The 129,617-nt window shown below is 39.4% G+C and overlaps 1 protein-coding gene across 2 annotated transcripts; it reads left to right on the top strand.

Annotated features, from left to right (window-relative positions):
- Positions 1-71,361: 71,361 nt before the first annotated feature.
- On the top strand, positions 71,362-129,096 carry FAM3C (FAM3 metabolism regulating signaling molecule C). 2 transcript variants are annotated; one of them, XM_030308307.1, is made up of 10 exons: positions 71,362-71,528; positions 85,018-85,072; positions 89,070-89,174; positions 97,906-97,935; positions 98,579-98,702; positions 111,738-111,796; positions 112,936-112,986; positions 114,948-115,032; positions 126,014-126,140; positions 126,734-129,096. In XM_030308307.1, the coding sequence occupies exons 2-10, from the start codon at positions 85,060-85,062 to the stop codon at positions 126,821-126,823; spliced, it is 684 nt and encodes a 227-aa protein (XP_030164167.1). In that variant the 5' UTR covers positions 71,362-71,528; positions 85,018-85,059; the 3' UTR covers positions 126,824-129,096. The 2 variants fall into 2 exon arrangements, with proteins under 2 accessions (XP_030164167.1, XP_030164168.1); XM_030308308.1 differs by lacking the exon at positions 71,362-71,528 and adding an exon at positions 76,856-76,988.
- The last annotated feature ends 521 nt before the right edge of the window (positions 129,097-129,617 follow it).

Genomic DNA, 129,617 nt, shown 5'->3' with positions numbered 1-129,617 from the left:
CAAGGTGAGGAGCCATCATAAGGACTGTGCAAAAGCTGAAACCTTGAGAAGCAACCTTAATAATGGATGAGAAAATTTTTTTTTATTTTTCTGGAATCTTTCAAATTTGTTGTTAAAACATTAAAAAATTATCTTACTGTCAGCTCTAGATGTATAGGTAACATCAACAACACAGGAAAACTTACATATATATAATGTTTATTTTAATTTTGAGAGAGAGTGTGCGCGAGAGAGGGACAGAGAGAGAGCGGGGCAGGGAAGGGGGGACAGAAGAGCCAAAGAAGGCTCCCAGCTAACAGCAGTGAGCCTGATACAGGGCTCAAACTCATGAACCAGGAGGTCATGATCATCAGAGAGGCAAGAACTGGGCACTCAACCCACTGAGCCACCCAGGCAACCCTAAAACTAATACTTATTTAGCACGCTGTAATTTAAAGCATCAGAAACACTGAAAACCAAACTGTTTTCTTTCTTTGTAAAAATATGTATCAAGAGTAGTTTGAACATTACTGGCCTTCATCTCGTCATATAACATGGAGTGAGCATCTATTACACCTTGGTGAACTGTCATAACTCCTCTCTAAGTTGGGATCAACTGAACCACCATTTTATTCATTGTGATTTTCACATCGTGAAATGCCTCTGATAATTCTTTTAATGTGATTGTCATTGTCGTTGTTGTTTTGTTTTGTTTTTTTTGCCAGTGTCACTTCTGGGACCTCTTCGTTTTCTTTTCCCTTTGCAGTCCTCCCTCATTTATGTTCATGTATAAGGTCACCTTCGCTAAGTTCTTCTGGCCCCAAATCTAGAGCCCCTGGAACCAATGCAACTTCACCATTTCCTCAGGAGGATCTTTTAACTCCATTTACATTTGATTTGAATCCTGCCCGGTTATTTGCACAATGTGGTAAATGTTTCTGTCGTACTGCACAGATACTGCCTGCTTTTACCTCCTGCCATAATACTTAGATGTTTTCAGTTGCATGCTTTATGACACATTTCTCCCCAAACTCAGTTAAAGTTGCATGATCTCTAGTTATAGTATCAACAGCCTGTCCTGAAGTCCGTATACAAAAATGGGCTTTCGAAGTTAAAACACCCTCATGGCCCATTGGCTGGATTAATGAAGTTGTGTTTGGTGGTAAAAAGCAAATTTTCACATTTTCCAGTCCCCAAGAGAAACAGAATGACAGTCATCGTGCTTTAAAAGTTAAACTACTTGGCCTACATCATCTCTTTACAGCTGGGAAACCAGGAGTCAACAAAATTACACACTTTCCTTTCTGTGCGTGGGCTGAGTAACATGTGTGTGGTCACCAGTTACCGATAGCCTTTGGAAAAGGTGATGTGAAGGTCATCGGATCATGATTGGCATTTCCTATTTACGTAACGATTTGCGGGCCAGGGAGCTAGCAGCAAAGTTTATACTTTATGCAATTGCTCAGTAAATATACTGTGAACACTGAAATTTAAACTGTGTCGTTGAGGGAAGTCAGTTGTGTTGTTTCACTAAGGTAACTGAAATTCATGCATGTTGGAACTGTGTGAAGTGAGGAATTCATATACTTCATATATATAGATATGAAAGTATGTGTTTCTGGAACCCAAATTTGTATTTTCCTGAAAGAGAAAAGCAACTTAATTAAGTGTAGAGCAGAGAATATAAACCTAGCCAAGTGATAACAGAGAGAAAGAGCTAGAAAGAAGAGAGTAAAGGAGAAAATCACGTCTTGTCTCCGTAAGAAGCAGGAATTTGCTTAGACGGCATTCTTCAGCTAATTCAAGGAATTTATGGACACAGGAACCAGGAAGGATAGACTGAGTCATCCTGTCCCAGCATCAGGAGACTGTCTGGAAGAACATTCGGCTTGATTTCAGTTTGAACGGACTTTGTCTCCAGAGACTGCTTTCAGGCAAATATCCAGCAGGCATCAGGTAGCAGAGCCAGGGGGACTTCAAGCCCCAGAGCTCCTACCGCCCAGGGAGTAATCAGTACACCGGCCATGCCTTGATGCTATGAAATAGGAAATCCACACTGAGAGCGAAAACAAGGGCCTGAGCAGGTGACACTGTTTTCTCAGGGAAAGGAGAAACATACCCTTATTTTCCTTTCAAAGGTGGAAAACTGGCTCCTGAGCTCCACTCCACCTGGCCAGACAAGCCTAGTCTCACTTCACCAGCATCTTTCCTTATCAGCACAGCTTTCCAGCCTCATTTCAGGCATTGAGTCTCACAGACTCTTACCTTCCCCCCCACTCACATCTGCCAGCTAGAAGCCTTGGCCAACCCCATCCTCCCCGGGCTGTGTTACTGTCTTTGCTTTCCCAGTTGGTAAGGAAAAATTTAACCTCCTAGTCATTTCCTAGATCTAGCTCTAGAAAGCTGTGATCAATCATTTCTTTCCCTTTCCCTAAAGAGAACAATGTTCATCACCCAAGTTCCCCTTCCATGGTTACTTTCCATCCCCAAGCTATCAGTTAGACGTCCCCACATATCTCTACTGATTTCTTATTTGGAATCTTTCATTACAAACTATAAAATGGTGAAGATTATAAAACTATAAAATGTATTTAGTTTTTGTCCCAGAGAATGGAGTCAGTTATTCTCATTTACCTTTCTTATCTTACCTTATCTTCTTACCTTATCTTCATGCAATGGAATACTATAGGTAATACCCATAGACCCCTGGGTGGGCTGCAGTCAATTGACTTCTACAATGAAAGATGCAATACTCAAGTAAGCAAAATGTACTTGACCTTTACTTAACCATATGACCTCATGTGACCAGGTGACCTTGAGCAATTTATTTAGGCTCTAAGTGCTTTGGTTTTATCATTTGCAAAATGGGAATACTAACAAAGCCTACCTCATAGAAATGTAATAAATGAGTTACTATGTACAAAGCTCTGAAATAATGTCTAGCCTATAGTGTGTGCTCCATATGTTAGATTTATGGTTTTTGGCAAAATACGTCATTTAATCCTAACAACACTACAATGTGGGCGCTATCATCATCTGTTTTAAAGAGGAAAAAAAACTGAAGCACAGAGGGTTTAAATAAGTTTTCCAAAGTCACAATGTAAGAAGCGTTCACCTCTATGAACTCATGCAGTCTGACTTCAGAACTCATTTTCTTAATCTCAGTGTTACGCTGCCTCTTGAGAGAATTGGTTTTGAGAAGACAGGGCTCATAATAGAATATATATTATATGGAAATATACTTGGGGCATATAACTCAACTGCAGGTCAGGTACTTATTAAAAACATTTCCAGCAGATCCACACTCTCTTCAGACTAATGAGGGGATTAGGCCATTATTGTAATTATTCTTTTCAGAATTGAGGTCTCTGTAAAGGAAGCAGTGCAGTTTTATAGAAAGAGTATTCCCTTTAAAGTCTGACCCAGCTCTATATCTACAGGCAAGTGATACAAATTCTCTGACTCTGTCTGATCGTCTGTAAAATGTTAGTGTCAGTGCCAATGTCATGGCATTGTCCTGTGTATTAAATGAAAATATATGGAAACCAGTTAGCACAGTCTCGTGCACATGGTGGATACCAAAATTATTAATTGTTTCCTCCTCTAAAAATTACATATTGGAGTTTTTCCGGTGATAAAAAGAGTAATGCCCTCCACAATAATGTTGTTCTCATAGGGAAGGGAGCCCACGCCACCCTTTCATACACACAGTCAGTCGCCAAGTGTGAGGCTCAACCTAGGAACAGATCCTCCTATCTTTTGCTTCCCGGTGGGGGAGACTTCATCCTGAAGTGGCCGCTGTGGGAGGGGGAGTACAGACAGAAGAGTGTCTTCCTTTCTCTTTTATCCAAGGAGCAGAAATGAGAGTCTTGTTGAAACCTTGCCTTTCCCTCTCTCCTTAAACACTTGACATTTTCAGTATCTTTCCTCCTTTTAATGTCATTTTGATACCATCATTTCATTATCGGGTTTCCCTTACAAGAGTACTTAGATTTCAGTCCTGGAGAATTACAGTACAATAGCTATTTCCTTTGTAAGCATTGCCAGGTAAAAAGACATAAAACTGGAGTTGGGAGGACCAGAAGTGAGAAAAAATGAGCAATTCTATGAACTATAAACTTGACACCAAATATTACGTCTACCTTCCTGATGATGGATCTGAGTGACCCCATGTAGCCAGGACCAGGTGTATCTATCTATACACATGTATACACACACACACACACACACACACACACACACACACACACACACACACTTAAACACATGCACATGTATACATACATGTGTGTGTACACATAGGAATTTGTTATAAAGATTTGATCTTACTCAGCTGGGTAAACTGGCTAGCAGTCTTTGGAAGGCTGTTCTCTTCACATCTGAAGCCGGAGCTTGAAGTGCATAAGCAGACAGTTAGGAAGGATGGATGAATGCAAAGTGGATGAAAGCGAGGACAACCTGGAATCCGAACGCACGAGCTAGAAGCCCATGAGGACAGACTGAAACCTAAATACGTTCACGCTGCCTTTGACCTTGGTAATGTGGATATCCTATAGAAACCAGGTTCTTCCTCACAGAACTAAACACACACACCTTATCTCAGGCAGCGGAGAAACTGGAGAAAGGTCCAGGACACCGTGGAGCAGTTACGGGCCCAGCCACCGCCATACTCCAACAAGGTGAGCCAGCAGGTAGGAGACAAGGTGTGTGTGCCCTCCAAAATGGCAGCACTTCCACCCTCGGAATCTTCTGCAAGAATTTCTTTTGGGTCAGTGTAACCAGAAACATACAGAAAAGGGAATTCTGGTAAATGTAGTTTGGCTTGGCCAAGTCGATACAGTACTAACCTATTATATATATATAATAGGTTATATATATATATATATATATGTATATATAATAGGTTATATATATATATGCTTGAAATATATACTTATGTGTGTATATATACGTGTGTGTGTATATATATATATATATATATATATATGCTTGAAATATATACTTATGAGTGTGTATATGTGTATATATATATATATATATATATATATATATCCCCAAATTTAGCATCTTAAACAAGAAGCATCTCTTATCTTGAAAAGCATCTGAGGTCAGGAATCCAGGAATAGCTTAGCTAGGTGGTTCTGCCTCAGTGTCTCTCACAAGGCTGCACTTAGCTGTGGCTGAAGTCGTCTGAAGGCTTGACTGGGTTGAGGGTCTACTTTTCCCAGCTCCGTCATGTAGCTGTTAGCCAGAGGCCCGAGTTCTTTACCGTGTAGACTTTTCCACAGGGCGGCTTACAACACACCCGCAGCCTGCTATGGAGGGAAGGATTGGAGACAGAGACTGAGAGGCTGTCATGTCTTAACCGAGTCTCGGACCCGACACACTAGCACTTCTGCCGTATTTTATTGGTCACACCGTCCATCCCCAGTACTGTGTAGGAGGGAACTACACAGAATGTGAATACTGGAAGATAGAAATCATTAGGAAACATCTTTTTTTTTTTTTAATGTTTATTTATTTATTTCTGAGAGACAGAGAGCAGCGGAGGGGCAGAGTGAGAGATAGAGAAAGAATCCCAAGCAGACTCTGTGTGTCAACACAGAGCCCAACACAGGGCTCAAACCCACCATCTGCAAGATCGTGACCTGAGCCAAAATCAAGAGTCAGCCGCTCAGCTGACTGAGTCACCCAGGTGCCCCTAGGGAACATATTAAAAGCTGCCTGCCACAATGTCACGTCTGCATGGTTCTGTAACACCGCTAAAAAAAAAAAAAAAAAGCCTTCAGGGTGGCTCAGTCGGTTAAGCATCTAACTTGATTTCGGATCAGGTCATGATCTCAAGGATTGTGAGTTCGAGCCCTGAATTGGGTTCTGCCCTGGCCGTGCAGAGCCTGCTTGGAATTGTTTTTGTCTCTCTGTCTCTCTCTCTCTGTACCTTCCCTGCTTGTGCTCTCTCTCTCTCAAAATAAGTAAATAAACATTAAAAAAAAAAAGTGCCTTCAATTTCAGGGTAGAAAATTGGTTCTCTTCTGATTAAGGAGTGGTATCCTCTATTCATTTTATCTATGAACTCCATCCACTTCTCTGGAAACAACGCCTTTAATGCTAATGTTCTTCTTTTGTATTGGCTTCTCTTTTACAGTACATTTTTACAAACATTGTCACATTTGAGCCTCAGACAGATAGTAAGAGGACAAAGCTGGGGTTCAAATTCAAGTCATTCTGTTTCCAAGGTGAACGTTAATTTTACATGTCCACAGCTAACTTTACAATATTTGCCTTGTCAAAATAGCCATTCTGTATTATTAATATTACTGAAAGGTTCATAACCAACTGACATAGTTTAGAAAAGTTTCTCCTTCTCTCCCATTACAAGTCATTTTTTTTAGCCTGACTAGATATATTCAGTACTATGTTCCTACTTGCCATTTTAAAATCTAATTACATGCTTTATGCTAGTTTGTATTTTTGTATCTGTGAAGTATATGGGGCATAGCTTTCTCAACTACAAAACATCTTGCTTAAATATAGTTGCATACATTTTAATGTTTTCATCGTTTTTTTTTTTTTTTTAAGCTAGTGAGTCTCCTTACGTAAATTATTTCTTGGATGTAAATTTGACAACTTAAAGTGACAAACTACTTTCCCAATTATAGCTGGTAGTATTTAGCTACTCAGTATCTTTTTGTTACGGATACAACCTGTGTAGCTACAGAGTGGCTTCTCTGAACCACAGAACCATGGTTGGATTTCCAGATTTTAGCCTCTTTCCCTATTTGGTGAATTGACCCAGTAATTCAACGGGAAGTGAAAAAGGAATCCTAACAGCCTGCCTTCCTCTCACCTCTGAGCAGTATGCGCCTTCTCATCTGGCTCTTGCTTCTTCCTTATAATTCTCTATAGCCCAATTTACCCCTAAATAAAGATATTTCCATGTCTTGAAGGCACAGAGGAGTCCCCAAAGCGTTTTTTCCTTTGCCAAAACGGCATCCTCCTTTCCTAGTCCTGAGAGAAAATATATTAATACTCCAGCATTTTGAGTAATAATGTCTCTGTTCCATCTCCAGTCCTGCCTCCACCCTGCTACCGATGCACTTTGCACCTGAGCCATCAGGATGGAACATAGTTTTATCTCTCTCCAGCATTTTCCTGTTTACTTTTCTACCATTATCCCACTGAATATGCTCCTTAAGCAACTGGTTAACTCCTTACAGGACTCACAAAGTTGTGTGTTCTTGAAGCAATCTACCAATCCTTCTAGAAGTTTCTGGGTGAATAGGGTAGAATGATCTCACTTTATGGTTTTAGTGTTTCATAAAAAATATATTTGTAAGTGGCCACTTACATTTTGTGGGTTTATCTTAAGGTATGTTCTTACCTAGCACTTTGTTTAAGTTACTTTAATTCCTCCTACTGTGTTATGCTGTGATTTATCTGCTGATGGAACTCTTCTTTCTCCAAGTCACTTTCCCTGCATTTTTATTTCCAGAGTGCAGCAAAGGGTCTGGCAGATAGTAATCATTTACTCAGCAATGACTGGAATAAATGTGCTCTTCAATGACCAAAGTCTTCTGCCAGGTTTTATGTAATATCTGTCCCCCTTGTCATCGTGGGATGGTAGTCTCTGAATCAAGGGGGTTGTTGACCCCATCCCGTCATTTCCATGTAGCTCTACCCTCCTACACCCCAATGAGAAACAAACACTGAGACAATCTTCAGGGAAAAGGATTTGCGCAGAAACGCCATCTGGAGGTCCTTGTGATATCCCCGCCCTAATGTGAAACGTTTGTCAGGGTTCCTAGTTGCAATCAACAGATAATGGCTAGGGCTGATTAAGCAAAAAGAGAGTTTATTCAAAGCATATTCAACGGTCTTAAAATTGCCTCTTAAAATTGCCGGGAAGGCCGGCGAACCAGACTTCAGGCTAATTCTCAGGAAGAAAGCCCAAAACCTCACAACAGAATTGGCCTGATGGAAAAACCTGCTGTCACTGCTGCTTTCCTTCCCACTGAGTACTAGAGAAAACTTGGCAGTGCTCCCCTTCATGCTACTTCTGTGCCAGGAACTCTGCCTGAAACCCTCTGGGAAACTGCCCCTGCCACCACCAAGGCTCAAAGTTTAATGCATCTGTTGCCACACGCCCAAGCCAAAATGGAAGCTCCTGTCAAGGCCAATACCGTCCTGTTGCTTCTTGACTGACCCCCAGTGCCTGCACTTTATCGACTGGCTGTACTGGGAATTTAAATTAGGACACATGAAGAAGCAGGGCGCACTGTAAGAATTGTGTAGGAATTTACTCAAAGCCTTAAAAATCTTTCAAAGGAGATGGTTCAATGTTAAAATTACAGCTACACTATCAGAGACCAATTCAGACTTGCTGCTATGACTTACTAACATTTTCTTTTCAACACTCAGCTTTGAAACATTAGTTTCCCTAAATCTAGGTGAGAGTTTTACTCCAACACCCAGGAGGATGAACACTGGCCAAAACAGCCCATCTAATTTCTCTTTGTAGAATCACAAGACTAGATTATGACAGAAACTATGACTTTATGTCCCAACTGATAACCAACTTCAGATGACCTGTTTATGGTACCTGTTCATGAATCATTTGGTTGAAATCAATTAAATGTGACATGATGGAGATGCTAAAGGAAGGATATACTATTCATCTTAGGGCAAATATTATTTGTATTTCTTAAATTGGAAAGGATTCAGGACACAGGTTATAATTTCCTTTGTTATTTTTTCAATAGAATGATAGGATGTATTTTGACAATATCAATTTAGATGTGCCACATTAAAAAAAAATTTCAGAAGTGAAAAGTAGGCAGGATCATACTGATGGAAAATGTCTAATTCACAGTCATCTTCCAACGCCTTATCCTTACAGCCATATTCTATAACTTCTAAAATTATTCGTGAAAATTTTGAGAACCTGGTGTCATAATTTTTGCTTTCAATTTCAATGAGTTTTCTTTTAATTCCATTTCAACCACATGTTTATATGGCCAAAATCAACTCATTGTTTTCCCACAAAAGTATTCCACTTCCGAGATCTGAAACTCACCAATCCCTTCTCGGACGATGCCATTTCCCCCCTCTCTTCTTTGATAACTCCTGAACCCCATTTCACTGCGACTTCCAGACCTCACATATCTCCCTATTATCCTATTGTATATCATCTTTTTATAACTTGCCTTGCCATCCAGCTGGGCCAAAAACCCATAGTCACATCATAAATCTTTACCGTTTGGTGGCCTTCACATTTCTCTGTCTCAGCTTCCAAACCAAAGCTGCCACACTTTGCTGAAGACAGTAATAAAATCATACTGATGGGATTATTAAATGTGTGCTCTCTGTGGGTGACTGCCCTAGTGTATGTCTATCATTTCTTGTCGAAGTCCTAATTCTCAAAAATGGTTCAAAGAAATATCTTCTCTCCTTAAACTACCCCCTACCTCCTCCTTTTGGCGGGTTTTTTTTTTTTTTTTTTTTGTTTTTTTTTTTTTTTTTTTTTTTTTTTTTTTTCTTGTACTCAATTGAACAATCACCTCCAACAAACCCATGCTGCCTGCCCAGGGATAAAATGCTGCACATATTGGTAAAGTCTATAGCATGAGTATGTGAGATTTTAGTGTACTGTCCCCAAGGCCGCAACTCTGGTTTAGGCTCATATTCAAAGGCAGATTTACATGAAGCAAATGCATTAAGCTTTGAGGCCCTTCTTTTATACCAATCCCAAGACCCTGGAAGGGATCTGTGTTCATTTTCTATTACAATGTAATAAATTGCTTCACAATTTAGGAGCTTAAAACAACATACATTTGATCTCACATTTTCTTTGGTTCAGGAATCAAGGCACAGCTTAGCTGGATCCTGTCATAAGGCTTCAATCAAGGAGTTGACCAGAGCTAGGATCTCATCTAAAGGCTCAACAAGGAAAGGATTGATGTCCAAATTTATGTGGTAGTTGACAGATTTTCAGTTCCTCAAAGGCTGTTGGACTGCTTCAGTTTCTAACTGGCTATTGGCCAGAAAACACTCAGTTTCTTGCCACATGGACCTCCCTAGTACCATGCTTTATAAAAGCCAGCAAGGGAGTATGCTAGCAAGATGGCGATGACTGTCTTATGTAACTTAATCCCATTACCTTTGTCACATTCTATTGGTTAAAAGCAAATCTCCAGGCCAGCCTAACTCAAGGAGAAGAGATTACACAGGATTATTAATTCCAGGAGACAGGGACCACTGGAGCCATATTAGAGCATGCTTAGAGTCACAGGGCTCTACGAATTTGTTCAGTAGGTCATATATTTTCATAAAATTGGAAAAAAATAAGATATACTAACTACAGTTGGTTAAGACTAAATCTGTTTCCACCTCAACAGGCCTTCCATCTCATGTCCCCCAGCAACACCCACACCCCTTTGTCAAACAGCATGGAAATGATCACAGGAATTTTGTATAGAGACAAGAGGTAATTGAGTTGGAGATTATTTGTGGTGAGTTTAGTGTGGTCTGTTAAGTGGTTCATACTCACTTCCTTGGGCAGCTAACTTATTGCTAGTTTCTCAGGCATAGGAACAGTTTCAAGGAATATGCCAATTACTTACTATGCTGACTCAGTCAGCCTTGCCATACAAAGCAGAGGTCGTATCTTAATATGAAGGTATTCTCAGGTGTTCCAACACTGTCACAGTTAGGAAATGAATTACGAGATTTGAAAGGTATAGAGCCTGAAGCTTGTGTGTGGGAAATTCAATCATTGGTGTTCAGTACAAGTGGAGGATTCAGTTCTCATCAATGTCTAGTCAAAACAAGTTCTGCCTTGTCAAGAATATATTCAACGATGTAACATATATAATTATAAATGTACCATTTATTTTGTTTTCTTTTCTGACAGCTAATGTGTGAAGTAGAATTATTAGATGTCCTGTGTGTAAAACAATAGCACATACATCTCTGGACAAAGTTTCGTATATTCCATCATATCGGAATCCATGTTAGTGTGACATTACCAATAGCAAATTGTAAAATTAGAAGAGAATTTTCTAAATTATCAATGATTTCTTTAAAGCTGTGGTGAATCATACCGCAGGACAGAAAATTATCTTTCCATTCTCCCTATAGACTCATGACTTTTTTCCTTTAAATTAATATTTGATACTTGGTTTTGTATTACTTTTCTTAAACTGTCTAATTGTGTAGGCATCAGGCCCCACAAAAACTAGATCTCCCTCATTTCTGACCACCATTGTCCTACACTCGCACATGCAACTTCCTAAATGACCCATTGCCATCCCAAAGTCTTCCGAAGGAAACACTCCAATCACGTCACTGCCCTGCTGAAAAGTCTTTACTCTCTTCCCATCACAGAAGTCATCTAAACTCTTCAGTTTGGCAAGGTAGGGTCCCAGTCTAATGTTTAGTTGTATTGTCAACAGCTCCTTGGTTTGGTTTTGTTTTCCTGCAATATAGATACTTGTTACCACAAAAACATCACTTGGGTGCCTTCTCTCCCTATTTCCCCTTTTCTCTCATTTTTATTTTTCACGGTCTTGTTCATTCATTAAGACCTACCTCACATACTTCCTTTCTGAACCGCCTCTGCTCTCAGAATGTGACAGTCTTTACTCCCTTCTGTGTGTCTATTAGTGTTTTAATCTGTGGGGAATAGGCTTAGGAATTCCCTGAACTTGCACCGATGGGTTAACAAGGCGTAAAGAATTAGAAAGCCACAGGATGAACACACCCAAGTTTGGGTAAACAAGATTAGGTAAATGGGGCAAAGTCCCTCAGTGTAGGATCAAGGCATAGGAATAGGAACTTTGAGGATGAAAGCATCCAAGATTAGGTAAACAAGATTAGGTAAATAAGATTAGGTAAATAAGATTAGGTAAACAGGGCAAAGGCCCCAGTATAGGACAAAAGTATAGGAATAGGAAATCTCAGGATGAAAACATCCAAGATGGGGTAAACAAGATTAGGTATTCAGGGTGAAAACGCACCCCCCCCCAACTTAGAAAGCTGCTTTCACAGGAGGGAAGGACCAAAATAGGTAAACTGGTAAATAGGACTTTAGACGCAGCAGGGTGAAGTTGCTCAGAGAGGAGCTAATTAGCAAAAGAAAGGTACCTTGATGACCCTGAGGTGCATGCTCTGTCTTTCTTGTCCCCTAACCCAATTCAGGTAAACAGACTTGGCACCTCATGTATGCTGGAAACAACCTTCCACCCAGCACCAGAATTTTGTTTTGTGTTGGTCTGAACCCCTAACACTGCATATCTTCAAAACCCCTTTTCCCCATGCCCACGAGTTAATGTTCACAGTTTCATTGTCTCTTTGTGCACACCCATCGTGCTTGTGAGCCTTCTGATCCTAATAAAAACGGAGCAAGGACCTTACTTGGGGCTCTTGTCTCCTCCTGGACATTAGCTTCACTTGCATTTTCAGTCCCATGTCCCACTCTCTTGCTGGACAAGAGGGAACTTCAGACCCAGAGTCTATGACATTAGTCTACTCTCAATGGACTTATGTTTTATCATTGCATGTTGTATCTCCTGATTTTTGTAAATCCTAAATTCTTTGAGAAAAAATGTTACTTTTTTCATCATTTGTAACCTCTCTAGCGCCTCATAAGCTATATTTGCAGAACAATAAATATTATTAGCTATGAATGATTGGATGAACAAATAATGACTCATTTAACAAATGAACCTGTTCAAATGCTATCTCATCCATTCATTCATAACAAACAAATATTTATTGAAGCCATGCTATGACCCAATACCTGTGCATTTCTGAGATTCTAAAAACATGAAAAAACAACAACAATAAAAATGCAATCCTTGCCCAGAAGGAGGTGACATTCTAGTGAGGCAGACAAACATTGATCAAAAAATCCCACAAGTTAATATAAAATTTCATTTTCAATGGGGTTTATGCAATGAAGCTAACTGGGACTATGGAATTGTACGTGTCGGATTTCAACCAGTCAGGACAGTTTTACATATATTTCCCATAATGAACAAGAAGATTACAGTTCTTCTGTTTATTTTTAAATTACCTTCTCTAAGGAAATAGCTACATTGCATGGTATTTCATTTAACCACTTTCATAATGTTTAATTCCTTAACTAATAATTAATTTGATCTTGCAAATTTTACAAGATTAGAGCAATAGTTTGTCCCTTGTTTCCGAAAATTGGCGCGTTCTTGGTGCTGCTATCTGAGGGCATGAATGAAACTGAGAAGCCCCAAGGGCAGGCTCAGCCTTTTCTTTGGGTACAATACTCCTTTTGTCAGAGACCCTGGCTACTGGTGGCTGAGCTTATTGTCTGTGATGCTCTTGCTTAGTCTGTCAGCCACTGGCCAGTGCCTTAGCTTGCATGAAACTGCCTTATCCTGCAGCCTATATTACAAATTGTCTGCTGCTGGGATTCCCACATTAGAGTGTTATGGGTTCAGTTCTTTCCCCCTAAGATAAAAGTGTTGGAGTCCTAACCTCCAATATGTCAGAATTAGCTTTATTTAGAGATAGAGACATTTATTTACAGAGGTAATCAGGTTAAAATGAGGTAATTAGGGTGACTCTTAACTTAATATTACTGGTGTTCTTATAAAGGGACATTTGGACACAGAAACAGAGCAGTACAGAGGAAAAATATGTGGAGACGCAGAGAGAATGCCATCTACAAGCAAGGAGTGCCTGAGGCTTCCAGAAACTCTGAAGTAGACACAGTCCTCATAAAGAACAGACCCTGCAGATGCCTGATCTTGAACTTCTAACCTCCAGAACTGAGACAATACATATCTGTTGTAAGCCACTTAGTTTGTGGTACTTTGTTGAAGCAGCTTTAGCAAACTAGAAGGTTATATTTCCATAGAAAAAAAAGTTATGCCAAACTAATGTCTGCTGGATATTTATTCTCTAGAGTTTTTATCTCTCTGTGATTATTTGCATTTAAGCCTAAATGCAAATTCAGAAACAGTCCCTAGAGTCATAATTGTATATGGACACTAAAAAAAAATAATAACTGAAAGCTCTCTTGATACGAACACTTCTTTTCTGGAACTGTCTTCAACATCCCCAGGCCAACTTGGTGGGGGCTTCCTCCTCAGTATGCTGCTACCTCTGGCAGTATTAAGAGGGAGCTTAGCCATGACACCCTACGGGGTGCAATGAATGACAGCAAAAATGCTCCCGAGCAAGCAATCAGAGGGGAGCACGGGAGCACAATATCGTTTTGCAGTAAAGTCCCTTGATGCTCAGGCTGCTACCATATTAACTTTAGAAATGGAAGAGACCATTGTATGTCCTGGCTCAGTGTGAAAGGTATTTTAAAATTCATCCAAATGGCTGTTCCCCGTGAAGGAGTGGCTGCAAACTTCTGTTCCTTTCATAATAGGACAGCGGGAGGGTGCTTTCCCATCTGGGCTTAAAAGGGGGACAGAGAGTCACTAAATATATTCACCAAATAAGATTAATTGTTATTTTTATTTAACCTATTTGGGTAAAAATGAATTTTTGTAGGTTAATAATTCCTTTCAAGAAATATCTTTTGAGTACCTACAATGTATCAAATGTTGGGAGTGCACAGGTGGGCAAAAATAGGCACAATGCCATTCTACGGGAGCCAGCAGACTATTAAAGAAAATAGATAATCTTCTGTGTATGTAATCTCTCTCTGCCTCTTTTTATAGGGATGTTTGTGATGGCATAGTGAAGGATAATCTCCCAATCCCACGACCCTTAATTTAATCACAAGGTCTCTGCCGTATGCAGTGGGTTAAACAATGTCCTAGAAAAATTCTTGTCCACCTGAAAACTCAGAATGTGACTTTATTTGGAAATAGGATTTTTGCAGATACAATTAAGCAAAGGATTGAGATGAGAGCATACTGGATTAGGGTGGGCCCTAAATCTAATGAAAGTGTGCTTGTGAGAGACAGAAAAAGACAGAGTCACAGGGAAGCAGGCCACATGAAGATGGAGACAGGGATTGGAGTGATGTCACGAGCCAAGGAACAGAAGGATCCACCGAAAACTGGAAGAGGCAAGGAAGGATTATCTCCCAGAGCCTTCTGAGAGAGCACAGCCCTGCCAGTGACTTGATTGCCAACTTCCGGCTTCCAGAACTGTGACAGAATGAATTTCTGTTGTGGAAGCCACCAAGTTTATGGTAATTTCTTGAGCAGCCCTAGGAAACAAATACACCATATAAGATAATAAGCAGAGGACCCAGGAATTAGGATATGGACATTTTGGGAGGCCACTATTCAGCCTGCCACACCTATTTCACTGTCAAAAGGGCAAGTGCCCTCAAGCAGGCCCTGCTTGGTGCAAGCAGCTCTCCTAGCCTTTTATCACACTTGATGAGACAAAGAGGCAATCACAAATCTGATAGTGTGCTATGATCAAATAAGCAACTCGGGAGTACAATAAGTCAATGGACCTCCCTCCCCAACGTACTCAGGAGGTGACAAGTAAAGGGAAGGAAAAGATTTGAGCAATACATGAGCGCACATTTTTAAATGATAAATGAAATACACCACGAGACACGTACAGGAGAGGACATATCATCAGATGTTATTTCTGTGATTCAAACAGTAAGACTCAAAGAAATTTACAAAGAAAAGAAATTTTGACTTGAGGCAAGCAGTGGAAGTTTAATGAAAGAAACAAGACTTGAAGTGGGTCTTCCCTCCTCGCTGCCAGGAGACAGGAAACCATTGTGCCATCACTCAGCAGACTTGAACCAGAGTACCCCACTCTCTGAGCCTTACGATTTGCTAACCTTAGAGTTTCCAACCCTTGCCCCTGTGTTTCCTCAATCGGTCCACAAATCTCGTCTTCCCTTTCTTACCTATCACCTGACCCGTTCTATTACTATGGCTCCAATCCCACCCATTTCATTATTTCTTTCCACCCCCTTGCCTACTTGGTCTTTCACCACATGGCTCCTGAAACCTCCCACTCAGGAATTAGTCTACACATCTCCTCTCGCCTCCTCTACCTTGTAGGAAAATCACGAACTAGGACAGATTGAAATAGTTCCAAATTCCACGCTCAGCTGGGCCCTCGGTGCTGCTCGCTGTCTTTAAGAGTCTCCTGGTTACAGGAGACTAATGTTTGCAGTAGCCAACATCACCACACTCTCAAACACCTATCCTAGCACTGTTAACGTCTGCCCTCCTCGGATGATTTTGCCTCCTACTTCAGAGAGAGAACTGAGGCTAAATTCCTTCCTCTTCCTGCTTCTTCCATTAGTTTTCATCCATTCTTTTCTGAACATACACTTTCTCCTTCACAACAGTTTCAGTAGAAAATGTGCTAAGTCAAGATGAGTACCTCCGCCTGTTCTTCTCAGACAGCTCTGTTAATCTCTGCTGATGGCTCAGACTGAAGGGAGGAACACTGAGAAGCTGTTCAGATACTCCGTGCCCGGGAGTGGGGTTTGTTGACAGTCACCTTCACTACAAGGAGTCCTCTTGTGTCAGATTCTTTTTTCTTGGGCTGGTCAAGTTAAAGAAGGATCTCCTAGCTACTGCCTGGAATGGAGAAGCCTTGCTGCCACTAGCCGAGAATCAGTAGGGGAAGAGAGCTGGGAATCCCAGCATCCAGGAAGGACACTTTCATTCAGTCTCCCTGTGTTCAGCGTGGTATCCTTGTCCTGAACTCTACCTCTCTCTGATTTACTCTCTCCAGAGAATCAGTCCACCAGCTGCGTATGACTGGGGCATATTTGGGGAACTCACTGCTTCTGAGACTTCACTTTCAGCCAACACTCTTCTTTTCAGCCCTTGCCCCACTTCTGGAGCAATGAGGGACTACTGTGGCCAATCAGTCCCTCAGCTGTCCCCTCTGCTGACTTGACATTCAGTTTTCTCGGATCTGCTAAGTCACTTACCACTGACCACTGACTACTTTCCAACTTCCCAAATTTTGTTCCTGTCATCTCCTCTCACATAAATTATTTGCTCTTGGGGTTTTATGTACTCTTGAAAAAATCTGTTTACACTCATTAGCAGAGTCTCAAGGATGAAGGGAGGCAAACATATGCTCTCTAAATACATTTCTGTGCTGCAGTCAGAACATACGGATTAATATTTCATTCCTGACCCTGGTAGTATATTTTTAAAAATTTTTTAATGTTTATTTCTTTTTGAGAGAGAGAGGCAGACAGAACATGAGCAGGGGAGGGGCTGAAAGAGAGGGAGAAGAGGGAGACACAGAGGCCAAAGCAGGCTCCAGGCTCTGAGCTGTCAGCACAGAGCCTGACATGGGGCTCGAACTAACCAGCCATGAGATCATGACCTGAGCCTCAGTCAGACACTTCACCGACTAAGCCACCCAGGCACCCCCTGACCCTGGTGGTATATTAAGGAGCATTCTGCCATATTTAACTATTTTTATCCATTTTGTCTTCAGCTTTACTGTCAACCTTTCCCCAGTCCTGTATACACAGATTAATTACACTGTATCATGTCCAGAAAGTTCAAAGTATAAACTATGAAATGATGAGGTATATTACAGGAAAAGTTTTCTCCTTGGGAAAGGATTAAATCTTGCAATTGTTCTTTCCAGGCATTCCCAAGGGCCACTCCCAAGGCTCCCTTCTCTGTGTTCTTATCCTACCTTCCAGGCTTGAGTTTGCTAAACTCCACATTTGATTATGCTGCAGCCCTGTCTGCAGATTACAGCTGACCAGGCTATTTCACTAATGGATACTCTTGGGATGTTTCTGATCAGCCATCTTCCTAAGAGTCCCGAAGTCTTCATACATTTTTTATTTTGACTATTTCTAATGAAAATTATATCTTTTCCTGCTTTGGGAAATTGGAACATTTCAAACAATTTTTTTTTCCCCTGGGAAGCTCAAGGTCATCATTACAAGCATCAGTTAAAGTACAGTTGATGCTTGAACAAGAATGGTTTGAATGCAGATTTTTGACCGCACAGGGGCTGGGTGCCTCTAACCACCTCGTTGTTCAAGGGGCAAGTATATTCTGCTCTTGTGATAGCTACAGTTGCCCTGCCAGACAGACGTGGTCTCTCCTCTGTGCCCAACACTGCATCTTACCCTTATTACTCTTTGTCATTACCACCCTTCTGAGATTATAATTCCTTTTTTTTTTTTTTTAATTTGTCCATCTTTGTTGACTTTGAACTCCCTGGAGGCAGGAGGCAGGAAGGGAGAGACCATCCCTTTTTCATATGAGCATTCCCCACTCCTAGCTTAGTACCTTTGTTTAGTAAATGCTTGACAACTGTGTATTAAATGAATGAATGGGACTGTAAATTATATTAAACAAAGAGCCAAATAAATAATGATACTATTCACATAACCGTGACCATGTAAATTTAGTTCAAGTAAGTACACGAATAAGTTTTCCTGTATGGAAAACATTTGTGGGTTTTTTTTCCAGAAGTTAACAATTGTCCTTTTTTATTCCATTTGCTTAAATTATCTATTTACGTATTACTAAATATTCTTAAGGGATGCTTTACAAAGTCTATAATCCATCAGATAATATGTCCGTTGCATTTTACCCCCAAACCTGTCTCTGGCTCAATTCAGGACTGTGGATCTTCTAGCTTCACAGCAAAGCAGTCACCTTGCTTCCTGCTCCTTACCTTTTCTGTGCCGAGTATCCTGTCGCCTGCATCCCACATCTTTTTCTTTCCTTTCCTTTCCTTTTTTTTTTTTTTTTTTTTGTCTTTCTTAAAAATTTTGCTCTCTGTTGAAAGAGCACCTGTCTCTATATTATTTTAAGAAAGGGGCAGAAGTTGGGGCACCTGAGTGGCTCAGTCAGTTAAGCGTCAGACTTCAGCTCTGGTCACGATCTCGTGGTTCATGGGTTCGAGTCCTACCTTGGGCTCTGTGCTGACAGATCAGAGCCTGGAGCTTGCTTCGGATTTTGTGTCTCTCTCTGCCCCCCCCCCCCCCCGCCATGTTCTGTCTCTCTCTCTCAAAATAATAATAATAAAACATTTAAAAAAATTTTAAAAGGGGGGCAGAAGTGTATTTAATGTGACCTTTAACTGCATGAAAATGCCTTCATTTTACCTTCATGTTTGATTGACAGTTGGCCTGGCAAAAAGTTTCTAAGTCCAATATTATTTGTCAGAATGTTGAAGGAATTGCCCCACTGTCATCTAGCTTGCAGAGGGTCTAATGTCATTCCATTTCTTCATCTTTTGTGTACAACCTATTTTTCCCCCCTTTGGAAGCTTTCGACATACATGCTTTGCCCAAGCATGCTGAAATTTTACAATTATTTTCTTTATTATGGTTCTTTTCAAGTTTACCATGCGAGGCTTTCAGTGGACACTTTCCATATGAAAATACATGTATTTTATTAAGTGCTAGGGAACTTCCTTGTACATATTTGTTGATAGTTGTTGATAGTTTGCTCATCTCCCTTTGCTCTTTTCCCTTCCTTCCTTTGATGTCGGTTGGTCAGATATCGCATCTTTTGCAGTTTCCTTCATTTGCATATATTTTCTTCCATCCATTATTATTCTTCTACTTCCTATGTAATTTTCTAAAAGGTACCCTTCACTCTTAAATGTTAATTGAAATTTCTATTGTATTCTCTCAATTTTAATATCTAACGACTCAGTTTTCCGATGTTCTTCTCTTATGCCTTCTTATTCTCTTTCTGTGATGTAATATCACATGTTACGTCTCTGAGGCTCTATATTACAGGGGTTTTTTTTGTTTTTTTGTTTTTTTTTGTTTTTTGAAGTTGTCTTTTACATTCTAGAGTGGCTGTTATATTCCTTTATTTATTTATCCCCTGTTTTCTGTGTTTGGTCTCTTTTATACTGGAGGCTTCCCTAAAATGTTTAACTCTTGGCCATCCATTCGTGTCAAATATAAAGCAGTTAAAATAACTGAAAGTTCTGTGTACAAGGGCAGAGCCGGCACAGGGTGGACCTCTCTGAGGCGTAATCAGCAGTGAGCGGGGTCTTCCATTGGGTGACTCTATAGTGTCAGCAAAGGAAGGCATTTCTCCTCGGGGTGTCTGTCCTGTCCTGCCTGGGAGAATTATGCCTGAATCCTGGAGTTCCGGGAGAGTGTGGGGTGGGGGGGGACGGAGGGAACTAAGGGCTTTCAATTCCATTCGCTGACATTCACTGTATTCCCTATTTTTAGGCTGCTCTGTTTGCCTGAATGAGTAGAGTTTCAGTTTCAATTTCCCCAACCTCCTTCTCCTTCAGTGGGGGGAGGGTAGAGGCAAGGTGGTTGCCTGGCCCTGTGACCGACAGAGGGGCCCCACTCTGCCTCCAGCTTCTCCTCTCTAGGTCCTCCCCTATGCTTGGTGCCCCGAATCCTGGGGTGTTCCAGGTCTTGCGTCCTGCTGACACACTCCTGTGTGACCAGTAAGTGACAGCCAACTTTTATCATCTCAGTCAGCAGCCATTCCCCTCCTTCTGTCTTCTAACCAGGACCTAACATATCTTGTCCCATGTTCACTTCTCCTCTAGTCTCCTCTTTGGCTCTTTGTGCCCTTATCCTCTCCTCTTCACTTCCTGTCATTTTAGAAGAGATTGAGCTAAAAGGAATATTAACAGACAGGAACTGAACTAAAAACTCTTTAACACTGAGCTTTCTCTACTGGCTTGGATTCTACATTATTTAGAAATAATGTACCTCAGTAAGGCTGTGGCTGTGAGATCATTCTCCACTGCATCAAAGCACCACAAACACTTCCATGGCCTTTCAGACACCAGAGGTCACCTCTCGAGGTAATAAAGTATGTCATACTGGAAAGCTCAAGTGTGTCTAAATTTCCTAGTCAAGAGTTTCTAGATCTTTAAAGAAAAACTTTGAGAAATGAGTACTTACCAAGTGTTAACGGTGTGCATGTCACTAACAGAGGTCTCTAATTTAGCCCTCACAGAAACTTTTGAGATTGGTTCTGCTGTATACCCATGACTGTTTTTATAGGTGAGAAACCCCAAATCAGAGGTTAAAAGAAATTTCTTAGTATTCTACACAGCCAGTAAATAGTAGGGTGAGGGCCCATTTCAGAATTGACTTCTAAATCCATATTCTCTCACAAATTAATTCATGTGGTGCCTCAGTTTGAGGTTGAAACATCTGCCAAAATTCATAGGCTTCATCAGCATTCAAGTGATAGATTGTGTTCAGTTATGATCTCTTCTGAAGTTGTCCTAAAAGTCATGGCTTACAAACTTTTTTTTAGGTATTATATGTATCTCTAAAATTATGCATTCACATTGGAAAGTCAAAAGCACATTTCAAAAAACACACAAGTCAGTTAAACTCATTTTTCCTATTGAAATATTTTACTTTTCAAAGTAGTTTTGGACTAAAGTTAAGAACGCTTCCTTTCTTTTCTCTTTTCTCTTTCTTTCCTTTTCTCTCTCTCTCTTTTTTAGCTAAGATTCCCATCTATTAAAACTGCCTAAATGAAAAAAATCAACCAATCAATCAGTCAATCTACTTGAATATGGAACCTTGGCGTATATGGAAGACAATGGCATTTACCCACTTTGAGCAAAGGGGTTTTTTAAATTCATTTTGTTTCATTTGTTTTGTATCTTCTTATTTATTTATTTTATTTATTTTTTGTATCTTCTTTTTAAAAAGAAGAATGGTAAAAAGAGCTTTGGCACTTAAGGGCCAGATAGTCCTGGGTTCATTGGATTTTCAGCTTTGACACTTAGTAGCTGTGTGAATTTAAACAAATTTCTTAAGTCTGCTTTATCTCCATATTCCAAGTTGGTGGTAATTATAACTAACTTGCAAGTTTGTTAACAGGGTTAAAAAAGACAATGCCTTAAAAGACCTAGTAGAGTGTGTCCTTAGCCCCTTATCTCAGCCAGATTTGTTTGTTGCAAAAAAAAAAAAAAAAAAAAAAGTCAGATTCAAGCTAGTTCAAGTAAAAGAAATTATTGTGGAGGCGTGTGTAAATAGAAATTTCACCAAAGACACATTAGAATGAAGGCAACTTGCAAAACAAGCTTTGCCTGCTTTCCTGTGTACAATGCGTGGGCGCTGCCTGCAATGTTACGTCTGCTTCCCTCTGGACTCCTGTTCATTCTCCTCTCCCTCTACTAACCTGCTTCCTCTACTGATTTGTCATTCTGCTCTTTAAAACTGCTGCTTGCACATAGATTGGACTTAACCACACTCCCAACTCTTTTATTTATTTATTTATTTATTTATTTATTTATTTATGAGAGAGACAGAGAGACAGAGAGACAGAGAGTGAACATATGAGTGGGAGAGAGGGGCAGAGGGAGAGAGGAAAAGAATCGTAAGCAGGCTCCATGCTCAATGCAGAGCCTGATGCAGCGCTCAATCCCATGACCCTGGGACCGTGACCTGAACCGAAATCAAGAGTTGTGCACTCAACTAACTGAGCCACCTGAATGCTCCCCAGCTTTTTCTTAGGATATTTCCCAATGTATCCTTTTGTTTCTGCCTATACTAATAATCCATTGACAGATTACTTCTGTTTTAGTTTAGAGTTTCAAGAGTAATTATCTTTAAAAGAAAAAAAAAACAGTTTGTTTGATTGATATTCAGAGTTTACACTAATTCAAAGGGATACATGCACCCCTCTACAATAGCCAAATTATGGAAACAGACCAGTGTCCATGGAACATATAAAGAATATATAAAGAAGATGTGGAATGTTACTCAGCCATAAAAAAAGAATGACGTCTTGCCTTTTGCAGTGACGTTGATGCAGTAGAGGGTATTATGCTATGAGAAATAAATCAGAGAAAAAAATAGCAAATGATTTCAATCATATATGGAATTTAAGAAACAAAACAAATGAGCAAAGGGAAAAAGAGAAGTCAAGAAACAAACTCTTAATTATAGAGAACAAACTGATGGGACGTGGGTGGGGGAATGGGTGAAATAGGTGATAGGATTAAGGCGTGCACTTGTCATGATGAGCACTGGGTGATGAATGGAAGTGTTGAATCACTATATTGTACCCCTGAAACTAATATAGCACTGTGTGTTAACCAACTGGAGTTAAAATAAAAACTTAAAATTTTTTTCGTTTGATTTGTATTCAGGGTTTACATTACCGTAACTAGGTAAATGCCATTCATGCAATAATGTTTACATTTTCTTTTTTATACCATTTTCATTTTCCGGAAGTTAATAGATACAATTTTTGTTTACTTACTCTTTTATGTACCTATCACTCATTGAGCTCCACACTTTCTAGCAGAGACAGAAAGTCCTCAATTTAATTAAACAAATTAAACAGATCACACAATCTCTTGCTTATTCTTCTGGAAACTTATGGCCCCTTTATGTTGGCTTTACTGGGATTGGAGGTGGGGTGGTTGCCTAGCTGGTCCACCAGGAAGGATTTGAGAGTTTAATTGTTGCTTATACAGATTTTCAATCTTTCTTTGTTCAGTCCCATTATGTGCCCTGAACTACAAGGGTACATTTGTGGGGCTCTCGTGTGGAATTTCCTGTTTCCCCTCAGCTCCCCCTTCATGCTCATCAACTACCCGCCACCACACGCTGTTAGGTGTACTACTCTGACAGTTCCTGGGTAACCAACTTCTTTCCGTCTCCTCAAAACATTTGCTTATCCTTTGCCTTCTGTTACTTTTAGCTCATATTCTTCTGGCCCCTGTGGGTTTACACTGATTTTTTTAAATGTTTTATTCTTATGTTAGCAGGGTTTCTAGAGGGAGCAAGGAAAAATGTGTACATTTAATCTACCCATGTTTAAAATAAAGTTTCCCACTTTCCAATGTGGAATAACTCACTGCTTCACAGCCCTGTCCCAAGTTCAGATGATTGCCTTTCTTTGTGTCCTCAAAGGACCCAGCAGAAACTTCCCAATGTGGGAGTAGCTTCTTTTTTAGTCTTTGGACCTTCAGCTGGAGTAGAAAGACGAGTCTTTATCTCACAACCTGTTTCAGGGATAACTAGGAAGGAGGAGACGTAGCTTCTCCCTTTAAGGCACTTACATTCTAAGAAACATAAAATATGTTGACCTGAGGCAGTATGCTAATACAATCACATGATGGTTTTCCACTCTGCTTAAATCCAGAATGGAAGTTGAACATTTTGGAAGATACATCTCAGATCACTAAGGGATTATTGAATGTATCAATTTATATAGAGTTGCTAAGAATTACTTCCCTGAGTGTCTAATTTACCATCTCTAAGACTTTAGACTCTAGTTTAAATATACATATGTGCCACCATGAAATGAGCCTAAAACAATGAAAAGAAAAGACTGAACATCCAGTTGGTATGTAAGTGCTTTGGCAATAGTATGTGGAGAACATTTGTTTTACTTTTCCTGCAAGTGAGACACACACACACACACACACACACACACGCGCTCACACACACACACTCAGAGAGGGAGGGAACAGGGGATGATATGAAACTTCCCTAGGTAATAAATAAGTAGAATTACTTTGATAGTGATTACCCTGTAACTTACTTGGTTCTAGCTGATACATATTTCTAAGTCCTTTCTTTGCTAGTTTTCCTTTGAGCCGGAGCTTGGAGTTGATCTCAACCTCTTATTCTCCTTTTCCCATCTGTTGTCTTCAAACGAACTCATTTTCTTGCCCTACTAAAAACACAAGAAGACCTTATTTATTCTTTATCTCTTTATGGTGATTAAAGGGAATTAACCTAGATTGCTGGGAATCATTCATCCCCTCCCTCCTCTTTCTCTCTATTTCCAAATTGCTACCAAATCCTTTTATTTCTACTATCTGATTGTATATTGAAGCCATACGCTGCTCTCCACAACTGAATTCAGACCTTCTTTCCCAGCTGGCCGACGACTAGCCCCTCTTAAGTGGTCTCCCTGACCCTAGACTCTGCTTTAGCCCCCACACTGCCAAGGTTTTCTTCCTGAAACACAGGTGTGATCATGGATTTCCTTGGTTTCAGATATTTAAAAAGCTTTCCATGCCCTATGAAATGAATCCCAAATTCCATAGACAAGAATTCTAAGAGCTTTCTAATTTGACTATACTTTTCTAACTTTCCATCAGGTTGTTTCCTCCATGTAGCCTCTGATCCCAGTCACGTTACTTGACCTTTAATGCGTCCATGCCTAGCACTTGGCTGTTCTCTCTGCCTTGAACACAGTTTCCTGTCTTGTCTGCCACATAAAATCATGTAGCCCCATCTCAGATACTACCTTTCAAGACATCCCTTCCCTTACTAATCAATTTAGCGTCTATGGTCTCATGGTTCTTTGCTTACCCTTCTATTTTGCAACATCTCACATTGTACAGTAATCTTCTGCTTGTAAGTCTTTTCCTCCAGTAGGCCACGGGAAAAAATATTTTACTTATTTTTGCATCCCTAGCATCTAGTACCTGAGACAAAGTATGCACTCACTTAATCTTGACTGAATGATTAAAGAACTTTTTGCTATAAGTGTTTTTGGGAGAAATGCAGTTATTTTCTTTGCAGCAGGAAGTATGTCCGAAAAGAAGTTTTCACTGCTGCAAACCAAACACAATGATTTCAGGACATATGTCTGTGGTCAGAGATCTAAGAACATAGCCCTCATTCTTTGATATCTTCCAATACATTTCTTCTGAAGGAAATGATTAGGGATATCATGCTCAAGCATTCTCGTAAAGTATATGAATCCACTTTGCCCAATGAGAGGATTATGAAATCTTAGTGTCCACAGGGATGTTAGTAGCAATACAACTCTTATGGGTTGAATTGTGTTCCCCCCAAAAGACATGGAGAAGTCATAACCCCCATTACCTATGAACGTGACCTTATTTGGAAATAGGGTCTTTGCAGGTGCAATCACGTTAAGATGAGGTCACAATAAAGTGGAGTCTATTCAAATATGTATGGAGAGATGAGGCAGAAACACACACACAGGGAGAATGCCATGAGGTGACAGAGGTAGAGACTGGAGTCCTGCCGCCGCAAGCCAAGGAAGGCCAAGGATTAGCACCCATCACCAGAACCCAGCAAGAAGCAAGGAAGGACTGTACCCAGAGTCTCAGCAGGAGTATGGCCCTGCTGACACCACTGACTGTGTACTTCAGCCTTCTGAACTGTGAGAGGATACATTTCTGCTATTTAAACCACCAAGCTGGTGCTTGTGCCCTAAGAAGCTAATATAATGCAGGCCTTACCTGACGTCTTCAGGATCCCAGAGTTATGTTTGAATAACTCTTGAAATGGGAGACTTACTTCCTCCAAAAGGGGTGTCTTCCATAATAGTAAAGCCCAATGTGCTGGAATGTGTGAGAAGGATTTTCAGTTGACTCCCTGGGCCTTTTGCTTATTCTCAAACTGAAGATCACGACATATCTAGGTCCCATATTTTCAATAGCTTTTAATGACAGTTTACATATGGGTATTTCTACATGAAATGACCGAGAATTGAAAAATAAGGTCTTCACTTTTCAAGCATATGCGGCTTAGCAGCTATTTTCCCTGGACTGACAAGAGACACTGGTATTTTTTTAGTTCGACCATACTCTGATTGACTGATGGTTTCTGTTTCTAATCACATCCTTTCAGGAAAGGGAAAATTATGTGGCTTCCTTCCTCCTACCTAGGCCTGATTAATCATAAGGGAGGTAAGATTTGCCAGTTTTCTGTTTCCTTGGTTGCTCAGGCACCCAGCTGGGTGGAAGACAGGTATAGGTATCAAGAAGTACTAAACCAGATTAAAGGAATTAGAAGTCAAAGCAGCTAAAATTCTAGTAAATATTATAGGATTAAGGGGAAAAGCAGGCTGCCTATAAAGTAAGTAAGCATCCTGTAGATATAAAAGAAGAGGGGAAAGCATTGCTCAAGTTTAGGATTGCCATCCCTCAAAGTGCAATGAAAGGTTTGTGTCCATGTTTACTCTCAAGTGGCCCGTGACATTGATGTAAGTTGTAATTTGAAGATCATTTCCACCTTTTTAGTTATCAGAGCTTTGGGGAAAACTGAAAACCAGGACCAGGAAGGTAAATAAATTCTACAGACCGCTGCCAACTGAGGAAAATAAATGTTATCTGTATCGGAGGTGTGAACAAAGGTAGTAGTAGATACAGGATGCTCAGATAACCACTGAAGATGTTAATCAACAGCAACTCTGGGCACGTCTGTAAACAGAAGGGCCGCGTGGCTATTCTCTTCCCTCTCTGGCTTCTCCACCGGCACCATCCTCCCCACCCCCACAAGTGATACATTTCTCAGACAATCCAGGCAACTAAAGGAAGCAAAACCTCATTGCCAGCCTTACCTTTTATACAAAATAACAGAGAGGAAAACGGCTCATTGGTTTGTTGTGGAGTTTTGACCTAGAACACTACTTTATTGTATTCAAAGTTCGACACTTGGCTTTGCGATCCGTGGTGTGGTCAGCACCTGTGCCACCGTGGCCCCTGGGGGGTTGTTTTTGTGGGAGGGCCTCACTCTTCTCCTTGAAGTAGTTTCCTACTGCTCTACTGAGGTCTCTCAGGTCGCCGGGTCTTTGGTATTACGCTCACTTTGGGTTCTCTGCATAACATTCCTTCGGGATACTTTTCAATAAACTTATCTGGCTAAAGCAGAAATTAAATTTAGCATTTCTTAATTCAGGGAAAGGCTCTGTCTCTACTTGGGTTCAGCCAGGCCCGCACAGAACTGGCGGCAGGGAAGGGTTGGGCTGGTACCACCTATCACAGGGTCCCTGATTCCTACCCTGCAAAAAACGATGCTGCAGCCTCTGCCTCTGGGTCCCACAATTCAAGAGTAGAAAGATGCACGGGACACCTGGGTGGCTTAGTAGGTTAAGTGTCCAATTTTGGCTCAGGTCAAGATCTCACGGTTTGGAGTTCAAGCCCTGCATTGGGCTCTGTGTTGACAGCTCAGAGTCTGGAGCTTGCTTCGGATTCCATGTCTTCCTCTCTCTCTGCCCCTCTCCCACTCGCACTCTGTCTCTGTCTCTCAAAAATAAACATCAAAAAAGATTTTAGAAAAAATAAAAAGAGTAGAAAGATGCACACCAAATCTAAATCCAGGAAACTGGGGGACACTTAAAGGTATTCAATTTTTTCCTTCTATATCTTCCTTGACTTGGCCGTATACCTCTTTCATTGTGCCTACTTATTTGTATCTCCTCATCTTCCTGATCAGCTGTTGTCTAGCTATCCCTCCAGACCTCTTGTGGCAACCAGGCCTTCTAGCTTACCCGGATTATGTGGGAGCAGGAGCCACTCAGATCGCACCTCCACATAGATCTCTTCCAAAGAGATACTTGCTTTTCAGTTGACCTTCTAGACTGGAGGCCAAACATTCCCAGACCTAGAGAGGTCTTACCCTACTGTTCTACAGTCATGCTGAATATTCTGCAGGGACATAAGCAAATGAGTTGCTGACAGCCCTCCATCCAAGGAGACCATGGTGTAAAGAAGATTTAAAACCAATACTAAAAGAACCTAAAAATTGGGTCTGCCTCACCTTATCACCATAAAGCAGAAATTCAGTACAATACTGCAGGGGTAGGGGGTAGGGGATTGCCGCCTGAAGCCCCACTCTTAGCAAGCCATCCTCTTGGGTCCTGACATCACCTGTAGATCCCTGTAATAAAAAGGTGTTTAATTTGATGATTTTCAGAATCCTTATTGGTGTCCATCTGTGGCACTGACCCTTCAGGCCTTCCACTGACTGTTTGTAGGTCTCTATGCCTTCCTCTGGGAAGGAGGAAGTGTGCTTCTGTCCAGACACACTGTTCTCTGTCGTATCAATCTTACTGAAAGTTGAAGTTCAAACTGGCTCAACCCTGAGGTGAACAAGGCTTCTTGCTCTTTGTTTCAAATGAGTTTGGGACCTACTTTTACCACATAAGCCACTGGCTTCAAGAATGAGTTTCATATAAAAGGAGCCTGCTTTATCTGGCCTGTCCCTACCAGCATACCAAATACAACTCTCTGGCCTTTCCTGCAATCTATTTCTAAACAATTTTCAGCTAAAATCCTAGTCTGGTCTCTCCTTCTTCCATAGGAATCACCTTTTATTATTTAAAAATCCTAAAGCAGAGTTTCTCTGACCTCAGTCTTTCACACACCACCTTTACACATTTCTCTGTAGCTAATTACGACTTAAATAATTACCCACTTCATTTCTAAGTGAAAAAATAATTAAATAATCATTCGCTCAGCACCCAAATCCTGGTGCTTTCTATCACTAGCACAACATAACGTACTTTGGGAAACCTGGTTTTCAATAGCCGACATTTTTCCACCAATGAAGAGGAAATGTATTCCTTCATAGTAGAAGATCATTTTGTAGATAAATTATTTTTCTAGAAAAAAATCATAAATGTGTTAATTTTGCAATGATTAATATACACTTGCTGTTGATATTCATTAATGCATTTATGACCACAGATAGTGAAGTCAGTGAATTAAGGAATATATTGTAAAGAATAGGAGACCAAATTAGCAACCTGTCATGGCTTGGAGCCCTTCTGATTTCTCCCTTTCCTCAATACAAAATTTCTAGAAAACTCAGACCTCTGAGGCACCTAATCGTTTGATTAAATTATTGGCCAGGCTCTTGCATGACTGAAGTGCTTTTCTCTGCTTTGCTGGTATGGTTCGGAGTAAATTCTCAATGAGCCGAAGATAAAGTTGAGTAATCTGTAGGAGGATCTATTGAGTATTATATAGAGAAATGGTTCTTATCTTCTCTGTATAAGTGTGCTTCTTAATCTTCCATTTTGCTGAGTATCATTTACTAAAATGTTTATTTGTGTTTCAGGCTTTCAAGATGGCTCTCTTCATGAGCTCTAAAAGTTAGAAATAAATTTGTGTCATCTGTTTTTGTCTTCTTTATATACATACAACCTTTGAATCACAGAATGATTGTAGGAAGTTATCAGAAAGCAGTAGCTTTCAATAACTGTTGCAAACAGTAGGAAATTGAGTTTTTCAGGTGTTCTGTAACCTGAGCAATGATCAAACACTGAAATACCCCATTCCAATTAGTTTACTCTTCTGAATCCAAGTAACATCTTTCAAAGACCTTAATGAATTGAGCAGTTTTTGTGGCAAAATGACTTGATTCCCCAAATTGTATTCGGGGAATCACTGTCATGAGACAGGATAATGCAGACTCTTGGCACCAAAGCCAAAGAGAGAACAACGTCCTGAATACATTTTCATCGGAGTGAGGAGATAATATGAAGGAAGCCCTGAGTTAACATGAGTTTCTCAAGCCACAGCCTCTCAACTTTGAGAAAACAACTTTACTATACTATTTGTGTTGCTTAATTGTTTCCTTAGTACCTGAACACTGTCATGGCTAAGTCCAAAATCTGTTACATTTCATGAGACGTGGCATAATCTTATTACTTGGAATGTAAGTCAATCTGGATATAAAAAAATGAGAGATATTTGTGTGTAATGAGTAAAACACCCATTTGCCATTACCAAATCATAATGGTTGAAAACTAAGGGATGTTATAAAAAGACAGAACAGAATATTAAAGAATTAAATTAAATTTGAGTAACTTTGACATCAGCAAATATTTATAAAGAATGAATGTAAAACATTCTGAGAAATATCATAGTTTTGTGAACTGAAAAGGAAAAGTCTTGATCAACTGATGTGATAAATTCTAAGCTTTTTAAAGGATACCATTTTCTTTTTTTAATGTTTATTTATTTATTTATTTTGAGAGAGAGGGAGTATGAGCAGGGGAAGGGCAGAGAGAGAGAATCCGAAGCAGGCTCTGCAGCTGACAGCACAGATCCTGATGCAAGGGTTGATCTCATGCCCCATGAGATCATGATCTGAGCTGAAATCAAGAGTTTGAAACTTAACCAACTGAGCCACCCAGGCACCCTATAAATTCCAGTTTTTAACTGATGAAAATTGTAGATTTGTAAGATGAAGTGAACAATGACTTTAGTAGAAAAACCTGGAATAGAAAGTGCCATATTACTCAGGAGATCCAGATTTCTGAGGAATTCAAAGCTGTGTGTGAAAGGGATAGGTACACTAGCAAGTGGGTTCCAGGTAAATAGGAATTCTCTGATACAATGTTGCATCCATACATCATGTTTAGAGGTAAAAATGTACCCTTTATTTATCATATACTACTTAAAATATTTATTTTATTTTTATGTAGGAAATGTACCATAAAAAATTTTATGACAAAAACAGGCAACAATGAAATTAGAACTGAATAGCAATAAAAATAAGTTAAAATCTTGGAAACAAACCAACAGACACATGAAAAGATGGTCTCAATATTACTGATCATCAGAGAAATAAAAATCAAAACTACAATGAGATATCACCTCACACGTGTCACAATCACTAAAATCAACAACACAAGAAACAACAAGTGTTGGCAAGGATGTGGAAAAAGGGAACCCTTTTCCACTATTGGCGGGAATGCCAACTGGTGCAGCCACTCTTGAAAACAATATGGAGGTTCCTCAAGAAGTTAAAAATAGAACTACCCTACCATGCAGCAATTGCACTACTAGGCACTTACCTAAAGAATACAAAAATACTGGGGCGCCTGGGTGGCGCAGTCGGTTAAGCGTCCGGCTTCAGCCAGGTCACGATCTCGCGGTCCGTGAGTTCCAGCCCCGCGTCAGGCTCTGGGCTGATGGCTCGGAGCCTGGAGCCTGTTTCCGATTCTGTGTCTCCCTCTCTCTCTGCCCCTCCCCCGTTCATGCTCTGTCTCTCTCTGTCCCAAAAATAAATAAAAAAAAAAATTAAAAAAAAAAAAAGAATACAAAAATACTAACTCAAAAGAATAGATGCACTCCAGTATTTATAGCAACATTATTTACAATAGCCAAATTATAGAAACAGCCCAAGTATCTATCAACTGATGAACGGCTTAGAAAAATGTGATATATATGTATATTACTACATACACATATATGTATATTATTCAGCTATAAAAAAAAGAATGAAATCTTGCCATTTGCAACAACCTGGAGGAAACTAGAGATATTATGCTAAGTGAAATAAATCAGGGAAAGACAAATACCATATGATTTCATTCATATGTGGACTTTAAGAAACAAAACAAAGGAGGAAAGGGGGGAGAAAAGAAGGAGGCAAACCAGGAAACAGACTGTTAACTACAGAGAACAAACTGATGGTTACCAGGGGGGAGGTGGGTGGGGGGATGGGTTAAATAGGTGATGGGGATTAAGAAGGGCACTTACTGTGATAAGCACAGAGTGTTGTATGGCAGTGTTGAATCGCTGTATTGTACACCCGAAACTAACATTACACTGTATGTTAACTAACTGGAATTTAAGTAAAAACTTAAAAAACACAGTAGAATTATGGAAATGGAAAACTTGAGAGCTGGGGAAAACTGTAGAATGCAGATATCAGTGAATTAGAAGATTGCGTTGAGAAATTCACTCATACCACAGAACGCAGAGACAAAGACGTTAAGGAACATGAAAGAGATGGATTAGAAATTAAGCTCCAAAATTTGCCCGATAAGCATTATGGGAGAAGAAGAGGAAGTGGCAGAGAGGCGATATGTGAAGAGATGCCTAAGAATTTTCCTATACTGAGGAAAATCATGAGTCAGATTAAAAGTACCCTCTGAGGGGCACCTGGATGGCGTCCGACTTCAGCTCAGGTCATGATCTCAGGGTCCGTGGGTTTGAGCCCCACATCGGGCTCTGTGCTGACAGCTCAGAGCCTGGACCCTGCCTCAGATTCTGGGTCTCCCTCTCTCTCTGCCCCTCCCCCGCTAGCACTGTCTCTGTCTCTCAAACACTGAATAAACGTTAAGAAAAAAATTTAAAAAAAGAAAAGTACTCTTTGTCAAGAAACACAAAGAAAACTGAATCTATGCCTAGACGTTTTCAAATGTAACTGCACATCTGTCAAGGATAAAGAGAAAATCTTAAAAGCTATTAGAGAGAAAGATCATTTTCGAAGGAACACAAATTAGACTGACAGAAGATTTTTGAACACTGTAATAGATGCCAGCAGAGAATTATATAAAATAAAGGGGAAAACCCACCCCAAAATTTGTGATAGCATTTCACATTTATTCTTAAAGCATTAACTTTCAAATATATAAAACAAAAACTGAAATTAAACACCAAGAGTGAGAAATTCACTGGCATTGTGGGATATTCATTGTAGACTTCTTTGTGGTTTTACAAACTTGGAAACAAAGAGACTGTATATCATCAGGGTGATGATTCAAAACACTGTATTCTACCCATACCATAGAATATTATTCAATCATTAAAAATATTGAGTGGAGGCATATCAGTTTCGGTTTTATTTCCACCTAAGCGAGAATATCGCAATGCAGAGAGATAGATATGAAATGATGCCAGTGTGTAAAACAAACCCCACTCCACCCATGTGTGTACATATTTGTATATGATTAAATGAGCATGAAGAAAGTCATGGAAAAATACATACAAGTTTATTTAATTACTAACAGTTGAGGGGGAAGGTGGGACACAGAAACTGTGGAGGGAATGGCAAACTTATTAAATTTCAATTATTACAGAAAAAAATAACTTTGATCCAGAGTACTCATCTAAAATTCCTCAAGAAAGTCAAGGAACAAAAACTAGTAGGAGGAGCCCAGCATTGGGGCACAAAGAAGATAGTTTGTTGTACCAGCATTAAGGGCACACAGGGTCTATCTGCTGCCTACATAGACAGACAGTCACAATTTACCAAATGTGTTAGACGGCCAAACTTTGCCACACCTTCCTGTATTGAAGGCTTATGTCTTCATTTCCTCCTGTTATAATACCTTTGTCTTTAACAATACATTTCTGATTAGAAACAATTACTTTCTGTTATGATTTGATCGAGAAACAGGAGACAGTCATTAAATGATTCCTCTTCATTTTGAACTTTTGTTTTTGGGGGAAAAAAAGCAAAAATAAATAAATAAAGGCCACACATTTTTCCAAATCAAAATTCCATTCTCATGTATATGACAATCGAAGGTTAAACGTAGAGCCATTGAGTGTCGAGAACCCTTTTGTGGAATTTGCTCTAGAATGAAGCAGAGCTATGTGCCAGTAGCTGGAAATGTGGGAATTAACAAGGTTTGAACAAGTGCCGTTGTTGTTTGAGTAAGAGTGATATCAAAGCAAGGTATGATGGGGATGGGAAAAATCTAATGGAGAAGGAAAGGGCCATGAGAAAGATAATTTCAGAAGCAACACCCCTCAGCTGCCAAGTAGAGATGGGTTCTGATGTGTCTGTGAGGACTTGGCCTCAGATCACAGTACAGGCAGTTTATCCATCATAAAGGGACATAATGGGAGGGAAAGCAGAGTGTACTGGGTAAACATCCAAGTAGTTTAGCAGGGATGTGATGTTGGAAGAGAAGTGCTTTTCTGAAAGCTTCTATTTTCTCAGTGAAATCAGAAGCAAGGCCGTCAACTAAAACTGAGGAGAGGAACATAGAGTGTTGGCAATTTAAGGTTACTTCAAGGAAAAAACCAAAAGTGTAAGAAAGAAAAGGTCAGAGTGGAAAGTAATAATGCAACCAATAAATATATATTTATAAATGAAGCTACTTCATTTGAAAAGGAAATAAAACTATATTTATTTATGATTATCAAAGGCCCATAAAAGGGAGAGAAACATAAGGCCAAAGCTGTCTACAAATTTACAACTTGGGGAGTTTCTATCTGCAAGAATAGAAGAGCGACTCCTCACTCCCTTCCTCGCTGATCTATTAACTCCTTCTGGCTTTTAAGGTGCTTTAAACACTAAACTCAGCAAAAAATGTAACCCAGATACGTAACAGAAGTTGAACTGAACTGGTCAAGTTTCATATTGTGTATATCCTTTAATATAACATTTTCATGCCAATAAATGTGTCATGCTTAAATGAAATGCTACACTGTCTTCTGGCTTAGCAATATTGGTCTGGGTCTCAGATGGATAGTCAGAACACACCCTCTTTGAAGACTTCTTTGCAAAAACGTGCTTATTTGCTATCTAGGTACTCCATGGTTTTGTTGCTGTGCCCGTATAAATTTACTTGAGAACAGAGCTAAGTATCTGGTAACCCTTTTCTGAAGAAAACCATAAATTAGTCACATTCCTAGCATTCCTGTGGGGGAAAGAAATGTATTTAATCAAATAACACTGAGATGCATAAAAATGAATATGGTGGAAAAACACTGGGATTCCACTAAGATGCTTCTCACCCATCAAATTGTTTCTAAAATATGAAGATCTACCAAAGTACCTTGCACTTCTGTCTCATAAACCAGTTCAACTTAGACCCAAATTTAGGGGTGGTCCAGAATTTATGCCACTAGCCACATGTAACTATTTAAATTTGAATTTACATAAAGTTAAAGAAAGTAAAAATTCTCTTCCTCAATTGCACTAGCCACATTTCCATGGGTGACTAGTAGCTACCATATTGGACAGCTCAGATAGAGAATATTTCATCATCACGGGAAGTCCTATTGGACAGTGCTTCTCCAGACCATGGAAGGCCTCTATGATTTATACCATCCTCAAAACTGTTTCTGGTCCAAGGAAATCATAAAGGAATGTGAACTTCTGATGCAGTCTCTGACCCCAGACTGGAGCTCGAGCTTTCCTAGTCTGGACCAGACTCAACAGAGACCCACATCAACCATCAGAGTTTGAAGGAGGATAAGGCAACATTTATACCTCAAGTGACATAATAATGCCTGGAAAGATCTTTTTAAAACTATGAAGCGCCCTGCAAAAATAAAATATTCTGTCTATTTCCCCATGCAATTGCCTTTACTTTGTTGTGGGAATCTCCCTAGATTATTACATTCAGTATTGGACTCTACAGCTGAGACAAATGCAGAAAATCTGGAGGCAGTTCAGAGGAGACCCACAAAGATGATGAAAGGTTTGGAAAACAAAATATGGTGGTTACAGACAAAAGTCATTCATTTCAGGAGAAAATTTTATAATTATCTTCAAGTGTAAGCATGTATAGCACAGAGAATTATGTCCAGCTACATTAAGAGATGCTTTGGACAGAATAGAAGAATTAGATCAAAGTAAGAGCACAGAGGCCATTTTCTGACAACGGTGGCTGTGCTGGAGTGGACCATTAAAGAAATTTAAGATGTCTTCCTTGGAAATATTTAAGAGCAGAAAAAGGTCCGTTTAAAATGCTTCCTGGTCACTGATTCCTTCTGAGGAAAGTAGTCAGACACAATTCATTATACATATGTTCCCATGTTTTGCATCATGTGCAAGTCTGGTCACAGTTGTTTGGCCCAGAGATTGGTTCGGGCTCATATCAAGCTACCTATAGTCAGACCTGTGCACTTGATACTGGGATCGACACAGAGGATAACGTTGTTCCCTCCCCAGAATCCACTTCTTTTCTTATAACATAGCCCATTATTTTTCTTGTGGAATCATCCCTGACCCATTCCATGTAGCCCGAGTCCAATTAATCGCTGTATCAGTCCTCCCTGGCCATAGTGATGCGTTCAGAAATAACAAATAACCCAAATCAATCTGATGAGACTCAATTCCAGGATTTTTTTTTTTAACCATTGGGTGTAGAGAATCTGACTTATGAACACGTTTGGAGGTGTGAGATAATAAGCCTCATTGTCGTGACCTGGGATGGATTACCGTTGCATGGAGAGTAGAGAGCAGTAGTTTTCCTTATATCCAGTTGCATTTCTCCAGAGCAGAGGTATTCAAGCTCCTGCCAGGAAGCAAGCAGCCAGAGAGCCTTAGCTGCAGAGCTAGGGAAAAAGCAGAAGGAAGAGGTGAGCCACTTTTCAGTACACAGACCCTCAATCCAGGGCCCTCTTACAGCAACACACTCTGCCACCTCCAGCGGCCCTTGTCCTCTTTGCAGTTCTTTGGCTTCTCCTGAGGTTCTCTTGAACTTCCCCTCTGTCCCTTAATTCCGTTACCACTGCACCGTGCTTACCCTTTGTTAAACATTGACTGAAATTTCCCAGTCACGAATGTCCTAGCTCTATTTTGTCTTTTTTGTCCTTTAAATATTTTTTTTTCTTTATCATCATATTAATATGGTCTTAGGAGGAAGATAAATATACTTGGTCAATCCATCATCTTTGAACTACTTGTCTGGTGAGAACAAGCCAAAATGCCTAAGAAGAATAAACAAGCATGAGGAGAAAGAAAGAATGAAAGCAAGACTTAAAGTGTGCTAGCTGTTGCTATGAACAAAGTGGCAAAGACTGGGATGCTTTTACTCAAGTGGCTCTGCAAACCTATTGTGTATGTGCATAGCCTCAGAGTAACAGCTGATACTGCAGGGAGGTTGGAGATCAAATCTTGCTGAGTCCTGCAAGAGACCAGTCTGTGGATGTTCGCAACGGCAATTTGCCCCTCGCTCTGTGAGAGCAATATAGAAGTTAATTTGGTTGGCTCTTTCCTTGTTTGGTTGTTGTTCATTTTGTTTTTTATTTTTGGATAGACCTCAGGTCTTCTTTGTTAGGCCTCTTTTTGTTGTTTATTTAACAAATATTGAATAACCAACGAATAGGTTCAAAGTATTATGGTACGTCCTAAGATACAGTGATAAAGACCCAAATCTTGCTTCGAAAGGTGTTTCAGTCTTTTCGAGAAAAGTCATCTGTACACTAAAAAAATACACGGGGAGAAATATTTTGGGGGAAAGAGGAGAGCAGGTGGGAAAGCAGATGGAGATGAGGTAGGTAGGGCAGCAGTTACTTGAATCAAGAGGAAATATTTGGAAGTAGTCAGCCCTTTGGTGCCGAACTGGCATTTCCAGGTGTCTCTTTAAAATCCCATCTCAGTAGCAGGATTAATATTGGAGAGACTTACCCAGATCTAAGGGCGGGGGGATTTGGTGAAGGTGCTATTGCTAAAACACACAATTTCACTCTACTCTTGAGCTATAATCTGCAATTTTTTTGCCCCTTAGTTTTCTCATTTAAAATGCCCAAGATTGGGGCGCCCGGGTGGCTCAGTCAGTTAAGCGTCCGACTTTGGCTCAGGTTATGATCTCTCAGTCTGGGAGTTCGAGCCCCGCGTCAGGCTGTCAGGCTCTGTGCTGACAGCTCAGAGCCTGGAGCCTGCTTCAGACTCTGTGTCTCCCTCTCTCTCTGCCCCTCCCCCCGCTCGTGCTCTGTCTCTCTGTCTCTCAATAATAAATAAACGTTAAAAAAATTTTTTAGAATAAATAAATAAATAAAATGTCTAAGATTGTTTCAAGTTCTAAAATTTTAGTATTCAAACCCAAATTCTGGCTTCTCGACAATCTTACCATAGTCTTCCTATTTATACCACATCCTGTCCCCAAACCAATGAATTATTTTACTTTAACCCTGACTTGGAATTCTACATTAGTTATTTCAGTCCCCACCCTAAACATATTTCTTCTTCCCAATTTATTTTCAAGGTTGAAGTAAAGTTCAAGTGAAACCTAGCAACACATAAACCTAGAAAAGAGAGAGAAGCATATAATTTTTTTTTTTTTTTGGTGTTTGCAGCTAAAAGCATACCAAATGCTCCCAAATCCATGAGTAGAGTTATATTAATTATATTTTCAGGGATGTCCTGAAATGGGATTTTTCTGACCTAAATGAATCACCCATAATAATAGCCTCCTAAGCTGAGAAGCCCAGGTTTTTTGATACTATAATGTACTGCAGAGCCATTTCTCTATCATATAATTTGGACAACAAACTCTAATTTTGTTTTCCTCCATAATTAAAAAGGATGTTTTAAAATTGGATGACTTTTGGAAATGGTTGGGAATTCTTCATTTTTGTTCTCTATTAGAATTATCCAAGTTTATGCCCAGAGAAACTCTAATTATAATATAAAATTCTCTGAAACAACAGTGCTATGTAAACAGTGCTTCCCACCTTTTTCTCATTTTGACACGCAGGAAAAATAATACTTGCATAGCATACAGAGATAAAAGCAAGTTGTGGAGGCTGCCGTCAGCCAGAATCAATAAATCCAGGGCTGTTTGGAGCCCTATAGACTGATGAGACCAATATTTCAGCACTGAGGTTCAATAAAAAGGCACCCCAGTAGGGAAACTCTGGGGTGAAGCATGGACTTTGGTAAAAGAGTTGCTAAAAATTCCTTCTACTTCTCTTCCAAATCAGCCCACTTATCTCTGCCCCCACCTCACACTCCAAGAAACTGTTTTGCTCAAGGTGGGCTAAGCATATGTCGTGTTTGCAGTGGCTTAATAATTTTGAAAAATCAAAAGAAAATATCAGATGAAAATAGAATTGTGCTATTTTACCTTAAGGTAAGATTACTGCATTATTCATTATGATTTTAGAGATAGACCTACTATGAGGGATCGTCAATAAAATTGTTGACCTTCGTAATCTATATTTAATAGTGATCGTATCAGCCATCAGAAGTACATATTAGTTCTCATTGTGTTCTCATTTACATGACTTGAGTTGCATATCTAACCAAAAGCCCAGAAAGGTACTGAAAATTAAAAAAACAAAAAAAGAAGAATTGTTTCTGCTGTTACCTAGGAGATGAACAAAATCCCTTAAATTTTCTGTTCATTACCTCCTACTGACTTAGGTTTGTCAAAGATGCTATGCAGATAATCAAGTTAGATGCCAATTTGTGATTGCCATTATACAGCACTATCACAAAACCACTCCTATTTTATAGAACAAAAGAAGAGAAGGAGAAAGAAAGGGAGAGTGAAGGAGAGAAGGAGAGTCTTAGCGGTGATCTTTTTTCCTTTTTCAGAAAGTAATTTTGTAATAAAAAAAGAAATATATATTCATGATGGAATCTCTAGATAATAAGTAAAGAAATGCCTGTGGTAACTTTCTCAGGTGACTTATTTGAAGACTTCTTTCTTGTAAACAAGAAACATAGACTCAAAAATCTAGCAGAATATAATGATGGCTAGAATGTTACCAGGTTCTGGGTACCAGACTGTGCCACGCATGTCCCCAAACTTACCAAACTCATCTTATCCTCAGAACAACCCTATGAAGTAGGCATGTTATCTTCATTCCATAAATGAGAAGACAAACTAAACCAAAATAGTTGACCAGCCCGAGGCCATGCATGGAGCCAGAAAAGATAGAGCAAGATCGCTCTGAGCTGTGCAAGCGCTTTGCTCTTGACCACATTGCCATAAGCCCAACCAGTGCAATAAAGGGGCTGTGCAGAAGCTACACCATCTCTCTTTATTAATTTACATCGTGGTTCTCAAACTTTGTTCCACAGTGGAATCACCTGGGAAGCTTTCACGATTCCTAACACCCAGGCCTTACCTCATACTACTTAAATCACAATGTTTGTTGGGGGTGGGAGGAACCAAGCATCCGTATTTTTAAAGACCTCTAGGTAATTTCAAATGCGGTAAAATTTGGGAACTTCTGGCTGATAGTCATTTTAGAAATCTCAGGCTAAAGCTGGTTCTACAGTCCTAAATGTAACTTTGGAGAGACCCTTGTGCAGCGTTTGGGAGCTAGACATTTAGCTCCGGGCTATGACCACGCCCTATTTGTGGAAATCTCCCCTCCCATGCCAGCCCCTTCCAAACTACTCTATATGCATTACTTACACAGTGGGACATGCCCAGGGGGTCTGAGCAACGGTAGTTCATGTTTTGATACACTGGTACAGTTCTGGCTAAGTGGACAGAAAAGTAAGAGAAAATCTTGGCAATTAGCAGTTATTTTGATACTGTCAGACAGCCAAACAGGAAAATTAGGCCAAAAAATCCACTTTGGGATTGAATTACCCCATTTGGCTGTCTACCATGAACAAACTAGTCACCAAATTGCCTGTTCACTTGTTCCGTGCACTCCGGCGTATTATAAACGAAAATGCTCATTTTAGAAACTTTTATTTTGGCTACCTTTTGTAGAAGGTAAGAAACGAAGAAGATGTGACAGATCATCCAGGCTAGCGTCTTCATTTTACAGTTGAGGAAAATGAGACCCTGCATTCCTTGCCTTCTTCTCCCAGGAAACAGCTGGGGTTCTCCAGATGTCCTGCTACGGCCTGGGATTGACACTGTCAATCAACGTGGCCTTTGCAAACTTTTTCTGGTATAATTGGTTTGTTTGTGGATAGTCTGTATTGGCTCCATCTAAGTGTGACATTTAGGATCTGGAATCAGGTAGGTTCTGTTTTCTGGGTCTGTATTTAAGCATTTCTAAAACCATGTATGTATAATCGATCCTCTTCTTTTTATTGCCATATATCCCCCACCCAACTGCAGAAGAAATCTTATCCACCTCCAGATTAAGAACTCCCATAATCTCTTCTCCATTCCCACTGCTCTAGGCAAAAGCCCATCACTCCAAAATCTTTCTGACATTTTTTTATCCATCCATCCATCCCAAACCCATGCCAAAACCTTCCCTTTGGCTGCAATGCAATTGTAACAGGAAAGAAAAATCGCTATTAAAAAAGATGACTCAAACTTGTTTCCATAACATGGGCAGCTGCGTAAATTATGACTCTTTTCATCAGGTCTATTTATTTATATGAAAGTAGACCTTAGACCTCGGACAGAATTGGAAGAGTTGGAATGATGAAGACATAAATTCTCTACATCATTAAGGGTTTTTTTTCCTTCAATTTTCCCTTGGAAGTCAGGAAGTCAAGGGAGAAAAAAGACTGGGAGTCCTGGAACTGGAAGAGAAGCTTCCAGGAAAAAAAAAAAAAAAAAAAGATTCAAATAGAAGGTGAGAAAAGGCTAGAGGAAAAAAGCACAAGTGAGACTATCCTTCTGGTGAGGATGTCTATGGATCTTAGAATTAAAGTGACCTGTGATTGAGAGGGGCTTGGGAACTATCTTTATCTGGTCATCGACCAGAGACCCCTCCCCTCTTTTATCTACTCAGAGAACAGCCCTTTTCTGCACCATTTCATAATAAAACCTACAAATTTCAAAGCTATCTGTGTTAGTTACAACACAGAGAGAAATCTCACCTCTGTAAATTACTAAGATAATTAAAAGGAAGTATATTTGCTAAGAATATCAGTCCTAAATTGGGAACTGAGAGCATACCAGAAAAACAGGGCTGTCATAGTACTAAGAAAAAATCATCTGTCTGTGCACACATGTAGGGGAGGCTCATCATATAGATAAGGAGGAAAAGACCTCCATCCTGGAGGAAGGTTCCAGCTGATACTAATAGGGGGTAACTTCATATGTCAGACTACACCCGTTTAAGAAGATAAAAACTCCAAGAGAGAGTACATCCATAGACTCTTTCCTCTTCAGAATACCTGTGAGGGGAGCCTTTCTTTACTCCTGGTTGTAGGAGCGCAGGAAAGCTGCTCAGAGGTGTCCTGTATCACTAACCATCTCCACCATATGATGTTTCTCTCCTTCTTTTGTTCTTCCTTCTTTTGTTCTTCAGAGAAACGCAGGGCTGTGGGAAAGAACAAGCAATGCTTTAAAGAAACCAAGCCCGGTTCCCCACCCCCTACCCCTGCCCCCACTTGTTTAACAAAAAGGAAGTGAATTGCAACCTTAATGTAGTTTTTTATTTATTTATTTTTTTTTTATTTTTTTTTTATTTTAATTTTTTAAAAAAAAATTTTTTTTTTCAACGTTTATTTATTTTTGGGACAGAGAGAGACAGAGCATGAACGGGGGAGGGGCAGAGAGAGAAGGAGACACAGAATCGGAAACAGGCTCCAGGCTCCGAGCCATCAGCCCAGAGCCTGATGCGGGGCTCGAACCCACGGACCGCGAGATCGTGACCTGGCTGAAGTCGGACGCTTAACCGACTGCGCCACCCAGGCGCCCCTTTAATGTAGTTTTTTAAATTACTTATTGTCTGGGTCTCAGACAACATATAAGCATCATGAAGCCAGAATGTTTGTCTTTATCGTTCAATGCTTTATGCCCAGCACCTAGAAAAATGTTTAGATGATAGATGGTGCTAAAATCGATTTACTAAAGGGAATAAATGAATGTTGGTATGGCTCTGTTATCCTCAAACCCTGTGTGGATATCTGTTGCATAAAACAGCCTAGTGTTGCTGGTGGGCTTTGGTGAATGCAAGAGAAAGGGTAGTGGCCGTGTGTGGCATGATGCCAGGCAAAGGTGACAGCCGCAGGAGTCAAGAGCATAAGCAGGGATTGGGAATTCAGAGAGAACAGAAACTATGAGTAACAGGAGATCAGAAATATGTGAAAGTACAGGGAAGGGGGAAGGGTGCTTTCTTCCCCACTGCACATAAGATGGTGGTGGCCCAAGCCAATTATTTGGATGACGGGAAAGGTGACTCAGAAAGGCAGGACAAGTTAGGAACAACTGAATGGATCAATTGTGAAACCATTCTTTTATAGTGGGCAAATTTCCCTTCAGTTTTGACCTTTATCTCGACCTGAGATTTAGAACAAGAGACCAAACATCAATCGCTACTTATCAGATGAAGGCCCAAGAGTAAATTTCACTCTGTCCCATTGTTAATTCTTAAAACTAGACCAACACCCCTGCACACCATGAATCAATGACAGTGAACTGAAGTCTTACCAAGGTTCTGTCTCCATGAAACCTCATTTTTTCCCCAAATTGCTCTCTATCTCTGGTCCAGACTATCGAGTGCCTGACTGAGCAGAGATAATTTCAATCTTGTCTTTGACGTTTTGAATTTGAAACCAAAAGCAAAGGCAATCAAAGTAAAAATAAACAAAATAAAAATAAACATCAAGCTAAAAAACTTCTGTACTTCAAAGGAAATAATCAATACATTGAAAATGCAGCCTGTGGATTGGGAGAATATATCTGCAAACCACATATATAATGAGGGGTTAAATCCAAAATATACAATGAATTCACAAACTCAATAGCAAAAGAACAAATAACCAAATAAAAAACGGGAAAAGGACTTGGGTAGACAGTTTTCCAGTGATCCCATACAAATGGCAAACAGGTGCACAAAAAGGTGCTCAACAACACTAATTATTCAGGAAATGCAAATCAAATCCACAATAAAGTATCACCTCACAACTGTCAGGATGGCTATTACCATAAGGACAAAAGATAACTAATACTGGCAAGGATGTAGAAAAAAGGGAATCCTGTTGGTAGAAATGTTCATTGGTATGGCTACTATGGAAACAGTTTTGGGATTCCTCAACAAATTAAAAGTAGAACTACCATATGATCCATATGACTTATGGTATATATCCATAGGACACAAATCATTATCTTGAAGAGATATCTTTATTCTCATGTTTTTATTTTTATTTTTTTAATTTTTTTTCAACGTTTATTTATTTTTGGGACAGAGAGAGACAGAGCATGAACGGGGGAGGGGCAGAGAGAGAGGGAGACACAGAATCGGAAACAGGCTCCAGCCCAGAGCCTGACGCGGGGCTTGAACTCACGGACCGCGAGATCGTGACCTGGCTGAAGTCGGACGCTTAACCGACTGCGCCACCCAGGCGCCCCTTTTCTCATGTTTTTAGCAGCATTATTCACAATAGCCAAGGTATGGAACCAACCCAACTGCCCACCAAAGAATAAATGGATAAAGAAAATATTTATATGTATATCAATAATGGAATATTATTCAGCCTTTAAAAAAGAAGAAAAAACTATCATTTGCAACATGGACGGATATGGAGGGCGTTATGCTAAGTGAAATAAGCCAGACAGGGAAAAACAAATACTTACTCTTTTACTTACATGTGAAATTTTTAAAAAGAAGAAAAAAGTCAAACTCATAGATAAAAAGAGTAGAAAAATGGCTGCCAGGGGCCAGGGGATAGGGGAAATAGAGGTTGATAAAAGAGTACGAACTTTCAGTTATAAGATGAACAATAGCTGAGAATCTAATGTATGAAATGGTGACTATAGTTGATAAGACTTTATTGTATAATTAAAATTTGCTAAGAGGGTAGAACTTAAATGTTCTCACACACAAAAAAGGTAAATGTGTTAGGTGATAGATGTATTAAGTAACTCAATGGGAGAAATCCTTTCATAATATACGTATATATCAAATCATCACATTGTACACTTTAAATATGCTTTTGTCAATTATACCTCAATAAAGCTTGGGGGGGGATCTGAGCAAGATTTTAACACACAAATTTAATAAGTATATCTTCCTATTGGAAACAAATAAGGCCATTGTCCTAATTGCCATTAACATAATTCAGTCCTCCAGGTTGAGGACTGTGACTCTCATGTGGTAGTTGTAAGTGCTAATTCCAACTTTCTGTTCTCCAGTCATGTGGAGAACTTCACTTCTCCACTCTCCCTTTGTTTATAATTTTTTTTTATTGTGACAAAATTCACACAACATAAAATTTACCATCTCAACCATCTTTAAGTGTACATTTGAGTGGTATTACATATATTCATATTGTTGTGCAACCATCACCTCCATTCATCTCCAGGACCCTTTTTCATCTTGCGAGACTGAATTACACCCATTAAGCCATAGCCCTCCATTGTCCCTTCCCACTTGCCCCTGGCATCCACCATTCTACTTTCTGTCTCTCTGAATTTGACTACTTTAAGTACTCCATATAAGTGAAATCATACAGTATTTGTCCTTTTGTGATTGGCTTATTTCACGTAGCATAATGTCTCCAAGGTTCATCGGTGTCATAGCATGTGTTAGAATTTCTTTCCTTTCTGAGACTGAGTATTTCCTTGTATGCACCTACTATATTTCTCTTATCTATCCATCTGTTGATGGAACTGAGGCTGCTTCCACATTTTGTTTTTTGTGAATAATGCTGCTAGGAACATGGATGTACAATATCTCTTTGAGATCCTGCTTTCAATTCTTTTGGGTATATATGCAAAAATGGATTGCTGGATCATATGGTAAATCTATGATTAATTTTTTAAGAACTGCCACATGTTTTCCACGGTGGCTGTACTATTTTACATTCCCACCAACAGTGCCTAAGGGTTTCAATTTCTTCACATCCTTGTCAATACTTGTCATTTTCTGTTTCTGTTTCTATTTTTTGATAGTGGCCAGCTATCCTAATGTGTGGAAAGTGGCATCTCGCTGTAGTTTTGATTTGCATTCTCTTCATGACTATTGATGTTGAGCATCTTTCACATGACTATTGGCCATTTGATGTCTTCTCTGAAGAAATGTCTATTCAAGTTCTTTGCCCACTTTGGATTGTACTGTCCACTTTTTGTTGTTGCATTTTAGGAGTTCTGTATATATTCTGGATATTAATTCCTTATCAGATATGTAATTTGCTAATAATAGTTTCCAATTCTATGGGTTGTTTTTTTATTCTGTTGGTAATGCCTTTTGGGCACAAAATTTTTAAATTTTTATGAAGTCCAGTTTGTCTATTTTTTCTCTTGTTGCCTATGCTTTTGATGTCATATCAAAGAAGTTATTGTTAAATCCAATGTCATGGAACTTTGCCTTGTGATTTCTTCTAATAGTTTTATAGTATTAGGTCTTATGTTTAGGTCTTTGATCTATTTTGAAGTAATATTTCAATGTGGTATTAGATAAGGATCCAACTTTATTCTCCGAGAAGTGGATATCCAGTTTTCCTAATACCATTTGTTTAAAAGACTATTCTTTCTCTTACTGAATGGTCTTGGCACACTCGTCAAAGTCACTTGACCATATACACGAGGGTTTTACTTCTGGACTCTTTATTCTATTCCATTGGTCTATATGTCTGTCTTTATGCCAGTGCCACACTGTTTTGATTACTGTAGCCTTGTAGTAAGTTTTAAAATCAGGGACTATGAGTCTCCTAGTTTTTCAAGATTGCTTTGGTTCTTTAGAGTTTCTTGCAGTTTCATTGAATTTTTAAAGTTAAATGTGCAAACAACCCAATTTAGAATTACCTTAGATCATTAAGTCCAATACACTCAACACTATAGATGAAGAAAGACCTAGAGAAGCTGGATGACTTTCCAAAGTCCTGAAATGAGCTGGTTGAAGATCCAAGACCAGAACCCAGTCACCTAATCTTCCAACCCCACCCCCCAAATCCAACATTCTTTCTATTATACCGTGTTACTTTTCTAAGAGAAGAACATAACACCTCACGCTAAAAAAAAAAAAAAAAGCAAGACAAAACAAAAAGCCTTGTTGACAACATTCTGCAATTAGAACTACTTAGCTGATTTTCTTCCCACCCTGAACCCCCAAATTTTGCTTTCATAATAAAAATTATTTTTAAGTATTTACTAGGGAAATGTGCTAAGCTATTTATATTCTGCATTATTATGGACTCTTTATTTACAAGCAATAGACAATGACAAGGCCAAACTTAAGCAAGAATGTTGTGCTCCTAACAGAATCAAAGGAAAAACTGAACAATAAAGTTTTAGAAAGAACAGGAAACAGAATGGCTTCCAAGATCTCAGTAACAACAATTCTCATAGAAATGTACTCATCTCCGTTTGTCCCCACTTAAGATTCAGATTTCTGGGAAGAGATTCTGATTACCCTAGCCTTGATCACCCATACTTGAGAATACGGGGTGGGGTCCTATAAACAACAGACCTCTGGAATCAAATATAGTAGTGGAGAAGCATGACTTCAAAAGATGAGATGCTGCATGACCAAGAACACAAGTTCCCCATTATAAATACATTATCGCATTTCATTCTAACAATACTGTGGGGCAGGTAGTATTATTCCAGTTTTACTAAAGAAGAGATTGAGGGTCAAGGAAGTTAGTAATATACCCAATTTGACACAGAAAGTGGCACTCATATGTCTAATATTTCTCCTGGCTCAGCCCTGAGGCTCTTTTCTGAGTACTGTCTGGGTCTCTCCTACATGTGTGTTTCCCTCTCTGGGTAGTGTTCTTTATCTTGTTGCCGAATTAGGGGACATTGTAATAGGCTCCCTTTGGTAGGAAAAGTCATTTCCTGTTGGTGTTCTGGGATCAAAATGGAATGCACAACTATGATACTCTGTTTCTAAAACAACAAAAAACAACAAAATCTTCCCTTGCAGTAGGATTATTATTTAACCCCTTCACATCCACTGAGTGTGGGCACAGCAATTGGCAGTTTACCTGTTTTGCACAGTTCATTTCTATTACTGGTTGTGTTCTTACCTATAACTTCAACAGAAGGTGGTAAAATTTGATAGAGATAAAACTCTGTACTTTTATAAATTCAGAGTGATTGTTAACAGCTCCCATGAGACAAAAATAAACAGTGTAGGTTGGGGGAAGATATAGGTCTACCCACAGTTTTGCAAGAATCTTTTCTTATGGCTTCTTCCCAAGTATTGATAATAGCCAGCTCATAATTGATGAGATTTAATAGATAAAATTATCTAGCAAAAACCAAAAAACAAACAGAAACACTTTCCTATAAGGAGTTTATTGCTTCATATTTTAATGGCATAGCTTTTTAATTGTTCACTTTGACTTGTATAAAAACTATTTAAGGCAAGCTCCTTAAATAGATACTAAGGGTTTTTTTTTTTAACCTCTAATTATTTGGTATAATTAATAGTGATTATTACACAGCATAAGTGAAAATTAAAGTTTTCATAAATCACTTTTACCTAGTATCAAGAATGCAACTAACAGTAATATCAAGATAAAATTACTTAAGACATAACTCATTATTATGATTATTATTATTACTATCTGTGATGGTTAATATTAGTGTCAACTTGGCTAGGCCACAGTACCCAGATAGTTGGTCAAACATTCTAGATGTTTCTGTGGAAGTATTTTTAGATGAGATTAATGTTTAAGTCAGTTAACTGAGTAAAGCAGATCACTCTCCATAATGTGAGTGTGAGTGGACCTCATCCAATCAGCTGAAGGCCAAAATAGGAAAAAGATTGACCTCTTCCCAGGAAGAGGAGATTCTGTCAGTCCTGACTTACTTATCATGAGATTGATTTAGCTACTTGTTTCATGCATGAACTGGTGTTTTTTAATCTTGGTAAACTGAGTTGCGAATACAACAAATGGTATATAGAAGTTGCTCCCATATTTTTTTGTTGAAATGACTTACTAACTTTTATCATTAATTTTTTTTTTCTAGGGGTGCCTGAGTGGCTCAGTCGGTTAAGCCTCTGACTCTTGAGTGTTAGGCTCTGTGCAGTCAGCTTGGAGCCTGCTTCAGATTCTGTGTCCCTCTCTCTGCCCTTCCCCTGCTTGCACTCTGTCTCTCTGTATCTCTCTCTCTCTCTCTCAAAAATAAACCTTAAAAAAAAATTAGGGGCACCTGGGTGGCTGAGTCGGTTAAGTGTCCAACTTTGGCTCATGTCATGATCTTGCAGTTCACGAGTTTGAGCCCCATGTCAGGCTCTGTGCTGACAGCTCAGAGCCTGGAGCCTTCTTCGGATTCTGTGTCCCCCTCTCTCTCCGCACCACCCTTGCTTGTGCTCTGTCTCTCTCTGTCTTTCAAAAATGAATAAAACATTTTTTAAAAAGGGAAAAATTAAAAAAAAAAATTTCTCTACATGTCATACATGTTGATGAAATTAATTTTCTACACATACTATAAATGACTTTTTACTAAACTATTTTATTTTTATCTACTTTTTATGTTTATTTTTGAGAGAGAGGGGGGGAGGGGCAGAGAGAGAGGGAGACAGAAGATTTAAAGCCGGTTCTGTGCTGATAGCAGAGAGCCTGGTGGGGGGCTCAAGCTCACAAACTGTGAGATCATGACCTGAGCTAAAGTCATCAACTACGTGTTGATGCAGTTGGCTTCTCATGGGAGAAGAACACTTTAAAGGATATTTAACTTGAACATTTAGAATAAAGCGTTTGAAAAATTACTTGGTTGTCATCTCCAATTATACTTTCTTTGTTGAAATACTTATTCTCCAGGGAAGATGTCAGTCATGTTCCCTTTGAATAAAAATTTATTGAGTGCTAGGGCAGTAGGCAGTATTCTATGTTCTAAGGAAAGAGTGTTTGAACAAGACAAAGTGGAACTTAAATTCTCATGGCAGAGATAAACAATGAACAAGTAAACAAATAAATAATATAAGCTTACTATCAATACTAGGAAGAAAGTAAGGGAGAGTAAGGGGCTACTGAGTATTGAGGTGGGGAGGTCAGGCAAAGCCTCCCTACTGAGAACTGATCAGAAGAGAGAATGGTGAGATAAAGCAGTTGTGCAAAGGTCTGGGGGAAGAAAAGTCCAGGTAGGGAGAGCAGCCAGTGGAAAGTCCACGAGGCAGGAGGCAGCCTGGCACGTTGAGTAACAGCCAGAAGGCGAATACGCATAGAGCAGAGTGAAGAGGAGAGAGGAAGGAACAAGGTCAGGGAAATAAGAGAGTGCCCATGATGTTGGGTTATGTAAACTTTGGACAGGGGTTTGGATAAAGTGGGAGTGAATTACAGATAGAGTATGGAAAATAAATATTTTGTGGTTGATATCATAGTCTACAAGTCAACCTAGAGCAAAGCTTCTAAACCTGGGATACTTAACTGCACTTATGACTTCGAAGCTTTGTAGTGGCCCACTCTTAAATATAAGCTGACAGCCAAGGCCTCCAGCAACTGGGGAAAGCCCTTACCAGAAAGGCAGAGATCAAAGCAAATATAGACAAAAAAGAGGACAGTGCAGAAGCAAGAGAAATGTTATTTTTAAAAACCTCATTGGAGGGGTGCCTGGGTGGCTTAGTCCTTAAGCTTCTGACTCTTGATTTTGGTTCAGGTCAAGATCTCACGGTTCATGAGATCGAGCCCTACGTTGGACTCTGCACTGACAGCACAGAGCCTATTTGGGATTCTCTCTCTCCCTCTCTCTCTACTCCTCTCCCGCTCATGTGCACTCTCTTTCTCAAAATAAATAGATACATAAATAAACATCTGAAAATAAAGAAATAAAAACCTCATTTGAGTCTTTAGGCTGGTGGTGAAGTGAACTCCCACACACACACAAAAAAATGGCAGTGGCCTGGGGTAGATAGAGAGATGGAAGGAATGAAGATTTCCAGAAAAAACTGAAAGTGATCCATTATCCTATGTGTTGTACATTGTTGAGAGATTTGCACTCATCTAGGAAAGTTTGGAGTTGGATTAATTCTAAACAGAAACTAAGCAAATGAATAAAACAAGACAACTATTATATAGAAAAAAAATTAGAAAGAGTGCCTTGATGTCTCAGGCAGTTAAGCGGCCGACTCTCGATTTTGGCTCAGGTGGTTATCTCGTGGTTCATAAGATTGAGCCCCATGTTGGGCTCTGCACTGACAGCATAGAGTCTGCTTAAGATTCTCTCTTTCCCTCTCTCTTTGCCTGTCTCCTCCCTCTCTTTCTCTCTCTCAAAATAAATAAACTTTAAAAAAAAATAAAAAGAGAAATATAAAACTTGGCTGAGCTGCCAACAAAACTTCCATAATCATAAACACTAAATGGTGACTCAGTTCTTTCAAAGTTGAGGAGGCATCTTTGATTTCAGTAAGTTTTGTCTTGAACAATTGGGAAATTAATACTATATGAAAAATACTTCTATAAGAGAATGATATAGGGAAGTGAACTCGTGTGTGTGTGTGTGTGTGTGTGTGTGTGTGTGTGTGTGTGTATGTGTTCCGGATGAGAGTGAGTTCATAATACTAGAAGAACTAGCTAAAAGTGTTGAAAATTTAATAATTAGTGGTGACACTATTTTTAAGAATTAGTTATTGTTTATTGTGTTTGAACTCTAAGGTTGCAACAAGCCTGTCAAAAATGTTTTCTGACAAAAAGTAAAGCCAGGATCATAGGCCAAATAGCCTAAAAACTAGCTGAGGTGATCACTATGTGCTCTTAACTGGGGGTGCTAAGAGCAATAGTAGGCAGAGAGACTAAAAATTATATTAGAAAAAAGAAAAGACTGGCCTTTAAAAGAAAGATTCAGAAAAATACAGCGTCTATTTGAGCAGTCATTTATAGCTGCCAAGAGCCCAAGACGTGCAAGGTCGAGCTACTGATAGACTCCATGGAAAGCAGATCTTGATGGCAGATTGAAAGAGTGTTCTTTTAACCTTAAAAGCTTGACTCTGAGATACGTTATATAAATATCAGGGTTAATCTATGAAACAAAAACTTCAATGGAAATTGAAGTGCAATGGGTTGAATGATATACCCATGTTCTAATCCCTAGAATCTGTAAATGTTACCTTATTTGGAAAAAGAGTTTTTACAGATGTAATTGAGTTAAGCATCTTGAGATGAAAAGATCAACCTAGATTATGTAGGGCTTCTTAATCCAATGACAGATGTCCTTATAAAGGCATGCAGAGGGGGAGATGTGAAGACAGAGGCAGAGATTGGAGTGATATGGCCACAAGCCAATAAAACCAAGGAATGCTATCAACTAGCAGGAGCTGGAAGGTACAAAGAAGGAGTCTCTCCTAGAGCTTCCAGATGAAGTCCTGCCAAAACCTTGGTTTTGGACTTTTAGCTTCCAGAACTGTGAGAGAAAAAAATTGTTGTATTAAATCGTAAATTTAAACCATTAAGTGTGTAGTGATTTGTTAGGATAGTCACTGGAAACCAATAAAGTGCATTAGTTTCCAATGGTTATCTTTACAGATATTATGTATAAGATACATAAGAGATTATATATCAGATACTGGCCAAAGAAATGAATATCAGGAGTAGAGGGCAACACACACACAGACACAACTCGGATAGGCAGTGGGGAAGCAGGCCCTAAGCATGCCATGATAATTGTTCACACTCTTCAGGTATATATTAACATAACCCCCAGTCTTCTTTTCATGTGACCAGCTTCTGTAATTTTGAGGGGAGGGGAATTGTATACATCGATATTGATATACGGACAATCGATACAAGCAGATTTACATCAGTGTACAATATATTTACAAAGGTCGGTTCTTCATATTTTCAGAGATCTCTAATTCAGATGCACCACCACCGCTGCCATGGTGCTTCTCTCCACCTATCTCAATACGGATTTGCTCTTTTTCTGAAGATAGGGCTAAAACGAATCTGATAGATCAACCTCACTAACAACTTAGTGGTGGTATTTCTCAGGAAGGATTTGAATTTTATCAAAGGACTATTGAAATAGAGAAAAGAAACTTTTTGAAAATTGTTTTGTGTAGTTTTGTTTGTTTCTTTTATTTCAGCCTTGAAAGAATGGAAATTCAGGTCATCAGGGAGAGACCATCCTCAGATTATAGTAAAATGAAGGCTGCTGTTTCAATTCCCCCATGGCTGGTGTTTTTAAAAAAAAGACCTGAGGGTTTATATGTGTAAACACAGTCTATAATGCTTCTCTTCGTATCAAGTCAAAACAACTGAAAAAGACATGGTTATTCCTTTCCCCGTCTCGAAGACCCACATACTCATTCCATCTATAATTCCTCCCTTGTTTCGCTTTTTCTCTTCCAGATTAAAGGTAGCATTTCGTGCTTATTCTTTCTTTACCACATTTCATCTGTTTAGAGCTCGACATATGGAAGCACACTTCCCTGAAAATGGTGTTGGTTCCACGTTCTTTAGAGAGGATTTGTGCACCAGATTAGTCAAATAAACCCTCCTAAGTAGCTACCTGGTCATTAGGCACATTTTGGTTTCCTTTGGGTTGGTGCAAGCCATGGTGAGTAAATATAAAATCAGGGCAAGGAAATAAAAGTAAGATTTGTTTTACTTCTCTAAGTAAATGCCAAGTACTTCCCTAAGTAAGTGCTTTCAGGAATAGACCCAACATTATATAATATAATGATGAATTTAGTGCACTGGGAAAAAAAATACACAACCCTATGACAATCAATTTATTTTTTTAAGACTGTGGATAAAAGTTTGTCCACATTCCTTTCCATTGAACTTCTAAATAATTAAACTTCACATGAATAATTGACCACAAAAACTGTCCAAACATAAGAAACATTATCAAGAACATAAACATCACACTACCTTGTTCAAGATCTTAGCAACATAGGTATGCTTGGTTAATCTTGCTAAGAGTTTATGAGAGAACTAGGTCAAATGTGTCTGTTTTCTAAATATTACTAACAAAGGCTAAAATCAGTGCACTTACTTCCCCACAAATTATAGGATCAGGAGTTAAACATATCTATTGAAGTATTTGAAGAGTGAATTGGAAGACATTTATAATTAAAAAGAAAATGTAGATGTTTTCTTTCTTTCTTTTCTATAATTAAAAAGAAAATGTAGATGTGTAAATGTAGATGTCTGTTTTTTTCTTCTCCTCCTCTTTTTAAAAATTTCCTCCAGGTGAAATATAAAACAAAGCCATAGAAATCATAACTTCAAGTAGTTATAATATATTAGCATAGATCATGACTAGAGTAGGCCTTCTGATAGATTATATGCCTTGAACTGAATTTCATCTTTTCCTATAAGCACATACATGCTGTGAGATAGCATTTCTATTTGTTTCTGAAATCTGTTATTTTCTTATATTATGTAATCTCTCTCAATTTTGATTCATGATGGTTAGAAAGATACAAAGAATCCAGTTAATCCATCATCTTTTTAAAAATTCTTAACTGTGTTTGGGGGCGCCTGCGTGGCTCAGTTGGTTGAGCGTCCGACTTCGGCTCAGGTCATGATCTCGTGGTTTTTGAGTTCGAGCCCCACGTTGGGCTCTGTGCTGACAGCTCAGAGCCTGGAGCCTGCTTCAGATTCTGTGTCTCCCTCTCTCTCTCTGCCCCTCCCCCACTTTTCTCTGTCTCTCTCAAAAATAAAAAACAAACATTAAAAAAAAATTAAAAATTCTAACCGTGACCAACCAAGAGCAGACGTGGAATCCAGAGCCTTATACAAATTTATATTTACTCTTTCCTTGGGACGTACTTTAGTCAAGGCCAAGTTCACATTCTTTGAGTATCCAGAAGTCTGCTCTCTCCCTGAGCTACCCTTTTCTCTAATTTTCTATAGATTTCCTCCAGGTGTTGGCCTCAGCCTCTGGTCTGGAGCTTGCAAAATTGATAAAAGTTTCATGCCCTGGAACCTTGCTGTCTCAAGTTCCCTCTTTCCTCACATCCTCCTCAACCTTATTGTAAGTTACATATTCCTCTCCAAATCCCCAACTCCTACAACTGTGTCTGGCATACAATAGGTATTCAATAAACATGCGTTCAGTGAATAAATTTTCACAGGCATCATTGGAGTAACTAAAAGAACTTTCTCTTGCTATATTGGTGACTTTTTGTATTAAGGCCATGAGGGATCTGAATGGAAAAGACGAAGGAGGTGAAGGAAAAAGATGATCCTATCCTACTAGTAATAAACCACTTCTGGGAGGGGATCCATCAGACAGCATCTGGGAAGATAGATTGGATCCTTATTGGGTGTGGGCGCATTGACTGATCACAAACCAACTACAATGAAGTTACACATCTGAAATCTGAAACCAGAACTCAGTGGGGAATGCATGAGCATATGGGCATTTGGGAAAGGGGAAAAAAAAAGTACTTTTATCATGGGCAGAGAGCAAGACAGACATGAGATGGATAGCCTTTTAAAAGATGCCACCACCATCAGAGACCAGAGATGAGGTCAAGATATTATGCCGGGCCAGTGGTGAAAAAGCCATATCACAGAAAGGTGAGATCACATCAGGCTCAACTATAGCAGTTCTGCACAAGAGGGACTCCTCCTCTCTCTAGGCTCTCAATTTGTTGGCATGTAGGAAAAGCATTTTGGTAGTGGGAGGCAAAAATAACTAAAGAGATGTCAAAAAAGTAAAGCATAGTTAGAAGTAAGGAGAAAAGGCAAAAACAGTGCAGCCTAACCCTTGGGTTAACTCTCTTCACCCGATTGGGCGCAGAGCTCTTAAGAGACTGAGAGTCCCTACACCGTGGGAGACCAGCCCAGGACCAGGTGACAGATAAAAGCATAAACTCAAAAAGAAAACTGAAAAGCAAAGTCTTGGAGGGACAGAGATCCCGCTTAGCTCACCCACCTTACCCTGGGAACAATACAAAGATACCAGACAGAGTTTAGGTGTCTCACTGCCTTGTTTGCTTGTAGGTTTGGAGATTTGTCCTGAAAACGTTTTCCAGTCAAGTCTATGTGTAGCTTCATTTTTCTTTACTTTAAAATATGCCATTTTGCTCTATGATGTCCTTCTTCCTATGTTCCTCTGCTACTTTTTATTTCTTTTTTTTTCCCTTAACCTCTTAACGAATTCACTTTGTTAAATTATAACTTGCTTAGAAGTAACAAAAGTGAAAGGATTGTTTCCCTCTCCTACCTAGACAGGTAAAAGGAGGGGGTCAAAATCTGCCTAAAGATTGGTTTACCGTAGTGCCAATAATGGGTAGAATCAATAGAGGGAAATGATGAGTGGAACTGGTGGAGGAATTAGCAGTTAACTGGTAAAATGAACCTCAGGAATTAGACCTGCGAGAGGAGACTCCAATAACTGCCCTTCCTGTTTACCCTCTTCCCTTTTTACATATAGGACAGGTTAAAAGCATATGCAATGTAATTCTAATGACCACTTAAGGTTATGGAAGTTTTGCAGTGAAAATACAGAAAGTACAAAGATGTTAAAGGATGACTTTTTTTAATGTTTATTTACTTATTTGAGAGAGACTGTATGTATGTGTGTGCATGAGAGCGCACACAAGTGGGGGAGGGACAGAGAGAGAGAATCCCAAGCAGGCTCCGTGCTGTCAGCACAGAGTCTGACTCCGGGCTCCATCCCACAAACCGTGAGATCATGACCTGAGCCAAAATCAAGAGTCGGACACTCAACCTACTGAGCCACCCAAGTGCCCCTAAAGGATGACTTTTAAAAGTCTTAAAGTTTATCTAACTTAAGAAACTAAACATGTCAGGTATGCTTAGTAATGTTTTTTCAGCACAGAAGGCGATATGTATGTAAATAACCAACCACTTAGCCTTTGCAATGTGGCCTTTATAAAAGATCTCATAAAATGCTAACCCCATGCAATGAAATTCCAAACACAATTATTTCCTTTGCATTATATGTTGTGGAGAATGTTCTTTAATATTATATGTCAAGGAGGCTATTTTAGTGTTTGGAGAGGAAGTAATGATATAGAGAAGGGGATCTGGCCAGTGGGGTGAGTTGCTTAATAGCCTTTTGGCATTTGAAAGGGTAGTTCAGGAGATTGTAATCTTGTGTCCAGGGTTTCAGAAGGCGCATATACCTTCTGAAATCATAAGCATATCGAAGAGGAAAAAATGTTGTTTTGAACCATAACTTCCTTCTAAAGAAGTTGAAACTGTTAAAGAAAACTATGAGGTCTCAGAAAATGCTTGATGTTGCTACAGAGTAGGTGGGCCCTTTATTCAGCTAGGCACCTGGGTTCTTTCTTCCAACATTTTCTTCTGGTAAGAGAATTCCATGATATGTATCAGATAATTATCTATACACACAGGCAAAGGAATTGAAAAGGAAAGAAACTAATAGACAAGAAAACTTAAAAAAAAATTAATGTTTATTTTTGAGAGAGAGAGAGACAGAGCATGAGTGGGGTGGGGAGTGGTCAGAGAAAGGGAGACACAGAATCCGAAGCAGGCTTCAGGCTCCGAGCTGTCAGCACAGAGCTCGACGCGGGGCTCGAACCACAGATGGTGAAATCATGACCCGAGCTGAAGTCAGATGCCCAACTGACTGAGCCACCCAGGCACCCCAAGAAAACATTTTTTAAACAAAGAAATTTTATATTGCATATTTCTGTACTCCTTTTGTATTTTTTAAAATCTTCATGTGACTCTTTTTTATAAAGACATGTCGACATCTCCAGGAAATTAAGATTCATTTTGGCATTTCCTCTTTTCCTTCTTTCTAGATATGTGTACTTTGATCTCTCTGCAAAGACCTTTTTGGAGCTAAGATGATCCGTTGCTTTCCTTGGGTTTCTCTTTCAAATTTCAAAGACAAATTCTCAACCTTTTATTTCTAACACATCAACTTCTTGTATTTTTGTAAATTTATTTATTTTTTTAGAGAGAGAGAGAGAGAGAGAGAGCACGATTGGTAGAGGAAGAGAGAAGAATCTTAAGCAGGCTCCATACCCAGCACAGATCCCAATGTGGGGCTAGATCTCACAACCATGAGAGTCATGCGCTCAACTAAGCCACCCAGGCACCCCTCAGCCTTTTCTTTTTGAAACTCATCTCACAAATTTCCGTTAGCTCTGGACTCAAAACACACGCAAGTGAATAACAACTACCCTGTGAGAGTCTGTATGTAGCTGGTATGTGAGATCATGAAGCACTTAAACCTGTCCTAGGCCAATTTGCTCATTACAAATTCTAGATTATTTGTGATAGATTAATGGTTGTTGCCAATACAGGTGGTTGACAGTTAACTAATATCTACACACTTCCTAACAGATTCTAATGAAGATAAGTCTTGGGCCAAAGTCTGCCACATGGACATTTATTAGGCAAATGGTCATGAGCGGTGGGCACAAAACAGAATAAAACCATTCATACAAACTCTTCTATAAGCTCTTTGAAATCCCAGTTCCCTGTACCCTGCAGAGGTTTGAACACAACTTGCAACTTGCAGAAGAGGTTCATTTGATACTGACACAACGCTCTGGAGTCGGGGTCATTCTAGAGGCCATTCTAGAGGCCTCCACGGATAGTCCTTTGGGATACAAGCTTGCTAGATTCTCAAACCGTGTTCATACAATGCTGAGGGAATATTCTAATAAAAGTGTTACTTTAATATTTTTTCTAATGCATATATCACAAAACTGCTAATTTCACCAGTGAGTGAATTCAATTTCTAAATTCTGTTACACTAATTAGCAAAACCTTTGGTGTTCACAGGAGATAAAAAGTATCCGTAGCACTTGTAGTATAGCTGCTTCTGGCGTGAGCTCTTTTTTGAAAAAAAGAAGATTTTATTTTAAGTAATTTCTTTAATTTTTTTTAATGTTTATTTATTTTTGAGACAGAGAGAGACAGAACATGGATGGGGGAGGGGCAGAGAGAGAGGAAGACACAATCTGAAGCAAGCTCCAGGCTCTGAGCTGTCAGCACAGAGCCCGACATGATTCATAGGCTCGAACCTATGAACTGTGAGATTATGACCTGAACCGAAGTTGGACGCTCAACTGACTGAGCCACCCAGGAGCCCCTAAGTAATTTCTACACCCAATGTGGGTGTCACATATTTCATGTCATAGTCACATGCTCCAACGACAGCCTGTCAGGTGACCTGCGTGTAGCCTTTCTTAAATGTGAACAAGTAGATAATCCCAAAATTGTTAACTTCTTTTTTTTAATTTTTAAAAAATATTTATTTATTTTTGAGAGAGAGACAGAGTGTGAGTGAGGGAGAGGCAGAGAGCAAGGGAGACACAGAATCCAAAGCAGGCTCCAGGCCCTGAGCTGTCAGCACAGAGCCCGACGTGGGGCTCGAACCCATGGACCATGAGATCATGACCTGAGCCAAAGTCAGATGCTTAACGGACTGAGCCACCCAGGTGTCCCCCAAAATTGTGAATTTCTGATTAGGGCACTGACCACCCTTGAGCTGAGCTCAAACTAAAACAAATGTATTATCACACTGTCAAGGCTGAAGTGCTTTACAAGAACATACTGATGTCACAACTGCCCCTTACGTTTTTCCCTTATTCTTGAGACATCTACACATGACCCCTACTAAGCTAAATCAACTTCTTGCAAAGAGCAGCTGCAGGGGAGTTGGGAGAGTAGAATGCACAGAGTTAAGTTAGCAGCTCCACAGTTTGAAAGCCTAGAATAGGGAGCATACTGGGGTTCACTCAGCAGGCAAGGCCCTGAATGTTAGTTCTGGCCGGTCAATGGACACACAAGTTTACACTGTAACACACCTAACCTAACTGGTCACCTTCCTCAGAGATTAGCTCTGTCTCTGATTGTCAATTTCTAGTAACAGAGCTTTCCACTTGTTCTGTCATCGAAAATTATTAACTTGATACATCTTGTCTCTGCAATGTTGACATCCATTCAATAACCACGACTGTCTATTCTCCCTTCATGGTATTTCCAAACTAACTCCATAATTTGTGGGGCCAGTGCAAATGAAAATGCAGAACCCTTATTCAAAAAAAAAAAAAAAAAAAAAATATATATATATATATATATATATATATATATACTGTTAAAGGAAGTAAATCATTTTTCCATGACCTTTCCCTCTCAATCTGACGTGGGTTTTTTGTTTGTTTGTGTTTTTTTTTTTTAAATTTTTTTTTTCAACGTTTATTTATTTTTGGGACAGAGAGAGACAGAGCATGAACGGGGGAGGGGCAGAGAGAGAGGGAGACACAGAATCGGAAACAGGCTCCAGGCTCTGAGCCATCAGCCCAGAGCCCGACGCGGGGCTCGAACTCCCAGACTGCGAGATCTTGACCTGGCTGAAGTCGGACACTCAACCGACTGCGCCACCCAGGCGCCCCATGTTTGTTTGTGTTTTTGTGTGTGCGTGTGATTTGATGTGCGCTGCCTCAGGCATAGGGTCACTAGGCCCCTCCGCATGACTACAGCAGCCAGGTTCCCTCTCCCACCAGCTGCTGAGTCACTTTCCAGGCCCCGTTTGGGATCAGGGAAGATCTGCCCAAATCTCCAGTGGATGGTGGCCGGAAAAATTGCAGCCTCCATGCCACGACGTGCTTAGCATCTGAATTGGGGAGGACAAGAGGTTTATCCCCATGGATTTGCCCGCTGAATGCAGCTGGGCCCTGCCAGCTGGGGCTGGGCCTCCAGGCCCTTCCATGAGATGTTGTAGGGCATGCATGCCCGCCTTCAGTCCTCCTAAGTCTGCACCAGCCTACACTGGGGCCCCTAGGCTGGGGCAGGGAGGAGGAAGTCAGGAAGGGCCTAGGACACCAGAGGTGGTGAGGCAGAGAACTCATCCTGGGGAGATGGGGAGTCTGGGAGGATGGGCGGGGAATGCAGGGAGGGGGTAAAACTGCAGGTGAACGTTGGCTCCAAGCCAATGACAGTTTCATTGTCCCACCAAACTTCACTTATAAAACACAGATTCAAAGGTAAAATGATTAAGAATGTTAAGACAGTAACCACAGAACATTAGACCCCAAGCAGGGTCCTTCTAAGTCCCCGTGATGGTTAGTTTTATGTGTCAGCCTGACTAGGCCACCAGGTGCCCAGATATTTGGTCAAATGTTGGTCTGGGTGTTTCTGCGAGGGCATTTTTGGATGAAATTAACATGTGAATCAGTGGACTGAGTCAAGCAGATTGCCCTTTCTAATGTAAGTGGGCTTCATCCAACTTGTCAAAGCCTGAACCTATAGAAAAACTTCCCTAAGAGAGGATTCCTCCTGCCTCATTGCCTTGGGACGGGGACATCAGCTTTTGTCTGCCTTCAGACTCTTCCTGAGTTTTGGACCCACTGGTTTTGGGCCTGGAAGTACACTATCGGCTCTCCTAGGTCTCTAGCTTGCTGTAGGTCTCTAGCAGCCTCCATAACAGCATGAGCCAATTCCTCATATTAACCTCTAGGTTCTGCTGCTCTGGAGAACCGCTACTAAAATAGGCCCTCTATGACTGGTCGCCCTGCTGTGAGGCCCGCCTTGGCTTCAGCTTCTTTCAGTCCCCACTGTCGCTGCCGGATGAGCTTAGAACTTTATTGCTTTTTGCCAGCTCTATGCCCGGAACTTCCCAGCTAGGTGATCTCTCCCGTTGGGCACTTCCCTGTCAGAGTCCTACAAATACAATCAATGGGAGTTACCTCTGTTAACAAACATTCCGTGGTTCTCTTTTATCTTTAGCTTCTTTAATTACATCATGACCCTTTGGGTCTAGTCTCCGTGTAAATTTTATGTCATATACCTCAATGCCAGCCATTTGCCCCAGTCAGTTTTATTTCCTCATACTTAAATTTGCAGTGGGCATTTCTACCACATGATTTTGCTCACATTAGTCCTCAAGCCCGAAGTGCGACACACAACCCTTTAATGACTATCTCAAGCTATTGTCCTTCATAAGGCCCGTGATAAGTCTACCTAAAGCCAGTTTACAATGGACCAGCCTTCTCAAATATCCTACACTTGACCCCTGCCCTCATTTGTCCTTATGCTGTGAAAATTAACAAAAGCTCTTTTAGCATGAAGTCCCAAGGCCAGAAAGAGGGAGCTCTCATGCCCTACCACTCCTTGACCACTGCAGACCTAATAGAAAGAAACAGACCTTGGGCTTCAACACGACTTTACTGTGTTAATAGGAGGAAGAAAAGCTTTCCCCCACCTTGGCAACAGCCCAGCCAATGAGACGCTGTCACATCTCAGCCAGTGAAAAGCCACTGTACTTCTAACTCCCAGTTTACTCCAGTGGACTTTTTGTTTAGAACAGCCCTCCCAACTCCCCCCTTTCCTCTATAAAAGAGTGTTCCTCTCCTTTGTTCTACCCACATGCCTATGGTGTGGCCATGATTTGCTTGTCCTGGATTTCAGTTCTCTGCTCTTCCTGAATCAACTCATTTTTGCTGGTTAAATAACTGGCAGTTTTATTTTTAAGATTAACAAGGCATCCCTTGTATCTACTACTGTCATTCATCTTTGGCACGTGTTTTCTCTACAATCTGATTACAAGCTATTCGTAGATGCCATGGTACACAGGCCATCTTTCCCAGCATGCTATTGTGTTCCCATTAGGAACTCAAGGAATATTTCTTGAAAGAATGAATAAGTAAATTGATTACTGCTCATTGGAGTAGGTTGAAAGGTGCCCCCAAAAGGATATGCCCGTCCCCTAACATCTGGAACTTACGAAGGTGAACGTTCTTTGTAGACATAATTAAATTAAGTATCTTGAAGTGAGATCATACTGGTCTACCCAGTGGGTCCCAAATCCGATAACAAGTGTCTGTGTAAGACACAGAAGAGAAGACACAGAGAGAAGAGGAAATGGGCAGGTGAAGACAGAGGCATTGATTGGAGTGATACTTCCACAAGCCAAGGAATGAATGCCTAGAGGTACCAGGAGCTGGAGGAAGAAAGAGAGAATCCCTCCCCCCACCCCCAACAGAGCTACCAAAAGGAGCATAAGCCTGTCAACACCTTGAGTTCAGAATTCTGGCTCTAGAACTGTGAGAGAATAAATTTCTCTTGTTTCCGCCATCTGGGTCACGGTAATTTGTTATGGGCAACCCTAGGAAACTAATATATCCATCATTTCCTTGGGCTACTTGTAGAAATTAGTCTCTCATCACCTCTGTATACAATAGTAGAAACATTTTTCTCTTAGAAGCTGAAGAGACAGTTGCCCCAGGCTCCTGGTATAATATGTACCACTTGAATTCTTTTAAATGCCAGGTGCAAAAATTCCTCGAGCTCTCTCAAAAACTGACATCCCATTTACATGCTTCTCTAAGAATGCTGCCTTACTCTGATAGTCTAATTTTGAGATTAATGTAGATTCACACGCAGTAGTAAGAAATAACAGGGAGATCCCATAGACCTCTTACCCGGTTTCTACAAATGGTTAACATCTGACAAAACTACAGTGCAATGTCACAACGAGGATATGGGTATAAATACAATTCGACAACCTCTTTCTGATTTCTCCAGTTTTTAACCTTTATTTATTTTTTTGAGACAGAGAGAGACAGAGCATGAATGGGGGAGGCTCAGAGAGAGGGAGACACAGAATCTAAAACAGGCTCCAGGCTCTGAGCTGTCGGCACAGGGCCCGACGCGTGGCTCTAACCCACGAAACGTGAGATCATGACCTGAGCCGAAGTCGGCCGCTTAACCGACTGAGCCACCCAGGCGCCCCTATCTCTCCAGTTTTAATTGTACTCATTTGTATGTGTGTATTTAGTTTATGTACGTTGATCACCTGTGTTGATTTATGTATCACGTGTCAAAAAAACAATTCTATTCCACAACAATCCTTCATGTTTCCTTTTTAAAATTTTCTTTAATTTTTTTTTTTGAGGGTAACAGAGTGTAAGCAGGGGAGGGGGCAGAGAGAGAGGGAGACACAGATTCTGAAGCAGGCTCCAGGCTCTGAGCTGTCAGCACAGAGCCTTACATGGGACTTGAACCCATGAACCGTGAGATCATGACCTGAGCTGAAGTCGGACACTTAACTGACAGCCACACAGGTGCCCTTAGTGCCTTTTTATAACCACATCCATCTCCTTTTTTGTGTGCCTCATCCCCATCCTTGTCCTTGAGGATAACAAATTGGTGAATCTGAAGGGAATTATGCTGTGTGGAAAAAGCCAATCCCCAAAGGTTACATATCATTTGATTGCATTTATATAACATTCTTGAGATGATGCAATTACACAGAAGGATGTTGGTGGTTGCCAGCGGGTGTGTATTCTCTTCAAAGTGAAATTTATTTAAATATCATCAGGGGACTCGAAGTCGTCCTATACAACAAGTTAAATTTTTTGCTCAATAAACATTTGGGGAAATCTTTTTTTGTGCCTGATGCTATTCTCATGATGGGAATAATCAGTCTCTGCCTTAGGAAATGCACTAAGAGGCCAAGTGAGAAGCCTCTAAATGTAATTACATGTTAAGCCCCTGGGTTGGCAAAATGACCCACCATGTATGAAAGGCTCCAAAAGAGGTGACTGAACAACAAAAAACAAAGGGAGGTGGGACTGATGAGCAGATACAATGGTGTTCATGTAAGAAGTACACTAATGTTCTGTCTCCATTAAGGAACTGTGAGAAACTGTCAGAGGATTTGGAGTTAAGGATTTGAGAGAGTAAGCAGCTTAGGCTAAGAAAACAGTACAGACAGCTCATGATAAACCATCTGGCCTCTGGATTTCTGGAAGGGGAGAAATGGACCAGTGATGAGCCCGAGCCCCTAGGAGGATACCACTGGTATGGAGAGACAACCGTTCTCCTGGGTTGGACGGTGGCAAGAAGGGGGAGGAGGCATGAGGTGTCAGCTCCTAGGACAGCACAGGCTGTGTGTGATGGGTGGCACAAGAAACAGCTGAACAGACATCTCACCAAAGGTTTGCAGGCAGGTCAGGGGGAAGTGGGTGAGGACATTTAAGAATTCTTCGGGATCGTCTATGGCAAATGAGTTTCATCTCCTATTCTAAAAACTATACTAAATGTTCTGTACTACTAAAGAAAAAAAAAAAAAACAACCCACAAAGCCGGAACTCTGTGCGGGAATTGTTGTTGTTCCCGTTTACAGGGAGGAAACGGGCTTAGACAGACTAGAAAACTTGCCTGGGGTCACTTAGCAGCTAGTAGTAGACAGAGCCAGGATCTAAATTCATCTGTCTGACTCCAAATCCAACCCAACTCTGCCATCTCAGGCCTTTCAAAGAGTTAAACAATGATGGCATCGGGGAGGGGTGTCCTGGTGGGATAGAAGAGAAGGGAAATTTGGGAAGGTGACATTATTTGGGAATCTATAGAAACTGAAGGTTAAATTTCCCACTCTCGGTTTTCTAAAGTGAAGTGAGCAATTTCCTTGGCTTTTGCTTCATGAATAGAGATGGAAAATTTGACTATTGGATAGAACTCTACAAAATACCAGATGCTCTATTTGAACAGGACTTCTCTGGGTAAATAAATTACACTTAAAAATATGCAGCAAACCTCAGTGAGGCCACAGCAGTTCTACAAGAAACATTTCAAAATAAAAGTGCAAAAAATGAACAGCTTACGGACACATAAATAACCTTTCAAATTTAATCAAGATACAAATTCAGGATAGTTCAGATGTGGTATCTGTTAGAGGGAGTGAAGAAAGTGTAATGGAAATCGGCCTAAAATTGAAACCATAGGTCCTTATCGAAGCTGTAGGTATATCAGAGAAAGGCATTTTGCACATACAACCTTGCAGAGACCCTATGGCCTATATGACTTGACAATGTCCACGGCATTGTCTGGGTTCCAATGTTAACATATGCTTCCTTGGAATATTTACAAAGATGGCGATAGTGCATGGACTAGGTTTTGTTTTGTTTTATTTTGTTTGTTCTGCTGCTTCTATATTTCTTAGATCTGCTGTAACCATTGGCCTCTTGGAGTGTTGCTGAACTGCCTTTAGTGACCATGAAATCCACTCAAGAATAGATCTTAATGCAATACTAATAATTGGATGATATTTTTGTTACTCATATTCCTATGCCCTTTCAAAGCAAACAGTGCATCTCAGTTTGATGTAACTAGAGATCTTAAAGTTTAATAAAAATACCACAGTCATAGTGAATCCTTTTGTGCTTGGACTGAAGGGTTCCCAGATTCAGTTCTTAATCAAGAACTGAGGTTACAGACTGAAGCAATTATATTTTAGGGAAACATAAACTTTATTCCATATTTGTTCAGTTGCTTCTTCTCAGATGATTTTCTGGTGGACTCATTTTTTCTTTCTCTCTTTCTCTTTCTCTCTCTCTCTTTCTCCTTCCTTCCTTCCTTCCTTCCTTCCTTCCTTCCTTCCTTCCTTCCTTCCTTCCTCCTTTCTTTTAGTAGGACATGGAAAGAAGTGTTTTTGGATGACTTAATGCGAGGCTTATTCATTCATTTACTTAGAATTCTATGAATGTCAGGGGTGTAGTCATATTTTCCCATTCACTCTGTGGCAATAAAAAAAGAAGCTATTTGCTTTCAAGGTCTGAGAAATATATATTTTTAAATACCTTACAGACTATGTGTAGACCATGCTTATGCAAGGGATGTGTGTGTGTATGTGTGTGTGTTTAGGCTGATCCATGGTTTCTTCATCTTTGCTTGGCATTACTAACAGGTAACATCACCGTATAAGACTTTAAAAAATAGTTTTTACATTATGGTGCCGAGTCAGAAATTTTTCTAGGAGGTAATGTTTTATAAGACAGAATAATAAACTATTCTTCTGAAGAAACCACTAGTAATCTTAATAATTGTTTATAATACACACTTGCACATAATTTCAGGAAAAGTAAAGTTACTTTGTAGTTATGATTCCAAAACATATTTTAGATGTGGGTTACCATATTCAGTATATCATTTAATATGATTGATCAACAAGACAAAAATGCCAAATTTTGCCACACTGAAAGATCTATTAAAAGATATAATCCAAACCAGAATCTCCCAGGGAGTAGAATCAAAAAGACATTTTAAAAACCCAATTTTTTATGGTATCCAGAATTTCCTTATATGTTGCTAGAAAAGTAGTAATAGATGGAAAAGTAGAGTCATTCTTTATGCAGATACATGTGTTATAATATGATTTCATTGTACCTTACAGGTTTTATAACAAAAAACGCGTGTATTTTGTAGATACCGTGTTGCTTACATATCAAATATGGTGTCACTAAATCTACGAGTGTTTTCAACTTTTTAACTATACTATTTTGCTCATATGAGGCAGATAAAGTCAAATTCATAGAAGGAGAAACTAGCATGGTAGTTGCCATGGACTGAAGGGACCATGGAATTGGTAATTATCGTTTAATAAATACAGAGCTTCAGTTTCTCAATGAAGAGAGTTCTGGAGATGGATGATAGTGTTGGTTGCACAACAGTGTGAATGTACTTACTACCCCTGGGCTGTACATTTAAAAAATGGCTAAAATGTGTGTTAAAATGGTAAATGTATCAAATGTGCTATGAAATCTGTGGGTAGTCCAACTTTTTAAACACTATACTATTTTGCCCTTTTAGGTTCCTAGAAAATAGAAAAATTACTATTAACAAATAAAAAAGTTATATTTGTAGCTGAACCAAAAAAAAAGCATGTTAAAATGGGTCACGGTGACCCCCAAGCTGAGAACCCTTAACTGGTTCCAAAGCTAATTTGGGGATGCTAGCACAGAGGGGAATGAGAAGGATTTTTTTTTCCTCCAAAGACCTAGTCCTTCATCATAACTCTTAGCCTTCTCTTTCACTGATGTACCCCTGCACACAGTATCCTTGTGCAGCCTGCTTTTTAAGATGCAAAAAAATGATTATATGGTAGTCTCAAGGATACTCAGAAGAAAGCCTTTATTGCATAATTAAGTTTGAGTTCTCAATTATGCAATAAAGGCTTTCTTCTGAGTATCAACTGAGGTACTCAACTGAGTCATCACCAGGTCTTCCCTTGGTGATCCATTATACTTCATGCAACAACTTGGGTAAAGTAAGAGAAATGTTAGGGCTTCAACATAAAAGACAGTTAAGAGTGGGGACAGGCCTGGGAACAAGGATCTGGTATGGAATCTGTCTTTGGCAAAAAACACACAGAGTGAGAAGAAAGGAGGGGAAAGTAGGGTGAGGCATTTAGCAAAGGTCCAGCCAGCTCACTCAGCCAACACAGGCTGTGAAAAGGAGAAATCAGGAAATTTGGAGTCTATGTAGATACCTGGGATTCAATTTGGCTCAAGTGATGACTGCCCTGGCTTGGCAGGAAAGGAGTTGGTGGGATGAAAGGAGTAACACTAGCGTCCTGAGACTTATACGAAAAGGCTGGGTGATGTCTGAGAGTTCGAAATGAATGTATTTGAGGACATTCTGAAGAAAAGTTTTTCAACCACACTTGGGGGTGGTATTTTACCCAGTGTAGTTATCACATTTGACACTTTTACTCTTGTTTTTATTATTCTACTTCTGCTTTTTTTTCCTTAATATTTTTTAAAAAGCTAGGCAAGTTTCTGGCCATATCTCTACAGGATTGACTTTATGATCCAATATAAACATGCTTTAATATTTTAAAGTAACCCTACTCTCACAGCTGGTCGACTTTTTCCCCTTTCCTTCCATGTTTCAGTTATCTGTTGCCATGTTAAAGACAACAACAACACAAAATTTAGCAACTTAAAAACACAACAAACAGTGATTTCTCAAGAGTCTATGGGACTGGCTGGTCTTAACTAGGAGGTTCCCAGGTGGCCAAGTGGTACTATCTGGGGTCACTCATGTGGTACATTCAGCTAGGAGCTTATCTGGGACTAAAACTTGTAAGATGATTTCACTCACACATCTGGTGCCTCGGGTAAGGCGGCTGGGATGCTTTGTGCCTAACTAGGTCTCAGTCTCTCTCTCTATAGTTTCTCCTCATCCAGCAGCCTGATCTGAATTTCTTTATAGGGTAATTGGATCCCAAGACAGTGAAAATGGAAGCTTCAAGGCTCAGAAGTCACAGGGCATCACTTCCAGGGCACTCTATGGATTAAAAAAAAAAAAAAAAAAAAAAAAAAAATCCCAGGGCCAGCCTAGGCTCAAGAGGAGGGGATACAGACTCCATCCCTTGATGGTAAAAGTGGCATGAATTTGCAAGGATGGGAGGAACTGTTGCGCGGAGCATTCTTGCAGGAAATTTACTAGTGCATATACAAGAAACAGATGCCAAGTGGAATATTCTGCTTGAGAATGGGTCCAATTAAAATTCTGACGCTTTTCATCAAGTTTTATATTTAACAATATTATGTAATCCTTATACGGAAAATACTGTAGTATGTTAGAGTTCTATATAAAATTCTGCACCCATTGAAGAGAAAATTAACTTTTCTCCTCAAGTATATGAAAGGTGGGGTTGGCTTTGAGGTTGAGCATGTGGGTTTGAATCTTGGCTCTGCCAGGTAATAGCAATAGGGTCTTGGGCAATTTTCTCTTTCAGTCTTGCGCTTTTCTCCTCTGTATTTAGAGGACTGATGTGAAGATTATATGAGTCAATATAGCTAAACTGCTTAGCAAAGAGCCTGGCACACAGTAAATATGTAATAAATATTGGTTTTAAAAATACAAATTATTAATGCTTATTATCATGTAACACTTGTTTGGATTAAACCTCCTGGAACTGCAAAGTTCCCTGTTCTCTGTAGTCTGATTAAACTTAATCATTTATCTTGATTACTTCCTCTGCCTCCCCTACCTCTCGCCAAGCAAAAAGGTAGGTGAAACGACTGATTGCTAAACAGGTGTTTTAAGAAAGTGACTTACCAACTTTTAAACATTGCAGTCCATATGAAGACATATAATTTACATTGTAACCCAGAACACTGTAACCAAGAAACTCATCCACACTTAAATATTGTACAAGTATTTCATGAAACAATACTCACCCTCATGTTATGCTACGAGCACTGAAGTTTTGTTCTATTCTATTCAAGTGTTTTGACAACAACAAAATGTTGGTTGTGACCCACTATAATTAATTTCATTACCTACTGAAGCATTCTAACCTATATATTATGGCCATTGGCAAATAGCATATTAAACACATTTTCAAACCACGAATTGTTTCAAGTGTAGTACTATAAGAATACGACATACGTCATTTCTATACAGACTAATTCAGCTGCGGGTCAGAGAGCTCTTTCACAAATATGACCTGACCACTCTATTTGAGAGGTTTCGTAAATTCTTTCAGTGGGACATGGGGAACTAGGGGAAACACAGGCACACTAAATATTGTGGGTTTAGGTACCATAAGAAGCCAAGTGGCTCGTTTGTTTGGAGCTAGAGGGACCTACGCTGGAATGCCAACTTCACAGCTTACTATACTGTGGTTTTCTGCGAGCCATTTAAACTCAGCTGTGCAGTCTTGATTTGGGGTTTGTTAAAAGTAATATGCAAGTAATACCTATGTCGACTGAGTTGTGAGCATTAAATGAGAAGATATACCCAAAGGCCCAGCCAAGTATTGGGCACCAAGAAGGCTCTCAGAATGCATTTCTGGCCTCCTCCCCCTACGATAAAATACAAACTGCAGAATTCATAGCTATTATTTAGGTTCTGTGTTTTATACTTTTAGAGAAAAGCTAAGACTTGGTAGAAAACTATGGTCAAACCCTGTTACTTCTTCAATGCAATTTAATTTCTACAACCATGCATTGTCTTGATTAGATTCTACTTAATAATATTTAATAGTTATTATTGTTCTGGAATGTGGATATGAACTATGAAACAATTTGGGGTTGTCAGGTCAGGTTTTGTATAATGGGGTTCAGACTGACTTCCAGTTATCAACCCGACTGCAGGAAAAAAATGTGTGTGGAGGAGATAAACAATTCTACCCTGTGTTGCTAAGTAATTTAAACAAAAATGACGTGAAAATACATGCACTACTTTTTTTCCCCTTGGGCCAAACGTTTAAGGTTATCAGCGTTCTAGCACTCCAGGCAGGGAGTATTTTCACGGTAGGTTAGCTTGGCTTAGGTAATTGTCTAAGATCCTCGGTTGATTAAGACCCTCGCACAGAATCATCGGATCTCTAGAACGGGACTGGTTATTTTGAAATATCTGCCTTTAAGCTCAGAATTATGTCTGCGTGTGAAAGAGCGCAAAGAGGGCGTGACACATCTTTCCCACTCCCGGCTGCTAGCCTCCGCCTCCTGCCGCCGGGGCCGCTGCACCCACGTGGCAAGTCCAGAGAGCGCAGCGCCAGGCGGGGGACGGCTGGATGGCCGGACGGCCGGACGGCCGACCCCTCCCTCGGCTCACGAGCCCTTCCCGCGGGCCGGCCGGGCGCCCGCTCGGTCCTCCACCGCCAGGGGGCGTGCGCGGCTTCCCGGCGGCGTGGGCCCATTGGTCGCGGCGGGGAAGCGGGGAGGAGGCCCAGCGGCGAGCTGGCTTCCTCCTGGCCACTCGCGGGGGTGAGGGGAAGCCGGAGGAGCCCGAGAGGAAGCGGAGGAGGGAGCGGGAGGCGGCGGCGTTGGGTCCCGTCGGCCTCCGGCAGGACTGACAGCTGAGAAGCCGGAAGGCAGGCGCGCGCGGCGGAGAGGCGGGCGGGAGGCCGGTGAGATGGACGAGGAGGCGGAGGGAGCCGCGGCCGAGGGCGGGGAGGGATGCAGGGCGTCTGGGGGAAGCCGGGCACCCACCTTCACCTTCATCCTCCGCTGGCCCCGCCACCGCCGGCCGGGGGGCGGGCCCCCGAGCGCGCCGGGGCGTCGTGGCGCGTCCCGCGGAGGAGGGAGCGGGTGGGGGGCTGGGGGGGGGGGAGCGCGGGCAGGACCGGAGCCCCCGGAGCGCGGTCGGCCGGGGTCCGGGCCGCCGTCCCGGCCGCGCATCCCCAGCTCGGCGTCTCCGTGCCCGGGTCCGCGGAGGGCGGGGCGGTGCCTGCACCTGGCGCTCGGTCTCGGTGCCCCAGCCTGGTGCTGGCGCCCGGAGCGCGCGTGCCACGCGGGGGCTCCGGCTCGCGGTGGGAAACCGGGGCCGAGTGCTCGAAGGAGGCGAGGGTGGAACTGGGTATTGCATTTGTACTCTGTGGAGGGCCGTCTTGGCTCACTTGTAAAGTTTTAGCGTCTCCTAAACTGGAGGTACTTCTCATTTTTGAAATTTATCCAGCTCATTGATACTCGGTGTCATTGATGAATGTGCTCTTCCTTCTTTCTTTCTTTTCTTTTCTTTTTTTTTTTTTTTTTTTTTTTTTTTTACCCCCGTCCCCTTTTTTGGCTACTATCCTCAAAATTCCTTACTATGGACAACAGTGAGTGACCCTAGGTCTAAATAATATAAATGACAAATTGACGATTTGAGATTGAGATCTCCAGCTGTGTTTCATCATCTTATCCCCCACCCTCGCTTTTTTAAGTTTCATATAATACAGAGCTGCTGTCTAATCGACAGAACCTTTTGTTTTTATTGTATTTAGTCAGGAATATATGGATACAATATATGGATACAATATACTAGATGATATTAGATTGCTTACTAGGCACTGTACTAAATGCTTTCATATGTACATTTATTCCGCACAAGCCAAAAAGTAAGTCCTTTTATATTTCTTAATTTTGCAAATGAACATATGAACTCCTCTCGAGGTTAAGGAAAGGTTGATGACAGTAGATGCCGGACCCCTCGGGCCCTTGACTACCTTGCAGGGCTAGTGGTATACTGCCAGATTTTCCAAGTTTTTGGAAACATTCCTGATACTCCTATGGTGCGCTACAGAGTACAGAGAGATCTCCATTTAACTTAGAAAATAAAGTTAATAACTTTTGCTCTTCAACAAGAAATTGGCAGAATTGGTATTGGTTTTGATCATATCACTAAATGTACCTCTTTCTAAAGGCTTCCAGTCTCTTGAATTCTCTAGCTGATTACTAAAGTTACATTCCTCCCCACCTCCAATTTTATACAGGTGTTGGAAGCTTTGTTTCACAAATTCCATGTAATGTTTTCTCAGCTCACTAAAGACTGGCATTTCTTGATAGTGAGAAATAAAAAGAGTTCAACATAGTGATTCTTCACCTGGGAACCTCACAGAATCATACACAAATAAGACTTTTTAGAAAGGACACAGGCCCAGTTCCTCCAAAATCCGCATTGTTAGGAGACTTGTGTTGCAAAAGGGAATCAAAATAAGACTGAGCACCACTGGATTAAAGTGACTTTCAAAATAGACTTGATGGGTGTTTTATTGGAATTACTAAAATTTGGATTGCTACCCTAAGCATGGGTAATTAACCAATCTTTCACAATTAATGAAGATACATTACAAAGGAAAGGTAATTGGAGAGAGGGTCAAAGGGCTAAGAGATTGTTGAATGGCAAAAAGTAATAATTTCGGTTTGGGCTCAGAAGAGTCTTATCTTTTTTTAACCACATATTTTAGATCTTAAATGGTGTCAGTGTTCAAGGATTTTTATATTCTTTCAAAAAAAAATATTGAAGTACCTGGTATGTGCCAGTTATAGGTATCAGGCATACTATGAATAAGACCACTAGCCCTTCACAAAGCTATTTTCTTTGAAACAGTGAATCTTTCTCTTTTCTTTCATTTTTGTACCCATTTCTTAAAGCTGAAAGGTGCGAGACCCAAGAACCAACCGCTTTTTCCCAGGTGTCACAAAAGTCAGTCTAGCTTAGAGCTTGGTACAATAGTAAACATTTGTCTTGAACTTAGTCCAGAACGATTCCTGTCCTTGGTATCACATCATCTGGATTTTAAGTAGAAGTTCTGCATTTAGTTGATTCGTGAATGTCATTGACCACATTAATTAACTATAGGCAGTGCCTTATTTTCTTAATTTGGGGATATTGAGTAAGATTCCCAAGATCTTTAAACTTTAAGAGGTTTTGTGATTTTTATCCAGCTCCTAAAATACAGTCAGCTGACTTACTCTCCAAGGAGGAAATTAAGTGTTCCAATTCCTCTAAACTTCCACTGTGCACCCCACTGGTATTCTTTCATTCTCTTCTTCATTGGCCTGTTCCATTTGATTGAAGCTATTCTGAGATGACTTACATTCTCCTTATTTCTAATCTAATTAATTTTTTCATCTACTGTTTATGATTTTTTTCATTTTTTTGCTCATGAGTTTTTCCAATTTCCTTCCGTAGGAAATTAAATTTAATTCAAATAACATAAAATTTACCATTTTGAAGTGTACAATTCACTGGCATGTAGTACGTTCACAGTGATGTGCAGTCATGACCTCTGTTTGGTCTGAAAACATTTTCCTCATTCCAAAAGGAAACCTCACATCCGCTAAACAGTTATCCCCATTCCCCCTTCCCTTGAGCCCCTGGCAACCACTGGCCTGCTCTCTGCCCCTGTGGATTTACCTCTTCTGAATATTTCATACAAATGGAGTCATACGCGATGTGATCTCTTCTGTCTGGCTTCTTTCACTTAGCATCATGTCTTAGAGGTTCGTCCATACATACATAGTATGTGTCAGTACTTCATTCAGTTTATGGTGGAATGATACTCCATGCATGGTTACATTCCACATTTTGTGTAGTCGTTCATCCATTGATGGTCCCTGGTCAGTTCTTGTGCCCTAGTGAGAAAAAGTTCCGTGGACAGCTATAGCAGCCAGCCAGTTCCTGCACTGATTTTCATCGGAAGGTTTACAGGACCTCAGGCGGTGTTGTGGCATCAGGTGTGCTACCGATACCATCTGTTATCTGCAGTCAAGTGATCATTAAATGTGTTTTTTGAAGGACCTGTGATCAACAAAGATGAATTTCTTAAGTGGTCCGGGAAATTTTACCACTAGAAGCTACTTACTACCTGTCGTTTGCAAATAGCTGCTAACCCTCATTGAGCTTTTGTGGTAGAAATGGTGCACCATGCAGGGTAGACCCAGCTGTTCTTCACGTGGAAAGTTTGAACCACAGAATTGTGTCTGCTCTGGTTCACTTAAATTCTGCAGATGCTTTAAAGACAGTGTAGGTGGAGAAGGTATGTGGGGTAATTCTTAAAACATCCAATCAGAATAGGAATTTGTAACTTCTCATCTGATACAATGCAAAATAGTTTCAGATGAAGATAGTTACACTGTATGTAAATGTGTGCCTTTCTGTAATCTTTTTCATTGTTGCAACTTGTGAACCTGACACTTCTTTACCCTGCATATGTTCAGCTTCTTACAGTTAAAATGTATTTTGTTTTGTTTTTGCCATTGTTCTCAATGATACCTATTTCTATCTATCTTTCTTTTCCTGGATGGTATAGTGAGGGATTAAGGTGGTTTACACTACAGCTGTTTAATCCACAGCTGTAGAACTCTGACGGAGTTGGGAGAACTAAATGTCATTTTCTTTTCTGTTTTTGGCATGTTGCTGGTGCTCTCAGTGGCAGAAATCTGATCACCATTTCATTTCTTCCACCGGATTAGAGGTTTTTAAGCAGAATTCTGCTTTGGTAGGTGAGGAAAAACTGCAAGAACACATTCAGGGAATTTTGAATCTAATACTGTTGTAATCATTGCAAACAGGATTTCTTTCCTCTGTTCCTCAGCACATTGCGTCCAGATTTATTCACTGCCCGCCTCTCCCTCCTCAACCCCACGGGAGACCTGGCCCAGAGTCAGGTTGATTTCCATTCACTGTTAAGAAAGAATGAAATTCTTGTTCTGTGAGCTTTACCTTTGGGCTTTTTTGGCCTAGATTTGCCCTGCTCCCCATCCCCATACTTGTCTGTGTGTTCAGATTGCTGTACTGTAGATCCCAAGTTCTCAGACCGAGAGAGTGAGAACCACCTGGGGAGCTCCTTAGACTTGCAAGAGCTTTAATCCTTCTAGGGATTCTGGGCTCAGGAATTTGCATTTAAAAAAACCCACCTATAATCATGGTGTCCATACAGGGGGTTACATTGTAGTTAGGGCTTCAAAGAACCAGATCATGCTGTTTCATTGAATGTAAGATGTTTATAAGGTGCACCATTATTTTGTGTTCTGTGGGAGAAAAATAGGGTTGTAAACCTCACCCCAATTTAAGACCTGTTGAAATGAGGGAAGTAGTATGCACCTTAGAATCAATAAAAACATCTTAGGATCGGAGGAACCACAGGCCCCTTTTAAGGTAAGTGATTATCGTGAGTCATAGAAGCTGTATGATAAATGAATTATAATGAAGCATTCTTCAGACCTTTTACTGTGTAAAATATTTGTTTATGGTAGAATTTAACGTAAGGTCCTTACTTGACATTTATTTGTAATGAATGTTATCCTGATGACTTGTTTTCAGATGTAAGGGAGCTGGATAGATGGGTGTAATGCACTCCAGTTTGGCCCCCTATCATTTTCATCCTAACCAGCCATTGATGTGTTGATAGTTCAGAAGTCTCATTTCTAATGTCTACAAAGACATTAGTGATTTCCATTTTGTAACTACAGTTCACTGAGATGATAATGTCACATTGACATCACATGTGGCATGGTCATTTGATTTTTATCTTTTTTTTTTTTTTTTTTAATAACCCTTTTTTCTGTTAGAGTGTCCTTAGCCCTCAGTGCCAGGAGTTGATATGCACAGACACCAGCCACCTATTGTCTTATCTTGGATAGTTCTAGGAGGGAGTGGCAATACTATCAGGTTGAACAGCAATCTGTGTCTGAGTAAACCTGAACTCTGTCTGCCAACTCATGAAGTGTCGTGGCTTATTGGGGACTGTATGATAGGATGCCTGTGGGTTAGAACAAATCTTTGTCCACTAACGAGAATTCAGTGAAGAGCAACCCCACCTGGCTATGGTACTTCCTTCAGTGGTATCCTCTTAGAAAATGAAACATTTTTGCCAGGAAAACCTTGCTTAGTCCTGTTAGATTTGGGAGGGAAAGCAGAACACGTGTCCATTTAGTCTTTAATCACCTGAAGTATTTACAGAAACCTCGGTTAAAAAGCTCGTTGATCAACTGAACTATTTCCGAAACCTGATACCTCACCTGTCTGAAGAGGAAGAAGCGGTAGATGTCTAGCTGATTCACGTTGGTTGGAGGAGTTGTGCTGTGGAACCCTTAATGTTGAGGTGAATGCTGTTGCAACACTTTTGTCTTCAGGATGTAGTGTGTGTGGTTTGTCTAGTTTGGTTACCTCCCCCTCCGTTGAGTCTTTGGGGTGAAGTCGGTGTAGGCGGGGCCCTTGTGTGATTTTACAGGACATCTTCCCTTTTCTAAGTGGAGAGGCAGGTTGATATGATAGTTCTACTTTTTCATGTTTCATTCTTAGAAGAAAGGAGTTTTATCCAGCTGCTGTGGATCAGAGAGAAGTTTTCCTAAAGCATGGCTCTCTCCATTCCCTGCCTGGAGAACCAAATAAAAACAAGGTGTAGGTATTTTTGGCAGACCGGGGTCGGGGAGAACAAGATTCACCCCAGAACAGTCCCAGGATGCTTCATATTAAGCGTTGGTTAACATTCTAGAGGGGAGCTAAAAGCACTTTCTGGCTCATGTGTGCGTTTTCCTAGGATGCTTTTAATTCTGTTTCTGTTTCTTAGCCGTAATTAGATACAAATCCTCTTTTGAATGTAATTTCACTATGATGCCGCATTAGAAAATAAGCCATTTGACGGTAGTTCACGTAACTTAAAAAAATCTAGGCATAGATTGTGTATATTCCTCTCTTCCCAAGGTTTTCAACAGAAAATTAAAGTGCTGAAAGACTCCTTGGTTCTGTTGAGCCATTATTTAAAAGTTGTTTTTTTTTTTTAATTTTTTTTTTTCAACGTTTATTTATTTTTGGGACAGAGAGAGACAGAGCATGAACGGGGGAGGGGCAGAGAGAGAGGGAGACACAGAATCGGAAACAGGCTCCAGGCTCTGAGCCATCAGCCCAGAGCCCGACGCGGGGCTCGAACTCCCGGACCGCGAGATCGTGACCTGGCTGAAGTCGGACGCTTAACTGACTGCGCCACCCAGGCGCCCCTAAAAGTTTTTAAATAAGTTTTTTGGTCTGTTGCATTGTACTCTCATGTTTCTAAAAGCCCCTTTGCAGAAGAAGTAGAGACATTTCTGTTTTCCTCAGGGGTCATTTGAAAAAGTGGTTATTCTTGGCGTTAGAGAATCATGCAGCTCTCTCCCCCTTCCCAAAGGAAAAACTATGTTGTGTTTTGTCTTTGGCTCCTTTTTTCTTCTAGTTAAAATGTAAGACTAGTTTAGTTCCTTAAAAACCCGGAATACTTTTCTAGTTGTTACGTACTCATTTAAAATTTTTCGGGGCGCCTGGGTGGCGCAGTCGGTTAAGCGTCCGACTTCAGCCAGGTCACGATCTCGCGGTCCGGGAGTTCGAGCCCCACGTCGGGCTCTGGGCTGATGGCTCGGAGCCTGGAGCCTGTTTCCGATTCTGTGTCTCCCTCTCTCTCTGCCCCTCCCCCGTTCATGCTCTGTCTCTCTCTGTCCCAAAAATAAATAAACGTTGAAAAAAAAAATTTAAAATTTTTCCCTCAATTATTACCAGGTTATACCCAATTTTTGAAAGTTGTATAACGTGTGTATTAAAGTGGTAGATTCCTCAAATTTTTAAGTTTATTTGTTTATTTTGAGAGAGAGAGAGAGAGAGGGACAGAGGGGAGAGAGAGTGGGAGAGAGAGAATCCCAAGCAAGCTCCACACCACCAGCACAGAGCCTGATGTGGGGCTTGAACTCACGAACTGTGAGATCATGACCTGTGCCCGAACTGAGTCTGATGCTCAGCCGTCTGAGCTCCCCAGGCGCCCCATCAAGTGGTAATTCTTTTAAATGAATGCCTCTTCTAGGATTGAGAATCAGAGTGGCCTACTAGCACTAAAATATTTTCTGAAGTTGTAATTGGATTCTGTTCTATCAGGCGTTTAGTATTAATAACACCAAATCCTATTGAATTCACGCTATTTGTAACACGGTGAGAATAGCTCAGACATCATAATTAGTTTTCACATGTTCAGACTTTTTTCACACGAGTGTAGCGTTTCACCCCTCTTCCTTTTGTTATTTCACGAATGTCTCCAGCGTGGCAAGGACGAGTGTGCGGTGGCACGCGTGTGAGCCGGGGCCCTCGACAGCCTGCAGCTGCTGTAGTCATAGGTGGTCTGTTTTGTTTTGGTTAAAGTAAAGGTTTTGGAAAGCTTAATATTTGCGATTTTAATAGTTGATCAAACATCAGGTGCACAGTAAACCCCACCCCTTATGTCTATCACAGAAGTAATCATCACTTTTAATTGCCCGTGTAAAGAAAATAGTGCTCGTTTCTCCTCACCGACATAATTTTACAGTTAATGAAATGGGTTGTGAGAAGACTAACTTTTATCCAGTTTCTTTATACCTGCTAGGACCGCTTTGGAAGACGTTCCAAAGTCTAGATTACGCCTGTCTTTGCTATGGATGGGCTGCTTCATCTATAGGAACGGAAGGATTTGTTTTCCTTCCTTTGAAGAGAATCCCTGGTTTCTCATGGAGTATATGCTTCTTCCGATGGAGCGCAGCTGATTATGAAAGCGTGTGATTAGCATGTACAGAACACAGGATTTAGGGTTGTTTGATCTGTCCTACTTCTGCAGTAGCACTTTCAAGAGGACCAGTAGAAGCCTTGTGTGAGTTGCATATTCAGCAAACAACTGCAAGAAATGTTGGGATATTAGAGCATGGTTTGTTTTAAAAGTTGTTTTTAATTTAAATTTTATTTTTTATTCTTCTGTCTCGGTTGTCAAATGATGACCCATGGGTCTGTGTGGCCCACAAACCAAGATAGGTTTTTACATTTTTAAGTGATTGGAAAAAAACCGGAAGAAAAATAATACTTGGTAACATGAAAACTTTATGAAATTTAAATTTCGGTGTTCATAAATAAAGTTTTATTATAACACAACTGGGCTCATTTGTTTACGTATTGTCTATGGCTGCTTTCCAGCTACAACTGCAGAGCACAGTAGTTGCCATGGAGACCGTATATATGGTCCACAAAGCCTAAAATATTTACCATCTGGCCCTTTTACAGAAGCAAGTTTGCCAACATTTTCTCTGTTTTGTTCACATGAATGCAGGTATTTTTTTCCGCAAATAGTGTTTTTAATACCATACTTCTGATTATAAACCACATCAGAATAACTCACCCTCATGACTTTTAGGTACGGCGTCCTTTTGTTTCCAGTGTTACCTCATTTCCCTCTTTAACTGCCGTAGGACTGAAATTTTAATCTACATTCTGATCTTGAGGGAGCCTGTTATTAGTCTGGGTTCTCCAGAGAATCAGAACTGATAGGAGAGAAGATATCTGTCTAGGATGAATAGAAAATCATAAGGAATTGGCCCATGGGGTTGTGGAGGCTGAAAAGTCCCAGGCAAGCGAGAGAGCCAGTGGTGTAAGTTTCAGTTCAGATTTTTTTTTTTAATTTTTTTTTTTTTTTTTTAGCGTTTATTTATTTTTGAGAGACAGAGCATGAGCATGGGAGGGGCAGTGGGAGAGGGAGACACAGAATCTGAAGAGGCTTCAGGCTCTGAACTGTCAGCACGGAGCCCAACGCGGGGCTTGAACTCATGAACTGCGAGATCATGACCTGAGCTGAAGTCGGTTGCTCAACTGACTAAGCCACCCTGGCGCCCCAGTCCAGGTTTAAAGACCGATGTTCCAGATGGAAGACTAGACAGAGAGAGTGAGTTCTCCCTTACTCAGACTTTTTGGTTCTATTCAGGCCTCCAGTTGAATGTGGCCCATTCATATTGGGGAGAGTCAACTGCTTTATGCAGACGTTAAGCTCATCCAGAAGCACCCTCAGACACTCCCATAATAATGTTTAACCAAATATCTGGGTATCCCATGGCCCAGTCAAGTTGACACATATAATTAGCCATTACAGGGCCTACATGTGCTTAAATCTATCTGCTTGCACTGACTTTTTTTCCCTCTCAGTCCTCTTGAAAAGCCCCAGTTTGCATGAACATTACAGTCATCTGAACTTCACTCGGTTGATTCATTTGGAGTTGCCATTTGGCTAGCACCGAGTTAAAGTTGGATCGAATTGAGTGATGGTTTCTTTATATTTGTCGAGTAGGATTTATAGTATTTTCTCTTGGCTTAGTTGATTGCTGTTAATATTGAATACATCAGCGGGTGTTTTTGTGTGCTTCATTTTCTCCTATCCTTTCTGTCTTGGAGAGGTGTTCTAATACGTATTCGTAATCGTTTTGGCAAAGTGTCACATCTCTGGAGTGGCTGGTTGGCGGCAGAGATTAGCAGTTCCTAGAGCACTTTGCAAAGGCCACACCGATCGGCATGGAATTGTGTCAGCGACTTGCTTGTATTAGAGTATGTCAGAGAGCTGCTGAGGTGAGAGGAAGTGTATGTGTTTGTATCTGCTTCTTCCTTACCCTTCGTGTGACCTGACACATATCCCTTGACCTCATCTATAATGCCATTGAAATACCCATGACTGGAGGGCTGTTAGGATGATTACATCAAATAAGAATGTGTACATAAAGTACTACTCAAAGCGTTATTACCTAGTATATTTTAACTGGCAAGACCTTCCCCTCCTGGTAAATAATTGTTAATATGTCTTATTTTGTTGCTACAGAATGCTGGTCTTGTCATTGACCTGCTGTGGCTCAAGTCTGCTTCTCAAGGAGAGCGTGAAAGTTATCACTTGACCTGTGTTTTTATCTGTTGTACTGGAGTTGATTGATTCTAGGATGAGGCCTGCTGATTCAGGCCTGATTTTAATAAAACTTCACCAAATTAGACCAAAGTAGGTAGTCGGGTTAAAGGAAATGTCTAAATTACAAGATACTCAACGAAATTGAGTATGTCAGACTGAGATCCTAATTTGGGCTCTCTTCTTCAGTGTGGGTCACATGCTTCATTAACGTTTCATTGCCCAGGGGCATCTTGGTGGGCATCTGTGTGGGGTAGACTCTAGAGGATTGTGCACTTTCACACGGCAGCAACCGGGTGGGTTTGAGCCTTTATCTGAAACACTGAAACTTGTTGTTTTGACTTATAGTGCACTTTGGGGGGCCAATGTACTATCAGACTTTGTTTTCTTTTTTGTTCTATCCTAAAAGTACTCTCTACCACCAGTATTCTAATTTGGGCAAATAGCTCTAGTTTCCATATCTCTACCTTTTTGATGAATGTGTAAAAAAAAATAAATTATTTCACCTGTGGATTCTGGATTAAAGAGCTGTGAATTTCTAGCAGAGGACTTTTTACCCTTTTACCGTTGTGTTCATCTCGGAAGCTGTTTTACCTACTTAATTTCCGAGGTTCAATGCCTGAGGTTTATGCCAGGTTTATTCCATTATGTTTCTGCTTTTTTCTCCCTAAGATGATTATATGTACTGATTTTCTTTGTTTTTAAATGTCATCCTAAGAAGACAAGTTAGGAATGCTTTGGAATTAGCACATTGTAAACAAGTTCCCTGATTTGCTCTCAAATATATTCAGTACTTTTTCCTTATGCTGATCTACATTCTTGCATCATTAATTTGCTTCTTAAGCAAACTAATTAAAAATGTGTTATAGCTGAGGTTTTACAAGATTTTAATTTAAGAGATTTTATGACATGTTTGTTTTCTCAGAAATTTAATGGAAAACATGAATTCTACTAGACAATTACAGTTGCTTATATTGTGGTCTTATTAGTATCAGCTTAGAAGCAGGCTTGCTGGGCAGTGCAGATAGGTGGCAGATACGTGAGGCAGTGACTGTGCTTGGACAGGTGTGGCCTCCTCAGTAGATAATGGAAATGGTGAAAAAGAACAGCAAAGTGTCTGCCCTACTGATCATTCAACTTCCAAAGAAATTTTCCTACACCACATTCAGATAAGAGTGAAGGTACTTTGGAATATTACTGGGAGGAAAGGTATGGGTGTGTTGTGAACGTAGTGTTCCATTTTACTAGAAGTCAACAAAGGATTTAAAACCAGTCGGAGATTTCGTTTGAAAACACAAGGATTTTTTTTTTTCTGCTTTTATGGGATGACTTATGGGTACATTACGATCTTTTATTTCCTTTTAGTATTTTTCTAGCCTGTGGATAAGTAGTTAGCTTAAATAGATTGATAACATTGGCTTTTTGTATTACATGCAATGTGTTCAGATAACTAACAAGGAAAAGAAATCAATGGTGCTTAATTCACTATTGGTTTAAAAGTTGATACTTTCTTCAGAGTAAATTGGGCAGAAGAAAGGGAGCTCGCACAAGAGCAGCGGTCCTTGGATATGCGCCCCTCAACCCCCAACCCAGCCTGTTTCTTACTAAATATGAAAAGAACGGGCGTCTCATTTCCTTTCTGTGTCCTTCAGGGGCGTGCTGCTATTTTTATTTGAAATATTAGGTGAATTACTGCATCAGACATCAGCATTGAAACATCAGTATCAAAATACAATGTAAAATAAATGTATCAGTTATCAATGTGACTCATTCATCAAAATTTTCTTTTGAATTCCTTTCTTGTACAATAGATTGAGTAGACCGTGGTAGCTGTCTCATTAAACTTGAGCATAAATTTCCTATCAAACTCATTTACTTTTTCTTTGTAAGATTTCATCCATCTTGAGTTATTTCGTAGGAGGGAAGCATACATACCCGTACAAAGATTTTTTCCAGTATCTATTTCTTGTTGTTCTTAGAATAGTATCAAAGAGTAGTTTCTTTATTTGATGTGTAACATATACTATAAATAACGGTAATTATTGGAATATTTAAAATTGTAATTCTGTACTTATGAATATATTCTTTTACAAACTTGAAAACATGAAGAGGAAAATGATCCTGTTATTAACATAAGCCTTTGCTCTAAGTGCTTGTCACAGGGACACCTGAATTCTGTCATCCTAAACATGAAACAGCATCACACACTGGACCGAGCCTTAGAGCAGGGCCAGCAGACCTGCCTCTTGGCTCCATTTCTGCAAATAGTTTGTTCCATGACCTGACAAGCACTTCGGTTAGGTCATTCACTAGTAAGAAATAGGCTGGGGTGGCAGGGGGTGGGGGGAAACATCCAAGGACCAATGCTTTTGTGCGAGTTCCCTTTCGGGGTTGGGGGGGACATCCAAGGATCAGTGCTCTGTGCAAGGTCCCTTTCGGGGTGGGGGGGACAACCAAGGACCGATGCTCTCGTGCGAGTTCCCTTTCGGGGTGGGGGGGTGGCATCCAAGGACCAGTGCTCTTGTGTGAGTTCTCTTTTGGGGTGGGGTGGGCAGCATCCGAGGACCGATGCTCTCGTGCGAGTTCCCTTTCGGGGTGGGGGGGTGGCATCCAAGGACCAGTGCTCTTGTGCGAGTTCCCTTTTGGGGTTGGGGGGGAAGGAACATCCAAGGACCAATGCCCCGTGCGAGGTCCCTTTCGGGGTGGGGGGGACATCCAAGGACCGATGCTCTTGTGCGATCTCCTTTTGGGGTGGGGGTGCAGCATCCAAGGACCAGTGCTCTTGTGCGAGTTCCCTTTCGGGACGTGGGGGGAGGGAGCATCCAAGGGCCAATGCTCTGTGCAAGCTCCCTTTTGGAAGTGGGGGGGATTGTCCAAGGACCACCACTCTTGTGTGAGCTCTCTTTCTTCTGTCTACTCTGAAGAAAATACCAACTAATTATGAATTGAGCATTATTGATTTCTTTCCTTGTTAGTTACTGGGACACCTGGCACATAATATGAGAAGCCAATATTACCAGTCTGTTTAACTACTTATTCACAGACTAGGAAAATACCCACAAACTGGAAGTTTGGAACTCCGTATCAAAAGTTCCTTATAAATGCAGAATCACTGAGAATAATAAGGGGCATTATCTTCTGTTCCCATGCTTGATGGCAGGATTTCTCACATCTGTTCACCAAAATTAGGAGAGCGAGGGACAGAAGAGTATAAAACACAGGCCCTCCTTTCAGGGGCTTTTATGTTCCAGTGGAAGGAGCCAGGCCTGGTGATAAGAGGTTTTTCATTCAGTGTCCATGTTGGTAGAATAGTTCGAAATGTCATGACGTTTATCTAATTAGTTTATTACATAGTATACTTCAAGTCAGACTCAATCTAGACAGGAATGCTCCTTCTAGACCTAATGATGTTTGCCTTCTCTTTTGATTTTAGGAGGTTATTTAATGAGAAGTGCCATAGACTGAAAAACGAAACATGAGGGTAGCAGGTAAGATATTTAATTCAACAGAAATAATTTTACTTTTTGTGTAACTTATTTAAGTGGCTTGAGAGAGTAAGTTGTCTTTTTATGTAGTGCGTGAAAAGCTGGAGTGTAACAAACTCAATCACTGCTTTGCCTTTTTTACTTTTTTATGTAGTTGGTAAATCACAAATTGGATGAACTTATTGAAATTATTTATGCTAGGTTTTTAAACTTATGGCTTTAGTGTTTATGTTCTTATACATTAAGCTTATTTGCCTAATGCTATATATAAAATGCCCATATGAAGAACAATTTTGACAAGCTAGGGAGACTGATTTTTATTTTTGCGAAGTTCTAACTTCTTGAGAAAAATGCATTGTGAAGTTCAAAAGCTTGAATCTTTGCTATGTAGGTACTTCAAATGGAAACTAGTGTATGTGAACCATTCAGTAAAATGTATTTTTGCTTAAGTGGCTATTTGCTAGTTTGAGTTCAGTCTGCATAGTTGAGGTTCTGTGTAAGAATATCTGTTCTTAGGCAGCATATGGAGGAAACTGAAAAACACTGCTTGACGTTCATAGTATTAAGGTAGCTGTCTTTAAATGTTATGAAAAGATGCATAAATACCTGGAGAGGCTGATAACTGCTTCCTGCCTTAATAGTGAAAATAAGTGTGTTCTCCTACCCCTGCCCCTCCTTCAGCACGGCCAAGGGTCTAGAAGAAGTGCACACTCTGTACATAGAAATTTTTACTACTTGTTCTTCCAACATAGAAGATAATTTGTAGTTTCTCAAAATCATGATAGTCTTCCTCTTAATTATCATCTTCTCACCAGCAAACCGTATTTTCCTATGGGGGCATCTCTTAGAAGTGCCTCAGTCATGGTGGGTGAACAAATGCGTCTTTGTGCTTCAAGCATCATTCTGTACAATAAGGTGCAGGTGATGAAACATCATGATTATTAAAAAACATAACAGGGTTGTGCTCAAATGCCTTTGTAGAGCTTTGAAAATCTGGACCCTTTGATCATGAACTTACAAAATATCCTTTTTTGAGTAGCTATTCAACAAGTGAAGGAAAATATTGCTAGAAACGAAGAGCTTGTTTATGGTTTAAAAATCATATTACAATGTCTTTTTTTTTTAATGATCTTTGAATACAACAGGACTATTGATGATCATGTATCCTTGACTTTAAAAGTACATTAATTAAACATAATGATTGAAATAATCGAAGCAAGTTTCTGTTCCTCACATAATTCTACATTCATTCTAGTTGAAATTAAATTTTCATTGAGTTCATTTCTCTGATTCTAACAATTAATATCAAGGTTAATTGGTAAGTAATTATTCATTGAGAACTTATTTTATGGTTGGCACTGTGCCTAGTATAGGTCTTGAAGTGTTTGCTTTTAATGAAGAAGGAAGATTAATTTAATTTATTGCCTTTAGAGTGATTAATCTCTTCTAGTTTGAAAAAAGTTGATTGCTTTGAAATATTCTTATAGCCTTTATTCTTACAGTGAGGCAACAGTGTCTAAAGTTTATGCTTTTTGTTTTGTGAAGAATAAGGACACCTCAGATTAGCGCAGTCCGTGGCTAGAAGGAAGAGAGAATCTCGTGGGAAGTCAAGAATGGGGACTGTGGGGTGGTATGGTCAGGCCCTTTATGTCCAGAATTGGCTGGTGACCCAACTCTGGAGAGGACTCCTCTGTCACAGAAGTTCTAGAACTCTACCATTATGGGGTCTCTGCCAGTCTTCACCTGCCTGCTCTCTGGGACCATCTGCTTGTTCTATTATGAGTTCATTTCGCCACGTCTGACTTTTCTCTGTCTTAGAGGTTTTCTTTCCTCCTAGTTCCTCTGGGTCCAGTATCAGTGAATAGGCCTTGGTTGAAGACTCATTTCTGCCACTGACTAGTTACGTGACCTTAGGCAAGTGATCTAAAATTTTTCAGCTTTGATATCTTATCTGTAAAATGAAAATAATTACCTGGAAAAGCTATGCAAATGCGATTATACTTGTAAAGCATTTAGCTGTATGGTAGGCAGTCAGTGAATGGAGTATGTGTGTTTATTGTATACGTATGTGTATATACGTACGTATGTGTATATATGATGTATATAGCTTGTTTAGTGTAGGCTCAGGTCTAACTTGGTACTGAATTTAGTCTAGAACTTTCATATGTTATAACCTTGATATTTTATTCATTTTAATATTTTGATCTTAAACAGTGAAGGTTTCGTATATCTGCTGTAAGTGGCAGGGAGAGGTTATCTCTGGTTGCACATGCCCGTGATTGCTAGAAAATGAGTGGTTAAGATTGTCATGTGATATAGAATCTTCAAGCCCTTGGTCTTAAGTGATCAAGAAGGAATGTGTCACCTCTTACCATTCATCTATGTAGCAAACACTTGTTGAGAGTATGACTACGTCCAGGAATTTTGCTAGATCCTGTGGGGGCAAGAGTTCAAAGCCTATTGGAATTTTGCTGTCTTATGCACTAAACATGTAGGCAATTTGTGGTTGCTCTTGAAAACAGGAAGTAATTTTCAGAGGAGAGAAGGTCGGACGCAGGAGGTAAGGGAACTGATTAGGTTAGCTGTGAGGCTTCCTCCTGCCATCTCATTTCTGTATTGTAGAGTGTTTCTAAATAGAAAAGAGTGGCTCCGTGAAACCAGCACTTCTCAGCATCACTGGCCTTTTCCGAGCATCAGTGGTTCATCCTCATCCCTCCCCTTTACGGGTGCAGTCCTGGTTCTTTAGGAAGTTAGAATGAACATAGGTCTTTTTGACTCTTCCTTTCCCACGAAGTTGAGTTTTGGTAGTTTTTTTACGAGAATGTGGTAATCTGGTGTTAGAATGGAGTACTGTCCAGAGCACTGGGCTGAGTCAGGATTCCTGGATTCCAGGCCTCGTGCTGTTGCTGAGTTATTTGTAGTCTCGGGAGTTGCCGTACCTCTGGGCTTTTGTCTCCTTAAGGATAGAGAGATGCCTGCTGATCCAATCCACCTCCTTTAGATCAATAGAAATTAAACTTTGGGTAAAAGAGGGGAATGGAGATTGTGTAGGCAAATACTAATATTCTTCCCCAACAACCTAATGAGATGGCCCTGAAAGCCTAGGGGAAAGAGGAAGATGTTTCTTTCCTGTCATTTTCCATTTCCTTTCCTATCTTGCAGTGTTTTTTTTCTTTCCTAGATTTGCTTAGCTATGGAGAAAAAGACAAATCCTCAATTCCTATGAAACAGTTAGCGAATACCTGGCAGTGCTATTTGTGAGACACCCAGAAATAAAGTTAGAAAGGTATGAAAGGGTACGAGTGTGTCTTCACAGAGCTTATCATGGAACCACGTTACAAAGCGTGTGTCATAGCTGCCAAATTAAGTCCTCTAGGACTGGAGAAGGCCTGTCTTAAACTGGTATTCAGTTTGAGGAGGAACACTCTTGTTTGCCATGTCAGGAGCACTTGTGTTGCTCTAAGAGATATGTTGGTTGGTGATAGGACAGTAAACTGGTACATTTCACTAGAGAGTTCCTTGCTTAGTGAGCATCCTGCTAGTTGCCTTGGATCTCCATAAGGTCTGGTGTTTTTGTATTATCCCTGTATAGTATTGCCCTTTATATGTGAACAGGATTAGGAATGTGTCGTCCAACATGCTTGGTGATGGTGTTCCATTAGCCGTGATACTTTGGTACTTTCGTATAGTCAGCCAGCACTTGGGAGCAGGTTTGTTTTTTTTTTTTTTTTTTTTTGGCAGGAGAAAACTAGGCAGATGACTCAAGCAGTCCTATGTCTGGGTTGCTAGCCAATCTGATAATTCTTTGAACAGGAAAATCCCTTATCTCCGTGGATTGCTTATACAGTTTTTCTTGTAACTCAAGTAAAATTAAGATCCAATACATAAACTTTATTAGTTTAAGAAATTTCTTTATAAACTTAAGTTTTTCATGAAATGCACTAGTTAAAGTTCTCTGGGCTCATAAGCTCATGCTGAATTATTTCTCCCCTTTATCTAGGTGCTGCAAAGTTGGTGGTAGCCGTGGCAGTATTTTTACTGACATTTTATGTTATTTCTCAAGTATTTGAAATAAAAATGGATGCAAGTTTAGGAAATCTATTTGGTAAGTTCCATTTTTTCCCCTTTCTTAAATTTTATTTTCTATTGGTTGTCTGTAAATTGTTACCAGTTATTGAGTCTAGTCTGTCTAGAAAAGAAGATATAGTTATATCAATAAGTGTGATCCCTTAGAATATTCTAAAATACACAGTGGAAAGCCTTAAAATTAATCCAATATAAAGTATGAATCTTCTCATCATTCTGAATATATTAATAGGGTCTGTTTCATTCATGTCTAGGATGTTAATCGTGGCATTCTGAGCGAACATTCTAGAAGCTATCACACAGTATTTGAATTAGCTGATAGAGAACTTGGAACCAAATCTAGCCCTCAGATGGCAAGTGGAGTCATGACAATGCATTATAAATTGCAGCCATTGAAATCCATCTTGTATTCCTACCCTTATTTAATTCCTTCTGCATTATTTTTCTCTTTACCCATTTATTTAATGCTATGTTGCAAACACACCATTGTAAGCCACCTTAACTCAGTGTTTAACAAAATTCTTAAGTCAATAAAATAAGTTAACTGTTGAAATGTTACAGTAAGCTCTGGATGAAGCATTGTTTAAAGTATTAAAAATTAGGTGTGGGGGCACCTGGGTGGCTCAGTCAGTTAAGCATCCGACTTCGACACAGGTCATGATGTCACCGTTCCTGAGTTCGAGCCCTGTGTCAGGCTCTGTCCTGACAGCTCAGAGCCTGGAACCTGTTGCAGATTCTGTTTCTCCCTCTCTGTCTCTGCCCCTCCTCCACTCATGCTCTGTCTCTCTCTCAAAAGTAAACATTAAAAAAAAATTAAAGGGACACCTGGGTGGCTCAATCAGTTAGGTGTCCGACTTCAGCTCAGGTCACGAACTTGTGGTTTGTGAGTTCAAGCCCTGCATTGGGCTCTGTGCTGACAGCTCAGAGCCTGGAGCCTGTCTTCGGATTCTGTGTCTCCCTCTCTCTCTGCCCCTCTCCTACTCACACTATGTCTCTATCAAAAATAAGTAAACATTTTTTAAAAAAAATTACAAAAATTATGTGTGAAAAGTGAGACTATGAAACCCAGAAATAGTATTTTCACCCATCCGGCAGAAATCAGATGAAATAACTTTGAGATCTCCGGAATAATGAGTTTTGCTTTCCATAAATTAATATTTGAAAGGGATCCCAATACCTCATTTACTCCCTCTCACATCTAGTTTCAAGACTCCCTTAAACCGGTGGTTCTCCAGTTTTAATGTCAGAAGAACCTCCAGGGAGTCTTGGTATGCAGATTCGGATTCAGTGTCTGGGATGGGCCCTCTCAGGGCTGCATTTCTCACAGGCTCCCAGGTGATGCTGAGGTTGGTACCCAGACACCACATACTGAGTAGTGAGGCTTTAGACAATTCTGATGTGTAATCATCAGTTTCTGTATAAACGTTTTCAGGTGACTTTTCTTCCAATAACTACTTAAAAGTACTTCTTGTATTGCACTGAATTCTGTCTTGTAAACTCCCAAGTAGTTTCAATCCACTGATCTAAGATCTGCTGGAGTTCTCTCCTACACTAATGATCTCTCAAAGAGATAATTGTAGTCATACTCCTTCAGGCCATCTTTTTAAAAATCTTCATCTTCTCGGGGCGCCTGGGTGGCTCAGTTGGTTGGGCGTCCGACGTCGGCTCAGGTCATGATCTTGCGGTCCGTCAGTTCGAGCCCCGCGTTGGGCTCTGTGCTGACAGCTCAGAGCCTGGAGCCTGTTTCAGATTCTGTGTCTCCCTCTCTGTCTCTCTGACCTTCCCCCATTCATGCTCTGTCTCTCTCTCTGTCTCAAAAATGAATAAACGTTAAAAAAAAATTTAAAAAAAATCTTCATCTTCTCCAGTTTTGGAATCCCCCCCCCCCCCTTCAACATTCCTCTCAGTATATTGGCTATTTTCCTCTGGAACCATCTATTTTTCAGCACCTGTTTTAACATGAAGCATCCAGGATCCAGCATGGAGTAGTCATTACAGAGTACAGTGACATTTGACTTTACTTCTGGTCTGTCTACTTCTGTTACTACTAAGAGGCCAGGCTGGTGTCCTTTGGGAACACAGCTGGTTGTAGTTGAATAAGGGGCAGAAAAACACTGAAGGCCTTGAGGACTCGTTCAGTGTTGCTGGGGAAACACTGTGTAACCAGTTCACATAAGAAAGGTTGATGGTAAGAGAAGAAGGTTATGGGATGGTAGCTTGAGGCAGAAGCAAGTTAAGTGTTTTGTTTTGTTTTGTTTTTTGTGAAGTAATGTAGAGTCTCACTTGTCTCTAGGCTTTGGGGAAAGATTCAGGGAATTACAAATCAGTGGGATGACAGAACTCAGTGCAATACAAGCAAGAAAAGGAGGATCCTTGAGAGAAGCAAGGCAGTGGGACCATTGGTACATGTGAAAAACTACTTTGGGGAAAGGCCCGCTGTTTTCAGAGGGAAGAGGCTTGGGTGAAGCCTAGCGCTTGCCCTGGTTTGGGTCTTCGTCTCTAATCTGGACTGTCTATTCAAACATCACAGGGATGTCCCATGTCTATTTCTCATCCCAGGTATCTGCCCGTTTCATCGCTGCCGGAGCAGTTCCGGCATTCGTGAACCTTTTCCGGCACTCATGAAGGTTAATAACACTCATGAACCTTTAGTGCTTCTGACTATGAGAGAGTAAAATCTAAGGCCCACTCAAACCCCCACCCTGCCTCTGCCCTTCTCACCTTCTCGTCCCCCCCACCCCACCCCCCCAGCTGTGTCTCACTCTTGCTTGTGCCGGTCTGCACAGGATCTACAGACAACGTACCTTGTCCTTCCATATCCCCACCTTGCTCATGCTGGTTCCTCACAGAGCACGTTTTTCTTATCCCCTCCTTCGTCTGTTAATCCTTCTCATTTTTCAAAACTGCATAAATGCCCCTTCTTGAGAGAAATTATAGTTGAACCTCCCTCTTTTCCTATTAGAATGTATTGCTTCTTTTTGTGAACTGTGTGTTCTAATGCATAGTACTTGTATCTCAATTTGGCACTGATGTTATTCTGCCTTACATCAGAGAATTTCTTCTATTTTTCATGTATCTGTCTCCCCTTACTAGAGAATGAATCTTGAGGGCAATAGTATCTTGGTGCTTCACCCAGCATCTAGCGCTGGGTCGTACGTGTAGACCATCCACGCTGATTGAATGGAGAATGAATGTAGGTGACCAAGGATTAGTACTTTGACATGGAGAGGAAGAGTGGGATTCAAGCTATATTAGTTGAAAAGCCACCAGTAGTCACCTATGAACAAATGCTGAGCTACTTTAACTAGGATAGTTGTCTCTTCATTTTCATTTTGATTTTTCCTAATGTTGGGAACTGCAAGGTTTTATTGTGTGTGTTTTAGCTATTTGACTTACTCATTCTTAGGGAAGATGGCTTATTTTGTTGTTGTGACTGAAGTTGTACACTGTATCCACAAAACCTTATTGGATTCCAGTTTATTGAGTTGGTGAAAATTTAATTTGCTTGTTGTATTTTAATTCTCATTTCAGAATAATTGAGTAAAGATGGAGATATGGTTGTCTTTTGCCATTTGCTTAGCATCTAACTCCATTCACCAAAGGGTAACAAGTTTAACCCAACATTAGAATTATTTCTATAATCAGTATATTGGGAGGGGGGTCTCGTGACATGAACTGTACTCCTTTTGGTGGTGAATTTTTTCATTTTTTCTACTGTTGATATAATAGCTTGATAGTGTCTATAAATTTAGTTTCAGGTTGGATATATAGTACTGTTTTAGAAAAATAAAATGATCTTATTTCTAGAAAGGAAGAATGAAAAATTTTGCTCAGAATTATACTTGAAATTACTAAAATACATTGTGATTTTTTTTGAAAACAAATTTTTGTACAAAACTTATTGAGATAATTGTAGATTTGCATGTATTTGTGAGAAATAATATGGAGGGATCCTGCATACCCTTTTACACAGTTTCTCATATTGGTAACATCTTACAGAACTACCCCTAGTGTCACAACCAGGATAGCAACATGGATACAATCTGTGCGTTTTAGTTATGATTGCGTTTTCACACAGTGGTTCGTTGTCAGGGTGGATACTTAACAACTAGTAAATATACTGAACACAGACCAGATTATTGCACACGTTGCTGCCGTCAGGACTTACTGTTCTGTTGAGTTGATGAGTTTTTACCCTTTCAGACTTAAACCACTGAAATGGTATATACATAAATTACTTGACGTTCTTAAAAACTTAAGTACAAAATAGTTCTGATTCCTGTAGTTTGACTTGTTGAAAGACGTTCTTTGATTGAAACCAGATATGAAACAGAACTTCCAAGTGGATCCATTTTCTCAGCTCAGCTGATGAGAGTAGGTAATAATGATTAAACCATTAACCTTTTTCTTGAAGAAGGTAATTCTAGTTGATATGTTACTTATTTCGTAGACATTGCAGACCTTTGTTTTTCAGTTATTTTAAATGATTTTTGAAAAAAATTGTTCAGTGATTACGTAAGCCATAAAAATAGCTGGTAATGTGAAAATTAAGCTCAGCTGATGTAAAAGATTTAGCAGTCAGCTTATTTAACTGTCCAAAGATATGTCTTCTCTAAACCATACAGAAGTCCATTTATCTTGATGCAATTAAATCTTGAGTAATTCGTGATAATTTTTCCACCATAAAAATAAAATGATTCCTGGCTGTTTATTTTCTTAACATGAAAAATTAACCCCCCCCCAAAAGAAACCAAATCAAAAAGATTTACTATTGTTCCTTAAAGTGAAAAGTTGTATATGGTGAAAGAAATTAAGAATTAAAGCTATCAAGGTAGTTTGATGATTACAAGTTACAGGAAAGGAGCGCTTTTTATTAGTATGCTGTGCCCATACTGCAAGTGGAAAACATTCTGTTTTATTTGTGAAAATTTACCTGTTTGACCTCCAGGTGTTAAATTCTCAGGATTGCAGACCTAGTAGAGGGCTTTGGGTTTTGATAAATATTAGACAAAAATTAGCTTTCATCTGGTCTGGAGAGAAAAGTCTTTCACGAGACTTTTTTGTTTGTTTTAAAGTTTATTTTTTGAGGGGCGCCTGGGTGGCTCAGTCAGTTGCGCGTCCGACTTTGGCTCAGGTCATGATCTCACAGCTCGTGGGTTCGAGCCCGCGTCGGGCTCTGCGCTGACAGCTCAGAGCCTGGAGCCTGCTTCAGATTCTGTGTCTCCCTCTCTCTCTGCCCCTAACCCACTTGCATTCTGTCTCTGCCTCTCTCAAAAATAAACAAACATTAAAAAAATTTTTTTTTAATTTATTTTTTTGAGACAGAGTGAGAGCGAGCAGGGTAAGGGCAGAGAGAGAGGGAGACCCAGGATCCGAAGTGCCTCCACCTTGGCAACAGAGAGCCCCATGCAGGGCTCGAACTCATGAACCATGAGATCATGACCTGAGCTGAAGTTGAATACTTAACGGACTGAGCCCCTGTTTGTTTGTTTTTAAACCTTTAGCGACTTTTCTCCTTACTCTTAAAGTAAATGGAGTGATATTACGCATTTAAAAGCCTGATGATTAAAGAACTGGTTTTCTCAAAATCCTATCCCAGTAACGTTTTTTGAATTGAATAACATTTACTTTTTTTTTTTTTAATCTCTTAAATTCTACAAGGAAACTAGTTTGACCATTTTACTGGCTCATCCCTGGCTTTCCCTCTGCCTTTCTTTCCTCAGCCACACTCTTCTTTCTCTGAGTATCAGTTGATTACTGATGTCTCTGAAATTTTCTCATCACCCTTTTGACTTTAAATCCTCTCTCTGGGTGGCCTCATCATTTGTTAACTTTCCAGTTTGTATCTTCATCCCAGATCTCATTTAGAGCTGGCTTTTAGGCTTTCTCACTTGGATCTTCTCCAAGAATCTAAAATTTGCAAGTCCAGCACAGAACTCATCATCCATCCCCTACCCCTAGCTCCTCACTAGATGATGAACATCTACCTGAGTGTGGAGATGGTGTTTTTGTTCACTGGTTCATATGAACGAATAAATGAAAGCTTCTAAAGCCAAATGTCCAAGAGGTAAACTTGATTCCTCCTTTTCCACCGTTCCTCCATCTGTTCCGTTGCCAAGTCCCATCAGTGTTGCTTCCTTAGTTGTTCTGAACTGGTCTACTTGTTTCAAATCCAGTCATTACCTTTGTAGTGACTACAGAGGTGCCCTTTTTAACCTGGATTCCTTTAGCAATGTCCCTGTCCTTGTGGACACTTTGTCTCAAGTCTTGAACCCTCTTCAGTCAGAAGGTTTGTTCTAAAAGCTCCCTATTCTGGCTGCCTGATCTGAGCAGGACGAGCAATTTTTTATACATGTGATCAGAAGACCTCAGACATTTTCCATTTTGCAATGCAATTTGAGTTTGGGTGCTAGAGTGAGATATGACTTTGAAAACTAGCTCTGCCAATTATTAATTATGTCTTGGAACAAATCAAATCAGTCAACTTCTGGATTCCCAGTTTCTCTCTTTTTGAAACAGAGATGATGATTAAGTCAGTAATGCATGCAAAAGTACTTGGTGGATAGATTGCCCAGCTTATGTGAATGAGCTATGTTATATCACCCCTGTTCTGATCCCCGAGTTTTCCCTGTATCTTGTTACCATAAGTTAGGTATACCAGAATTCCTGATTGAACAGTGTTCTTCTGTAAATATCTTAACACCTGAGTCTGCAAATATGTGTTTATTCAGGACAGAAGTGAAATTGAGAATGTCTAGTGTTCATGCTGCTAATCACTGGTTGTTAATCATTGTCTCAGCTTTCCTTTCCTTATTTACACAAGTGAGAGCTTTGGACCAGATGATCTCTAGAATGATGTTTCCCTTACTTTTATGACATAATGAAGGAAATTGAAAGAATGAGCTCAGTAGTCCCAGTACTCTTATATACTAACTGGTCATTTGTTTTTGTTAAGTCTTTGTCCTTATCCGTGAATATTTTTCGTACTTACAGACAAGGTTTGCTTTCTGCTTTATTTCATGCGTTAGACTTTCCCCACGTTACTTCACTGCCTTTGTGACTTCAGGGGCATATAATATTCTCAGTGTTTTATAGAGTTAGTGAGCCTTCACTTACTTGGTCATTTTTCTCTTTTTAAACATTTGCATATTATTTTTCAGCTTTAACTTTCTGTTCTCCACTTTGAGTTCTGGACTTACAGGAAATTCTCAATCATCTAAAATAATACAGAACTAAAAACCAAGTGACTATTTATAGTCAAACAGCTGGCAAATATTTATGACACTGCATGCTTATTAGCCAAATCAGGAAATGGCTGCCCACAATACTGTTGATGATTTAAACTGAATCCCCTAGGCTGGGATCAGATGCGAGTGCTTTTAAAAAGCTCTTAGTGTAGGTGGCTAGATTGCGATCTACTTCATTAAAGTTAAGATTTGATCACAAGATTCTGGCTTCCTTGAGCCAATAAATTATAACAGTCTTGGTAACTGACCTTAATTTTTTTTTAAATATGCCCAGTACACTTCTATTTTAGAGAAATTGAGTTCCTCACCACCACCCATCTTATGTTCTTCCACCCCCCAGATCTCCTAGCCTAACCACCAAGACCATTTCATGTATATTCTCCAGCATTTCATATGCGTGTGTACACAGCACCCTATAGTAGCAGCCACTTAAAAAAGTTTTTTTTCACGTTTTTTTTATTTTTGAGAGACAGAGGGAGACAGAGCATGAGCAGGGGAGGGGTAGAGAGAGAGCGAGATACAGAATCCAAAGCAGGCTTCAGGCTCTGAGCTGTCAGCACAGAGCCCAACATGGGGATTGAACCCATGAACTGTGAGATCCTGACCTGAGCCGAAGTCTGACGCTTAACCGACTGAACCACCCAGGTGCCGCTAGGCAGCAGCCACTTTTAAACACTGTAATAGTCAACAAGTATATACTTAAAGTCATTTAAGGAGAAGTTTGAAATAGTGTATGGTATCAGGTATATGTGAAATCTAAAAAGGACAGACTCAGAGAAACAGATTAAAATAGTGGTTACCAGGGGTTGGGAAGGAGGTAAGGGGAGACATTGCTCAAAGGGTCTGAACTCCCAGTTATACTCCCAGTTATAAGATTTAAAAGTTTGGGAATCTAATATAGCGAGGTGATCATAGCTAATACTAACTAGTATGTGATACTACTTTATACTTGAATGTTGGTTAGAGAGTAAATCTTAAATGTTCTCACCACAAAAAAGAAATGGTTACTATGTGATGGGATGGACATGGTAGCTAATATATAACGGTTATCATTTAGCAGTTTATGCATGTATCAAATCAACATGTTGTATGCCTGAAGTTATACAATGTTACACGTCAATTATGTCTCAAGAAAGCTGGCAAAAAATTGAAAAATAAATTTAAAAAGAAGTTAAATTTGTAGAGTAACTTTCTGATTGGGATTTAAATTTATAAGTAGAAATAAAAATAAACTGTAAAGATAAGAATAAAATGTTCTATCAGTAGTAGAATACTACTGTCCATAATTCCTCTGCATAATTGTTTATAGTGAGTTTTGTAGCCTGAAGTCACTTTTTCACTTTTTCTCTAGAGCAGTAGTCTGTTTTATTTATTGTATACTGAGCAATAATTCAAGCACTTTCATTTTTATAGTCCTGTTGGTGCCAAATATGTTTAATATGTGGATACTTGCCAACAGCTTTATTCCTTCTAGCAAAGATAACTTTTTCTTTTTTTTCCTAGCAAGGTCAGCATTGGACACGGCAGTGCGTTGTAAGTATTGCGTCTCAATATTTTGCAGATGGTTTATTCTATTTTATCCTATGTGTATGAGCACTTACATTCAAACAATGGGGATATTTCAATGTGAGCAAAATCGATTTAGAAATTTTTAAAGTTACAAGGATGCTATTTGAATAGCTCAGTATTCTACATATATAATAGTATTCATAATGGATATTTTGTTAACATTTTTTAGGTTCAGTAATATAAGTGCAGAAAATGTGTAAAAGAATTCCTCGTTAGAACTAGAACGTAAACAGATACTCAGTGATGTGTTAGGCTTTTTACTGGTTCTAGAGGTAACCATGTGTTGTGTGTGCATGAACTAACTAGAAGTGTAAAGAAACAATTCAAAACCTCTCCTGTACTGAATTTTAAAAGTAAAAATAATTAGATAAAATACGTATACCTTCATCAGGATCAACTGATATATTTATGTCAGTTATTAGCTTGTTTCCCAGGAGGTTCAGTGTTTTGTTTTGAGGTTCTTTGAAACCCTCAGGGTGAAAAAAGGCATGTATTTTAAGATATGTATATCTCAGTGTTTTTACATAATGCTCTTTTTGGTTTAAGACCTGAAACAAACTGACTCTAGAGTCTATTAACACTTTTAAAAAAAAATTTCTCCCCAAAGCTACAAAACCTCCCAGATACAAATGTGGAATCTCAAAAGCTTGCCCTGAGAAGCATTTTGCTTTTAAAATGGCAAGTGGAGCAGCCAATGTGGTGGGACCCAAAATCTGTCTGGAAGACAATGTGTAAGTATTTACCAGTTTGGAAGTATCTGGCGTGCCAGTAAATTTTAGCAAATTGAACCTGAGTCTAATGGATCTTTGGAAAGTGTATTGGGCATGTTTTACTAAAGAAAAGTGATTTCAGTTTTCATTACACAGTTTTTTTCTCCCACACGTTTAAAGAGTCTTAAAATTCGGAGATTTCATATTAGAGTGACATAAGAACACAGCATTTGTCTAGCTTCACGTAAAGATGAGGGACTTCCTCTGTGTGAATTCTCTAGATCTGTGCTGTCCCATCTGGAGGCATAGACACATGTGACTGTTTAATTCTGATTCTTAAACAGTAGGGGGAAGGTTAATTCATTTACATTAATTAAAATTAAAAGTTCAGTTCCTCAGTCAACGAGCCACATTTCAAGTACTGAGTAGCCATAAATGGCTTGTGCCTATCAAACTGAACACAAAGCATTTCCACCCTTGAAAAAAGTCCCTTTTGACAGCACTGCCCTAGATAATGAACGCTTTATCTTACAAACATCTTTCATTTTGGGGCTCCAGGGTGGCTCATTCGGTTAACCCTCTGACTCTTGGCTTCGGTTCAGGTTACAGTCTCATGGTTCATGAGATCAAGCCCCACATCAGGTTCTACACTGACAGTGCAGAGCCTGCAATTAATAGGAAAAAAGAAAAACATCTTTTGTTTTGAATGTCCAAATGCTGCTTGTTGACGTGTGAAATAATCCAGTAATAACCTCAAGCCTGTTGTGATACTGAACTGTTTGCCACTAAGCTGAATGGTTTTCTATACTCAGATGCTCTACAGTTCTTAAGTAGTGTTGACTGTCACTTGTAGGTGAAGTTCGTGTCTCCGAAATCACAAGGCCCGCTTTCAGTTGGTTGCTTTTAATCTGCTCTTTCTTGGAAAATTAAATACATGAGCTTATTTAAATTTCATGTTAAAATAATAGACATGCCATTAATTATGTAGAATAAAGAGTTAATTTTATAGTAGGAGGAAACAGAAACAGTTTCTCCCTGCAGTTTGTGTCTTTTTTTTCCCCTAACTTTATTTATTTATTTTAGGGCACACATGGGGAAGGGCCATAGAGGGAGAGAGAGAATTCCAAGCAGCTCCATGCTGTCAGCCTAGAGACCAACACAGGGCTCAGGTCTCAATCCCATGAACCATGAGACCATGACCTGAGCAGAAATCAAGAGACACTCAACTGACTGAGCCACCCAGGTGCCCCTGTGTGTCTTTTCTTTTTGATGTAGAAGCTCTTGAATTTTTATCCTAAGCCCTTTTTTTCAGTTAGCTATGGGCATTATTTAGCCTCTTAGAATAATGCTTTTCTTGTAATTAAAGGCTTGAGCTAGATGATCTTTAAAGTTCCTGCTCATTTCCTTTCTTTTCCCTCATGCTAGTTATAATCCATTGTTAATCCATCACTGTCTTCTGACTTCCCATAATAGTCCTATTTTACTGAATTATGTAACAAGGAACTTGGATGTTAGAAGTTCAACAGACTTAGAAGTTTGCAGATTTTACATTAAATCATACCCTTCCCATTAACTTAGAATGTTTCCGTTCCCCTTTTCCCCTTGAGGCTAAGGAGGCCTCAAGTTTGATTCGGAATCATAGGTAGGAATTTCTCTTAGAATGCCTAGCCCATGGTAGACTTTCTTTGGAGACTTCCTCTGCCACCCCGCTCCCCCCATGAAGCATGTTAGTTTTAATACAAAGAAGAGATCAAAGTTGTTTTACCAGCAGGTTCTCTATTTATAGATTGTATAGGTCAAAAAGAAGAGAGTATATATAGAGGCAGTGGAATTTGGCACAGTAAATACTAGGCTCCTAGCCAAAGAATTTGGTTCTGGCATGGTGGGCATGTCATGTGGAATTTGTATTTCAATTTCTGTAACTGTAAAATTGAAGCAGGCCTCCTATCCATCCTCATTTCAGGAATCATTCTGATACTCAGGAGAAATTAAATAATTGATGGGATTTTAGAGCTATGCATGAAGCCCCAAAATCTTGTCTTCAAGAAGGACTGAATAATTGGCCAGGGATCCCTACTGAAAAAACCGTGGGGACAGTTCACAGTCCAGTACTTTGTCTCGTATGTTCTGTTTCTGTATTGAAAGTTGTTGCAACAAAGGATTTAAACAAAGACCCTGACTTCCTTAGCATCATTCGTTCAGTTATTCAGCAAGCATTTATTGAGCATAGTCCCTGCTGTCATGAAACTCAGTCTAGTAGGAGAGACAGACATTTAAGGAGTAAATGCACATCAGTCATCACAAACTGTGGCACAAGCTGTGCAGAGCTGGGTGACGAAGACTCTTGGGGATGAGTGATATGAGATCGAGGAATGAGGGCCAGGGCAGTAGCAGCTGAAGGGTCATGAAGGTAAAGAGGTGAGGTCTTTTCTTTCTTTTTGTTTTTAAGTTTATTTATTTTTTTAGTAATCTCTACACCCAACATCGGGCTTGAACTCACGACCAACCGAGCCAGCCAGGTCCCCCAGTGTCCCTTTCTGAGTGTTGAGTCATTGAAGGTTTTCAGATTCTGGCATGTCATGATTTCATTGATGTTGAAAAAATTACCTGACTGATGTGTAAAGTGATTAGAACAGTTGGAAGGCCATCACTGCCAAGGTTCTTTGACACTGCCCCTCCTCCCAGTAGTAAAAGGTTTTTTTCATGTGTATTCACTAAATATATAAGTAGACAGTAAAAATACATAAATAGAAACTTTACTGTTTTCCTGCACATGTCCTGAGTACCTGCACACTCATTTCGGAGACCACTAGTTCAGGTCAGTGCTTTTCAGTGGGACATTTGTCAAGGTTTACAGACGTTATGGGATGGTATAGCTATAGAGGCAGTACTCGTAAAGACTGGGATGCTCTTAAACACCCTCCAGTGAAGCCAGGCAGTTTTACACATGAATTATCAGGTCCATAATGTCATCATAGACTAAATTTGAGAAACCTCAGTACAGACAAAAGAGGATAGTTAAGATCAGGGTGGTGGTTATGGCTTTAAGGACAGGTTGGATGCATCAAGATACATTACGGAGATTAACGTAAATTTCAAACTTCTCATTAGTTTGTAATAGAAAATCCTGGGGATAAACATCAAATGTCACACACTACAGGAATTGTAGCTTCTTTTTATTTTGCATTAGAGAGCCCATAGAATTTACTTATGTTCAAGGTATAGCTCTTATTTTAGGCATATACTCATCTGATTTCAGTTTATATGACATTGATATTAGGATAATACCTCACCTTTTATTGTGGTCTTAATGTTTGGTATAGGAATATACAGCAATGATTTTCAGAGATTTATTTATTTGTGTACATTGAGAGGCCAGATAGTATTTTTGGCTGTGAGGATCAAGAGGTAAAATCAAGGATAGTGTATAAGTACTTAAAAAATCATTTAAAATATAACCATTTAAAAATACAAAAAACATTCTAAGCTCATAAATGATAAAACAAAAGTAACCAAGCAGTTGGATAGATTTGTCCTGTGGGCTATAGGTTTGTTAAAGCCTGCTCTAAACTAACCATTTTAAGATGTAGCGGTTAAAACATAGAGTAGGTATTTGAAGCAAAACTGTGCTCAAAGATGTAGAATCTTTCTATAGATTATGTAATATTTTCTTTAGATTTTTGTCTGGAGGCGTGGAATGGTAGTAGGGGGAACCTTCATATTCGTGAAAGATAAAATATTTCAAATTGTGTGAGTAAGAGGGAGTAAGTAGCCTTTATACATTTAAAAATCTTGAGTATTTTGTCATTTGCTATTGCAGGTTTTCCCTGATTGAATTCCTTGTTAAAAATCGATTAGCTACTGCCCTCTTGTGGGAAGCCTATGGCATAGTGCTTCTTTGTGGCTTTTATTTCCTAGCTCTGTGAAAGACACAGCAGCATAACTAACCCCATGATGATTCTACTTGGAGAAGACACTGTGATACTTAATTATTAATGTAACAGGTTAATCACACTATCGCTTCTTAACATTAATGATGGAGTTTACTTATCTCACATATTTCTGAAGGGAGCAGAGCAAATACATTTTGAAATTCCCTCTTTTGGGCAGCACTTTTAGTGGGTTTCCTTATGACTCACCTTTCAGAACTGCTTGTGAAAAAAGTCTATGCTTTATTACATGTAAATTTTAGAGAATGAAAAGTGGGATTTTGAAGGCAGATATGTAACCCATATGGGTAGATAAATAGTTAAATGCTACTAAGCTCTTCAAAATCAGATTTTTATACTTTTCCTGTATGAATCTTCAAGTAGAGTTTTTTTTTTTTAACTTTTTATTTTGAAATAATTACAGAAATCACAGGAGATTGCAAAGATCATACAGAGCCGTCCTGCATACTCTATACCCAGTTTCCCCTATGGTTATATCTTAGAGTACACCATCAAAAACAGGAAATTGACATTGGTACAGTGTGTGTATGTGTAGTTCTGTGTCATTTTGTGACACGTGTAGGTACCCGTAGCCAGTAAGCAGTTGGGATACAGAATTATTGTATCTCCACAAAGAGCTCTTTCATGCTATGCTGTTACAGTCACCTCCATCATCACTGACGTCTGGCAACCACTAATCTGTTTGTCATTTCTATTATTTTGATGTTTTGAGAATTCTATATAAATAGAATCATACAACATGTGACCAGATGAGATTGGTTATTTCACTCAGCATAATGCTCTTGAAACATTGGTGCCTGTTAAATCCCTTCTTTTTTATTGCTGAGTAATAGTCTGTGTTACGGATGCAACACAGTTTATGCATCACCTGTTGTGCTCGGCCAAACAATTTCATCGTTTCTGGTGTGTGGTAAGCATATGTTTAATTCTGTAAGAAACTGCCAAACATTTTCCACAGTGACTGCACCATTTTACATTCCCACTGGCAATGTATGAGAGATCCAATTTCTCTATATACTTGCCAGAATTTGGTGCTATTACTATTTTTTATTTTAGCTCTTCAAACAGATGTGTAGTGATATCTCAATTTTATTGCTAGTGATGCTGAACATCTTTTAATGTGCTTTTTTTTTGCCACCTGTATATCCTCTTCAGTGAAATATCTATTCATGTCTTTGTCCATCTTTTATTTTATTTTATTTTTTTTTATTTATTTATTTTGGGACAGAGAGAGACAGAGCATGAACGGGGGAGGGGCAGAGAGAGAGGGAGACACAGAATCCGAAACAGGCTCCAGGCTCTGAGCCCTCAGCCCAGAGCCTGACGCGGGGCTCGAACTCACGGACCGCGAGATCGTGACCTGGCTGAAGTCGGACGCTTAACCGACTGCGCCACCCAGGCGCCCCATGTCCATCTTTTAATTGGGTTGTTTTTGTTTGTTTGTTTTTTATTGTTACACTTTGGGAGTTTTTGAAATATATTCTAGGTATGAATCCTATTGTCAGATATGTGGCTTGAGACTATTTTCTTACAGTGTATAGCTCATCTAGACATCCCTTTCGCCAGGATGTTTTGTACGGCCAAAGGTTTTAATTTCGATAAGTTACAGTCTATTGATTTATTTTTCTTTCATGGATGTGCTTTGTTGTTTATGGATTGGTGTCATGTCTGTCACTCACTCACCGAACCGTAGGTTTCAAACATTTTCCTCTGTATGATCTTCCAAAGCTTTTAGTTTTATGTTTTATGTTTATATATTTAAATCTGTGATCCATCCTACATTAATCTTTGAATAAAGTACGAGATGTAGGTTGAAGTTCAGTTTTGGCCTATGAATATCTAGTTGCTTCAGCACAATTTGTTGGAATGACTTTCCTCCTCCATTGAATTGCTTTTGCTCCTTTGTTAAAAAATAAGTTGGCTGTGTTTCCACTGGTGCATTTTTTTTGTTCCACTTGGTTTTGGGTTCTCCATTCATTCCATTGATCCACTAATTTATCCACTAATACCACATGCTCTTGATTATATAGTTACAGAGTAAGTCTTTAAGTGGCGTAGAATGATTCCTCCCATTTTCTTTCTTTCTTTCTTTCTTTCTTTCTTTCTTTCTTTCTTTCTTTCTTTCTTTCTTTCCTTCCTTCCTTCCTTCCTTCCTTCCTTCCTTCCTTCCTTCCTTCCTTCCTTCCTTCTTTTCAAAATTAGCTATTCTAATTTCTTTGCCTTTCCAGATACATTTTAGAATAACCTTGCCTCTGAGGCACCTGGGTGGCTCAGTTGGATAAGCATCTGACTTCGGCTCAGGTCATGATCTTGAGCCCCACATCAGGCTCTCGCACTGGCAGTGTGGAGCCTGCTTAGGATTTTCTGTCTCTTTCCTTCTCTCTCTGCCCCTCCCCCGTTGCCCCCCCCACACACACACGTGCATGTGCTCTCTGTCTCTCTCAAAATAAATAAAAAAAAATTAAAGAATAACATTGCCTCTGTATACAAAAAACCTTGCCGGGATTTTGTTAGGAGTTGTGTTAAATCTGTATATTGATTTTTGGAGAGAATTGACCATCTTTACTATGTTGAGTCTTTCAGTTGATGAATATGGCGTTTCTCTTTAAATATTCTTTGTTATCTTTCATTACCATGTTGTGGGTTTCAGCTTACAAGTCCTATACATACTTTATTAGATTTATACCTAAGTGTCCCCATTTTTTGAGCAATTGTAGATGTCTTTGTATTTTTAATTCCAGTTTTTATATGTTCATTGTTAGTATGTAGACACAGTTGATTTTCGTGTGTTGGTCTTGTATCTTATAACCTTGCTGAATTAATTTATCCTAATTCTATTACTTCTGTTACTTTCCTTTTCTTGGTTTTTTGCTTTGGCCAGGATTTCCAGTACTATGTTGAATAGTAATGGTAAGAATGGACATACTTGACTTGTTCCTCATCTTAAGGGGAAAGTGTTGTCCTTCACCGTCAAGTATGATGTTAGGTGTAGATTTTTGTAGATGTTCTCTGTCAAGTTTAGGAAGTCCTCTATTACCGGAGTTTTGAGACTTTTTATCATGAATGGGTGTTGAATTTTGTCAAACGCATGTTCTGTATTGAGATGACCATGTGATTTTTCTTAAACCTATTAATATAGTAGATTATATCAATTGTTCAAATATTGAAATAACTGTGTTTCTGTAGGCTAAGCCTGACTTGGTCATAGTTTATGATTTTTTTTAATATAATGCTGAATTCTACTTACTAAATGTTTTGTTAATGAGGATTTTTGCCTGTATATTAATGTTGGTTTGTAGTTTTCTTGTAATGTCTTACTCTGGTTTGGGTATTATTGTAATATTGGCTTTATAAAATAAATTTGGAAGTATTAAATTTTCTGAAAGAGTTTGTGTGGAAGTAGTGTTAATTCTTTTTTTAAACATTTGGTAGAACTCTCCAGTGAAACCATCTAGGCTTGGAGATTTTCTGGTGAGGTGAGTTTATAAACTATGAATTCACTATCTTTAATAGTTACAGGACTATTTAAACGATCTATTTCATAATGGATGAGTTGTGTTAGTTTATACATTCTGAGGAATTGGATCTAACTCATTTGAGTTGTCAAATTCACATGTGTAAAATTGTTCATAGTCTTTATCCTTTTGATGTCTGCGGGGTCTATAGTGATATCCCACTTCACTCTTGGTATTAGTGATTTATGTTTTCTCTTTTTTTCTCTGTCAGTCTTACTAAAGGTTTAATTTTATTGATCTTTTTAAAAAACCAGCTTTTTGTTTCATTGATTTCTCATCTTTTTATTTTTTTTTTCTTCTGCTTGTTTTAGGTTCATGGCATTCTTTTTAGTTACTTGAGATGGGAACTTAGATGATTAATTTGAAGCTTTTTCTTTTTTAATTTAAGCATGGAGTGCTATAAATTCCTTTCTCAGTACTCTTTTAGCTATGCCTCACAAATTTTAATAAGTTGTATGTGCATTCATTTCTGTGTGTCTTTTAATTTCCCTTCAGACTTCCTCTTTGACCCGTGGATTATTGAGAACTATGTTCTTTAGTTTCCAAGTGTTTGGAGGTTTTCCTGTTATCTTTCTGTTACTGATTTCATTGTGGTTGGAGAACACACTTGGTATGATTTCAATTCCTTTAAAAATGTTGAGGTTTATTTTGTGGCCCATGATATGGTCTACCTTTAGTATACGTTCCATGCACACTTGAAAAAAATGTGTATTCTGCCCTTGTTGGGTAGAATGTTCTTTAAATGTCAGGTAGACCCGTTGGTAATGCTGTGGTTGAGTTCTTCTGTACCTTTGGTAATTTTCTGTCTGTCAGTTGTTGAGAGAGGGCTGTTGACATGTCCAAGTGTAACTGTACATTTGTCTCTTTCTCCTGTCTGGTTTTGATTCACATAGTGTGTACCTCAGTTGTTTGCTGTATACACATTAAGGTTTACTGTGTCTTGCTAAAGTGACCCTGTGATCATTATGTGTCTCTCTCTGTGTCTCTGGTAATTTTCTTTGCTCTGAAGTCTATTTAATTGATGATTATATAGCCACTCCCTTGTGTAAACAGCTTTATTGAGATATAATTCACATGCTGTACAATTCACTCATTTAAAGTATACAGTCAGTGGTTTTTAGTGTATTCACAGGTACACTACAGTCAGGTTTTTTTTTGTTTTGGTTTTTTTGGTTTTTTTGGTGGGGGAGAGAGTGTGCATACGTGAGCCAGGGGAGGGGCAGAGAGGGAGACAGAGGCTCTGAAGCAGGGCTCAAACTCACAAACCATCAGGTCACGACCTGAGCCCAAGTCGAATGCTTAACCGACTGAGCCACCTGGCACCCCTTGAACATTTTTATACCTCAGAAAGGAATTGTGTCCTTCAGCTATTGCCCTTCCACCCCATTCCCATCCCCTTCCACTCCCTTCTCCCCTGCCCCCCACCAGCCCTAAGTAGCCACACTTCATTTGCTATCTCTATAGATTTACCTCTTCTGGACATATTATATAGAAGGTTTTACATGATAGGTAACTTTTTTGTCATCAGTGTCCTCACTTAGCAGAGTGTTTTCAAGGTTCATCCATGTCATGGTTTGACTAGTACTTCATTCCTTTTTATGATGGAGTCATTCTCCATTGTGTACATGTATCACATTTTGTTTATTCATTCATCAGTTGATGGACATTTGGTTTGTCTCCACTTTTGGGCTATTGTGAACAATGTTTCTTTCTTTAAAAAATTTATTTAAATTTTAGTAGTTAACATACAGTACAATATTGGTTTCTGGAATAGAATTCAGTGATTCATCGCTAACTTACACCACCAGTGTTCATCACAAGTGCCCTCCTTAATACCCATCACCCATCTAGCTCATCCCCCCCCCCCACTCCTCTTCCAGCAACCCTCAGTTTGTTCTCTATTGTTAAGAGTCTCTTATGGTTTGTTTCCCTCCCTCCTCTCCACACCGCCCCCCCCCCGCCCCTTCCCCTATGTTCATCTGTTTTGTTTCTTAAATTCCACATATGAGTGAAATCTTATGGTATTTGTCTTTGTCTGATTGACTTATTTTGCTTAGCATAATACATTCTAGCTCCATCCATATTATTGAAGGTATCAAAATATCTTTCTTTTTGATGGCTGAATAATATTCCATTATATATATATAACACCACATCTTCTTTATATAATGAATAATGTTTCTATAAATATTTGTATACAGGTTTTGTATGGACATGTTTTCATTTTTCTTGTATATATGCTTAGGAGTGGATTTTGGTTCACATAGTACTTCTATGCTTAACTATTGGAGGAGCTGCTAGAGTGTTTTCCAAAGTGGCTGCACTAATTTGCCTTTTGACAGCAGTGTATCAGGTTTCCAGTTTTTACATATAACACTTGTCATTATCTAACTTACTGGTTACAGCCGTCCTAATGGGTGCTGAGTGGTACCTTGTGGTTTCAATTTGCGTTTCACTGATGGTTAATGATCTTTAATATCTTTTCATTTATTTGTTGGCCATTTGCATATCTTTGGAGAAATGTCTATTCAAACCCTGCCCATTTTTAAATTGGATTATTTCTTTATTATTGAGTAGTAATGCTGTGTTCTTCTGATTAATGTTTATGTGATTTATCTCTTTCTACTCTTCTACTTTTCACCTACCTGTATCATTATATTTTAAGTGAGCTTTTTGACCCAAAACCATAAAACTACTAGAAGAAGATCCAGGGAAAAATCTTTATGACATTGGTCTGGGCAATGAATTTTTTTGGATAAGACACCAAAAACCTAGTCAGCAAAAGCAAAAATAGACAAATGGGATTACATCAAGCTAAAAAGCTTCTGCACAACAAAGGAAACAATCAAGAGAACAGAAAGTCAACCTACAGAATGAGGGAAAATGTGCAATCCATATTATCTGCTAGGATATTTAATATCTAAAATGTATAAGGAACTCCTACAACTCACTAGCAAAAAAATCAAATAACCTGATCAAATAATCAGTGAAAGGGCTAAATAGACACTTCTCAAAAGGATACAAATAGCCAACAGGTATATGAAGAGATGCTCAGTGTCACTAATTATCAGGGAAATGTGAATCAAAACCACAATGAGTTAATCACCTCACACCTGGTAGAGCGGCAGTCATCAGAAAGACAGAAGATATCAGATATCGTCAACACTTCATCAAGTGTTGATGAAGATGTCAAGAAAAGGGAGCCCTTTTACACTGTAGGTGGGCATGTAAATTGATACAGCCATTATGGAAAACAGGGTGGAGGTTATTGACAAAATTAAAAACAACTGGCTTATCTAATAATCCCACTTCTTGGTGTATGTCCAAAGGAATTAAAAACAGAATCTTGAAGAAATATCCACTCTCACGTTCACTGCAGCATTATTCACAGTAGGTAAGATGGAAACAGTCTAAATGTCCGTCGACAGATGAACGGATAAAGAAAATGTGGTGCATATATATGCGCAATGGAATATTATTGAGCAAATAAAAGAAGAAAAGTCTGCCATTTGTGACAACATGGATGAAGCTGGAGGACGTTATGCTGAGTGAAGTAAGCCACATGCAGAAAGACAAATACTGCCTGATCTCACTTATGTGGAATCTAAAATAGTCACATTCATAGAAGCAGAGAGTGAGGTAGTGAGTACCAGGGACTTGGGGGAAGAGTAAATGGGGAGATTTTGGTCACCGGGTACCAAGTTTCAGTTATGCAAGATGATTAAGTTCTTGAGATGTAATATACAATGATGTGACTATATTACAGTACTTTATTGTTTGCTTGAAATTTGCTAAGAGGGTAGCTCTTAAGTGTTCTCACCATACACACACAAGTGGTAATGAAGGTGATGAATATGTTAATTAGCTTGATGTAAATATTTCACAGTGTATATCAAATCGTATACTTAAATAAATACAATTTTTGTCAATTAAAAATATACTTCAATATACCTATATACTAGTGTACCTCAACAAAAGAATTTCTTGTAGACACCACATAGTTGGGTCCTATTTCAATCCACTATGTCAATTTCTGTCTTTATTTGGTATGTTTAAACTACTTACACTTATTATAATTATTGACATGTTAGGACTTAAGCCTGCCATTTTATTATATTTTGTTCTCTCTTTTTTTTTTTTTTTTCCTGTTTTCTTTTACTGGCTTCCTATGAGTTCCATGAACATTTTTTAAAATTTCTTTTTGATATATTTATAGTCTTTTTTGAGTGTATTTCTTTGTAGAGCTTTTTTAGTGGTTGCTCTTGCTATTTACTTGTCTGGCTCCTGATAGAAGAAGTTTGCTGACTCAAGGTCTAGACTTAAGAAAGAGGAAGAAAATGTTAACTATGCAGATTAAAAGTATATTATGTCAGTAACTCTTACATTGTGAATAGCACAAAAAAATGAGGGAAGTTGTCTTCTAGTAATTTAAAACTTAATATGTGTTTCAACAAAAACATCACTCACATCATTGACAGGCAAGTGAAGTTCCAACATATACCTTCATCATTTCAGTTTTTCCTTTGTCTTACTCTTCAAATGAAATGTCATCCAAGGTTTGTGTTCAAACTGCATTCATCCATCACTTGCAACCATAGGTTAGCTACAGATATGAGTTCTATGAAAATCAACACGTTCTGTGAGAATCAGTTGGCCACGTGGGGTTCGTAGTAGAGTATTACAGCTTTTCCTGTGAAATTGTGTGGAACAAATCTTTTATATCAGAAAAGTTCATGATAAACATAGGCCCCTGTGTGTGTGTGTATAGATGTACCACATGTGAGTGTGTGTGTGTGTCTGTATGTATTCTCACATATGCATACTTGCCCTTCTCCACCAACCGCAAACCAGTTGTGAATCATTGAACAACACACCACCGGCAGTATCACTATTACCTTGAATTTTTGGAATTAAAGACACCTACAGTTTGAGTGTAATAATTCTGATTCAGCAAACCGAACCGACATAAGCAGTGTTCCACTCATACCTTCCATGTCACAGTATCACAGTGGTCTGTAAGCTGCTCGTGGATGGTGATTACCTTAGCTGTAACAGTACAAGTGAGTGTGGTTCGATGCCGCAATTAAATGCATACAAGATTCCTTCTTCTGAGTGTAGAGAAATCTTACATTGATCATGATTAAGAGGATGTTCACCATTATTCTGGTTTTCAGATTATAAAAGCATCTCACTTCTGTTTCATGTCACATTGATATTGCAAAAAGTAGAAAAGAGATTATTGTTTGATCCATGGAGGATAGTGCAAAATATGTGCGTGATGTCCACATGTTTTAAAGATTTTCTAAAATGCCATTTCATCACACAAAACAGCAGCAAAAAATAGTATTTGGGCCCTGATACATTTTAATATATCTATTTGTGAATTCTTATTTAAGGACATTGCTTTAAAATTATTTAAATTTAGACTGTCTCCTGTGATGTAGTAGAGACCTTTTAATCTCCACTGCAGTTATTAAACAATTGTGTGTGTATATAATATCCCCAACTCTTTTTTGACATGGCTTTATTTCTCTGATCTAGGTTTATTTACAATATCTAATTCTAAATTTGTCTTGACTTTTCCCCTTCAGTTTAATGAGTGGTGTTAAGAATAACGTTGGAAGAGGGATCAATGTTGCCTTGGCAAATGGTAAGAATAATTATTTTAGCTTACAGATGTGATCAGTGGATACTCATGTGGCCCAAAGTAAAATGCACCTTAATATCAAGGGATCAGGTCAGAAAGTACCACACTTGACCCTAAAGCCCTCTTCCCACCCTCATCCACAAAAACCACCTGTAGGGGGAGACTCGGTGTCCAAGTATTATAGCATGCTTTCTTGGAAGCCTCCCACTTGCTGTGCAGTGTGTGGAGAGCTTCCCACGTGAAATTGATGAATGCTGAGGAATGTGGAATCTAACAAAATGAAGATAGATTGACATGATGAGGGTGTGTGAATGACAGAGGGTGATGGACTAATGGGAGGGGTGGGGAGAAGAATGAAGAGTAAAAATTAATTGTAACTTTTCAGTATTATCCACATTCATCATGTAAGTTCATTAGTGAAAGTAAGTTCATTGAATCCTGAGCATCTCAAGTATTCTTGCAAAATCAAATCTGAAAATCTGAACCCGTGAAGTAAGGAACTGCATGCTTGTCTTTTCCTTCTGGTGCAATAACCCTGTAAGGCTGTAATGGGGCGATTAGGAACCACAGCCACCTTACCCAGTTCGTAGTATAGGAAAATATTCTTTACTTCTTTCACAAAAGATAAGTTTCTGCATTTCTACTTTCTTCATTTTCTTAGGTAAAAAGCTCTGTACCTGTTTGCCTAATTGATAGCAAAAAAAAAAAAAAAAATACACTTTAAAAGGGAAATAGGTGAAAAAATTTTAAAAGATGACTTTAATGATAGAAAATAGCATCAATTAATCTTTTTGTAAAAGGCTTACATATTTTTTGGTAATTGTTAAATAAGGGAAAGTGGTAACACCTAAGAATGAAAAATATCGACCTGAATTTGAGCGGTCTACATATGGTCTCTCATGAACTTCGGTTGCTGCTCCTTGGCTTAAAGATTAGTGAGAAAGTGCAGAATTTTAATTTATCCAAAAGTTACTCTTTTAGAAATATATTTCAGATGCACACAGTTCAGATTTTAAGTCTTTTTCAAACTAACTCTTTCTTGTAAATGAATTCACACCCATCATTGGATAAGATCATTTGTCCCATACAGTGTAGGAGTATATTTCAATTGCGTAATTTGATACGATTTCCATCTCTTTCAGGAAAAACAGGAGAAGTATTAGACACCAAATATTTTGACATGTGGGGAGGAGGTAAGTATAGATAGGTAACATGTAACTGTTCTGTTGCTATAGCACTGACTGACTTTTTAAGCCTCCTCAATATAACATAGCCCATTACTGAGAAAATAATGGTATTTTTGTGTTCATTCATTTTCTCTTTTCACTAAACATCTATCTGTATTTAAGTCATTAGTCATATTGCGTATATTTTGCTTTTTTATAGAAATTGTGTAATTAGGAGCAATAATACAAAAATTTAGATTTTAAAAATCTGAGTCCTGTATTTTGCAGCACAACTAATTGAAAGTTTTGGATCCTTTAGGTTTCTGACTGAACTTTTTAAAAACGAAGAAATAATTTAGAGAAGGGCAGAAGCAATTTAAGCACTTTTACTTAATTTTTTTGCATATTTTTTCGTCACTAAAATAAATTATAACCAGGATTATTATTAAAGTAGATAAGTACTTGAGAGAAAGAATAGAGTGTTCTTTATAGTTCACTGCACGTAGAGTGATTCACCAGTATCTTCCTAATGTGGAAGTTCCTCAAGGAACAGGTGTAAGTCATTTACCAGCATGTAGAAGCAAGGACCTAGCCCCTTGAACAAGAGTGTGCCCCAAAGACATTTCTTCCTCAGATCTGATGAAAGGCCAACACTGATTTATCTTTGGATTCTTTTCTGAGGTGTTGGTTTGGGACATATATCAGCATGAGGCTGTCCCCAGCACCTCCTCATTTCCATTCCCTGTATAGATTCCCTAGAAGCCAATAGCTGTTAGGCTTGAAGTTTATGTTAGGTTTTCAAACCATTCAGCTTTTCTAGTATTTCTTCAGCTTGTAATGAGATGCAATGTTTTATTTAGGACTTTTCACGGCTGTCAAAATGGTATAAACTTAAAATGCTACCATCAATTTTATAGTCTCACGGCATAATTGGCCCCACCAAAACTTATTACAGGGAAACACCCTTCCAAAACCTTTGTTGAAATCAGCCACGTGACTAGAAGCTCTGCTCTTTCATCAACTGTAGATGGTAGATTAATTACTGCCGAATGCCGAAAAGACTCTTCAAGTGAAGAAATAGGTGCAGTTTACTTCCATCTTTGCATTTAAAAGGAAATGGTTTGTTAGCTGCTCTGTACATTTTCTCAGAATTGAAAATGCTATTATTACAAAAAAGAATGCAGTTAGAGGATGTCTTTGGAATCTGCTATGGGAAGAAACTGAGTAAATTTGAAGTGTTCCAGTTCTGAAATAGTGTTAGATTTGGGGACTGCACAGAGACCTGATATTGGAGCATTCAAGATATAAAACGATTGGTAGTACCTGATCTACCTCTGACCACTTTGTAGTCACTGAAGTGGTTCATTTTTAAGTTTTTGTGAATCTTGGTGCACTAGACAAAGCAGGTAATGACTGATATTTGCCATAATTAGATATAGCCTTCATTCCTCTCCCAAGATATGCCCAGAGGATCATAATCAGTGTGTGTGTGTGTATGTGTGTGTGCGTGTGCGCGTGTGTGTGTATTTAATTTTTAGAGAAATTGCAGAGCCTTTTATGAATTAGAGAAAAGCTCTGTGTCCTTTTAGATAAGTACCCAAACCATTTTACATATACCCAGGGAATCCCTGAGGCTTTCTTCTGCCCCCACCCCAAGTTTCTTTCTTTAAATTATAAGTCATGCTTTAATATGACTTTGCCATGTGTTTTTTTTTTTTCATTTAGCCCCTGGTGGAATGTCAGTACAAAAGACACATAGGATGAATCAGGATTGGGAAATTCTAAGTTGATGGTGGGATCCTATTAAGGGACAAACTTCATTTTTAACCTATTCATAAGATTTATTTCCCTTTTGGTTACTCTACTTTTGAAATTATTGATTTACAAATACTTCATGTTTTGGTTTATTAACTTTTAGGAGATTGTCGTGATGGCTACTTAGTCACTAAAAAATCCCCCAAAACCATCAATCCTTTCTTTTTCTCCAGATGTGGCCCCATTTATTGAGTTTCTGAAGTCCATACAAGATGGAACAATAGTCTTAATGGGAACATATGATGATGGAGCAACCAAGTATGTAAACTTAAAATTTTATACAATTTTTGGAGCTATAATTAATTATAAAAGCAATACATTTTCAATGAAAAGAAAATACATAAAGCAGAGCAAAGTACTCAAATTCCAGATAAACACTATTAACATTTTTTTTATTTGCTTCCTTCTGTCTTTCTCTGTATTTATCATGCATATATGGTCATAAAGTTAGAACCACATAGTACCTAAAGTTTGTTATACCCTTTTAATGTTCTAATTTTAGCAACCTTAAATAGTTTTCTCTAATATTAAGATTCTTCAGTAGCATTTCCCATGGCCCACCAAGAGTTGATCACACGGCCCCACCTTTATTTGAAAGTTTCCTATTATTGCCAAAATTTTTGTATCATAAATAACATTTCGATAAACATCCTTTTAAGTAATCATGTCCTTAGGGTAAGTTCCTAGAAGTGGCATTAACTGTGAAGGAATAAGTGTGATATGTTTTTCATAATGTTTAATGCATGGTAAACTTTTATATAAAACTTTTTTCTTAAAGTTGTACATGTTGTAAAACTTTGAAAATACAGAAAAGCACAAAGAAAACAAGTTATAGTTTGTCTACTCAGTGGTAACCATTGATAAGTTAGTTTCCATCTCCAGTTTCCTTAATACACGTATTTTCTTCATCTTAATCATTTGGAATGCTAGCATTTACAGCATACCTTTTAATTTCTTTATGTGGTGAATATTTTCCCATAACATTAAATAGCTTTCATAACAAAATTGTTCATGTCTGCCTAGTATAGCCCTTAAACATGTGTCATGATTTAAAAATTATTTAATCAAATACCTGCTGCTGGATCCTCAGGCTATTTCAAGTGTTCATACTTAGAAAAATGTACTATCTTAAACATTTTTGAACAATCATCTCTTTCTTTAAGACAGATTTTTTTGGGGCGCCTGGGTGGCGCAGTCGGTTAAGCGTCCGACTTCAGCCAGGTCACGATCTCGCGGTCCGGGAGTTCGAGCCCCGCGTCAGGCTCTGGGCTGATGGCTCAGAGCCTGGAGCCTGTTTCTGATTCTGTGTCTCCCTCTCTCTCTGCCCCTCCCCTGTTCATGCTCTGTCTCTCTCTGTCCCAAAAATAAATAAACGTCAAAAAAAAAAAAAAAAGACAGATTTTTTTGAGGAAAGGTATTGAATCAAAGGATGTTTATGTTTTTTAAAAATGATTTTTTTTAAGTTTGTACCAATTTTACATGGCTCTCATAAGTTTCAGGACACTGACTATTAATTTTTTAAAAGTTACCAATTCTAAAAGTTTTGGAAAGGGATTTTGTTAATGTGCCTTTCTTTGGTTATTGTTGAGACTGCATTTTTTTTCACAAGTGTTTTTGGCTCTTTCTCTTGTAAACTGTCTTTTGACCATTTAGGTTGACTTATATTGATTTGTAAGGACCTTTATATGTTAAGGATATTAACTATTTCTCATGTTAAAATATATTACTTTGTGGGTTTTTTTGTTAATTTATGGTGCTTTTTGACTTTCAAGGTTTAGACTAATTCCTATTTAGTCAAGTGTATGGATTTTTCATTTTAGTTTCTTCTACTTTTGTACTTGAAGTATTTTCCTATATCCAAATTAAATATTTAGTACGTTTTCTTCTTCCAGCAACTTCACTGTTTTCATGTATTTTATTTATTACACTATTTCATGTATTTTATTTATTGAACATTTACTAAAAATGTTTATTTTGAGAGCGAGCACACGCATGTGCATGAGTGAGGGAGGATGAGAGAGAGAGAATGAGAGAGAATCCCAAGCAGGCTCTGTGCTGTCAGCTCAGAGCCTGACATGGGGCTCAGTCCCATGACCTGAGCAGAGATCAAGAGTCAGACGCTTAACTGACTGAGCCACCCAGGCTCCCCTGTTTTCATGTAATTTAAAAAATAAATCTGTTATTTCTCAGTGTCTTAGAATGCCTATTTTCATGTAGATTTGACTTTGTTTTTTATAATTTTTGTTCTGTTCATCTATTTCTTCCTTCCCCAGTAAGACACTGTTTCAATTTTTTAATAACTATTTTATAAAAATAACTGTACTTAATACCTTTCTGGGGTGGTTAAGAAGTCTTTAATAATAGTGTTTCTCAAATCCCTTCTATGATATTTTATCCAGATGAAAAGTGTGGTACTTTTATCAGGAATAAAAAGCACCCCTTACAGATTTTAATTGAAAAGGCTATAAAATTAAGTTCACAAAGGAATATGGCATGTCTGTTTATTGATTTTTTTTGTACCTGCATTTAATGTATAATTACATTGTTGCAGATTTGCACTAAGAAAACAGTGCTACTTTGTGAATGTTTTAAAGTGGAAGTATTTTCTTTGACTACATTTTATCTGGTTCAGCTAAGGATGTGTTAAATCCATAGATGGAAGGTTAAATAAAACTGATCTATGCATCCATTGCCATTTAGCTAGATAGAACTAAATGGAAAGTAATTAGGCATTCTTTATGAAAAAACAAGTAACTTGCTATTTGCTTTTGCTGATAGATTAAGATAGTTTACATGTATAATTTGAGGTTTAAAAATTTTTAAAAACCTTGCTTTCCTGAGTAGATACACATGACCTCTCTTTTTCATCATGTTATTTCATAATTATAGCTGTCAGCTTCAGACCTGTTTCCCTTCTTCTGATAAATTGTGGCGATACCTAAGAACTAAGACAGGATGATATTTCTTCTTTAACTGATGTTTATTGGTGCCCATCATATATAACAAGAGCAGAATCAGAAGACATTCAGCCTGTAAGGCAAAAGTAGAAATCCTACATTTTGATGTCTTGGAGTGCCTGGAGGCTCAGCTGGTTAAGCCTCCAACTTTGGCTCATGATCTCACGGCTTGTGAGTTTGAGCCTGACATCTGGCTCTCTGCTGTCAGCGTACAGCCTGCTTCAGATCCTCTGTCCCCCCCCCCCCCTTCAGATCCTCTGTCCCCCTCCCCTGTGTGCTCTCTCAAAAATAAATTTAAAAAAATAAATAAATTGTGATGTCTTTATACTTAGCCAATATATGGTTCAACCTCTGTATATTTAAATGATTTCAATTGTCTGCATTTTCAGTTTGGGTACATGAATTTGTATTTTGAATATTTCCTTTTTCCAAACACCAGTGAAATAAATTGTAAGTATTGTGTCCTTTATACAAAAATGGACACGCAGTCTTTATAAATGGCCATCTGCATCTATTAAGTGTAACGGAATTGAAGCATACACCTTGGCAGGTATCTGTGGAACATTTGAAGTGTGATTCATCAGCTGTGGTATACCCAGTCTTCTATGGGATTAGAAGCTGTCTGTGCTTCAACCGATGTGTTAAGGGCTTTTCTTTCCATAAGGCTTCTGGATTTTACTTCATAGGAATGGTTTGTTTTCCTGCTTATACCCAATACCCAAAAGAGTTTAGAATTTGAAATGGATGTGCCTACTGTCTCCAAGACTGGGAGTTGGTATGGGTTCTCCATAGTTGTCCCTGCCTGATCCCAGTTACTGCTATCAGCAGTGAGCTCCTTGGCTGTACAGTGAACTTGTGAGAGTGTTTGCGATTGGTCTCCATCACAGCACTTCCCAGAGTGTGTTCTAGTGGGATCCCAGCCCTTTAAACCTGTAATGGTCCAATAAGTTTGGGGGATGGCACCTTGCATTTTGCCTCTTTCAGGGATTTACAATGCAAGGCCCTGAAGTTTGCCCCCAAGGAAACCTCTTTACCTTTGTTTATCCCAGTGTTTCTTGATTGTAACAAGGAAGCCCATTTTAAAAACAAAACAAAACAAAAAACAAACAAAAAAACCCCACTATATTTCAGAAAAGGTACATTTTGGAGAGTGCAGATCTCTAATGATGCCTACTTCCTCCCCCTCCCCGACCTACCCTTCTAAAATAAATTATTTGTTTATGTAATGAAGAACTTTAATAGTTTGAGCAAGCTAAATTTTGCTATCGTAGCCCTCCTTTTGGAGACAACACTCTATGACGTGTTAGCTTCCTGGCTAAGTGAAAGGTTTAAATGTGGGTGACCTGAAGTAAGTGATCCTAAGTCATTTGACAAAGCATCCAAGCCACGGTTGGGGGTGGGGGGTGGGGGGAATTCCCATGGAACTCGTTTACAAATCTCTCCGCTGAACTGCTTACCTCTGAAGGGCACCAGTATCTCATCATTGCTCTATCTGAAACAAAACAGAGCAAAAAATTATTCTTAAGTAAACATTACGTTCTCAGGGTTGCTCTCCTTCTAAATACCACCTGGTAGTCTTAGCTTGGGTAAATGGAGCAATAAATATGTTCCCCAAATCATTTGATACTTCATGTTTGAAACTAATTAGCATTTCTCTTTCATTTTTCCATTTTCCTGCACCATACACAGGACCCTTGTCACCTTTCATCATGTTAAGTTTCTGGGTTGGTTTACTCTCTGGGCTGCATTTTTTTGGGCATCAGTTCTCTGGTTGATTATCAGCTCTCTTAAAATGAGTGCCCCAGATCAAACACAGGGCTCCAGATGTGGTCTGGCCAGTGCAGGGGAGATGCTAGCTTTTACCGTTCTGGAGATTACATTTCTTTGAATATTCATGCAGACTAGTATTGTATTAGTTTCCTTTAAATGGTCATATCACATTTTTGACTCATGAATTTTTGGTTAAGTTAAACTCTTAGATCATTTCATTTGATCTCAGACCTTTTTTTTTTTTTTTAAACCACTGCCAAGTCAGGTCTTTCTCCCCATTCAGTACTTGCTTTTGTTTAATCTAAATGAAGGGCTTCATTTACCCTTGTTATCCTTGTTACATTCAATTTTGCTGATTTTAGCCCATTAGGTCATGATTCTGACATTTGTCCTATGAGATTTCCATGATCCAGGCTTTGTAGTCTCTCCAGAGTTGTTCTTGTATCTAAATCGAAGTCATTGATGAAACTGTTCGCCAAGGGCAGTGTGCCACCCTACTAGGGGCCTCCTCCAAGGGATTCATCTACTGATCATCTACAGAAACTGTTTTTTAAACAGCTGCCAGTGCACCCTAATAGGCATATCATCCAGCTGCTGCTTCATTATTTTATTCATAGAGGCTATTTTCTAAGACTCTCAGATGCTCACTTGAAACTCATGAACTATGCTAATTGCAGTAGCCTAATCTACCACCCGAAAACCTCTTTACATGGTGAAATGACTGAGATGACATTAACTTGGCTTGATTCATTTCTCCCTCCTCCTCACTACCCCATCTTTCCTCTTCCTCCTTTTTTTTTTTTTTTTTTAATGTTCACAGGATCTCCTTGCTGTAATCCATTCTAGAATTTGCTAAGAATTGGAAGTAGTTCTATTGAACCATTGTTTCTAAAAATTTCCTTGGCTTTTTTTGAAGACTGGAGTAACTTTTAACAATCTGCACCTTCATTTTCCATAATGCTTCTAAAATAATGGACATTGCCTTGAAGATGATACTAATAAGTTCCTCAGAATTTAACTGTGTGATGTGTGTAGGCCTGGAGGCTTCCCTTTACTTTAAAGCACTTATATAGACATTCCTGAACCACTCTTCCCTTTTTATGTTGATCAGAGTGTTTGCCTCCCTGGAAAGGACAGGCATGCTTTGATTTCGATATTATACTGTTCTTGTGAAACAGTGGGTCACTTCGTTGTTTGTGCTTAGTAGCAGAAGTTCTTTCTGTGGCCTTTTATAGTTTTAGGAGTCTCATCTTATTCTGAGCACTACAGGTCTTCCTGATAGTAGTATTCAAAGTTTTGCCATCAGTAATATGATTTGCCCTACATTTTTGGATGCTTTTCTGAGTTTGAGCCCATCAGAGAACACTCCTATAGCAGCACTAATTTGGAACCTATCCTTCTCTTTTCTGGGATTGCTAGCAATCATACAGTGAAAATTATTGGGAGTTTTGGTTTGTTTTTGAAGAGCCCTCTTCTCTCATAAGAGCTTTTAATCTGAACTTTGTATGATGTGCTCTCTTCAAAGTCCAGGCTCCGGGGTCACCTGTACCTGGCGTTGCTTATTCTTCAGTTTCCAGAGATAGTATGGTGATTTTCTTCCAGAGTTCTTGACACCTACACTTTTACTTCCCAAGTGCTTCTTCCCTGTTGGTCCACATTGAGCCCAGGACATTAATTCTCCATGTTGCTTTCTGTGCTTTTCAAGACAGGGTGCATCGGCCTGTTGTGATGGTGTGACCGTGGGGCTCTCAGCGGCTCCTTTTTCCCCAGGAAAGATGGAGGCAGATCTCTGAGTCGCCCCCTCTCCAGTACCCACTTCCTCTATTGTACTCCAGATTGCCCCTGTGTAGCTGTAGAATCTCTTCTAGGAAAACTTGATCCCTGTCTCTGCTTTCTTGTTTGTCACAGGATAATTTTTAATTAATTTTAAAGAACATGTAGTCCATTGAAATTTTTCACATCTCTGCTAGTTAAGACCATTGGTATATGTAACACACTCATGGGGGTCCTATATAGAATAAAAGCTTATATTTTTAAATTTATGCTATGTATATATTAGTTGCACTGGCTTTTAAAGAAATGGGAGGGGCTCCTGGGTGGCTCAGTCAGTTAAGCATCTGACTTCAGCTCAGGTTATGATCTCCTAGTTCGTGGGTTCAAGCCCCACATCAGGCTCTGTGGTGACAGCTCAGAGCCTAGAGCCTGCTTGGATTCTGTGTCTCCCTCTCTCTCTCCCCTCCCCTGTCCTGCTCTGTCTCTCTGTCTCTCTGAAAAATAAAACAGCATTGAAAAATAAAATAAAGAAATGGGATATTTTGATACCTAATGTGTATTGAATCAAGTGCTGAGAATATTGGTTACGTTGCATGATTTTAAACTTCTTTTTGAAACATGAAATCATCTTTTACTAAAATAAAAGATGTCAGAAAGGAATAATGAAATCCTCCAAGTTCTATGTAGGCAAAGCAGACAATTTTAGAAATCACTGAGAAACTTACCTTGTTCTAAAACTATAGTGGATACTCATAGGGGTAAGGGGTGGGGGCGCCTGGACCACCCCAGGTTTGAGGGTTTGCTAGGACTAGCATGTGGTCCTGCTCGCCTCATGACTGCTATTTGTTGCAGCAAAAGCACAATCAGCAAAAAGGGGAAATACGCACTGAGCAAAGTCTGGTGGGAACCAGGCTCACGTTCCAAGAGTCCTCTCCCACTGGAGCCACACAGGACAGGCTTCATTCCTCCAGCACCAAACAGTGACAACACTGTGAAATGCTGTCTTGTAGGAAAGCTTACTGGGGACTCAGTGTCCAGGGATTTTACTGGCTACTGGCCACATAGGCACCCTCTGCCTGACACATCCCCAGATTCCAGACTCCCAGACGTAAAGTAGGTGTTCAGCACAGACAGCCTTGCTTCTGCAGTACAGGCACAGTGACCCATCCCGAGCAGTTCTGGGAATGGGGGGAGCCCTCCCCAAATCCAAGTGTCCAGCTGCCAGCCGGGGACCAACCCGCTGTTAGGCCTTTCTAAATAAAGATAGCCCTCGTAGGCCGGCTTTGTTGCCTTCTTCTGCACAGGACCGCAGGGTGTTCTCATGGGAAACGAAGTAAAGAGATGAAGGGAGGGAGTCAAAACAAAGCCATTTTCAAGTTGCTTCTGGATCTCTGGCTAAATTGGCCTAGTTTACTCATGTACATCAAGATGACTGGTTCTGAAATTCAGAAGTAAGGAAGTAAAAATGATTGCCCTTCAATATATTTCTTAATTGATATAAAATTCATAGATGAAGAAGATTTTATTCATACTTTTTACAGGGAGCCAGGCCTGCAGTCGGAGAAACCACCGACTTTGCAAGCAGTTTTTACTTTACGTATAAAACAGTCTCTTGGCATCTGTGAACTTCACCTTCAGCTATTTAGGAGCAACCCCAAAGCCCATGAGGTGCCAATTGGTAATTACTCTGAGATGTAAATGTGAATCAAACCCCAGAGCCTCAGGGCCCCTGGGTGACTCAAGTCAGTTAAGCTTCAACTCAGCACGGATCAAGATCTCCCAGTTTGTGAGTTCAAGCCCCGCGTCACGCTCTATGATGACAGCTCAGAGTCTGGAGCCTGTTTCGGATTCTCTCTTTCTGCCCTCCCCACTTGCATCCTGTCTCTCTCTCTCTCTCTCTCTCTCTCTCTCTCTCTCTCTCTCTCTCACTCTCACTCTCAAAAGTAAATAAACATTAAAAAAAATTTTTTTTAAATGTATTGCTGGGGCACCTGGGTGGCTCAGTTTGTTAAGCATCTGACTTCAGCTCAGGTCATGATCTCCCAGTTTGTGAGTTCAAGCCCTGCATAGGGCTCTGTGCTGACAGCTCAGAGCCTTGATTCAGTTTCAGATTCTCTCTCTCTCTCTCTCTCTCTCTGCCCCCTCCCACTATGCACTCACTCTCTCCCCCCCCCCCAAAAAAATAAATTAATAAACAAACAAAACCACCAAAACTTCTATAGGCGGTCATCACTAGGCTGCCTAGTGAACCTACTGCCCAACCTCTGCATTTTAATACTATTTATTCTTATTGCAGCAAGATTCACCTGCTAGTGCTGGTAATGCAAGTAAAATGTTCTAGGAAGGTAGCCAGAAAACAGAATGTTTGGATAAACTAAAAAGTGGAATTTGACAGTCCTCCAGATCCACGACATCCTGACACCATTTGGAAACAAGAAAACAGGGTTCAGGCAATGCACTCAGGGAGTGTCCCTCTAATACAGGTTGCTCATTAAGCGAGCAAACAAATGAAAAGTGATGGCTAATTCACGTAAGGATGGGCGCAGGAAAACACGGCTGCAGACTTCGGGAAGAAAGCCAGAAGCATGTACACCTGATTCTCTGAAAGTCTCAAAATCTTCAGAGAGGCCAAGACTTCAGGGTTTCTTTTGCATAGGCATTTCATTTATTTTTATTTTACCAGGTTGTAAGTGCCTCGCTTTATATAGATTTTTGAGTCTAAATATTCCAGGGTTATAGCTGATTTTTTCAGTGATTCTACTGAACTTCCTCCAGGAGAACAGCAGTACCCAGGCTGTAGTTAAACAGCTCCACTAATGGGTGTTTCCCCCCAAATACAAAAACACCCCTATGTCTATTGTGGCATTATTTACAATAACCAAGATATGGAAGCAGCCCAGTGGCCATCAATAGATGAATGGATAAAGATGTGGTATATATGTATGTATACACATGCACACACATGGACAATGGAATACTACTCAGCCACAAAAAAATAATAAAATCTTGTCATTTGTAGCAACATGAACGGAGCTACAGAGTATAATGCCAGGAGAAATAAGTCACAAATACTGTATGATTTCACTCATGTGGACTTTAAGAAACAAGCAAAGGAAGAAGAGAGACAAACCAAGAAACAGACTCTTAGCTACAGAGAACAAACTGATGGTTGCCTGAGGGGAGGTGGGCAGGGGGATGGGTGAAATAGATGATGGGGAGTAAGGAGGATACTTGTCCTGATGAGCACTGGATAATTTATGGAAGTGTTGAATCACTATATTGTACGCCTGAAACGAATCTAACACTGTATGTTAACTACACTGGAATTAAAAATTAAAAGAAAAAACAACCCAGCTCCACTGCCCATGGATGTGGTTTGCATAAACTGGAAGTATAATATATATGCACTTCTTTCTTGTTTTATGCAGTTTTTTTAAAACAAATTATTTTATTCATGAGACAGTTACATGAGAACTCTGGTACCTAGTGTTTCTTTCATTAGTACCTTAAAAGAGTTGACTGATAATGGCATGAGATGTTTCAAAGAACACTGTCAGGTAAATAAGTACCTTCCTCACTGCCCCTTATGCTGTTTGCAAATAGAAACCTTACCTTGCCTCAGACGTTAGCAGAACAGACGTCTGTAAGTGACCTGTAAGTACCATCTCTTGGAAGATCTATAGGACCTACTGCCGAATACCTGCACAGGTGGCCCTTGCCCTGAGCGATCTTTTGTTCTCGCTCTCTCTCTCTCTCTCTCTCTCTCTTTAAACTCTACAGCTAGCTAGCGTGTATCTACTGAATTTCTTCCTTTTTGTGACACAGAGAGGAGACCGAGAATACTCAGCATTAGGATGATAACCCGCACAACATTTCTTAACACTATCTTTCAGTTAGCTGTTTCCCTACCAGTTAACTTTTGCCACTGCCCTTCATAGTCGTTGGCCGCACTTCACCGCTATGTGGTTGATACTCATTTTTACTAAGTAACCACTCAGCAGTTCTTACTGAAGTACAATTTATATACTTACTCTCAAGATTCATTTTCTTTGAAATAAAACAGTATTTGAAACACCTCGATACCTGTCAGCATTTACCTTTTTTCAAATGTAATTGACAGAGGGATTAGTGGAAATTCGAAGTGATTTTTAATTTTGCAAAGATACTGTTTGCTTAAGACCTTGTATTAACCTAGGTAGGCATGTGCTCACTGCGGTATCCCTTATTTATTTGGTGGATATAGATGAAAGTGAATTATTGTAAAGATGAAGACATCTAAAAGGTATTTCTTAGTAGAATAAACTTAAAATTGCTAGATTTCATGTCTTTTGTCACTAAAGAATTCAAATAGTAGGAATGTTGCTCTGAAAAGAAATTTTTTAAGTTTATTTCTTTATTTGAGAGAGGCAGAGACAGCACAAGCGGGGAAGGGGTAGAGAGAGAGAGGGAGAGAGAACCCCAAGCAGTCTCTGTGCTGCCAGCACAGAGCCCGACATAGGGATCAAACTCACGAAACTGTGAGATCATGACCTGAGCCAAAACCAAGAGTTGGATGCTTAATTGACTGGGCCACCCAGGTGCCCCTGAAAAAAATTCTTTATTCTTTTTTTATATTCTCATTTAAGCTGATACTTTCTCATTTCATCTCATGTTATATGTTAATATCCTTGTGAATCAGTATACTTAGATAATATTAGTGCTCTTTGTTAATTGTATTATTCTTTTTCCTCCTCTTTAAGACTCAATGATGAGGCACGGCGGCTCATTGCTGAATTGGGGAGTACCTCTATTACTAATCTTGGTTTTAGAGACAACTGGGTCTTCTGTGGTGGGAAAGGCATCAAGACAAAAAGCCCCTTTGAACAGGTTAGTGTCTTAGACTTTCAAAATTAATGGACAAAAGTAAACTGTGAAACTATACAGTGCATATTCCTGTCCCAATTATTTGAAACTTAGACAAAGCAGCCATTAAATATGTTCATATTATTTTTCATAAGCTCTTGGTAATCAGTTATTTGAAATAACCATGGCACTGTTTTAAAACCAAAATTTAAAAATAGTCCTATTCTGCATGGAAAATTTTTTCCTATATGACAGCGCATTGGCATATCAGTGCTTTTATCAGGACCATTGGGAAGCATCGATTACTAAGGATTTTAATTGAGCTTTTGATATTATAATCAGTTAAGTTTAGAAATACCTTAGAACTTAGAAGAACGTAAACTTCACTTTTTGACTAACAGATGATCCTTTAGAAAACTTGTGCGACGTTTTGTTCTTTTGGCTATTTGAAGGCCTGCTAGGCCCCAAGGGTGGCTCATTGACTGTCTGGAACAGTAATTGGTGTGCACGCATCACTGACGTGAGTGTTACTGAAATGAGCGCACTGAAGTATGTTCCTGTAGAGCAGCGGTTCATAACGGTCTTTAACCCTGTATCCTACTATTGTATTCCAACAGCACATCAAGAACAATAAGGACACAAACAAGTACGAAGGATGGCCCGAAGTTGTCGAGATGGAAGGATGCATCCCCCAGAAGCAAGACTGATGTAGAGGAAGTTGAAGGAGACGCACTTTCATTATTAATGGCAGAGCTGTGACAGAGGAGCTATGTGTAAATACTTTAAGAGCATGCAGCCATCTCGGTGTGTGCATGAGCATTATCCCTTTTGATATCAGGATTATTTATTGCTAACGTAAATAGATGCCTTTGTAAATAGTCATCATAATGAGCAAATCACTGAACCGTTTCTAAGCACATTTCCATTATAATAGTACAGTGGTTAGACTGCTACAGTAATGACATCCTTTAATTCTAAAAGCATACCCGATGGATAACTGAACCGATTGTGAAAAATATATTGATATGTATACTGGTTGCTGTGAAAACCTATCATGGAATAATTTGGATTTTAGGGAGGAGACTTTGTTTCCTTTTATACACATATATACATACACGTATATATGTATGTATATATGTATGTATATATATTGCTTTTTAATGATAGTATCTTTTAAATTAAAAAGATATTTGGCTAGTTGTGTGTGTAATGTTACTTTACAGTCTGACTCTCTGCTCTTTTTCCTTAGTCTTTCTCTTCTCTTCCCAAAAAACCTAGAAATAAATGAAAACCTGTATCAGATATGTGAAAAGCACAACAGAATTCTTTTTTTTAATGTACACAGTAAAAAAGTAAATATGTAAATGTAGATGGTATTCAGGACTGTAGTTTGCTGGATTTCGTGTTAGTGGTGTGAATAACGACTTCGCAGAAGCTGCTTAGAGTGAGGCTGGGGGTGGCAGCCCCACAGAACTTGGGAAGCTGGCCGCGTCCCTTCCCTGTCCCAACCAGGTAGTGCAGGACAGCCATGGCAGTATATTTAGAGCAACACTGGCATAGATTTCCCTCTTGAACTGTTGTCAGCATTGACCATGCGGTTTAGAAAAAGGCATACTTTAATATCATAGTTATTTTGATGGTCAACCAAGAAATAATTCTGTATTCACTTCATCTAACTTCATAATAGCAGTTTTGCCTGAAGATATAAGGACTTAGAAAAGTCGTAATTACTGAGTGGAGTGATACCATTTAAAAAATAATTTTATTGGACCTCAGATGACTTCATACCCAATTCTACATAAAATTTTGTTAACTTGAGATGTTAACTAAATGATTCAATGTGTGTGTGTGTGTGTGTGTGTGTGTGTGTGTACACACACACACACACACACACACTTTAAGGGCGTTAAATACCTATTGTGCATGAAATATCTTAAACTGGAACATAAATTAATGATCAAACTGCTATTCACAATAAAAGGCAACACTTAAATTTTGAATATAATTTTAGATGACTTGTATAAAAAAACTAAAGGCAGTATTTTTATTTTGCTGTAAGCCAACTTGGAGACTATTAGCTATTTCTTAAATATTAATGAGCTTTGGGGTACTGGTTCTTCTCAAAATGAATGTAATTCAAGAATAAATGCACCTTATACGTTTATAGAATTTTTGTAAACTTTTCAGATTTCTGGTGCTCATATGCAAAATCACATTCAGCATGTATATTTTGACATTTAAAATACTTCCCTAGATTATGTCAATTAAAAGAATAGCTCTTTTCCAGTTCCAGGGATGGTGAATTGATGTTGCATTTTTTGCATTGTTGGGTTTTGTTGTATTATCTGGCCAAATAACATACCTACAAAACTTCACATTAGTGTTTGTCAAGCATTCATTGTACTGCTCAACATGGAATGTTTAAGACATTCCTATGCTTAAACACACTGATATCCTCAGGATATACGTATAGAATTTAAGTACCCAGATGGCAAGACGTCCCTTTCAAGGTGAAAAGTATAAGACGGTAGCTTTGTGAAGCTGTACAGAATGTCATAAGGAGGGATAAAGATTGGTTCTGTGGCAGTTTCGGTGCAGTTTGCTTTTGTTTCAGTTCATGTATAGATGGTGCCAACTTTAGAAGCAATAATTTTCCCACGTTTCATTTTCAGATCTCTTGTAAAAGTCTGCATTGTAAATGTAACAATGTTCATTTGATGTTGAGAATTTTCTTTATTAAAATCAGAAATTTGGCATTGACATTTTGGTGTATTAAATGGTGTATAAGGACTTTGGGATGCATACTTTTTATTTGAAATCACAAATTTTTGTTTTCCAGAACAAGTGTGTTATAGTATGCCTATTAAAGTTAAGCTAAGACTGTAGGAAAATAAGTGATATTTGGGAAATTAAAGAAAAATTGAGCCAGAGTCTTTATATTCCTGACTTTAAATTGATTAAAGTTCGTCAGTGTTCTGTCTACGTTTTGTATTTGTTTCAAAATGAATCAGCTAATATTTTATTATGCCAGATGAAACTCAAAGCGTTTAGCCTGTATTGCACTTCATACTTTAACAGTTTTTACAATTCTAATTTGAACCCCTCCCCAAAAGGTGATAGTTCAGTTGACATACCCCATTTTTAACTGAAGGAATGAGAAATGTGCTGTGCTCAGTTAGAGTATGAAGAGTAGAAATGCATGTAGAATACTTTTTAAAATGAATAGACAAGGAACAATTGCTCATGTTGATCAGGGAAAAGATTTCCTGCTTTACCCTCCTCAGCGAGGCCTCGGACAGCAGTCAGTACATGTAAGTTAAGGGCTGCAGAGTAACGTACCAGATTTTACCTTCACTTTTTTTTAAAAAAGAAATGTTTAATTTATTTAAAAAAATTTTTTTTAATATTTATTTATTTTGAGGCAGAGAGAGAGTCCAAGCAGGGGAGGGGCAGAGGGAGAGGGAGACACAGGATCGGAAGCAGGCTCCAGGCTCCGAGCTG

The sequence above is a fragment of the Lynx canadensis genome, chromosome A2, assembly GCF_007474595.2.
Source record: "Lynx canadensis isolate LIC74 chromosome A2, mLynCan4.pri.v2, whole genome shotgun sequence".
Taxonomy (NCBI): domain Eukaryota; kingdom Metazoa; phylum Chordata; class Mammalia; order Carnivora; family Felidae; genus Lynx; species Lynx canadensis.
The sequence above is the reverse complement of the archived record's forward strand: the minus strand, read 5'-3'. Positions and strand labels throughout refer to the sequence as shown.

What these genes read in the sequence shown, in the direction of transcription:
- FAM3C (XM_030308307.1), top strand. An exon ending in ATTGGACACGGCAGTGCGTT is followed by an intron (nt 97,936 to 98,578) that starts GTAAGTATTGCG and finishes TTCTCCCCAAAG; the next exon opens with CTACAAAACCTCCCAGATAC. An exon ending in TTTTGACATGTGGGGAGGAG is followed by an intron (nt 112,987 to 114,947) that starts GTAAGTATAGAT and finishes CTTTTTCTCCAG; the next exon opens with ATGTGGCCCCATTTATTGAG.